This window comes from Haliotis rufescens, unplaced genomic scaffold (genome assembly GCF_023055435.1).
Source record: "Haliotis rufescens isolate VD_foot unplaced genomic scaffold, xgHalRufe1.0.p SCAF_4, whole genome shotgun sequence".
NCBI lineage: Eukaryota > Metazoa > Mollusca > Gastropoda > Lepetellida > Haliotidae > Haliotis > Haliotis rufescens.
In genome coordinates, this window is record NW_025964112.1 from 55,880,975 (window position 1) to 56,025,153 (window position 144,179).

At 42.4% G+C, this 144,179-nt stretch overlaps 2 protein-coding genes across 8 annotated transcripts; one reads left to right on the forward strand and one right to left on the reverse strand.

Annotated features, from left to right (window-relative positions):
• Positions 1 to 368: 368 nt before the first annotated feature.
• LOC124114728 (dystonin-like) lies at positions 369 to 117,962 on the reverse strand. 7 transcript variants are annotated; one of them, XM_046475440.2, is made up of 53 exons: positions 117,739 to 117,961; positions 103,590 to 103,657; positions 67,503 to 67,631; positions 66,924 to 66,974; positions 66,686 to 66,757; positions 63,151 to 63,261; positions 62,489 to 62,584; positions 62,238 to 62,360; positions 61,563 to 61,709; positions 61,379 to 61,441; positions 61,014 to 61,105; positions 60,263 to 60,368; positions 59,978 to 60,134; positions 59,422 to 59,492; positions 58,708 to 58,829; positions 55,903 to 58,315; positions 53,911 to 54,075; positions 53,326 to 53,499; positions 52,729 to 52,812; positions 49,196 to 50,314; positions 47,149 to 47,268; positions 46,211 to 46,537; positions 45,559 to 45,768; positions 45,016 to 45,135; positions 44,513 to 44,612; positions 44,076 to 44,308; positions 43,319 to 43,543; positions 42,554 to 42,562; positions 41,715 to 41,816; positions 40,915 to 41,082; positions 40,361 to 40,516; positions 39,977 to 40,171; positions 39,591 to 39,719; positions 38,614 to 38,784; positions 38,289 to 38,444; positions 37,405 to 37,611; positions 36,107 to 36,226; positions 28,330 to 28,502; positions 9,593 to 9,752; positions 8,743 to 8,904; positions 8,263 to 8,388; positions 8,016 to 8,159; positions 7,539 to 7,727; positions 7,057 to 7,151; positions 6,633 to 6,765; positions 6,359 to 6,521; positions 5,865 to 5,968; positions 5,446 to 5,586; positions 5,307 to 5,330; positions 4,430 to 4,547; positions 3,543 to 3,713; positions 2,902 to 3,006; positions 369 to 1,530 (listed from the first exon to the last, which is right to left on the reverse strand). In XM_046475440.2, the coding sequence occupies exons 2-53, from the start codon at positions 103,650 to 103,652 to the stop codon at positions 1,172 to 1,174; spliced, it is 10,473 nt and encodes a 3,490-aa protein (XP_046331396.2). In that variant the 5' UTR covers positions 103,653 to 103,657; positions 117,739 to 117,961; the 3' UTR covers positions 369 to 1,171. The 7 variants fall into 7 exon arrangements, with proteins under 7 accessions (XP_046331396.2, XP_046331433.2, XP_046331412.2 ...); XM_046475477.2 differs by lacking the exon at positions 3,543 to 3,713 and having other exon boundaries at positions 117,739 to 117,962; XM_046475456.2 differs by lacking the exon at positions 42,554 to 42,562.
• Positions 117,963 to 140,487: 22,525 nt separating this feature from the next.
• On the forward strand, positions 140,488 to 140,976 carry LOC125372281 (protein PBMUCL2-like). The gene has a single exon (XM_048381595.1). The coding sequence runs from the start codon at positions 140,488 to 140,490 to the stop codon at positions 140,974 to 140,976; it is 489 nt and encodes a 162-aa protein (XP_048237552.1).
• Positions 140,977 to 144,179: the final 3,203 nt, after the last annotated feature.

The following is a 144,179-nucleotide window of genomic DNA, read 5'->3' on the forward strand; positions in this document are numbered from 1 at the left end:
TAAATCCATTATGATATTCATATGCTATTCATATTCAACAATGTAAAGTTTTGATGAATATGTTATCCTTGTTGAATAAAAAATGAGAAAACAAGACTTGTTTTGTTATATACGGTAACCTGATAGAATCACAAAGCATGTTTTGACAGCATAGCCGCGAGAGCCACATTATACACTCACGCAACCATAACCATTGCCGCGAGAGCCACATCAATTTGGGCTATCTATTTTCGAAATGTGGCTTTGCCGGCCTGTAACCAGGCAGTGACGTTAAACCATCCGCGGGTCCTGGAGCAGAACGCCTTGCAACAACGGCGTTGAGCGATGGGCCCTTTGTTTTAAGGTGTACAAAGATATACAAACACAACAATGTTTACGTATTTTAATATGCTTTCATACTTACATGTGGTAATAAATCTATACATGATATTAAACACTCCCCTCCCATATTCAGTGTGTCTTTTACTCTCATTTGTTCAATGCTAAATGGCAGGAAATATACGATTGCAGATAAAAATAAGACACTTTAAGGTTTATGCAACATTTGATGACGTAGAACGCAGTTTATATGACGTATTTTACAAGCGTTTGACCAAAGTCCAGTTAATATTGTTACATATCCCCAGATTCCCCTAATAAAAACATGATTATTTAATATGTAAAAAGTCTAAAATGATAACGTAACTAACAACATAGTATTTATAATCTCATAAAAATTTTGATTTGAAGTGTAACGCGCTATGAATATATAATGGGATTCATAATGGAATGTATGAACATAAATGGTTACTCTTGCCATAACTTACACATTGCTGTATAAAATATGAGACAAATTCTCAGATCTCATTGCTCCTCGCACAACACACGTCTCAAAAACGTCACTCTCCGTGCATCAACACCCATTCTTAAAATATGCATTACTTATTGCAAGGCACAACTCCCACGAATTACAACACAGAGCACCAATTCCTTGTTACAAAGCACACTATTGGTCTCCACACGTAACGAGGATTCTGGACGTACTGAGCCGATGACAGCGATTTGTCAGATCAAACACTGTAACCTTGACCTCACGTTATACAGCGTGGTCAAAGATCGCACAAGAAGATCCCTGGGGTAAATACATTGTGGAAGCTACTGGTTTATGGTCCGTTTGCACTAATAGAATGTTTCATTTAAATCTTGTCGGGGTACTAGGTGTTGTTGGTGTCTTTGGTGTCGTCGGAAGTCGTCTCGTGCGACCCATGGACTTCGTAGGGGTAACACTTCCGGGTCGCTGAGGCGTAGACGATGAACGAGGGGAAAAGGTTGTGGGGGTTGTCGGCCTTGACCTTGGCCGCGTTGACCCGAAGGCAACTGAGGGTGTGGGTGTGGTTGATCTGGGCGTGCCGTACACGCCTGAATGTCTGCGGTTACTGGGTGTCTGGCCGGGGGTGGGGGTGCGCGTGCTGCGGCCTCCACCCTGATTGGATGCTATACTAGAAGATGAAGTACTGAGACGTTTCGAGCGACTGAGACTCCCCGTTGAACCTGAAACAGAAAACTACGTGCAGTGTCCATCGCCGATATCGGAGTTTCTCTCAGTCAAAGAGGGAATGTTTTACAAGTTAAATTAACAATGCTAACTTAGTGTCCAAATGACAAAGTCAGACCAATTATTTGCAAAAATTAACCGAGCTGTTTCAGCAGACCAAACACTGTTTAAATTTGTGATTTATGTTTGTTCGTTGCTTAACGCCGCACTCGGCAATATTCCAGCTATATGATTGCGGTCTGTAAATAACAGTCTGAACCGGACAATCCAGTGACTGATGTCATGAGCATCGATATAAGGAATTAGAATACGATGACGTGCATCAACCAAGTCAGCGAGCCTGAAAGGCCGATTCCGTTAGTCCTCTTACGACAAGCATCGTCGCCACTTACGGCAAGCATAGGTTGTGAAGACCTATTCTACCCCGGATCTTCACGTGTCTTCACTTATATGTAATTATCTGATATCAATAATACAATATATAACAATGTAAGGGTAGCATTTCAGTCGAAATAATGATGTTTGTGGATATATCTGTAGATACCACCATGCTGAATGGTTAATGTACAAATGACGCACTAGCGCTTTTTAGTAATTCTAACTTCTATTACGCAACTGCAAATTGAAATCTAATCACATAAACACGTGAACACACACACACTCGGGGGGGTGAAATTAAAACATTGTCAACAGCTTCCAGTGAAAATCACTAAATGTACTACTTTTTCTATAGGCAACGATTATTGTTCAATATACTTTCCTAGTCCTTAGCTAATCACATCTTCAGTAAAAGGTGTATTCAACAGCAAAACCTCGTTAATGATATTATTATACCTGTCTTTTGTTTCACGCCGCACTCGAATGACTCGCCTCTTACAACAGGTACAAGTTGCTGGGGACTTCTAACCCTGGGTCACCCAGGTGTAAGGCATAAGGCCCACTCAGCAATATTCCAGCAATATGATGCGCTCAATAAATAATCGAATAAGGACTGCATATTCCAGTGATTTACATAACGATGAATCAAGTCAGCGATTCCGTTCGCCTCTTACGACAAGCATGGGTTGCTGAAAACTCTTCCTAGGTCCCCATAGAGCACAACGGCATTGCGTTGGAGCGGTGGAGACAGAACCCGTAAGGACACCAAGGTCTAGTAACAGTACATCGCTTACCTCGAACAACACGATATATATTCCCAATACTTCAAGTAAACGAGGTACCAGTGTATTTGGTCCTAAGTTTATGACAGATGATAGGGTGATTTACAATTATGTAAGTACATGGTGAAATATGTAAGACACTGAATTATACACAGACAATAATCGCTGCCACGGACGACACAGTTCTACTACACTACTCAAACCTACCAAACTCTGGGTTTTTGTTAAGAAGAGAACCGTTAGCATTAGATAGGTTCACCATAGAGGAAGTAATTCTACTGCGCCGCAATGACGAATCTGCTGAACTTCCGGCTGAAAGAGCAATTGTGAACACACGTGACAATGTGACGTCATAAAAACACGTGTGAGCCATGTAAGAAGTCAACCTAACGCTACTAAACTCACGTGTATCAACGTGCCCTGAAACAAACAGTATATATACAGGCATGCGTATTTGTGGAGAAGCTTGGGTATTTGGATAATTATATACTGATAATAATATCGCTTTACATGGCAATAAATAATTGGATGGTATAAGCATGCTATATTTATAGTTATTACACCGTTGGTTGTATTGTATGTATAACAGAGTTAGTAAAAAACACTGGACATGCTTGTTAAGGATGCTAGAATATTATCTACATATTATTCAGATTAACATATATGATATAAGTCGGCTTGGACATGTGGTTATCTGTAGACCCGAAACTCATCACCTAGAATTCACCATATTATCTGAAATCCGCTACCGAGAATGATATGACTTAAAGACCAAATCACACGTAGGAAAAATTCACAGCAACCACTGAGTACGCATGCTCAGCACCAGCCAATCACACTGCGTGTACCTGACGAATTTGATGACGCGTATCCCGTGTCGTTTTGACGTCGCCTCACCCCTGTGGGGAAGGGTGAAATGCTCCGCCCGGGGGTGCTACCCCTCCGGCCGTACGTGTTAGGAGTTGACCCGTCGGGAAGTAAAAGGGTGTCCCTGAGATCATAATTTGAACGCCCCCTTGCTGTGGAAGCAACCAGATTAGTCACAGGATGAAACATAAACTTAGACATAAGAAGCAGACATTACTGACGGAAAAAGCAAAACACACGAAGCAGCACATTACCAAACAGTTATGTCCATCCAACCAATGAGTATTAGCATGATGGGTTTCAACGCTTAAAGCAAAAATTAAATATATACACTTGTGAGTTAAATGAGTAAAACAAGTTAGCTCCAAACAAAATTAAACAACTCCAAAACGACGACAATCTTATATTAGCTGTCGAAAAACATGCAACAAACATATCGGACGAACTACGATTCGTGGACCCACTACAGCGTGTCACATCGCATATATTTTATTAATGACCGTTTCAACTCAAGGTGCACGTATTACAAACTGCCCGATCGGTCACTACTCTATGTTAACTGTATCATGCAAATGGTCAACAATGGATGAATAAAAGCTGTATACAACGTTATATAGACATGCCCTGTAAAAAATAGCAATATAATCACATTGGTTCTTTTCAGTCATTACTTTACGGTACTGCATGATACAATGCAAATTAATTGATGTACTTTCTATGTCACATGCGATGTTGCAAATTATATCAAACGTAAATGAACAATAATTTTCATGGAATCCTTGTATTCGTGTTAATTTGAGGGAAGGGTGAGGATCTGACGGAAGGGAAGGAGAATTCAACAAGGGGCAGACAACTCCGTGACTCTTACCTCGACAGGGGTCATTCTGTTCCAGGAACTCCTCCAGCGTGACCCAGCCTCCGCCCACTCGGACCATCACGCAGCTGTTGAGGAAACGAACCAAACGGATCTTCTCCGTCTCGCCGAACTGTAACATTGAACGGTTCTCAGTTGACGGTTCATCATTAATATCGCCTGCCGGTAGTAAGGGTGTTCTGATCAGGGGGTGTATGCCACCTGATCCAGCTTACCCATCCACAGTTTTAATGTCTTTTCAATCGCACGACATACATCTTTACTATCGCATGAAGCACGCGTTCAACGGGCACATTCTGTTGTATTGGTACTTTTTAGGTCATCAAAGGACGCTTTATATCCATTATTATCGTATATCACCCTCTGATAAAATTCAAATATTTATTTAAGATACCAGGACACCCTACAGCTGGATCTAGACACCAGGTGTCCTGTGGCATATAGTTCCTCTATGAAGCACCATGCTAGGTTTGTAATAGACTACGAAGCCGATAGTCCACTATGAGACCAAACCATGCAAGCAAGAATTCGCGTCGTTAAAAATGATCAATTACAATACTAGAAATGAATGCAGATGACTTCGGATCGGTAGGACATCGATTGCAACAAAAGACAAAATATGCAGATGACTTCAAAAGAGGTGACAAATCCCAACGTATCTCAACTTTTGGATAAAAATAGTCCCGCGGGCGATAAAATTGTGTTCCACACCATGCATAAAGTCCAACAACTTCCGTGTCTTTGTTATATCAAAAAGCGCAGGAAAGTAACAAAAGAAAAATCACCACAGACAAAACGACCCTTTCTAAAAAGTCAACATGTGAATAGTGAACAAGTAAACAAATCACGTGAAGGAACCACTCAATCTTACCCGACGTTTTTGAGAGTCTCCAAACTGAAAAATGTAATTAAAATATAAGAAACGACAAAGACAAATTAGTGCCTGACATACGGAAACGAAATAAAGAACACCGACCAAGGGAGACAATTTGGAAACAAGAGTTATCTACCTTATATTTGCCTTCGTCCACGAACTCGGCCCTGAACTGATGGCGACATTGACATGACGACACTTCTCTCTCGATCTCGTCGTGAATCATCTCCACGTCAGACTTGGACCGGTTGGCTGCCTTGGCCCTGGCGGACTTATTCTGGAGGTGACAAGTCACAGTTTAGGAAGATGGAACGAATATCTGACAGAAGAATTGCCCAGTCATGAGCAAATCACTGAGAATATTGATTAAAGCTGAGGTCAGCAATATTCAAAGCGATATACACAAGGTGATATAAGAGCTAAGGTGGTCGCAACACCAATTGTTCATCATAGGATTACGTATAGGGAACTATACAAATTAGTGTGATGTTAATTAAAGCGACAATTATCTCTAAATCTTTCTACTTGGTTTATGAACGTTTGGGTATAACTCACCTTCTCTGGTTTAAGCGCATCTATGAATTCCTTGTATTCCATGTAATTTCTTCTGTCAAATATGTCAAATACAGCGTTTAATTCCGTTTTGTTCGTCGGGAATTCTGAAAAAAACAGTCCATTTACAAACAATGGTATAGTTTTTCAAAATATTGAACAAAATCTTATATGTTTCGAAATTGCGTTTCCAAGTGAGTATTCTGTTTTGATTTTTTGTTTGTTGTTTAAATCCGCACACAGCAGCAATATTCCAGCTATATGACGAGGTCTGTAAATAATCGAGCCTGGAGCAGAAATCCAGTGATTGATACCATGAGCATCAATGCAATTGAGATACCATGCATCAACCAAGTCAGCAAGTCTGACCACCCGATCCCATTAGTCGGCTCCTACCACAAGCATGGGTTGCTGAAGAGTTTTTCTAACCCGGATCTTCACAGGTCTATTCTGTTTTGAACAGTTGTTGAATCAGATCCACGCGAAGGAATACATACTTGACTTCAACATTCCTGTGACAAACTCCTCCCGCGTCACACACCCATCACAGTCCCTATCCTGCCGCCGGAAGAAGTCCGTGATTCGGAACTTCTTTGCTTGGATCCAGTTGAGGTATCGCTGTCTCCAGAGGTCAAAGTTGAAATTCTTAAAACTTTCCAACTGTAAATAAGAATGAAATTGTTACACACGCGATACAGTACTTGTTAAGTTTCAGTCCAAGTATCTCCCACAAGTAGCCATGATAAGATAAGATAAGTGTCGGCATATCACCTCTAGAAGTGTGTCGTGCGCATCTTGTAGCTTCTTCTTCCGGTCTACTGACATCCGCCACACAGTCCGCCATTTACTCTGTAGTGCTGCCACTCGCGGGTTATAACCATCCACTTCATTCAGTCGCATGTTGCTGTCAATAAAAGGTAAATCAGTACTATTCTCATTGACCAAGTCGTCTTAAGCGTAAACCTCACCTTTAAGCCTGACTTTTCAAATACTACAAACATCTTAATGCATTTTCCAGATTTCGTTCTCGTGTCTGGTGTTTTTAGGATAAAAGTCAATAGTGCTGTTTTTCTAAAGATGTTGAATAAAGCAACAACACTCTTATCATAATCATAAGAAATCTGCAAAAAGCAGAGCGCCAGAATGGAAACGTGGGCTGGCTTTTGTAATCCTTTCTGTTAACAACATTGGTTACCTGCCAAACTGTCTGTTCGCTTTTGATTCACTGTTGACCAGCTTGGTCAGTCTCTCTGCGTCAGCGTTTTTACTGGTCACCTCTTCGTGGAACTCCTACAACGACAACATCATTTAGTGAGCTTCATCCAAGGCAGTCACTGTATATTCGCTATAGCGAATCAACCACACGAAAACAAATATAATTGTACATAACCGACAATTGGGATACGTTGATATGCATCAACCAAGTCAGCGATGCCGACCACCGATCCCGTTAGCCGCGACTAACGACCCCAAGTGACTGACTATAAAACGCCCTTGCCTCGGGGAGATGATTGTACAGATATTTTTGGAATACTTTTTGATTCATTTGCTGTTCCACTGACGAAGTGCTAGTTTTCCATCAAACTGAGATTATGTTAGATGTTCCTGTATTGGCCTTATGAGACAATATAGACTAAACCGGTATTTTTGGAGGTGTGATTATATCGTTCAACTGACCAGGTGCTCCTTCAGCAGAGTCTCAACGACCTTGAGATCATCTGGGATGGGGTCTCTCTCCTTGGTGGCCAGAAGAGCCTGGGCGTCCGTCAACCATGCCAAGAGCTCCTCCAGGAGTGCCGCATTACCTTGGATGTTCCTCAGCGCGTCCTGCAGCCTCTGGGCTCGACCCTTGGCGCGCTGCAACAACTGTAACAGGAACACATTCATCACCATCTCTGCAACATCTCCAGTGCTAAGTATCTACCAACTGGTTATCACGTTTAACAGCTGTATTGGTCAACATGCAGTAATTGTATGATGTTCATAAAAACATTAATTTGTCGATAATAAAAAGCTTTTACACAATATGATGTTACAAATATATGCTTGTTTCGAATTTGCCCACCTTCGTGCGGGATCGTGTATAATACACGAGAAAGTAATCATGTCAAAAATGACCATCAGTGTCATCAGTGACCTCGAACTGCGACTTACCTGGTCCCATCTGGTCTGGGTTATAGTGAGGTAGTACTTGACAAATCGGACAGCGTTTGGATGACAAGCCTGAAGGATCTCCTCGGCGAGGGCCTTGATCTTGTCGACCGTATCCTGGTGGTCCCGCAGCTCCTCCTGGAACTTCTGCAACGACGAACACACGTGGGTAACGTTGGTATATTCAGCATCTATTGTGCTTATATTCGGTATCTACTGCGTCTTTGTTCCATATATTCTCGTTACTTACCTCATGTCTTTCAATAAGCTGTATGATGGCCACCTCGTCTTCGGGTAACGCCCTGAATTTAAGGGCTGACTCAGCCTGTGGCAGAAACTCCCGCATCGTGGTCACCACGTCCTGGAACTCTTCAGCCTAAGGATAACAATAATAATCTAATGACATACAGGTCAAGTAAGCCATAACGCCGCGGAGGAGGTCACACCTGCTCTTGAATTCCCGAGAAACGAAACAAAAGAATGTCCATGTCCAAGTTAGAGTTACTGCAATTATCATGTGTCAAACTTAGAGACATTTCTTTTGTGTAAGGTAATCATAGACTGTTACACGTCATACATTTTTAACTAGCAAAAAACGTTTTGTGTGGGGAAATCTAGGACAGTCCATTAGAACGAGCTAGGGACTCCTTTAAACAATGGGAAAGTGATCATATATTTAGTTTACAAAGTCTTGTGATTGGCTGTGCTGATTATAGAAGCAAAAGCCTACCAGTTTGAGAGCGTCCCTCAGTTTGTTGTCTCGGACGTCACTGAGGTAGTTCACCCTCTCCCACAACTCTGCCAGCTCCTCCGCCTGCGACCGAGGGATGTTGCCCGCCGTCTTCATCGTCGTCACGGTCGTCTCCCGGGCTGCCAGCTCCTGCTGTATCGCCTACAACACACGTTCTTGTCAGTGAAACACCAGCATCATACATAGACACTGACATATATTGTTTGATGCATGGGCAGCGCTGTTCAAGCAGTTTTAGAACATGAACGTCACGTTAACAGCGATTTGGCGATCGAACATTGCCTTATTACAGTCCTATCCCTAACACCGCTTTGTGTAAAGGTGCCAGTCTTTTTGTGTTTGATCTAACCCGGGGAACACAACAGGTGATAGTGACATGATCTCGAAGCGATTACAGCATTAAACGGGGTAAATAAATAGACATATAGTTCAAAACCAGGACTGTAACAAATCGATCTTAAATATATTGCCAAATAAGACTCCAAAACATGAATAAGTATCATTAAACACAAATAAAAGTACTGCTTAAAATCGTGCAGGAGGGACAAATGGGATTGCCCTCGGCAATATTCCAGTTTGAAGACAGCCTTCAGCATGGGATTGGGGCATTGGGGATGCCCAGTGGTTTTAGCGTGACGCCGGGGATCCGGGTTCGAATCCCCGCATGGGTATAATGTGTGAAGCCCACTTTCCGTGGTATTGCTGGAATTTTGCTAACAGTGGCGTAAAACTCAGCGTGGGGTTACAGAGACATGGTAAAGACTGAGTAGGTATGTGGGTTGATGGTCTGTGGGTTGATGGTCTGTGGGTTGATGGTGTGTGGACTTACCTTGTGTTGTTCATACAGCATGTGGACTGTGTCCAGGTCTCCTAGGACTTGCTGCTCGTCGGAGATGGTGGCCTCTGCTTTCTGCAGCCATTCCAGCAGGGACTGGATGGCGTCAGACACGCGGCCTGAAGTCAGCAGTGCCTCGTCCAGCTTGTTCTGACTGTAACAGAGGACAGACACGTTTGTTTGGGGAAAGTAAGAAGGCGGCAAATAAATTCATACAACTCTCTGCAAGCAAACCTGAGAAGAACTCTACCTCATAAGGCGCTCTCGTGACCTCGCAAGATGGTCTCTATAACATCAGTTGCTTTGAATGTTTATAACATCGTCTGCTTTTGTGATCGTTTATAACATCGTCTGCTGTTGTGATCGTTTATAACATCGTCTGAAGATATGATCATTTATAACATCGTCTGAAGATATGATCATCTATAACATCGTCTGGAGATATTAGCATTTATAACATCATCTGAAGATATGATCATTGATAACAGTCAATTGATGTGATCGTTTATAACATGCTCCGTAGATGTTATTGTCTGAATAATCGCCAATGACCGTCTACAATGACCGTCTACAATGACCGTCTACAATGACGTCTGCTGGTCTGCCCGTAAGCAGACCAGACGTTAACAAATGTTACATCAAGTGTAAATCACTTCTCCTCTGAAAGAACATTTTCGATCAGAACGTCCCACAGGCAGTACTACAGCCATATGCTATTTCAATTGACGTTTACAACCTTTACCCATCGACTAATGTGCAGCACGACGTACACATCAAAGCCTCGAGCAGCTGTAGCCGTGATATATCACGATCCACGCAAAACTACATAAATCAGGTATACAGACAACCTGTTTACTGAATGGTATCTAGCAAACGCATCTTACAAACCAGACACAATCTACGGATAACAATGTTATATAGTGTGTCTACATTTTCACCAGTCAACTTCTCTAAGAAATGCCTTTGAAACAATCCATTTAAAACAAGTGACGTAGCCTATCGAATCTACCGAACGTGTAACATCAACAATTATCCACCAATGATTTGTGTCCAGAAACGACGGAAAGGGGCAATATCTCTCACCCAACATGCTGTTCGGTCCTTATCCTAAACAGGTCTTTCCTCAGGAGCAGTTTACTTGTGGTCGTCATATTTCCTGCGTTCTACTCATCTGCTATTACTTGTTTGTGGGAACAGCCCAGAATCCCTTACATACTATTGACACTGACGAGAGGCGAGTATTCGTCTAACTTAAAACAACACAAGCATTCGGACACCCGGTCGAGTTAATTGTGTCACGCACGAGATTTACAAGCTCAGGTACACAATGGACACGTTCCTTTGTTGTAAAACGAGCGGCGTTTTTTTAAAGTGGACAGATCTTTTGTATGTACCTGCGTTGTTTTGACGGCAGTTTCATCTCAGACGGGTGGCAGCTGAACTAATAGCATTTGGTACTAATCCGTAAGTGCTTACGTTATAGATAAGTTGTTAACAGACATGTTTGTGAAACAATACAAGGTCTATTTTGTATTGTAAAGTTTTATCAACTCCAGATATATTATCAGGTGTTAGAATTGCATTGAACATTCGTGGATGGAAGCGGTTTGAACGCTTCAAAGTGGCTATGCATTATCTGAGCTTTCAGTCCGCTGTGATATGTCGTGTAATCCTCACTGTTGGTAATTGATGTTGGACAGAAGACCTGGCAGTATCACAAACTCTTTCACCATCTAGGAAATGTTTTAATGCTTCCAGTTTTGCGATAATCAATCATAAAAAGACCGTTTGTCTCGATGTGATGTTTTTGTTTTATCACCCCGCCAGGTATAGAGCTTACACCCTGATTGGAATGTTCCCCTGCATTGAGCGCACAACGACAAGGAGAAGATAACTCCTACTGGCATAGTCGCCACACAGGAAATGAAAGAAGCGTTTCCGCTGTCACAACAGTGTGTGTACGTTTTGAAAATCCTTACATTTGTGAGTGATTGTGTAGATCTAATTATTCCGCACAACAGTAAAATACAAATGTTCGCAAAATCTTATTTAACATGTTCAGTAATACAGAATCCAGATTTTTAAAACAAATATTCTAGCATTAATGATATTCTTATACAAATGATATATATTATGTTATACTTTCGTGTCATACTTCTGAATTATGAGGTAATTGCTCAAATTCAAGTTTCAGTGTAACCACACAGTTACAGGTAAAACATAAACAAAATGTCTTATATTTATCTTATTGTAACACCTTGGCTAGTTTGTCTGAATATACTTTGAAAAGAATGGAAAAAACACGATCTTAAAAGTAAGACCCGCCATTTGTTTACGACAGACAAATAACAGTGACTTTCCTTGACATCAGTGCCACCAGGACACTGCCATGATTTAACAACTTCTGACAGGGCATTCTTCTGCATCATTAAGAGATCCGAACAAGTGTCTACAGCCGTTCACAGTCAATTAATGTCCTAGAAAATAAACCTATCCAAAGGCTTGCCGAAGCACATGTCGCTCACTTGAAGCACGTATTTCTCGGAGACCTTGTAATCAGCATTAAGCTCCTGGTTGCCCCAGCCTGATGAAAGTCAACAGTAACCTCAGTCGACTTCGATACAAGCAAATAAGGAGAGCAGTCAAACTAACGGTACTGCGCTAAGATTGTAGCTGAATCCAGGTGACACACACTACGTACAACATACATAATATATCACTGGACGCCCAGGATGCCCCTAGCATCTCCGCACCTCAAACAAGAAGCTGAACGGTTTCGCCTGGACTTGAGAACATTTTAATAACAGTTTCGGTGATATAACATGACCAATGAATCGAAAAGTCCTGAAAAAAATAAGTTACGTTTGAGTTGTTTGAATTTCCTAAATTATTCCCCAAAAACATTTTCAGCGATATTACAAACCAGTAAAACGAGAACTAAAAACAAGGAACGAAAGCTTATGACAGTATTTCATTCTTCGGATGGAATTTTATCATTACGCACTGGCAGCAAAATAATGTATACGTTGAGATTCCTACAGACAGATTAATGTATGAGGGTGGTTGGAAGAGAAAGGTGCTGACTCGATATTTTAATGTAGTGCGACAACCTGGACCAAGTTGACGTACAAACAACGGCTGATGTACCCGGAGAAGTGGCCAGCCCTAGCAACATACACACGGGTATGTACACCACTGGTCATGCGGCACGTCCACCCGAATGTAGGACACCTAATCATATCATCAGCAAACACTGGGTAGATGCATATAACACTACACGTCGCGCTTTGTCCGTAAGTAAGACCCTGAACACGAGCTAAACGTGCATAACGCCTTTCCAAGATTACTGTTACGAGCATCGACAAAGAAAGTAATCTTAACAGAACGATGATAATATGATTTACCTATGCTTTTGTAGCCTATGATAATATATATGAATATGTCAAAATATATCAAAAGAAAACATTATTTTCAAGGCTTGGAATGAATAAACGATCGCAACGTGAACCTGTCCCGTTCTTTTGTAATTGGTTGGAGACCATCGTTGAAATGGAACCCTGCCCAGTGCGAGGAATGTCTATCCTGGCCTGGACTGTTGTACATATAAGCACCCCAAGTGTGTCCTGAAACCTTACTCCCGACCGGCTACCCCTGCTATGGTAGATGGCGCTCTTTGACAAGAGGGTTTGGGGTGTTGGGTTTGGAAGCTACACAGAGGGGGTAAAGTATATTCTGTCAATTAGTTGGTGGGTCGTTTGTAGATCGTTTCTCCAAACCTATGTTCGCTATTTCAGATTTGTTCAGATATCAGTAGCCCCGTGAACATCCGGGTAATAATAGGTCTTCAGCCATGTAAGAGGCGAATATGCTTGTGGTAAAAGGCGACTAACGGGATCGGGCGGTCAGGCTCGCTGACTTGGTTGCATGTCATCGTATCCCAGTTGCGTGGATCGATGCTCATGACATCAATCAATGGATTGACTGGTCCAGGCGCGATTATTAACAGACCGCCGTCATATAGCTGGAAAATTGCGGAGTTCGGCGTTAAACAACAAACCAACAAACAGATAGCAATATTCTACAGAGCTTCAACGAATGAGTTGGATTAATGCGTTCAGAACAGTATTCCAGTTATACAACGGTGTGTCCGCTTGACGCAGGAGGAAAGACCGATGTGATGCAGGTCTTAGACGTTTACCTAGTTGTTGAAACTCATGACTAGGGATATGGTGCTGACAAATATAGAACAATAGGGAGAAGGCGGTAATAAGTGTTGCACTAGTGCCCAATCCCTTTGTTTTTTTGGACAATAAAATATGTTTAATAATAATAGAACAATAATCGGGGCGAACCATGCTTAGCATCAAGGGTTTCTGAAACGCCCAAAACTGCACAGTGAACTGCGGCGCCACCTGTGCCACAACGAAACTACCCAAAGGTGAGCCATCAGACCAAACAGCATCGAGTAGCATAGGAGTTCTTGTAACATCTTTCCCACTGGATAGGTGAGGTGAGGTGAGGTGAGGTGAGGTGAAATTGGGTTTAACGTCGCGTCCAAGATTATTGCACTTATATAGCGACGTGCATGCACGTGTATGTGTGTGTGGCTGCTTGTACTAGTCGGGACTGATGCCGATTTCTAGAGCTAGCACACTGAGATACCATGCCGCAGTTTAACATGAATACCCCACTCAGACACAGTATACTGACTCCGAGCCGACCAGTCCTTGTTTTAGCCCCTTAATGCCGAGCGCCAGACAGGGTAACAACAAGTACCATCTTTTAACGTCTTTTGGTATGACGCGGCCGGGGATCGAACCCCGGACCATCCGCTCTCCGGGCGGACGCTCTACCATTAGACCACGGAGGCGGTCCCTCACAGTAGAAACACAACATGGTCAGGTGAGATTGAGCTGTCCGTGATCAAGTGTCTCTGACGGTCACACCAGACAGGTTAATGGTTACAGAGTTTCCACACGACTAAACTCGACATATCCACTGTCCAATAGTCTACCCTACTTCCGCATTTAATTGTCCGTTTCACTTCCAACCTTGCTTTGTGTAGACTCTCACATAACACGTGTCCACCACAAGGACATGAAGAATATATTACAGATTCTATTTACTGCCTTGCCTTCCACAATCAGTTGGCGTATCGTTCAGTTTACATCTTCATCACCCGTCAAGCGTATCGTTCAGTCGTGTAATACATTATTTAAGAAGACTTGTGGAAGCCCGATCTACCGCATTCCACTCGAGAGGAAGGAAGCCCACGCCAATTCTATGCTAATTTGTCTCTGTTCGTGAGGGTGGAAATTAATAGGTATTTAACAAGTGTTTAGTTCTCCACAAAGAATTCCTCATCGTAAGCGCGGCCACCTGAACGAGACAGGTCAATGTCATGAGTGTGTTCACGCCAGTTTACGCACGTCAAGACATGTGTAAAGCGGGCGGTGACCGAAGAAGGACCACTACACTACATGGCGAGACATGTAATTAGAGAGAAAACCCAATGTCCGCCTCATTACAGACAAAACGTAGTCAACCACTGAATCAACCAACACAAAGCTACCCAACCCACCTCTTCCAGGTCATGAGGTGATTGCCATATAACGGACCTTAAACTATGTATAATTATACATATCTTGCTTTCGAAAGATTGTTTGTTGTTGTTTAACGCCGCATTATTCAAGCTATATTCTGTAAATAATCGAGTCTAGACCAGACAATCCAGTGATTAACATCATGATCATCGATCTACGCAGTTGGGAAACAGTGACATGCAACAACCAAGTCAGCGAGCCTGACCACCCGGCCCCGTTAGTCGCCTCTTACGACAAGCATAGTTGCCTCTTGGGGCAAGCATGGGTTTTTGAAGACCTAATCTACCCCTGACCACAAGTATGTGTTCCTGAAGACCAAACCTTGCCCTGATCTTCACGGGTACTATAGGAAGTATGTTTATATCCTTAAAACATGCCATTTAAATCACCCAGGTTACACCAAACATGATTTGAACAAATATACAAAAGTAACTGACAGTTGGTTTCAGTTTTAAGCAGTTAGAGTCCAACGAAGAGGATTCTCTTTGCTCAGAACCCCCCCCCCAAAGAAATGCATTTCGTAAGGAGTATGTTATGTGCATATGGTTCTTGAGATATCGTGTTAAAATCCGTCACACACAACAATCAACGCAATCAAACTGGGCCTCAAAAACAAAACAATTACATATTTACCAAGTCAATGACCTTCTATGGTAAACACTAGAACCTATTTCCCTGACTCAGCAGTTTGACAGTTTGTAAAGGATATTTACAACCAAGCAATAAAAAGTGAGAACGTGAAATATGCAGTAGACATGACCCCGGGTCCAATATCTGCATAAATACTGTCTTCCAGTGACAGTGGGGTCTGGCGGCAGTGGATATAACACAGCCCTTCCTCTGTAGATGTGTCACGCTACTATAAGCAGTACCTCAAAGGTCTCAGTGTTGTCTATAAGTGCAGTATTATATACCTCCTCGTGCATAAGTAGGTTTATACACTAGCTTATATAGACTCGTCAATGGGCGTCTTAACAACATCGTCAGTCAATACAATGTACAAGTCAGCATACAACACAGAGCGGGTGTGTGCACTACATTGTATGTGGGATATAGCGCCTGTGTGCAATGAGAGGCTAAACCTTTTCACCTATTCATATCATGGTCTGTGTCATATGTACGTGCGCTCCATAAGTTAGCAAAACCTGTCTGTTTTATTCATATAAAATGTCAGCTCGCGTGTAGATGTGGCGCCTTGGTCGGGGCAGATAACCATGTTTAATACCTCTAATGTTTGGGTGGTTTGAGTAAGCTGCTGTAAGTGAAGGACTGGATGTTGGAATGGATGTGGTTGTGTGTATTAAGGATGCTTGTATGGGGGATATTATGAATGCTATTTTCATTATTTCTATTAATTGTGGTGTGCAAATATATAAAATATTATCTTTATGAGTCTTTTAGTATCTCGTAAGCCATTTTGGTCTGCCGCTGAGTTTTTACATTCTTGCCTCGTCATTTTATATGTACAGCGGGCGACACTGTAATAAAATATTCTTCCTCTTCTTCATCTTCTTCTTCTTCTACTGTCCTCATAGGAGGGTATATGATTGGTGTGTTGTTAGTTCACGCCGCCCTCGGCAGTATTCCAGCTATGTGCCGACGGCCTGTAAATTGTCGAATCTAGATCAGACAATCCAGTGATCGTATTTAGAGAAACGCTCCACGCCGTCGGGGTACGATGTCATGCAATCAACAAAGTCATCACGCGCAACCATCCGATCCACTTGGTTGCCTCTAACGACAAGCATAGGATGCTAGGGTCTATACTGACCAAGAATCCCCACGGGGTGGGGTATATGACACAAATATAGGGAGGGGTTGGGGGAGATTCAAAATATCGCCAACGTCTTTGCAGATCTCAAACAATTCCCGAAGTTCAAACCTTTGGCACTGATTTTCAAAATAATGTAACGAGGACATTTACGGTGTTCATAACAGATTGTCTCTCTCGTCATTATCGTGAATCGATTCATCGTAATGTATTCATCATCTCTACGCAGGAAGGTAGGGGATGATATGTTGGAAGTATACACGCCATTGGTACAGATGATGCATCAGAACACGCAGAACCTAGATCATGAATGATCAAATACCACTCCTTCAATTAACCGAATTGACAATATCCCTGTATGATAAACTTTGCAATGTTCCATTAAATTGCATGACGATATTTTCCTAGATCTATCACATTCCACCCAAGGAATAACTACATAATTTATCAACATTCTTTAAAACGTCTTAAATTCCTTCTCTCAGATGAAATGCCCGCTAAATAAATATTATTTGGACGGATTATGGTTTATCCAGCTAAGCTGCGTTTACAATTGTAGTACAAAGTACAGTTTGTAACGGCGAGAGATTAGCCAGGTTTATATACTCCCCGTGGAGTCAGTGTATGTTATATTAATGCAACTCACATACCAGAAATGCGTGTCAGGGGACAATAGGCTACATGGCTTATTCAACATAACGACATGTATACCGGGGGTCGAGTATTTATCTATTAGCATCTATATTAGGTGAGGAATATCCTATGATCAACAGATTACAAGGTGATAATAGCCGACTCGTAACTGCGATGATACCCTGTTGGTTGATTTAGGTGGTAGAGTGAGTGAGAATGGTTTTACGCCGATTTTAGCAATATTCCAGCAATATCACGGCGGGGTAACCAGAAATGGGCTTCACACATTGTACCCATGTCGGGAATCGAACCCGGGTCTTCGGCGTGACGAGCGAACGCTTTAACCACTAGGCTACCCGACCGCCCCTTAGGTGGTAGAAGCGACACACTATTCCAATGTTGTCGTTGCCAGTTGATCTTACAAACTATTCATTATCAGGCGGGATGGGTTGGGTGGTTTGGGGATGAGAGGTTGGGTGAGCGAGCGGATGGTTGTGAAACATACTCTGTTATACACGACACTAATAATTGCAACATAGTATTGAATGACGACCACACTCTCCGAACACCATGGTGATATAATTGGTATGGGTCGAGTAATAGAACATGTCTCAAAAGAAAACCCCATAGAAATTATTTGTTTGTTTGCTTGTTGTTTAACGCCGCACTCTGCAATATTCCAGCTGTATGACGGAGGTTTGTAAATAATCGAGTCTGGACCAGACAATCCAGTGACTGGCATCACTGGCATCGATCCACGCAATTGGGATACGATGACATGCATCAACCAAGTCAGAGAGCCTGACCACCCGATCCCGTTAGTCGCCTCTTACGACAAGCATAGTCGCCTTCTGTGGCAAGCATGGGTTGCTAAAGACCTCTTCTACCCCGGATCTTCAGCAATTAAATTACGTCTCTGCCTGCATTATACAGTTTGACCATTTGGACTCAAATACATAACACTATGCACTAACCACAATACTAACACACCTAGGACGTTACATGGACATGTGTGGTAAGTGATACCTTCGCACGGTGAATCGTGATCCTAGAATGCAGTACACTGTGAACGAAATCCGAATGTAAATAAAAGCGACAAAACCATTTCCATAGTCATAAGAAATCTCTTCGAGTGTACGATTCCATTATATCATGAATATATATTAATGAATCACTTTAAAATAGTAATGATAACAGGTGTCCGCGAAAAAGTTGGCGTATCCTGCCCCTCATTGACAAAACTACGCCAAACCCTTAAAATTGTACATCCTCACATGAAATGACACGGTAGAACGTTATGACAAAAACAACTGCTCATACAGAATCCGAACATGTATATGTCATATATTCCAAGCCTTTATGAACAATATCCTGGCAACGTTAGCAAAACACAACAATCAATAAACAAGCATCTAGTGTATATTGCTTGATATCACCTGTTCGAGTGACATCAGAGGTCGGCTTGTTTGTTCGAGGAACTGGCGATAATAAGCTGTCTGCCTACCGGGCCAGGGGGTGTTTACACACAGATTATTCTTAAATCGAAGATAATATTTATGAATATGCTCCTGAAATGTCAAGAGTGGGTAAATACGTACTTAAACAATAACGTCAACACAGCCATTAGTGTTTGTATGACCTTGGATGGACGTATTCCAGTGTCCATGGCCGTACTGACTTGGGTATAGATCTTGGCTATTCATATTGTTTCAATAAATTTGTCATCATTTGCTGCATCAGCACCATCTGCTACAAGATGGTAATTGATTGTGAATTCTAAATGAAAATTAATCCTTTTTGGGTTTGCAGTGACACGTGGATGAATATATTTGCTTGCTGCGCATGGCGCGTTGCTTTGATTGTGTTTGTGTGAACGACATGGTCGTTAGGGGTACCAATAAATGAACGTATTGTTAACGATATATAGTGCATCTGGTCTCCCTCAGAGGAATCGTTTATCAAACATGCAATTACTATGCAAGGATTTCAGAATACCGGAAATATTCTAGCGGGTGGTATTGAATTTACCATTGTATAATGCTAGTGACGTCGGTATCAGACGTGGTATTGACATTGCAATTCATCAAATGAAATAACTGGTAAATCGATAAACACATTATAATCATAGTGTGTGAGGATTGTTTTACGCCGGTTTTAGCACTATTCCAGCAACATCACGGCGGGGGACACCAGATTAAAAATAAAATAATGTCTTATCAGCAATGATATACACTGACGATGTACATTTCTATTATGGCTACGACAATCATCATCATCATCATCATCATCATCATCATCATCATCAACACAGTGAAAATGATGACGATGGTAATACTTCAATCCGTAGACAAATGTTGGTGTCTGTTTAAATACTAATATCAAGACTGGTTGTGTCTGAAGTTTGGAAATCGGTTCCGATCAAGCTTGAATAAATAGGTCATATCCATCAGTAGCTGGGCAAATGCTCTTTTTCTCCTGTAAACAGCGCTCTCCGATGTCGAATACACGCCAAATGTCCCTGTACAATGTCACTTCTAGGCTTTTCGTTCAGAGGTGCATGTTGGGTCTGAATTTGGAGCAAACCCGTCACGTATCAGAATGTAAATTTGTTCAGCAAATTTTGAACATCATCTGGACCTCTGAGCAGTGGGCAAACATTTGAATTAAAGAGCTACACGTCGCAGAGAGGGGGAGCGGCACACAACAGGCAACCACCACCTGCATGTGAGATCTCCAGCTGTAAATTACCTACATCACTGGGCCGACTTTAAACCACAGTCTAATTCGTGGATTAATTTTACTGGATGCGAAAGGAATTGACATATTTGTCAGTTTATATCAACACTTTTGTTTAACAAGTGAACAATATTCAAGTTTTAACATTCCACATCATTAAGACACCCTTAAGACACCATACAGACACCCAATCAGTATCACGTGGGTACACCACATCGCAATGACAATTTGTCAAAGTACAGGACTGGTAAAGCAAAACAGAAGCTAATTTGCTAAGTCAGCATTTTTAAATCTGTGATCAATATGGTATTGTTTCAGGGGTATATTGCTCCCACTCGTATCTGTTACATGAACAAACCCAATATCAACAAGGCCCCATACAATATACTATACCTGACACTATAAGAACTTAAATATTGTACAATATATATGTAGAATTACATGAAGGAAAACACACGAGAGAAACACAATGAGAGGAACACGTATAGCATTTTATATTCCAGAAATTCCAAGTTTAATGATGTCAGGAATTCCTCAAATGATGTCAACGACCCTATCTATCACCACAACACGAATGGCGATGTGACACTTGGGTCACAACGAATATAACAGGCTTGGCATTGTTGAGTTGCACAATAAACACGGTTAACGATTGATTTTAGCATAGATGTCTTCTGACATGATGTCGTGTCGACGGCCATGCTCCAGTGAGCGTGATTGAGCTCTGAACTCCCACCGACATGGCCGCAGGGCGTAGGGTTTAGTTCTTGTGATCAGTCAAAGTGTGTCATATATTTGTCTGCCCTCGTTCCCGTTTCTTATCAAACACGGGGCTTTTGTACTGAAATAGGTCAGCTAAGTTCGGATATTTGAATCAAACATCATGTTCAGTTCAAATAAAACATGTCAGCATACCACTTCCGGATTAATGACTGCAGTGGATTATTGATGTTTCCTGTAATGTGTTTCATGGAAGAGGAACCTACGTATATGTCAATAGTAGTTTTCCGACTATAATTGTGTTTATGGCTACGCTCGGATAAATAACTACTGTGGTAAAATTCGTTTATCATTATATTGCGATCGGTTGAAGCCGTTGTTATTGTAACGTCGTATATGTATACAAAACCAGTTCAATAACTCCAAAGCCCTATGAAATCAGTGAAAACGTTGCTGAGATTCTAACGTAAACGTTTTGGTAAAACTGTTTCAAGCTGTTTGTAGGTAGAGGACACAATGCCAGCAAAGGGCAAAATGACTTTTTATGGCAGAAATAAAACACTCGGACAACACTGTACACTTTAAGACCTGTCTGTCCAGTTGCAAGAATGCTTAATATCTCACTAGTCAAGTCACTCCGAGCAATGAATGTGTGTAGAACTATGTCCCTGATCTGACACGATTCTACCATCACTGTGGCAACAGGGTAGGGTTTAGTAGGAATGTATATAATCTTACTTTCTTTAGCCTTGACCAAGAGGTCTCTCCAATGTATTTGGACAGGCAGCGGTGGGTAAATATTCCACTCTCAGCATCGAGACGAAAGTTGGACAGTTCCCGAAATAGAACTGGTCCCAATATACACCCCTGTATCACACAAACTCTAATGTGTCAGATGGTGCGGTACACACACACGCGTTTTCTTACGACGCGAATCCCCGATTAGGATACAACTGACATATTTTCTTTTCGCACTATAGTGTCTAGGACAAATCAGAGTAGCTGTGTGCCCTAATTATCCATAAGCCGCAAACACCTGTCATAGAATACGGACCTATATAAGCAATGCTAAAAGCAACAGGACTTTAGATTTAACTGCGGGTAGTGCTTACTCTAATGAATAATCCTAGAAAGTGTGAAGGAATTTCTATACACGGATAAACAATGACAGCTTGTTTATAGCGAACCGTCCGCCTTAGGCGGCCATGTTTAAAGTAGGCCAAATGTAATCAACTTACCTGGGTGACAGGTATGCAGGTAGCGGGAAGAACCTTTCAGGTTCATCATAATCATGATCATAATCATCACTACCGGCACTCATTGTATTGGCATTATGTAAATCCAGGCACACATTGTCAACGTTTCGAACACCTTGAGACGCTACCTGTCCCTGTATCCAGTGAAGCGTTCACTCTCACGAGGTACAGCTCGAACTGTACCTGTTGCGCTGATTTGACTACACCTGACACAGGTAGAACTATGTGTCCTGTCACACCCTGTGTTTTAGCGTTCCTGAAAACCGAACCCACGGGATTTCCCATACACCCGAGTGTTCACCAACAGGTGCTATTCTTATCAGGAACACCCCCACCGACCTGGGATGGTTTCACATCACGCTTGCCATATTTGGATGGCCGCCATCTTGTGTGTGTGTCGTTTTCCCGCGAGCGTTGTGAGTTGTATCGATTACAGGGGACAGGTGAGAGAGAGGGCCCCGGGTTTAGCAAGGATGGCTGGCCTTTGAAGTCACTAATGCAAACTGATAGCCTAACTATTTGGACATGTTACGAGCTCTGTGACATCGCATGGAGTATGCTATCTATCTGTGATATGCATACTGTTTCTATCAATTACTTATATAAAACCAGGTGGCGTCTCGCTCGTGCTATACATTTGCCGGATCACAACCATAGCTTAATTAGAGATGCGCGGCGCTGGTAAACGCATAAATACCACCAGTGAATGTTAAGTAATTGCGACAAACGGAAACCTTAAATTACTCATTAAATGATTTCACATCAGATGAAGGGTGGTTTAGAAACACTCTATAAACATTGTGTTATCAATTGTCATTCTTCGATCGGAAGATAATACAATAACCTTGATATACATGGTTACATGTGACCTTTGTATCTTCCGTCTCACTTTACCTACCTGTATATTGTTTAAACGAATATTCTGAAACCCTTTTAACTCGGAACTCATATATTTCAAATATCCGTTAATTCTATGGTCCAGACAAAACCATTTTACTGGCTCTTAAGGTATAAGGCCGACACATCGTTTGTCTCGAACTACCGATAACTCGACGTATTTCTGATGGTCCAAAACCTGACTTAACTTTACGCATGTAATATATGCACCAAATACTGGAATGTACTGATCGAGATGATTCACCCAGCCGTAGGGTAGACAATGAAACACGATAATCGCTTGAAGATTTCATGTTTTGGTTGTGACAGTTTTGTGGCTATTCTGATCGAGCTAATCATGACAACTCAATCAATCCCGTACTTACATACATCTTTCTTGGCACATGTACCAGTATTTATCTATGTGTTCAGGTGAACAATTGACTCGGCTTTGCATGTGTTTGTAACGGATGCCACCGGTGGGTCAGGATACGCCACCTATTTTCGAACACCTGGTTTCATCACTAATGATAGTGATTCATAAACACATGTCTATAATATAACGGAAACGTACAACGGACTCTGCGTTTGATAAACATTTTTTAATGATTATGGAAATGTTTTAATTTCTGTTATTTGTTTACAACTATCATGAATAATTGTTGATATCATGAAATATGATTTAAACAAACATCTGGGGAATTGTTATCGATATACGGCGTCAATACCGGAAGGAATAATGAATTCATATAATTTCAGTTAATAATGAGTGAGTATGGTTTTACGCCGCTTTTAGCAATATTACAGCAATATCACGGCGGGGACAAACAGTTAATAACTTGTGTATAACATGGCCTATACGAAGACTCCTGTCTGGTTTACCAGATGCAATAACGCTACTATCGATTCTATCGGAGTGCCAAAACGCAATGTCTATTTTTTTTACCTTGAGTGAGTACTTTTAGTATTATCTTCTTAGAGGTAAATATATACCGAACAAATAACAAACACAGCAGGTGGAACAGCGAACAAACAACCGTAATAAACAGAGCCGAAACGGTGTTCAAATTTGTCCCCACCTTACACGACTTCCCAGACAACTACAAACTAGTGTTTGACGGACCTTTATAGGGCAGTGTCCTCTAATAAGGTCTGTTCATAGACAATTAGACGCAGGCAAAGCCGCGACGTTGGAGTTAATACCGGAGATTTATAGCAAGTAGGTTTTAGATACACGGGGTTGTGCATATAGCTTATGTCAACACGCAACGCCCCCGTAAACCAGGGAGGAAGAATCGTTGCATACCTAACATATTGTAGGATTTAGTACTGACTGAGTGTGGGTTTTCGTCGGTTATAGTAATATAGAAATCACTGAAAATCAGTGACGACACCAGGTGTTCGCGAAACGAGTAAGCCTGTCCCACATAAAGGCATATGAGTGAGTGTGTATGGTTTTACGCTGTTTTTAGCAATATTCCAGCAACATCACGGCGGGGGACACCAGAAATGGGCTTCACACATTTTACCCATGTCGGAAATCGAACCCGGGTCTTCGGCGTGACGAACCAACGCTTTAACCACTAGACTACCCGACCGCCCCATAAACGCATATGAATAAACGACCTCAATATACTGTGGACCAAGAGGCCTTTAATTTTGAATAAATGTACATCTCCATATTAGACAGGAAAACAAAGCTGGATACGCAGTACTTCGACAGTCAGATTGATGATAAGAGTAATAATATAACTCAAATAGCATTATCTATAATGCTGGTATATACGACTCAAAAGAAGTTAAAGACCATCCATTAATAAGACTTTAGTAAATCTGCCACGGCTGGTGGGTATTGCAACTCACATCTTACAATTGTGGGTGTTCATTAACTTGTTTTGAGTAGAATATATCGTATATTAATAATCATTTAGTGGATTTCGATAAGCAACGTCAAATGTATCGTGTATAGGAGTGGTTAGTAGGTGGCTATTATTGATAGCGAGGGACACAGGGGTTAAAGTTGCAACCTAATCTGGTCACATGTCTTGAACTTTAGCCAAGATGAATGTACATATGTATTGGTCCCTGCGTGCACTGCCACGTATAATGATTGTGTAGTACTATATACACATCACACCAAGCTGAATATATAGACGCTTCGTCGGGTGACTCACTACATTTATATAGATGAGTAGACTCAGGGAAATAGGGAAAACACGGTGATGAGAAATGAGGTTTAAGGTCGTGTTCAAGATTATTGCACTTGCATAGCGACGTGCATGTACGTTTGTGTGTGAGTGTGTGTGAGTGCGTGCGTGCGTGTGGAGGCTTGTACTAGTCCGAATTTATGCCGGCACAAGATACCATGCCGCATTTTTAACCTGAATACCCCACTCAGACACAGTACCTGAATACCCCACTCAGACACAGTACCTGAATACCCCACTCAGACATAGTACACTGACTCCGAACCGACCTTGTTTAAGCCCCTTAGTGCCGAGCTCAAGGCAGGGTAACAACAAGTGCCATCTCTTACGTCTTTTGGTATGACGCGACCAGGGATCGAACCCCCGACCTTCCGCTCTCCGACAGACACTCAATCCACGAGACCACGGAGGCGGTCGGGGGAGGCAATATCATAGCAACGATGTGCCTTGAGGATTAATTTCATCTTGACTTGAGGACTAATACCACCTATATCTACATCATGGATTAACTACATAACCTTTCTGGCACTAACATATCATACCTTCACCAACCAACATGGCTTCATCACGCGATCTTTGTCAAGGTAAATCCTATGTTATCAGAAGAAGGCGAACAAAGCTCGAGGCAGCTAATTAGTAATGTCACTCACTTATGACATAATCTTGACAACCTGTCAATCAAATGACGTCACGTGTATGCAATTAAACCACCTCGACCACCGGCGTGACTGGGACACTGTCTTCGGGAAAGCCGCAAATGAACATTAAATGTGTTTGTTTCACTATAATGTGTAAATTTCACTGTTGATTAACCGTATATAAGCGAGTAGGGTATAGGTCACGTTTATGTTATGTAACAAGTTCTAAGTGAACTGTTACGACAGTCTCCTTCCAAGGAGAAAACTCTGTCAATAGGTATGTATGCACAGCTGTAGCTATGTACATCCCCTGGCCGAACGTGGGGGACACAAGAAACCAACACAATACGCCTCGGATATTTGTATTCCATTTTGTTAAAATAGAATCCCGATAGAGCACTTTGAACAGCACTTAAACCGACGAAAAGAACGTTTTTCAACTAAAAGACTGGTAAAAACGAATAATTGTTTTTTCAAATGATCTTCTATCCAGTATTAGTCTGCGCCACATTGAATTAAACTACAAACATATGTGTCATTAATATTGTTATTTTAAATATAGCTTCGTCACGTTCGCGGCATCGTTAAGCGTAACTGTCCTAGTATCATTTCCGTGCCAAAAAGTACAAGTTCGAGCTAAATATATCTGACGAATTATGTGAAACTGTGAGATAAAAAGCTAACCCGGTCAACTATATTTAGACAGAGCTGGGTGAGTTGTTGTCGTTAAAAACAGACAAGAGTTTCTGTGTAATGACATTTCGGTAGTTAGAAATTCAAGGAACCTTCGTGTTGAAAGTGTCTAAAGAATTTTTAAAATGAGGTCGAATCAATAAGGTATTTCTTGAGATGGAAGATTTACTGTCCGTCCTTGACCGTGTTTAATTTTACCTGTATTCTGACCAGTGTCCGACAACACGCTGACTATGTGTAAACTGACAATAACGACATTCGGATTTATTTGCCATCATTGAAATAGAGTTTTGCTTTCCTTGAAAACTAGAGTCTAAACACAATTTATGTCCGTCAGATTATATTATCAAATGGTTACATTTTCGGATTTATTGGAGCCCCATAGAAAGAAATCAACACTTATACTTTATTGACAACACTGTTCCCGGCAAAGATACCTGGGGGACATCTAGACCAAGGGAGATAATCGGGCATATGGGATGTCGCTTGCTTTCAGTGTGTAGCAGATTGTGATTGTCGCATTGTAATTATTTCCAAACGTGACACTCTGCATGGTCTGCTTTTATTAATCTGTATTACAACTGATGACGTAACACATACTATCCTAACCAAGAGATAACTCATATTGTAAGATATTAATCAAAACAATATGATTGGAGGTATTAATTTGACCGGGCCTGTAGCTATCTCCTATCGCTCATCTAAATCTAATTATTACTTCAGGATATTTCGATAAATATGTCGATGACGTGTACATATAAAACGGCAACGCCAGAGAACAATCAGCATCTCTATCCTATCATCTGCCTAAAGTGACCCCATTGGGCCAAGGGGCAAAACAGTGATGACACCAGGTGTTCGCGAATAGGGTACCTGTCCTGCTCTACCGGTAGCACCCGCCGCTCACACCATTTGTGTTACACTATATTGGGGAATGAACCATCAGTGAATGGCTAGCAGCAGCAGGAGAAGCGGGAGTAGTAGTAGTAGTAGTAGTAGTAGTAGTAGTAGTAGTAGTAGTAGTATCACGTGAAGATCCGGGTTAGAATTGGTCATCAGTTCACCAAGCTTATCCACAGAGGCGACAAACGGGTTCAGGTGGTCAGGCTCGCTGACTTGGTTGGTGCATGTCATCGTGTCACAGTTGCGTAGATAGATGCTTATGCTGTCAATCATTGGATTGTCTGGTACAGTACTGATTAATACAGGCGGGCGTCATAAAGCTGGAATATTGCTGAGAGCGGCGTTAAACAAACACGAGAGGTATATAGCTACGGTCGAGGTGGAGTTATTTCCCTTGCATGAGCATCATACATTGTACCCCCGACTCTCAGGGTGAGGATGTGGCAGCTACAACGTGTGATTTTTCTGATTGCGTCACCGGTCTTGATGCTGTTAACCACTTGTTCGCCAGGTCAACACTCAATGAGTTTACAAACCCCCGTGATACAGCTGCACGATTTCCAACTGTGTCATAAAACAACATTCACCCACTCACTCAGACGTGCAGCTGGGAATACTGTAGGCTGTAATATTTACTGTTATATCGGACACAACTGCTGCAAGGTTACAATAGGCAAGTGTAATGTCGTTCCTACCTTTTTGATACCACCGATCGGACCGAGTTCCATCTATTCTTCAGCTCATCCAGCATCCCCTGGAGAACCTCCCTCTCCGTGTCCTGCTTCGTGCACCGGTCCTTCAGGTTCCGCCCAAGTCTGGTCGTGCTGTAGAACTGAGGATGCTTCGACGTCAACTGGTGCTGGAATTTCTGCAAAATAAAAGGATACATCAGAATCGATGTAATGGCTAATTTCAAGATGTTTGCAAACTCCCAAAGAGCGACAGAAACATTCCACTGACATTAGCCTCACACTGTTCTTTGTACATGTATATCCGAGTCTACCAGGACACTAACAGTACTCAAGTTTCCAAATAAAGGCATTTCCGGAGAAGCTGAAATTCTGCAAAACGCAGAAGCCTTCTGTATGATGTATTTAGATCAATGGTTATCTGGGTCAATATGGTTCAGAAGAGAGGAAACTGTTTATTTGAGATACAAGTACATTTTTCGCGTGTTTAACGCCACGCTCAGCAAAATTTCAGCGTTATGGCGGCCTGTAAATTATCGAGTCTGGACCACACGATACAGTGACTGATATAATGAGCAACGGTTCACCCGTCGCGGGGCAAGAAGACACCTAACTCGACAAAACTTCCGACCCTGACCACCAAAAGAGTAAGTCTCCACTTCCGCCCAGCACAGATAGCTGGGAATCTACTCTAACCTGGGATCCCCAGGGGGTACAAGTATATTAAAAATGAAACATGATGCCATCATACTATAGTACACCCCAAAAGTAGTATACAGATTGATATATATCAACTATTCACTGCTTCCATCATGATGCAGCCATACACTGGTGTATGACAATCGTTGACATGAACATACAACTCTGACATATAGCCCACGTGGACCAACGTATGAACTGGTCTGAGGTTAGAGAGAGTGAGTGGTTTATTTCAGTTATATCAACGTGTCATACTCGTATTGGGGGAAGCCCAAAGCGATGTGAGTGAGTGGGTATGGTTTTACGACGCTTTTAGCAATATTGCAGCAATATCACGGAGGGGGATACAAGAAGTTGGCTTCATACATTGTCCCCCATGTAGGAAATCGGATCCGGCTTTCGCCGCTTTAACCACCCGTCTAGCCACCGCCCTTCAAAACGATGTGAATCTCACCGGCGAGGGTATGACGTTGGCAGACCAATGACCTTAATCGGAAAAGTCTGGGATTCGAACCTATGTTCAGCGGATCCTGGCAGCTAGGGAACGGTAACTGCGGTACCGTTGACAACTCGACTATTGTGACCATCTTTAGTTTGTGTTCGGATGTCAAGGATCACTGCCTGATCCACATTAATAACCTAAAAATCGACACAACCCCATATTCCTAGCTATGAGAAACAGATAATTAATATAGTGGAACTGATTGATCACTGTATAATATTAAGGTCATGCAATCGGCATGTCGGAGCAGGCTAGAAACTGTTGCCGTCTAACAGTCATATTCCCGGAGTTTACCGATGTTGTTTGAGTGTGTAGCGTAGAGGGAGAGCATATTTGTCCATTGAGCGAACCAACACTACAGCAACAGTGACCTTGAATCTCGATGTGAGACATGAGGGGTATTGATGACGTGGGTGGGAGGGGATGGCGGGCCGGTGGGGATGTTTGGGCACAGCGTTATCAGTATATTGTCACGTATTTCAAACATGTGTCAGTGTATGTTCACTATGCACCGGAACAATACCGTACACTGTTGGGATTTAATAAACATTGATTTCCTTACTTGATAATTACGAAACAAGAACATGATATTGGCTCAGGCGTTGGCCCTACCGCCTGCTTCGGTGCTGATACTTCATTAAGTATTGACACAATGATATTCAGCCTGTTGTGCACGGTGCCAGATTACAAATCGTCACTGAGTCACAATCGACAATGAAATGTTTCAAAATCCGATACGAGCTGGATGTTCGCCTCACATAGCCTGTATACAAATAACGATCCAAAACATCCCAATACAAGCACACTGGAGTAGAACTTAACGCGGCATCAGCACATCATAGCTATGCGTGGAGATAGTGTCTTGGAAGGGTGTTCAATATTGATATTAATACAGTTGAACCCCGCTTATCCGGATCCCAGTTATTTCATGAATTATAAAATAGAGGTGTTTTTACCCGCGTAGGTTTTGAGTAGGGGATGTAACTGACAAGGGAATCAGACATCCGGAAATTCGTATATCCGGACAATATTTGAGAAGTCGCAATTGTCCGGATAAGCGAGGTTCGACTGTACATAATTCCATCTGTCATAATGAAGTAGTGAGTGAGTTAATATTGCCTGCCCTACATCACAACATTTACAGCTATACGTTGAGGTAGTATATTGAAAAGGAGTGTTCAGTATTGATATTAAGTGACCATTCTGTCCAATCGCAGAAGAATATGCAGTTACAGTTAGCAAGATAAACAGATTATTGTTTACAAGCTTAAATTCAAAATGTCAACGAAAAAGCATACCAGTCTCCATTACATGTAAAACAGATTCAATAGGGCCCAGTAGTGATGAAAATTATATGAATGGACAATGAGTGGCGAGGGCAGTAACATAACGAAAAGTTAACAAGTCCCATCAAGATAATGGCCTTCGTCACAACACCACCAGCACTCATTGATACAGTCCAGTCAATGAGGAAGAAGGGCCCAGCAAGATCTCCCACTCACAAGGCACACAGTCACACCAGGGGTCACCAGGACCTATTTAGCGTGACGACAACACCAGGATGTCACGTCTCCGACGTGTATGTTGCTTGAAGTGTGACATTCTAATACATGGCCCAAGGTCCCGGCTTATTAATCTGCGAGAGTGAAAAGTTCACACACCCGATGCTGAATGTCCGGAACAAACGACCATGGTTACTTAATGCTCAGAGATAGAGATCATAGGATTTGGCCCCGGGATTAGGGATGATGTATCTGCAGACGCGGCAATTTAGGTCAATGCGTTCAACAAGGTGATGTTCTTTTGCCTATATGTTTTGTTATGTTTTACGAAGAAACAGGAATTTTGCATCAAATGTCTGCTCACAACACATGTGCATGTAACATACTATATAACCCACATTATAGTCTAATAAAGCAGTGTTATATGTGAAGTTTATCTTTATTGAAACTTCAAAAGGTCTTCCCCTATAAACAGAGTACAATAACAAAACGTTTCTTATGTTCAAAAATAATGTCAAATACTTTAATTGGCCTCACTAAAAGTAGAAAATACATATTTAATCATACTAATTTCATAAATCCATTGTTAACAATCATCATATTCCTTGAATTATTGGACCGAAACCATGAAACCATAATTCAGACAGACTAAGCGGGTACCGGAGAGATAGATGTAAACCAATCCCTCGCCCACCCTTAGATTCACCAGCCTGTCAGGGCTGCATGTTGTACTCATTCATGTGGAACATGGACTGGTATTCCTCCACTCAGGACATAAAGGGGGCATTTTGAAGATTATTGAGTTTACATGAATGAATATTCTGCTCTGATAATTTTTTTGAGAATAAAAGAATATTAACATAGCGTTTTAAAGTTGTTTAATGCACTGTCTGTGTCACTGAAACGATATCAGTTCCCATCACAACAAGTGACACATATGTACATGACTGTTGGACTATTCCTAAGTTGCTGCATGAGATACAGTAAACTACGTTTATAACGAACTCAAAGGGACCACTAATCTTAGTTCGTAATAACCGTAGTTCGGTATAAGCATAAATACAGAATATATATAACAAATGGCCGGGACTAAAAAATACGTTCGTTATATCGGTAAGTTGTTATAAGCGTGTTCGTTATAAACGTAGTTTACTGTAACACATTTGTAATGATTCAATGTTTTTTATAAAATACATTTAGCATCGAGTAGAGTGGGGGGAAGAACAGTCTTCAATTAACGACAGAAAATGAAGTTTACGCTACTCTGTAAGGACTTAGAACACCAACGATGTTGGACCACCCTTACACAACACGCTGTACTATACGAGGAGATCTTAAACCTCTAACCCTCAATACAGGATCCTGGTGTCAGGAGATATCAGATCCGATTTAACACATTAATCCGTCCTCAGCATTCACACGTACAGGTCCCAATGAAAGCATCACCCTTTAAAGAAGTGTATCCACGCAGGGTCTGTCATTGACGGCCATATTTTCTCCAGCTATACCTTTATGCTTCACGCATCCTCGCTGATAAATCCTTATTTACACACGGGCATCTTTCCCAACACAATAGCCAGAGGGTCTGGTGGAATGTCGTTCACAAAAGAGCAAAGGCCTCTTCTCCCATATAATGTGACACCCCTTTCTGGGGGTAAACACTTGTAGGTATGAACAACACAGGCCGTATGTCAAAGATTTCAAAGATGGTGAGCAGACGACACGGGAAAAGGTTGCGAAATTGAAGCAGACGACAGAAAATAGCTGAATTGAAAGAAGTGCGGGGTCATACCTTTTGCAGACAGCGTTAATCCAAAGTTTGAGATCTCCAAGATGTCGTGTTTACCGTGTGTGGAGCCGGCCACAGTGACTTTGCTACATGTCGCCCTAGCCTGGAGCGACAGCAGTTTACCTGGCTCATCCTAAGTGGCTGGATGGATAAACGCGATAAAAATGTCACCCACCAGTGGGCATGCGTATCACGAAGAGAAAGGTGGAGAGGTCTTAAACATTATATAAGGTTACCGTTGACAGTCTGTGTCATTTAAGCTGTCATTTATGATAGTGTGTTTATGTAATCGAACGCTATTCACTCAGGTGGAAAGGGTTGATCAGAATCCGCTTTGTTTAATGGGGATGATACCATTCTATCTTACAATAGACGATTGGATTCACAGATATTCCTCCTCTGAAAAACATATGTTCTTTTTGGGGAATGTATTACACTACATTGCTCACCGACCAAAAGAGTCGCGAGCATCGTATGATTTTATCCATCTTGCCCGTCAATGGCCACGGCTGATGCGGACGTCGCGCTCACGAGCACCACGCTCAATCTCGCGATCTCTCGCTTACAGCACAACCGCTATTTTACATTTTAAGAGGAATATGTTACTCGGCAACACCTTTTATTCATTCAGGGAGTTCGACATGATTTTTTAAATGACGCGTTGCTGAACAAACACGTTGTTGGGACAAGACGAGACAGCTGATAAGATGTGCATTCCCCTCGTTGGAATATTTGTTCACAGTCTCCACATAGCACCGCAATGCACCCTTTATGCAAATCATGTAACTGACAATGGCTCTATTATTCTGTGTTCACCGACCGTTGACCTTGGCGATATGAGGCGAAGTGACTGGTTTAGATTTACACTCTTCGTAAACTTATCTCCGTTTCACATGACTGACCACGGTTTAAAATGCTGGGACTAGAGGCGTTTCTTGAGGGGTAGATTAGGGCATGCTTGAATAACCACCGAACTTCTCATATGGGCAATTTTCTGCTCCAACAATGTCTTTCAACAGACCGATCCAACTGACCCACGCAGTTTAACCGACCAGGGAGGATGATTTGGGAAAATTGCCTCAGAATTGATATGCGTGGGAGAAAATGTATTATTGTGGAAATGGTATATGGATGTATAGCTTGACAATACAAGTATACGTTAGAGCAACCCTGCTGTACGCAGATGATAAATCAGACGAGTGAGTGAGTGGGTTTTAACACCGCTGTGGACAATATTAATGTTATATCACGGCGTGTCGGCTTGTGTGAGGAAAGATTGAAGTGATGTAGGTCTTAGACGTTTACCACTTTGGTGAAACCCACGAGCACGGGTGTGGTGCTGACAAATCTAGAAACATAATCAGGGTAAATTTGTCACATTCCCTGTACGGCATCATTGTCTCTTCCACCTAAGCCTTATTGTTATGCTGTATCATTGAATGAGTGAGTGAGTATGGTTTTACGCGGCTTTTAGCAATATTCCAGCAATATCACGGCGGGGGACACCAGAAATTGGCTTCACACATTGTACCCATGTCGGAATCGAACCCGGGGCTTCGGCGTGACGAGCGAACGCTTTAACCATTAGGCTACCCGACCGCCCCATCATTAAATGAAGCAAGTCTAGATTTTCTTCAAAGGTTCCCATCTCAGTGTGTATCCGTTTCAATTTAAATGAGGTTGTTTGTTTCTATCATATATTTTCAGAGAGTTAGCGTTGGTCCAACCGCACCTCTAAGGATAACAAGGTGTCAAGGGAATGGTGTCGTGTGTGTGTTGGGGTGCATGTGAGAAGGGGTGGTGGGTTACAGTAGTTAAACCTTAGCATACGTTACACCTGCATGTAATGATATGTACACTGGTGAAATCCGACATTGTTTCCCTCGTCTTGCAACGTCATGAGTGACAGGTAGACACATCAAGCTGTCCGTCACTGACGTGTTATGTACATCACAGGATTAATGGACACATGAGGGCGATATCGGACATACGTCCGACGTAATGTAAGCGTTAATAAGTCATACACACCTGGAATGTTCCTCGAACAGCATATGAACAGCTGTTTGAAGCTACCGACACAACTTTTATTGTGATCATGACAAATCATTACTTACCAGTGGACAGAACACGCAGAGAGCAACTTGATACAGGAACATTATATTTTGTGGAACATTGCCAACAAACACTTTGATCCACAGAACGGATCGGAATCTCCATGGACGTAGGCAGTTATTCCTCTGCGTGCTTTGTGTAACATGTCATTGCCAAAGGCTTTATCAAAATTCCATTGACATACTATGTGGTCCATCCTTTTGTGGGATTATTGTTTGAGAATGTACTCATCTGTGACTTATTCGATCGTAAACATATTTTCTTGCAGCCTTGGGTTGTAACAACGAATTGGACCATGTATATCGTGACCTTGACCTTGACTCACAACTAGGGCATGTTATGTCAATCCATGACCCCTTATAATACACATGTACAGTGGTTAGCGAGAAAAATGCTTTGATTTTCAGTTTTTCGTGCAAATAAGTTTCATGGCTATTTCGCCTTTTATGCCCAATGGAATCGGTTTCGTCTGACTATCAAGACTGGTTATTCGCTGGTGTTGACCCTATATATTTTTATGGAACTGTGCTTATTTGTTTGGATTTTAAATCGTTTTTAATCATGCAGCTTGACGTTTTATGCATTATCCCATTCGTGACCAACTCTTGTTATTCCGGGACAAGCCGAATAGCGGCTCGTGCCCCTCTCATGGCCATTTTTGCGACTGGGTTCCGTCTTAGCGCAAACGGGCATATCTAAAACAATTGTCAACTCGTTGCGTAATGGTTCACATATAGTTCCCCATATATTATATATATTTCAGATGCAATTTAAAGCACATCGGGACGTGCGGAAATTATACAGTATAATTGAACATATTAAACTGTGTCTTGAGTATATTTTTAGATGCAAGACATATGTAAAATCAAAAAATATTTCTGAGGGATTATTTGACAAAGAACTCGAAATCATTCTGATTGGTTTGTCGTATTTCCGCACATAACATTCATCGACAGGGGGACGAGTCTTCTTGCAGGTCACGGAAAGGGGCGAGTTGTGGCGAATGATGGCTACCCCAGTGACATCTTCCCAAGCAAGGGAGTTAACTAGTTCGGCACAGGTGAGACGAGACTTTAAGAGTCAGATATCTCCCTGGCCTCCCTCGGAAGATGCCACAGCGATGGATTGACGCTTCACGAAGAACCTATCCCTTTCAGGGTGTAAAACAGCATGTCTTACCTTGAGGTCATCAATGTCTGCCTTGGTGGCTGATGGATTCTTGGATGTGGCCATGAACTTGCTTAACATCCGGGAACTGTCTTCAAGCCAGTCCAGCAAACTCCTCCAGGCATCGTGGAACTGAGAAGCAATCACCCCAAAATACTGTTACTGTGATATTCATTGAGAGAATGATTATTTTGTTCATATTCTTGCCTGATTTCGATAATTATTGGACACCAAGTGCCTATTTTGACCCGAAACGACCACAAAAGGCCAACGATCGTTAAACGTTTCCGATCATCTATCTTGCAGTTCATTTGGAATGCAATCCTGACACTGATTGAAAAAAAATGCGAAAAATATCCATAAAAATAAATACGATCGCAACTTTCTTTCAGTATATTTTACACACGTAACCCATCTCTAACACCCTAGACACAACCCTAAGGCTGTTTTGTATTGCGATATTGAATGAATATTGTTTAATGTTGCAGTGAGCAATATAGCAGTATACTAAAGCTACGTGGTATGTAATTACATCGGGACCAGATCAACCAGTGGTCGACAGTGTGAGCATCTATCCAGCAGTCGGAGCATGGAGACTCCCAATTAGGTGAGAACTATCTTCCCCTGACTATCAAATCACTAAATGGTTGGCTCTAAGCACAAGTTCTATTCACGTCCAGTTTCACTGTGATCACGGAACCTTTTGTTTATTTGACTCGGCAATTAATAAACACAAACAAGCAGAACCTCATGCACAAAGTCTGATAAATATTATATACTAACATATCCTCGACCTTGAAACCTGAATCTTGACACCATCAATTATCTATGAAGGTATAAATACACATTGCACAGCTGCACTCGGAACATATCGACGTACAACGTTCAGAACATACCATACACGGATTCATAAAATTAGAATCTTGGTGCTGAATGCTTCATAAACCATTTTTGTTCGACCATTTTTGATAATATGCCACACACATTTGTGATATTTATAACTTATTTGGGAAACAAGACTTAATTATTCATCGTACACGTGACAAAATCTCGAAATATTCATGCAAACACAATTGTTGATCTATTTGATTTTTCTCTACGAAAAACTATCATTTCCATGCAAGAACAACATGTAATGTTAACAAAATAGATTATTTAGAACGTTGAAAAACAATGCAAGCAGTCCATCAAGTGACATGGCAGCTATGAACTCGAAGCAACACATGCGTTCACAACGCCATTTCCTCAATTAACACTTCAGAAAGTATACGACCAATACATTCAACGTCATTTATGATCACGTGACCCACCCGCTTATCCTCTTTGTAAGCCTGCTGCAACAAGCGCCCTCTCTCGTCGGTTCGCCGCAGCAGTTTCTTCCATCTCAGTCGTATTCCGACCAACAGGTTCTTAATGTAAATGGTGTCTTGCTTTCTACCAAAGTACTTGAGATAGGTTCCAGTTCGATCTAACGTCAGCATCTTCTCAGCCTGGGCTTCTAGGTCCGCCTTCAGCGCCTGGTGGGAGAGGTCGGTGGGTATTTTGTAAATATGTCTCCATGGAGCGACTTATTGGAGTAAAATATCGGTATCAAGTCTCAGCTGTTCAAATATCATAGGGGGTATCCCGTTAAATCAGTGGATACGTGTCCTCTGTTGTTTGTTTGTTTCTTGTTTGCCGCTGCAGTCAGCAATATTCCAGCTATATGGCGACGGTCTGTGAATAATCGAGTTTCGACCAGACAATCCAGTGATTGCCATCATGAGCATCGATCTATGCCATTGGGACACGATGACATGCATCAAGTCAGCAGGCCTCATCACCTTCACCCGTTAGTCGCCTCGTACGACCAGCATGGGTTGCTGAAGATCAACTCTAACCCAGATCTTCACGGGTCTGTCTGTTGTTTTACGCCGCACTCAACTATAATCCAGCCATATGACGGTGGTATAATAATATATATTTAACAAATGATTCATCAGTCTACATTTTGTCAAATCCATGCAAAACCAACACGTGAATAACAACAATTGAAACAACGTCTTGCAAAAATAACACTTCACAACATCTGAGTGAAACGACAGCAGAAATAAAACGAACGTGACACAACTACAGTCTTTAATAAGATCTATACTTAACACGCATTAACATACAAGCAGTACATATAAACGTGTAAAGTTTAGATAAATCTTACGTTATGTTCCTGGATTTGAAGCGTGACCTTTTCCACGAGCTTGCTGGGATACTTGAAGCCTCGCATTGAGATCTCAGCATTGTTCAGCCAATCAGTGAACGCCTTGAGCGTGTTGTTAAACTCTCCCACGTTACGAATATGTTCCTCCATCTTTTCCTGCAACAAAGATAGTCTGTATAAAAGATTCGGCTTTGGGATTAATGCTACCCCAATATTCATTATATTTGAATAATAACATCTTGATCTGCTTCATGTTATTGTTATTTTACTATGATTATTGAGTGTAGTGTTTAACTATTTTGACTTATTATGTTGGGACATCTACCTTCCTCTTGCTGGCTCTGCCCTTCGTGTCCTGCCATCTGTCCCTAAGTTTCTTCAGTCTTTCTGAGATGGTGGTGACATCTTCTGGACGGCACTTCTCCACGATGTCTTGACCACTGGTCACTAGGTTCTGAACCGCCTTCTCGCGACCATCCATCTCACCACAACGCTCCTGAAAGATGAAAGAAGACGTGAAAACAACATAGTATTGGTACGTTTCTAACAGGTAATACTTGCTATATTATATATGTAACCTTTCCTGGATGACAATTATCATATATGATTAATCCGAAACAGTTTGCGGGAACCGAAATTGCAATGGATCTATTTTAACCGCGTTCTTCACTTGTTTATATTGACGGAAACACATCATTTCGTGATTATAAAAACAAGAGTTTAGTTTTGACATAAAAACAGGTTTATATACAGGCATTAAGACGGTCACATGAACTCGCTGCTGAAGACGCATGTGCACATTTTCAACACAATCCTTTAACATGAATTTATGACATTCTTTAAAGATAATTGTAAACAATGTTTTGGAACACTAAATGACATGTTAAACGGTGCAATGTCTGGCAGTTCCGACAGGCAACTTTCTAAAGCATAATATTTGTCCCCCAATTGAATATTTACTTTGCAAACTTTCCAAAGGACAGTAATCAATACAAACAAAACATTGCACGGAAACATCAAATTTAAAACAGCCCTTTTAAAACATTACTCCGGTTTTAGCAATGTTTGAAAAAATCAAAACAAACATTTGACCTGAAGAACATTATTCGACTTTTCTGTTTTTAAAAGTAATACACCTCGATCTGTACCTGGTTAGACCCATCTTTCAAATACGATGAAATGAAATTAGTTATAGTGAACGACAAAAACACTTCCGTGTTGATGGGTATTCGAGGGTAGAACTCTTCCGCCCCCCCCTCTCAAGGACTAACATGGGAACCTCATATCACGTAAAAGCCGTACCAGGAACTTCTGGTACTGTTTCTCGGCTGTTTCCGGAAGAGCCCCGAAGGGGGCGTTTGTCTTCAACTCCGCTCGGAAATCATTCACCCATTGTAGCATGTCGTCAAGGTTTCCCAGGTATTTCTTGACCTGTAACAGTAAGGGGAATGTTGCATATTCAGAGTTATGTTGAATGCTTCACATCACCTTTTCTTTTTTCAATGCCTTAGTTGTTCAAAGGATCTTTGGCTGCATTTGCAATGGCTATTCGGTCCTAGTTTTAGAATCCAAGAACAAAAGGTTTCTTTGACATTGTAATGCAATTATAGTTAATTATTCTGAATATTTACCATCTTGATTATGTATGTACATCGCACACTTATTCCTATGTGCTAATGACTTCGTACCTGTCTCAGAGTTTCTTGCAGTTTATTTTCTTTATCTTTAGCATTGGCTTGTGTGGCGCGAAGCAACTCGTTCATGGCGTCACATTTGTGGGTCAAGGCCGTGTCACCACCGTCTGTGCGTGCGACGATATCTTGAACTGCCTTGCTTAACTTCCGGCAAGTCTTTTCCTGATTTCGTAGATCGGCTTGTAAAAGCTAAAATAATAAAAGTAGTTCGTCAAATGTACAAAACATTATGTTAACGGCCACGGTTGTCACGTAAATAATTGAGTCTGGTTAAGGCAAACCAGTTGTTTGAAGGTCAGGCAAATTGATACGCATATCATATTTTTAACTCATATGAAATTATACATGTATTCACCAATCACGTTATCTGACACACACCTGTAGTTTGCGCATGTGCGTTTCCAGGTACTTGGGGTCGCCCTTAATGTGTTCCAGTGGTTCCAGATCCTGCTGAACCGTGTCTAGTGACCCCATGACCCCATCCATGGCCTTGTCCACCTCACCGACCTTGACCTGCATGTCGTTTAACTTGGCCTACATAGGGAAATGATAATATAAAACCGTTATTGATGCAACTAAAAGTGTCCATAAATCACAAAAATGAACGAAACCAATTCTAAGGAGTACTACAAGCAATGGTCCCGTTTGGGCAACATTAGATTCATGAACAATTGTTAATCGGAACACACAAACACAACAATATCAGTTTCAATTCAGACTTCATAAAAGGCATTCAAAGTCGAGGGACTACTGGACGATTGTAACGACTTCTCAGGAACAAGTCACCCAACTTATATAAGTCTCATCTGTCTTGAAACTACAGAACATTTCGAACCACTTTTAATATTCAATTCATACCTACAATCACAACAATATCAGGTTCGCTTGAGACATCATAAAAGGATGATGGATTACAGATTGTAACGACTAACCTCCCTGTCACCAATGCCTCTGATGATGTCGTTCCACTTCTCGTTGGCCTCTTGCACCGGCCGCAGCAACGACTCCGCCGCCACCGGTGAGACGTCCTTGAGGGCCGCCAGCTGCTGGTTGAGCTGCTGCATGTCCACGATGTGGGGGTGGGTCTGCGACTTGAACAACTACACAAAAAAGCGGAATATATTACTCTTAGTGAGTGCATGGGTCAGGGCATTAAGTCGCCTTTGTTAATTGTGAGTGACCAAATGGGGAAATAATATCGCTTTTAGCGATATCACGACAGGGATAACCAGAATAACTTCACACATTGCAAATATGTGGGAAATCGAACCATGAGCTTAGGCATGACGAGCGAACTCTTTAACCACTTGGCTACCCAACACACACTTTAAGCAATATCTCAGTTGGGAATATCAATTGTGGGTTACACACTCTACCCATGTTAAAAAATCAAACCCGGCGTGAGGAACCAACATCTTAACCATTATGCTAAACCTAATGGCCTGATTCGGAATATATACCAAACATATATATTATTTCAGTAACACTGTGAGGCAACATGCCCACGTTACATAATGTAAAGAATAGATTAATAATGTTTGCGATGGCTAGAAGGGCTACACATTATTGATACAGCTCAGTTACCCATTCTAAACATCAATGTCCTTTCAGTGTAAGTTAAGGCACTAAAGCTAAGTGAGGTGACGGGTGACAGATGACCTCAAACCCACAATGCTTTATAACATCATCACTTCATCAACCGCTAAGAAGCTCATGGTAATGGATGCCTCACCTTCAGCTCCTCGATCTGCTCCACGAGTGTTTCCGGGTCACTCGATGGTGACCTCATGCCAGCAAGCTTGTGTTCTGACAGCGGCAGCCAAGACATCACCGACTGCAACACACAAGCGACATTGTAGCGATAAGAGGCATGGCACGTGGTACGTACTCCGTGTCAATATAAAACAGTGTCAATGAACATGATAAGGATGCAAACTGAATTAAAATGATGCTGGTCCAAGAGTGAAAGGTTACGATGGAAAATCAAACGAAGAACGTCAAGGCATATTGTTATGGAAATATTATTCCCCTCTCGTTTGTTATTGATAGCGTCCCTGGATGAACGTATTGATAAAAAAAAATCAAATGTCAATCTTCACTGATACCAAATGTTAAGGACAGTAAAGGTATTCAAATCGTCAAAACACCAAAAGGACAATGTAAGTAAAGCCTTTACCCTTGTAAGAAAGGTGATTGTTATTGGGGTTTTACTTTTTCGCTGTAACATGCCAAGGAACAAAAAAACGAGAACAAAGACAAAAATAAGAAAATGAAATAAACAATTAACAATAAAATAAAGGGTGCAATTAAGAACAGTACAGGACAGTGATATACCATAGGCACAAAAATACAACATAAAATGGTATCAACAAAATAAAACGGAAAAAGCTAAAACAAAGCTATTGTCTTGGGTTAACTTGGCAAGGATATGCTAGCTATGGGAAATAAGGAAATAGAAATCTAATGACAAAATGTTAATTATTCAATTTGAAATATTCAAACCCTCTATCACGTAGAAGGTCATACTGGAGAAGGATGGACAGACAGTCACGTGACGACACTTATACTTACTCTATTATACTGGTGACAAAGCAAAAAAAATAAAGGGTTATTTACGATCTAGCTGTTTTATATGCGTAAAATAAAAACACACACATGAAAGATGAAGGACGAAGATACATGTGCATTGATGTATTCGTGTGTTGAGATGTGCATTGATGTATCCGTCTATAGAGATGTGCATTGATGTATTCGTCTATTGAGATGTGCATTGATGTATCCGTCTATTGAGATGTGCATTTATGTATTCGTCTATTGAGATGTGCATTGATGTATCCGTCTATTGAGATGTGCATTGATGTATTCGTCTATTGAGATGTGCATTGATGTATTCGTCTATTGAGTTGTGCATTGATGTATTCGTCTATTGAGAACACTGTAAGGGAGCAATGGACATGAAAAGCGGTGTACTCTTGGGGTAAGATGAGTGAGTGAGTATGGTTTTACGCCGCTTTAAGCAACATTCCAGCAATATCACGGCGGGGGGACACCAGAAATGGGCTTCACACATTGTACCCATGTCGGGAATCGAACCTGGTTCTTCGCCCCTGGAGTAAGATGAACATGATAACATACAGCATTGAGACATACACTTGTCATTGAACGAAATGTTATTCTATCATGAGATCATAGTTCGAAATTATTAATGAGAAAAATATATTCATGTTCATTAAGACCACAACTAATCTGTACAGACAGGTTTGCATAACGATCACTGAAATGCAACTGAAGTACACAAATAGTAGAAGGGGAGTTGGAATATTAGGCTGAACTTACATCCAGAAGATGTGTGAATTTGTCTGCATGTTGGAAGGCGTGGCGGAGTTCTTCGCCTCTGTCCTTCACCATGTCGTTGACGTCATCAGCCAGGTTGACCAGATCCTCAATTTGTTTCTGAACCTCAATCCTGCCGGGATCTCCACACAGGGAACACAACTCGTCCCCGATCTGGGAACACTCACACATCAGTTCCCGGGCCTTCTCCATCTCCTTCTTGATGCCCTGGAGAAGGAAGCAGCATTGTCAAAAATGACAGTACTTGAAGATTCAAAAAACATATTCTTAACATCAACGGTAAAGTCTTTAAATGGCACAAAGAAGTATTACACATGAGGAAGAGTGAGTGAGTGAGTTGGGTTTAACACTGCTTTTAACAGTATTCCAGCTAATCGCGGTGTGTCGGCATAATGTGGGAGGAAAGCCCGAAGTGTTGCAGGTCTCAGACGTTTACCACTTCGGGGAAACCCACGAGCAGGGGTATGGTGCTGACAAACCTAGAAACATAATCGGGGCGAACCGGGATTCGAACCCACAATCATAGGTTTTTACGTGCTCAAGGGACGCAACTCTGAACAGCGAATCGCGGCGCCTTAGACGACTGGGCTAACCGTGCCCCCCATAAGAAAAGAGAATTTATGGATGTCAACTTCTTTATTATGGGGAACACGTTGTTTCCGAGTATATGCTCACTCCTTCATCAGTTGTGTTCTGCCTCCTTTACCCCACTCACACACTCATCGCCTCCTTGACTTACACTGAGTTCATTCTGTTGTTCTTTGATTGTAGCTGCGTCCACTCCCGGTGGCTCCTGGGAATACAAGCTGTCCTTGAGGTCGCGCAAACCGGACATGACGTCACTACAGAGGTCATGGAACTTCTCGGAGGCATGGAGTGCCTTGGTGAGATTCTTGTCACGAGCATGAGCTTCTTGGCCGACCTCCACGAACATGCTGTTGATCTCTGCAACTTTGGCTTTCACATCTTCGACTGGACACAAAAGGGATAGATATAACGCATTGCAGAGCACAATAGCGCGTTTAGTGGGACAGGCTCTATTTCAATTTTACAAAATCATAACATCCAGTGCTATTTCGTGTTTTATTCGGTTTTAATTACATATCACGTTTGGGTATCGTGTATTTACATATGTCAACGACAACCAACCATTATCGTTACATAACAGAAACTTACTTTCTGAGGGGTCCTCGATTCCATGGGCGCCAACATTCTTGGCAATCTCTTCAGCTTTTGCCTTATAAGGCTTCTGTCTCTCCAAATCTTCCAGCACAGCCTGAAACAAGGAAATACATTATTATGATTATGATAAAAGGAACATTCATATCTAAAGATTACGTTCGTTCTGCAGTATTAACAGTTTATAAAGCCGTTTCGGGAAATATAAGCCAGGCACAACGAAACAGATTTGACAATCATGTAAGTTTTTGTAATGATAAGAGGAAGATTTTATCTATTGCGTTCGTTCTACGGTATTAACGGTTTTATCAAGCCGTTTGGGGGAAATGTAGGCCAGGCCCAAGAAAACAGATATTATCACCGTCGTATAGTTTTCCTGATGAAAAAGGGGATATTGTTGTATCATGTATCTATAAAAGAGTGGTTTTGTTCTCGATATTAACAGTTTTATCAAGTCGTTTTGGGTAATATATAGGCTAGGCACAGACGAGTTTACATACCCTGTTCTCGTCGATATCATTCTTGAGTTTGTCGGGCGTGGCAGGGATGGGGTCAGCGTTAGCCACAGCGCTCTTCAGGGCAGCCAGCTCTTCCACCAGGTTCTCCAGTGTGTCCGCAACCTGCAACAATGCCAATCAGTATCACAGACATATATATTTTATACATTGCCGGCAAAATGACCGGCAAGAAATGCTTTCTGACTTTCCGTTCACGACCCCTCTGTTCATCTGATTTCTTAAAACTGTCATTGCAAAAATTCGTTTGTTTACAGGCTTAAACCTTCATTTACAATATTTACAACCTACAGACTCTTGAGTGGGGTATTCATGTTGAACTTCCGCAGGGTGTCTCAGTGAGCTTGCACTGAAAAACTTGTCTGGACTGGTACAAGCAGCCACACACACACACACACACACACACACACACCCACCCACACACACACCCACACGCGTATATTTCGTTAGATTATCTTGTATGCGGTGCCACACCCCTTTCACCTCACCTCACCTCACCTCACCCCAAACAACCGTATATCAACTAACCTCCTGAGTCAGCTTCTTCTTGGAATCGTTCAGCTCTCTGGCCTTCTGTCTGGCCTGGCTCTTCACAGCTTCATACCTCTCGTTGATGCTGAGGAGTTTATTGTGGATGTCCGTGGCATCCCCGTCCCCGCACAAGTCCATCAACTCCAGGCCAGTGGAGTTGAGGTCGTCAATGTAAGGCTTGTGGTCATCAATGATCTGTTGTGTACCCTTGAAACATAATTCCATAATTTGTATAACTTTTGTTTATTTGTTTGTTTGCTGTTTAACCACACACAGCAATATTCCAGCTGTATTAATGCTGGTCTCTAAATAATCGAGTCGAGACCAGACAATCCAGTGATTGACATCATGAGCATCGATCTACGCAATTTGTATACGCCGACATGAATCAATCAAGTCAGCGGTCTGACCACCCGATCCCGTTAGTCGCCTCTTACAACAAGAGGCGCCTCTTAAGGCCAGCATGGGGTGCTGAATACCAATTCTAGCCGGATCTTCATGTGGCATTTAAATAACTAACACAAGGTCTTGGGTTTAAGTAGTTTCAAAACTCTACCATCAATCATTCTTATTTAATGACTTACGAGTAAGAATATTTAACATAGATTTAAAACAACTAGTAAAAGTCTGAATATTTCTGAAAAGCTACCTTTAAGTTTTCATATTGCTTCCTGACTTGATCCAGACTTTCTCCCGGCCTGCCTTGCGCCTTTAGTTCCGCTTCCATTTCGTCCAGCCATGCCTGCACCTCGTTCTGGTTTTCACTGTAATGCGAGGCTAGAGGATGCGCGGCCTCTAACTGTTGCAGCCTATCAGCGCTCAGCTGACAAACAATGTCAGCCTGAGTTTTGATACTGTCCAGCCGACTCTTGATTTCATCTGTCTGTTCGTTAGTTGTCTCCCGCAACATCCGGTTACATTTGTTGATAATGTCCTTGACAGCGTTACGCTTCTGCATCAAGTCATCGTTGAAAGCCTGCACGTGTGACAATAACAGGAGTGTTACTTTTATGTCCATGTGTCTACGTGGTTTCGGTTGTACAGAAGATCCAAGGTGACTATTAACTTGATGTGAAGATATAAACAAAGGCGGAACTATTCTCCTTTAAGAACAATGACGTCTGTGATCAAGAAAAAAACCAAACACTCTCATATACCAGGATGCCAATATACCCCTATCCCAAATCATAGACAAATACGTCATACAGATTGTGATGATGTGTTCGCTTGTTTATAGTTTAACGCCGCACTCTAATTTTCCAGATATATGACGGCGGTCTGTAAATAATCGAGTCTTGGACAAACAAAGTGATCGATATCATGAGCATCCGATTAGGATACGATGACATGCGTCAACCAGGTTAGCGAGTTTTGACCACCGAACAAGCAAGGGTTGCTGAAGACCAATTCTAACCCGGATATGCACGGGATTGTGATTGTACTTGAAATATTGTCCAGAATGACGTTTTCTGATCATAAGTGACTGTATAGTGAGTGAATAGACTTTAACGCCGCTCTTAGCACTATTTCAGGATAATATAAAAATAATTATAAGCATTTGTAACATAGAGATAATTCATAACCTACATTGTGGTCTCGCAACTGAACACTAAGCGTCTCAGGGTCAACGCTGATTGGTTCTGCTGTGTTAATCTCGTTCTCTGCTTTGTCCAGGTACTTCAACATCCCGTCTATCTCAGAGAGCGCCTGAAAGGGAGACAACTCATGTTACACATACCTGACGAAAATATAAAAGGAGTAACTACCTTGCCAGTGATGAAATACACAATAATACTGATAATGTAATTTAGGCACGTGTAAGATATTCACTAGTAACTCGTAGCAAGTATGTGTGCTTGCAAAATACCATCATGTTGACATTCAAAGCAGCGACTGAAAACAAGTTGGTTTGTTCACTTACCAGTTTCCTTTCATCTCCATAAACAAACAAATCATTTAGCACACGTTTGGAGAAGGCGCTCCTTATAATACCATTTATATTAGAACGTAGCATTTTTAGAAGTAGCACTGAACTTTCCGCGAACCCGCATCATTACTGTGACAAATCTACATTCATCATGAACAGCAACCACAAAGATGGAGTTTGATTATCGACCAACAGTCGTGCATTCGGGGCTTTAAATACAAATCAATTGCTATTCTTCAGCTTCATAATGGACTCTTCCATTCAGGATATTCCATGAATACTATTAATAGACACGTTATGACTTGTCATCGATTTAAAGAACAGAGTGATTATTGATTAGAAATTATTTGAATATACATGACGCCTTGTCTAAGCATGCGTTGAACCTTAGCAAGCCGACACCCCTGAAACGTAATGGTTCGATCTGGGCAACACCTGTTGCCCGTAAGAGAGAGATTGTTACTGGGGAATAATAATCTTAGTCATCCGTCAATATGGGAATATAGGGATCGTGGTCCGTGTGATCACTTTGTCTATCTTAGTCCAATAACTTTGTGAAAGAGAAACCACTCCAGCTTCAATTGCGATGTGATTTGTGTAGAGGATCAGAGTGAGTGAGTGAGTTGGGTTTAACGCCGCTTTTAACAGTATTCCAGTTATATCACGGTGTGTCAGCTTAATGTGGGAGGAAAGCCCGAAGTGATGCAGGTCTCAGACGTTTACCACTTCGGTGAAACCCACGAGCACGGGTATGGTGCTGACAAACCTAGAAACATAATTGGGGCGAACCGGGATTCGAACCCACAATCATAGGTTTCTGGCGTGCCCAAGGGACGCAACTCTGCACAGCGAATCGCGGCGCCTTAGACGACTGGGCCACCCGTGCCCCCGTAGAGGATCAGAAGCTTCATGTGTAGGACCTTTGCTCTACATATAATCCCGTCACTTGTGCGCATGTGCATGTTCTTGTATCTGTGTCAAAAGAGACCAGTGGACTTAAGGATGTCTTACATGTTTTGATTGTTCGTTTGTCGTTTAATGCCGCACTCAGCAATATTCCAGCTATATGACGGCGGTCTGTAAATAATCAGGTCTGGACCACACAATCCTGTGATTGACATCATGAGCATCGATCCACGCAAGTGAGATACGATCACATGCATCAACCAAGTCAGCGAGCCTGACCACCCGATCCCGTTAGTCGCCTCTTACGACAAGCATAGTCGCATTTGACGGCAAGCATGGGTTGCTAGGACCTATTCTACCGCGGATCGTCACGGGTCTGTCAAACATGAAAATTAATCGGTATTGTTTCTTTTGTTACTTTTTACATTTACCATGATTTCCCAATTTGGAGAATGCACCTTTCTTTCTAAAACAAAGAGATGAATCAATTTTTTTTACAAAGATTGAGCGAGTTAGTGAGTTGGGTGTAACGCTGCCTTGAGCAATATTCCACAGTAAAAAATATCACGACATGTCATTTTAGAATGGGAGGAAAGCTTGAAGTGATGCAGTTCTCAGACGTTTACCATTTTGATGAAACCTAGAAACATAACCGAGGTGAACGGGGATTCGAACCCACAATCATAGGTTTCTGGCGTACCCAAGGGATGCAACTCTGCACACCGAATTGTGGATAGATCGTGCCCCTTTTGTACAAAGACAAGCATAACTATGAACAGAACAAGGCCATTCATCTCCTACCTCCAGAGAGACTTGTTGCACCAGCAGCTCCGTGAGGTCATGCCACTTCGTCTCCACCGCGCCCAGCGTCTCCTTCATGGCGTACTCATCAGTGACCCTGTCGTCATCCATCAGGCGTCTACAGGCGTCCCTCAGCCCCTCCATCTCTTCCTCTCGATCCTGCTTCTCCTTGTATAGGGCGTCTACTTTCGCTTTCATTGCCTTCTGGGTAGCACCTTTCGGCTTATTTTTCAGAGACATAATAGACTCATCCAGCCAATAGTCAATGTCAGACGTCTTGTTCTCAAAGTCATTGATGCCACTTGACACATCTTCAAGCTCTTGAGTCCTCATGTCAGCCTTTCGTTCAAGGTCTTCTATCCTGTCCGTCAGGTCTGACAGTTTCTCATCGGCTCCAGAAACATCATGAGCTTCTTTTGACAGACGGTCAATCAGAGCCTTGTTGCTGCCAAGATCGGCGTTCAGCAGTCTCTGATCTTGCAGCTGCTGAGCCAACTTGTCCTTGTTCAGACTAATCGGTTGCCGAGAGTTAAGGAGCCTCTCGGCATCTTCAATCAAATCCACAACACCGTCAAGCCGACTCATCACATTCTGTTGCTGTGCCACAGCAGAGTCCAGTTGATGTTCCTTATCCTGGATACATTCTAGGAGGGCAGCATGGTGTTCCTTGTGGTCGTCCACCGTATCCTGCACATCCTTAGCCTCAGTTTTGAGACCAGCATCAGCCAGCCCTGCAGCCAGTCTCTCTCCAGCAGCTGACAGATCCTTCAGTTTCCTTTCTTGCCCAATAAGATCTGCCTTCATGGCCTTCAGACTTCCAAGATCCTTGGCATCTTTGGCAGGGTTCTTACCAAAATCTTCATCCGCGATCTCTCTCAGCTTCTCCTGCAGGGCAGGGTAGACAGCAGTGAGTCTATCGTTGAGGTCATCAAAGGATTTCTTGTTCTTCATGAGAGAAGCAAGCCGGTCCATATGCTTTGCACAGTCCCGAGATATGTCCTTGTACTTAGCCTCAATTGACTCAATCTCGTCATCAAGGATTCCATTCTCGGCTTCCTCGTTAATGGTAGGAAGGACCTGCAGCCTCTTCCTATAGGCATCAACCTCGCGGTCGAAATCCTGGAAAAAACAATAGATAAATACAGATTGTCAATGAAAGAGAATAACCATTCTAGATTTTCTGCCGAAACAGATTCCATTTGGCGTAAATGCCAAAACAGCTGTGGCAATATACGAATGGATCACACAAATTCAGTCATAAACTGTTAAATATTAAACCAATTTGTCATTTTCATAAATGGTGTCCACACAATAGAAAACACGGGTCATTTACAGTTTAAGGAAGTCCATTGTACGACGCGTTGGCTTGTATAGTATTATCACCTCAGAAATACCATATTCAACTACCCTACATTACAATGACGCAGCCAGTGGTTACTTCACGCTGTCGACTCAAGCTTTAGTTCATTACAGGTGTGTTTATAGAGGCGGATTGCCACCCCGGTACCAGAGCCCATGAACAATGAGAGGTGTAGTGTACAATACCCTGCCACAGGAACCCCCCTACACACCGTGGTCTTATATCAATGTGTGGAGAAATGAGTTCTACTTTAATATGGCTATTTACTTTCGGGTAAATAAGGTATTTGGGTCACGTCCACTGTTGTATGTATCTGACTGACACAGATTCGTTTTGAAGGAGAATGACAGTACATTTTTAGATGTGGAAAAGAAACCAAAAATGAATTCAAAGTGTGGTGGATTTTTAATTTCTGGATGTATAAACATATTGGACAGATTCAGGATTTCCGAATATAATATCTGTAATCATATCAATATCACACAGGAGACACCAGACATAGTGAGTGAGTGAGTGTGGTTTTACGCCGCTTTCAGCAATATTCCAGCAATATCACGGCGGGGTACACCAGAAACGGGCTTCACACATTGTACCCGGGAATCGAACCCGGGTCTTCGGCGTGACGAGCGAACGCTTTAACCACTAGGCTACCCGACCGCCCCACACCAGACTTAGCACCACACATTGCAACCATCATATGACCACGACACTATAACGGCTTTGCAACATAACACCACGCTTATAGAACATGAAATTATAATACCTACACAATATGACACAAGAGTACTTGTGCAACAAACCAAACAGATAGGTTGTCACATCGATCCAAATAGTAAGTGAAACTAGAACAATTAGGAACGTGGTATTTTAAAACCAACTTCAAGTATAATAGCAAAGTGACCTGTTGTTTCACGCCAACCTATAGACTGGGAGAACTATGTGTCTGATATACAAAGTAGACTGTTGAATACACTCCCCCCTCCCCGTGAACATGTTAGAGTAGAGTAAATATTACATTCTTATCAGTATGTAGTTTAACTTTGATCCATAAGTGTTTCGTTGAATTGTATTGCCTGCTTTTGAAAAGCATATGATAATAATACTGACTACACCTGCTTCAGATATATCGTCACACGTGGTACTGTCAGTGACGGAAATAGTGATTTCCCAAACATTAAACCCGAAGTTCGAGACACGTGAAGTAAATTAGCCTGTAAACTATCGTATAAGCTTACTGAAATAGGTCCAAAATAAATGAAGTCGTTATAAAGGTTAGAAAATATAAATACCTCGTCCTCCTCGTCAAAATCCGACATGTTGATGTTAAGGTAGGCACCCTGTTATTCCCCGGAGTGGGGTTAAGCCGAGTGTATCAACAACCCCTAGACAATACACACATAACACAGTCCAGGAACCTCCTTTGTGCTTACTGATGCATTCAAATGTATTTAGCCACTATAATGAGGCAATATGTCTCCCGTAGCGATAGTGACTTGGTAAGAAGTCATGCCTTATAGCGAGGGAGCTAAGTATCCTGAAACGGTGTCCGTAAATTATCTAACGGTTTGTTGCTGTCAATGGACGTTTTGCGAGTAAATCGTTTTTATGGCGCGGACCTGATAGAAGACAATGGATGCACGAACGCCGATTGGTCAAAACCGATTTATCAAATTGAGTTAATGGCGAACTGACTTCAGATAGTTACAAATCTCTTTTTGATAATGGCTTGTTTGTTCTATACTGAGAGGTCGTGAACACTGAAGATTTTACAACATCAAACCCGAAAAGTGGCTACAAAACCTTTTCAACGTTCTATTGCTAGTTTGTTGTTTATCTTTTGTCTGTCATTTTTTTAAATTATTTCTTAATTTCGTTTTCGTAATTAAACACGTTTGGGGGTAAACTGATAAGGAAAACCCTGCAGATACGGTAGGGCAGAAAACGTTCGATTTTTCGCACCTAGTATCATCACTGTTTGATAGTGATTCATAAACATATGCTTATCATATAGTCAGAATCATACAACGGACTCTGCTGTTATTTGTTATGAAAAGGGAAAGGGTTTTGTCTTTTTTTAAACAAAAAAAGGAATATCTGTTATTGACCTTTTTATCTCTCAACCTTCTACCGTTACAACGCGAGTTTGTTATTTTACTATGAAGCTGAGCGTTACCTGGGCGTCATCCCTGAAGTTGTCCGACAGCTTGGCGATATCGGCTAGGTCCTCTTCCTTCTCTTTTACCTCCTCCACAAAGGCCTGCAAGAGTCATGACGTTGTGATGACGTAGCTAGTGATGATGAAAGCCACAACGACGGTGATTTGTTTGTTTGTTTTTGTTTAACGCCGCACTCAGCAATATTCCAGCTATATGACGACAGTCTGTAAGTAATCGAGTATGGACAAGACAATCCAGTGATTGACAACATGAGCAGCGATCCACGCAATTGGATACGATGACATGCATCAACTAAGTCAGCGAGCCTGACCACCCGATCCCATTAGTCGCCTCTTACGACAAGCATAGTCACCTTTTACGGCAAGCATGAGTTGCTGAAGACCTATTCTACCCCGGATCTTCACGGGTCAACAACGGTGATGATGTTGTCGAAACATTTTAAGTTAATTTTATAAGTGCTCCTTTATACCACTACTTAGTAATTGCCAAATAATATTAATACTATCAATTGTATACTACTACTACTACTACTACTACTACTACTACTACTAAATAACAGCTAAACTTTATCCATTTTACAAAGGCAAGTTTACCTTGAAAGCCTTGAATTGTGCCTCCACGTCGCCTTTGGAACTCTGAAGGTCTTGGGTGCGTTCGATCGCACCATCCATCCATTGATCCAGGTTCTCTAGCTTACCGTAGAACTGTTCCAACTCCTCGAACATACCATCCATGCGTTTTGTGCGGGTGGTGGCTTCATTCGACGCCTGAGGGAAGATGTTGAAAATGTGAAGGATTTTCCCACCAATCAAAATTCAAAACATATTTTCCTACATAAAAAATCAGAAACCTGATTATCATTCACCGATCTCACAATTTCGGTTTGAAATGATCGATACTTAAAACAGATGTTATTGTTAATCAGACAAAATATTTGGGTACAGTTTTGTGTAATTGTGACTTCAACAGCGTTCTGATATCATTTGCAAACAGACTAACATCTATATATGACAACACGGACAGATAACCCTTCCGACACTAATTTGAACTATGCATATGTGTGTATAACATTCAAATTCGGTTCGTTTTGTCAAAAAACATACTTACTTGAAGAACGTATCTTGTTCACATAAAAGGCAAAGAGCGAGGAAATGTAAGGAGAGTCATAAAGTACTTACAGCATCGAATCTGACTTTGAGGTCAGCGGTGTTGTAGCGGAGTTTCTTGATCTGCTGCTCTCCTTCATCTTTCTTGACACCTTTGTTGTTCTCAATGAGGTCCTCGGCCTGCTTGATGGCGGACCTCACTGCCGGTTCCCGCTCCTCAATGTCGCCCTTGACAACCTGGGGACGAGTGAGGGGGTGATTGAGTAAGGGATTTGTGAGTGAGTGAGTGAGTTGTGTTAAACGCCGCTTTTAACAGTATTCCAGTTATATCACGGCGTGTCAGCTTAATGTGGGAGGAAAGCACGACGTGATGCATGTCTCAGACGTTTACCACTTCGGTGAAACCCACGAGCACGGGTATGGTGCTGACAAACCTAGAAACATAATCGGGGCGAACCGGGATTCGAACCAATCATAGGTTTCTTGCGTGCCCAAGGGACGCAACTCTGCACAGCGATTTGCGGCAGCTTAGACGACTGGGCCACCCGTGCCCCCGAGTAAGGGATTAATTGGGTGAATAGGGTTTTATGCCGCAATACTCCAGCCACATCGCACGGGGACACCAAAAATGACCTTCATATATTGTACCTAATAAGGATTTGAACCCATTCGGACGGCACAACACTTCAACCACTAGACTACCACGCTGCTAAGTTGGGTTAGTGAGTGAGTGAGTATGGTTTTACGCCGCTTTTACCAATATTTCCAACAATATCACGGCGGGGGACACCAGTAATGGGCTTCACACATTTTTCCCATGTGGGGAATCGACCCAGATCTTCAGCATGACGAGCGAACGCTTTAACCACTAGGCTATCCGACCGCACCCTAAGTTGAGTTAGAGATGGGATGGCTGCGTACGTACTGACATCCTTATTACAGACGAGATGGTGTCCATTTCATTTGTATAGATTACAGATGGTCAAGTTATCAAAGCTTGAATAATTTCCATCCCTTATCCCTGTACAATTATACTAATTTGCAACATTTTTGATTGTCTGAGTCCATGATATCAATGATAGTAACGTGCATTAAATCGGGTTTAGTATCCCTATTTACTGGACCATGTGGGTTTAGTTGGTGGTATACAATTAGATAATGTTTGTGTGTTTGTTATTTAACACCGCACTCAGCATTATTCCACTCAGACGGCGGTCTGTAAATAATAGAGTCTGGACCAGACAATCCAGTGATTGACATCATGAAAATCAATCCACGCAATTGGGATACGATGACAAACATCAACTAAGTCAGCGGCCTGAGACCCGATCCCCTCTTACGACAAGCATGGGTTGCTGAAGACCAATTCACGGGTCCGTAGGATAAGTACATGTATATATGAACCAATATACACCTTTCCACTTTCTGAATAGTAATACGTAAATTACACAGATATATTGGACAATTATGAGAGTGAGTGAGTGAGTATGGTTTTACACCGCTTTGAGCAATATTCCAGCAATATCACGGCGGGGGACACAAGAAATGGGCTTCACACATTGAACCGATATCGGGAATCGAACCCGGGTCTTCGACGTGACGAGCGAACGCTTTCACCACTAGGCTACCCGAGTGCCCCAGGCAGATATGAATTCATTTCATCAGCACAAATGTGTATCTTTCTTGACGCCTATATTCTGGAGAAACACCTGACCCAGCCCAACATACAGGACATTGCTGTGTAGGGAGGCTAGGAACACTCAGTGAGTATCTTATAGGACATTAATCCGGGCGTAAGTCATCATAGCCCAGGACAGGAAACATTCAGATATAAAGTCAGGAGATATCCCATTTTAAGTGGAGAAGATAGGTCTATATTACTCGCATTGCAGCGTTAACTAGACACAGAAGGCCCGCCCGTGCAGTGACCTACTAAAGCTGAGCCAGGTGCCCTAAGGTTACGTGTTGGTAATTTATCATATTGACGTTTTATGCTTAATCACATTATGAAAAAGATTTCAGCTGCTAATTAGTCTCTTCAAACAGAATGCTGAGAATGCCTACCTTGGTGTCTGTAGACTGTTTCTTTAAAGTTTCAAGCCTCTCGCTTGGTTTGCCTTGACTTCCAATCGTCTTTTCCACGTCACTCAGCCAATCTGTATTTTCCTTCACATCAACCAAAGCTCGCACAATTTCTTCATCCGACACCAAAAATAGTTCCCCAGTGGAAGGATCGAGTTTGACCTTTGATCCCATAGTTAGAAATCCATGGGCAAGGCCATCTCTCAAGGACATTCTAAGGTCATTGGGTGCCACAAAAGTTGTTGATCTGGGATTAACCTTACCGTTGTCGATGAGGTCTTTAAGAGTCGTAGACGTATCAATATACTTCTCTGGCTCAATGCTAGCGGTTATGAGGCCACTGGCTATGGCCTGTTCAATGGTCATCGCTTGACCGGAAGCACTGCTGATAACCTTACCGGACTGAGGATCGAACTTCCCTCTATCCATAAAAGACCCGAGGCTGGTAACCATGCCAGTTTCATTGTCTACAAAGTACACATAATTAGGGTTCCATACTCCCGCAGTTTGGGCAACATCTACAGGAATAGCTTCACGAGTATCCGCTTTCACAAACTTGCCTGATTTTGGATTCAGTGTTCCCGAATTTATGCTTTCCTGAAGTGAGAGTTTATCAAACGCAGCAAACAATGCAACGGCTGCCTCTGGTTCCATTTTGTCCCTCTTGACCGCCACCTGTAGTGGAATGTCCTCGCTGACTTTGATGTCTGCATAGGCCACCACTGGAATATTCAGAACACCGCAGGTTACAGCTTCTTCTATAGATAGCACCTCGTTGGTAGTTGGGACCCGGACTCCCTTAATCTTAGTGTCCATCACATCTCGAAGTTTGGAGATCGTTTCAGCATGTTCGGCCAGCTGACCGGGGTCAATGTGGGCAAAGATCTGAGTAGCTTCGATAGCTTCACTCACCGATATCTCCTCCCCCGTTTCTCCCTTCACTATACAGCCCGTCTTGAGATTACACCTCCCAGCGACTATAGCTGACTGAAGACTCATCACCCGATGTGATGGAACGTCGTAGAAGAACGTCGTCTCCGGGTCTATGATTTTCTGAGACACAGCAGCCTGGAGAGAAAGGGTCAACCCTGTTATGGGGTCTGTCACTAGTCCTGTGTCGGGGTCGAACTTACCCCCGTCTATCAGCTCTCCTACACTGGCCTCCTGGTATGTCTTTAAGATTTCCTTTAGCACCGAGGGTTCTATGAGGCCTCTGGCAGTGGCTTCCTCTAATGGCATGATTTCACCGTCAAGAGTGTCGTATTCTGCTTTAGCAAAATTGAGAATGCCCATTTCGAATGCTTCGTCTATTGACAAAGCTTTGTGGGTTTTGGGGTCTCTGATACCTTTAGCACTGGTATCAATCTTGTCTCTGATCTTGCTGTAGAGAAGTTCGTTAGGATCTATTTTAGCATTGGCAAGGTCCATTCCATCTGCACTGTCAAGATCTGCAGCTTGAAACTTCTGTTTCTTTACCTGAAGCTGCTGGTATTTCAGAACATCACCATCGTCTTTGTCTCGAGAAGGATCAAACGGTCGTCCCTTAATGAAGCCTCGTTTGATAGCATCAGCTATGGACATAACCTCCCCAGTTAAAGGATTCCGGTATACCCCGTTTGCAAGGTCTATGACACCATCCTGTATTGCACGCTTTAGTGAGATTTCCTCTCCGGTGGTTGGGTCAATGATTCCAGAAATCTTATAGGAAACATCTGCAAGTTCCACAGACATGAACGCACCATTCTCCTGTGCTCCTTCGGCGAAGAGGGCTGGGTCTGCCATCAGATACCCCGCCTTGATGGCATCAAGAATGGTCATCTCCTCCCCTGTAACGGGATTCTTGAACTTGCCAGTTCTTGGGTCAAGAATTCCAGCAGCAATGGCCTCCTTAACACTGATCCATTCCCCGGTACGAGGATCTATTACACCGGATATGTCAAATGTTTTTGTGTCAATAGAATTCTGCAGACCAGAAAATCCATTCTCGGCAATGTCTCCGTTAACGAAATGATCCCTGTATTCTACAATGATGTAGCCAAGCTGGATGGCTTCTGGTATGGATATTGAATAGTCCGTGTCTGGGTTGTCGTAGGTCCCGTGTTGTTGGTTGAGGACGCCTTTAGACAGAGCCTGGTACACGCTCAGGGTCTGCTTGTTGCGAGGATCTATCACTCCCGTGATCACAAATGTCTTCCTCTCCTCGGAGTACTCCGTAGTTTCGGAGAACTCCTCGTCTTGTGGTTTGCTTGATCGCTGTTCCTTCAGCCCGCGCCTCTTCCTAGGTGGCGCCACTGGCTTCTTGGACCGGTGTCGCTCGTGGATGTAGATCTCAGATCGGACAGTGGTCAGTCTGCTTTGCTTTGTCACATTGTCAATATCAATCACGGGCAGTGCTCTGCAACAGGAACAACAAACAGATCTGGTTACAAACATAGAATCAGGGTGTCATCTTATTTATTTAAAGTATAATGTATAAAGTATAATACGAGATCAACAAGAACGCTTCTTAATTGCCAAGGAATCCCATAACAGTGTTACACTGATGTTCAGTGACCCATTCATATAATTCTCATCACTATCACCTTTTACGCCCAATGCAATCTGGTTTGGAAGATAACCGAGACTGGCATTGGCGTTGTAAGTTTAGAACTGCCAAATGCATGACGTGAATTTTCTCTTACAAAAACAATGTTCCTTGACATTTTAAGAATCAGAATTGAAAATAAACAAATATATGCATCATATTTCAGTACAATTTAACATAATGTATAATAGGTATTCATTTACCGTTCAAAGTAGGCCTTGGAGGTGAAGGTCGGTGGGTTCTCCAGGTCTCTGACCACAAGGTTCTCCTCTTCCCGACGTGACCACACATCTCTCTTGAACGTCTTCGTGTAGGTGACCAGCTCCTGCAAGGGGACACAACTCGTGTTGGCTTGTGCTTACATGGGACTAAATATGGGGTAACTTTGTGTTTATCATTTCCGTGTTCAACACAAGGTGCTTACATATTTATCACTTCTTTTATTTGCAATAATTTACATACACTTCTCTGAATGAATGTTCGATTATTGTCAGTTTGTTTTATTAATCAACTAAATTATTATTAAGTAACGTCAATTTACATACACGTCCCTCAATGAACACACATCTTAACTTGACTGCAATAAATGTTTGGTAGATAGTCTAATGCAGACATTGTTTGCCACTTATGTATGTCACTTATGCATGTCTGAATACAGTACAGTAACTACGGTTATATCGAACTCAAAGGGACCACTACTTTTAGTTCGTTGTAACCGTAGTTCGTTATAAGCATAAATTCAGCATATATACAGAAAATGGACGGGACAAAAAACAACAACAGTTCGTTATATCCGTCAATTTGTTATAAGTGTATTCGTTATAAACGTAGTTTACTGCATCGGACTGTTAAGTCACGTCATCAATATTTCGCCCATATTGTCAAAAGAGGAAGAATAGAATTAAAGAAATACTTACAGTAAAAATTTGAAACGTCTTGTTTGTCGAGTTCCATTTATTAATTGTTCCATTCCTCAGGTCTTTCATGCCTGAAACAAATGATCAACTGACGTAATTGTTTACCAGATGATAAATGTCCAAGTGAGTGTATACACTTCTCTGCATTAACGGAAGGTATGAAACTGAAAAGAACCAGGCAAGACAATTGCTATACGACTCAGGTTAGTTAAACTCTCTCTGTGTGCGTGTGTGCGCGTAGCTGCTTGTACTAGTCCGGACTGATGCCGACTTATAGTGCTAGCCCACTGAGATACCATGCGGCAGTGTAACATGAATACCCCACTCAGACATAGTATACTGACTCCGAGCAGACCAGTCCTTGTTTTAGCCCTTTAATGCCGAGCGACAGGCAGGGAAGCAACAACTACCATCATTGAACGTCTTTTGGAATGATCGAATCCCGGACCTTCCGCTCTCCGGGCGGACGCTCTTCCACTAGACCACGGAGGCTGTCAGTTTCCAAATTAGGAACAGATTATGATTAAGCATTGAAATAATACTGACAACGGCGTACCTGGTTTAACACCGCTAATAACCTTCCTGATATTGGTCATCTGACTTCGAAAAGCCTTGTAATCTTCATCTTCATTGGATGATGGTCTCAGCAATTGTGTTGCTTCATTGAGCAACTTCATGTAAGCCGACTTCTGATTGGACGAGAGGCTCTGGAACTGTTATCACACAAATATTAAAGACTAAAGTTTCAAATGATAAAGGTCAGTGGAAACGTGTTCGAGGTCAGAATGCAATTATGTTTGAAGACTTGTGGGTAGGATTTTCGAAGAAGACTGATATTTACCTCTCGCGTCTGTGTCTCCTTGGCAACAACTGTCATAAACTGCACGAGCTGCCGTCTAAGTGTTTGCACAGCTGTATCCCAGTGCACGTGCAGCTGACTTCGAAGTCTGTAAAATAACAATACAAATATTTGTCGCTATTTTAATTTAAATGTGTGTATGCATGGGCGGATACAGAGGGGGGTGCGGGGGTGCGCACTCCCCCCTTTTTATTTCGAGAAAAATATTTATTTCTGTATAAATTACCACCTAGGACAATAAATAGGTCTTAATTGTGCACCCCCCATTTAAAAAAAGCTGTATCCGCCCATGGTATGTGTATATATGTATGTGTTTGTGTGTGTGTGTGTGTGTGTGTGTGTGTGTGTGTGTGTGTGTGTGTGTGTGTGTGCTTCATTACATTTTAATGCGATGTTTGTAAAACGACTAACAAACGAAAGATAAGGGGGGTAACTCTAACATGCTTCATGTTGACAGAAGTGAGGGGAAAGTTACGCTGCACAATACAGTATTTCAGTTATATACCAGCAGGCGAAACCTGATTGCAAATTATGACTCATACTTGGGGTGAATATGGGATTCAAACCCACGACTAACAGATCTGGTCGCGATTGAATCGACGTTGCGGTGTCTCAGGCCTCCCGTGCGCCTTCGCGTGAAAGAGCAAGGGAGGTAACTGAGCATGCTCCAAGCTGATTAAAGACAGGCAGGGCAAACATAATAGTAGGTGCTGAGACTGGCAATACCACCGACCTCTGGGCTTCAATGAAGGACTTGGGGTCGGGAGGCGGGATGACAAGGATGATAGCGGGCACCTCTACCTCGTGGCCGGCAGACGTCTTCACCTACAACAGAAAGTCTGGTCTGTAGCACTCCTATTATTACACAAGGTAAAAAGTATACAAAGCGTCCACGTGCTTTTTATAGGGAAAATAAACATCCGAAAAGTTATCTATCAATTCTAATTAGTATCATGATTATTCGTATTATTATCTTCAGCAGCAGCACCATCATTAGCATTACTGTTATTATAAAAATTATTATTGTTATTATTATTATTATTATTATTATTATTATTATTATTATTATTATTATTATTTTCATTATTACCGACCTACCTGCCATCTTTCTGGGTCGGAGTTGTCAATGACTGTGATAGCCTCATCCTTCTCCAGGGAAATCTGGAATAACAGGTCGTTACCATATCAAATAACGGTTTATCTTAAAAGGGACAGAAAACGTCTGAAAGTCTTCATCCGTAGATGAAGAGGGTCTCTGGTGAGCCTCCACGAAGGCACGTACCTGTTGATGTGTGTAGGTGACTAGGGACGTGGCTTTCAGCGGGTAAGGAGGCAGCTCTTTACGGAAGTAGATGGGGAACACGGACTTGCTTCTCTCACACAGGCGCTCCACCCGGCCTTGGTAGTCTAGAAGCTGGTTTGTAATCACCTGGAGGAAATACGGCCATCTTGTAATGTGGTTTGAAATCATCCGTAATGTTTTCTTGACAAGTCAAGGAAAGTTTACGTTCATTGGATACATCGTACGTATCCTGAAATCACGGATGAATAAGGTCAAGGTGCGCAACATTTCAATTTGCAAATTGGTCTGTTCTCTGCCAACTTTTCGCTGTCATTGTCTTTCATTCAGCTAACTTTGCCATACGGAATATGTTCCATTGAGTGTTACACAACCAGAAGTTACAGATAAAGCAACAAAACCTTCTCCAGAATCATAAATCTGTTCTAAAAGTCGATTTTACGAGACCGACCACATCTTGAGCAAGTTGCTATGAATCACTATCGAACAGTGATGACACCAAGTGTTCGCGAAAATGCGAAAGTATTCTGCCCCACCGGTGGCACCATCACAAACACATGCAAAGGCAAGATATGAAATGGATGTTTGTGTCAGAATTTGTCTTTGTCAGCTCTAATCAATGTGTGTAATTATCATTGTCATGATTGGATATCTTACCCGGAAGTGAGTCGCCATTAGTTCGGGGTCACGTGTCTGCACCTGCTTCCGGAACACCTCAGTATTCAGCCACTGTAGGAAAGTGTGCATGTCTTCATCCAAGTGCTTCACGTCGTGATGGAACTGAGGACATACAGACATTTGGTTACATTTGACCACAAATAAATTAATGTCACTAATATAAACATGAATTTTTTTTGGGAGTATCAGCATTCCTCATGGACGACTTCGTCAAGAGTTATCGCCCCTACCTGATGGAATTCTCCTGCGTTCTTGAGGTGCACTTCCATGCATTGTGTCAGGTTGGAGAGCCACGCCCAGCTGTGACGAAGAGCGTACACGCAATCCTGCAATATACATGCACGTGCAATTGATGTTCGCATCACATTAAACAATAAAACAGGTATTTATTGGGTTGGTCGCGTCTGTACTGAGATATGAGATGATCCCTTGGAACATAAAGACATTTTCTGCGTGAATGAGCAAGTATAGTTTTCTGATGCCTTTAGCAATATTCCAGCATCATCACGGCGGGGGACACCAGTAATTGACTTCACCCATTGTACCCATTTGGGCACGTAACCAGTAGGTTACCCCTGCGCACTTTTAAAGTGATAGAGTGTATGAATAAGACTTTCGCTTTGAACACGACTCTAGCAACATCACGACCACGGCACCAGAGTGAGTGAATATGGTTTAACGCTGCTTTCAGAAATAGTCCAGCAATATTATTATAATAATAATAATAGTAATAATAATAATCATCATCATCATCATCATAATAACACCAGAAATGGGATAGGAAAATAGGAAAGCTTTACTTTGTCCCCAGATGGGAAATCGATCAGGGTATTACATCCATTGCACTATGTTCCATTTTGCACCTGATGTGTTTGCAGTGAACTGTCCTTACTCTGTGCATTCGTGAGGCCTCTGCGATGTCCTCCCCTCTATACACGCTCTCGAACACCTTCCGTCGGTTGCTGAGATACAGAGCTCGGTCCTCGAAGTCAGCCTGGACATTCTGTTAAAACAATTAAGACAAAAAATAAGAAAAAATTATATTGTTGTGTTTATTGTTTGCATTCTGGACATTCCTTCGCCTTACTTAGATTTCTGGGGTTGTGAGTACCGTGACGGTGACACATCGCGTATGATCGTATTAATAAATGTTCACGTTGTTGTAAAGAACGATTACAGATTATGGATGGATCAGCAAATCTGAATACACGCCATCTACACAGCACCCGTCATAGTAAAACACGAATTATCGGCGTCTGTCAGAGCTTCACGCACTGTCAGTCAGCCGTGGCGGTTTCGCTGAACGCTGTGCCGTCCCCCGGTGAAGGGGAGTGATGTTGTACAATACACTATAGAAAACCTACAACTGATGGATGGATCAGTGTCTGGACTGATGGATGGATCAGTTGCCGGTCTGATAGACGGGTCAGTGGCTGGTCTGTCACTCTATTGAACAGGTCGCCTGTGGCACCTAGCGTATCAAATCACACCATTCTTTACTTCTACTATGTGTCGTTTCTGACACGATCTTGAGCACGGGTGGCCCAGTCGTCTAAGGCGCCGCGATTCGATGTGCTGAGTTGCGTCCCTTGGATACGCCAGAAATCTATGATTGTTGGTTCGAATCCCGGTTCGCCCCGATTATGTTTCTAGGTTTGTCAGCACCATACCCGTGATCGTGGGTTTCACCGAAGTGGTAAACGTCTGAGACACGCATCACTTCGGGTTTTCCTCCCACATTAAGCTGACACGCCGTGATATAACTGTCATACTGTTAAAAGCGGCGTTAAACCCAACTCACTCACTCACTCTGACACGATCTGCACTGAACATATTATTATTGCTATACTTTCTTACACACGGGTACTAGTCTAAGTATAAGCTGAATAACGTGTTGTTGTTTATAGAAAAACAGTAAACAGTAATCACATCTCCTGCTTGGGCGTATTGATGATGATGGTGAATGAAGCGTCAACGTCTTCAAGGAAATTCTGTCTCCGAGTCGCTGGACCCGCTACTTAAACTGTTAATAACACCTACTTGGACGTATTGATGATGATGGTGAATGAAGCGTCAACGTCTTCAAGGAAATTCTGTCTCCGAGTCGCTGGACCCGCTACTTAAACTGTTAATAACACCTACTTGGACGTATTGATGATGATGGTGAATGAAGCGTCAACGTTAAATAACAGCTTTATTGATGATGTGTGCCAAGGCTCATTATTGCCATAGCTACATAGGGAGATCGTTTTAAGGAACAGCAGCTTGAGTTAGTGAGTAAATAATGAATAGAATGCGCGAATATTTGAATCTTGCATGGATAGTGAGCAAATAATGCGCGAATATTTGAATCTTGCATGGATATTGAGCAACTTATACGCGAATGTTTGAATCTTGCATGGATATTGAGCAACTTATACGCGAATGTTTGAATCTTGCATGGATAGTGTGCAACTAATGCGCGAATGTTTGAATCTTGTATGGATAGTGAGCAAATAATGCATATAATGCGCGAATGTTTGAATCTTGCATGGATAGTGAGCAACTAATGCGCGAATGTTTGAATCTTGCATGGATAGTGAGCAAATAATGCGTAGAATGCGCGAATGTTTAAATCTTGCATGGATTGTGAGTGAATAATGTATGGATAGAGCGAGTGAAGGCATCTTGCATAGTGCGAGCGTATGAACATTGCGAAGACAGTGGAAGTATGATTCTTGCATAGATACTAAATGAGAATTGTCACAGTATAGATAGAGTGACTGAAGAAATATTAAATTGTGTGAGGGAATGAACATTGCACAGATAGTGAGAGAATGAATCGTGCATAGGTAGAGAGTGAATATTGCATGAATAGAGCGAAATGAGAAATTTTGTATGGTAGGAATGCATGGACATTGCATAGATCGTGAGTGAAAATGGCACAGTGGATGAGTTATATTGCATGGATAGTGAATAAGTGAATACTGTATAGTACGAGTGCATGAATTGTACATAGATATTGAGTGAATGAATATTGAATGAGTGAATATTGCATAGATAAAGCGAATGAATCAATTTTTTTAGAACGTGTGAATGAACTAACACTGCCTAGACAAGAACTCAGCATGTTAACTTAACGATTGGTCATTATATTTACTTCTCTCAATTGACAGAAATTCTGCAAGCAGGACAGTGCACTACTTTTGTAAATCTTCTCAAAGATTATACACATGGTAAGCCGTTTTCATAATTGATATAAAAACACCTTGGCAATATGATCATATAATGAACGAGAGCTTTTTTGTAGTCAATGACTATAAATCTAATGCCAATATCCGTCATTGTCAGTCTCAACGGCTGTATGAAAGCGTCAGATTTTGAACGGAGGATATAGCTGTCATTCATCGATGTACCTGTCAATACACACAGCTGCGTGTGTCGCGTGTTGATGAACTGGAGACGCTAATAAAAGGACACTATTTAATGTTAATTCTTTAATCTCTGTGCGATGAAGGAGGTGACGAGAGCTAGCGGACTTAGGTCTGCATGACGAAATGCCAGCACACCTTCACGGTAAATACATCACACAGAGCAAATCATTGTTATATTTATTCTATTCTGATGAATGGATCGTGCTTATCCAGCTGTTTCTGTTTTTCCTTGAACACGTAAAAAAGCTTCTTTGCAAAATTGTTGTGACCTTTTACCACATGTGTACACAAATAATCACTCTTGTGGTTCCGAATTAAACATTATTTAATTCTTGTTTGCAAAAAAGGAATACATTGTATAGAATTAAATACAGAAAGTCGAATTCATAAATATATTTACACTTTCTTTATAGACAGAGTTTTGTCTTTTGAAAAAGTTGTTTTGGTTCTTTCAAACATGTTATTACTTCACTTCAACAATACCGCACCTCAAAACTCTAAACAAAGAAAACTGTTTCTGTGAAACCGACTGGGTACTTATTTATCATTATACACAGCCTGTCGCGTATTTCCTATCCCGGAAAACATAAACTGATATCAAGGTACACATTACAGTTAATGAGATTATCTCCATTAAATAGACACTGTCGAAATGATCAATTTATTGTAGGCATGCCTTTAATATTTGTGTTGGTGGAGCAAACAAACACTTGCTTTACAAACATATAAGACGTGTTTGTGTGTTTGTGATGGTGATGAACTAACAGAATAAATCCTCCTTATGAACATAAAGGAGAAGAAATATTGACACATTATATGGTCTATCGTCGCTCTGGATAGCTACAATTGTCAATGACGAGCAAAGGATTAGTTGATTTCGGAATCGAACCAGACCTTGTGATAGAATAGTAAACACTTTAACTACTAGCCGATGTGATCTTCCCTTGTGAGGTAAGATTGAGGATTTCATTATGGTAGATTAAACGATTTACTGCAAAACAAATAAATATTTACCTGAAATAGATTCTCGACCTCGCTGACGTATAGAAGTGTTTCTAGGCAACGTTTCCTTTGGTGTGAAGCATCCTGCAAAATTAAATGATGCAGAAATAAAGTAATTGCTTTTGATGACATATATACGAGAATGATATAGGACAGATGATGTTTTTATGGCACCTTGCCACAGACCTTGCTTGTTAGCAGAGAAACGTGTTAATACAGTGTGTTCATCTGTCAGGGATGTCTGACTTACCTCTAAACGTAAATGCTCATTGTCGGCAGTCTCATAGTCTCGTGTATGACCCTGTGGATTAAGAAAAAAGTGAGTGAGTGAATGGTGTTTTATGCCACAACATTCAACCAACGACGGCAGGTAAATATTCGATTAGCGAAGACAAATGTTGACAGCATGAACAACGATCAATGACGTATCCTATTTGGTAGAGGTTACACCAGAGATCGAAAGTATGAACACCGACCCCGCCGTCGTATATAATTACAAACATCAGGGCGGTCGGGTAGCCTAGAGGTTAAAGCGTTCGCTCGTCACGCCGAAGACCCGGGTTCGATTCCCGACATGGGTACAATGTGGGAAGCATATTTCTGGTGTCCCCCCGCCGTGATATTGCTGGAATATTGCCAAAAGCGGCGTAAAACCATACTCAATCACTACAAACATCAAGTTACATTTAAGATATACCAGACGCTTTAAGATGTCTATACTGAACAACCATTGTGGTCACGTGATCTTTATTTGGGCCTGACACGTCAGGATTCTACTTCTTGCTGCATTCATTCTGCCAGGTAACGACAAAGTATAAAACCGTCTTACCCGAGATTTCTTAACTTCATTTAGCTTTTCTCGAATGTCCTTGACCTCATCTGTTTCACCTCTTAGGTCATCGAGTTCTTGTTGGATGGCGATGTAATTCTTAACAAAATGAGATTCACGGAGCCGTGCCTGCAAAAAAGAGGACGATATAAGAATTTTTCATGACAATAATGCAATAAAATAATATTTGATATGCAATAGACACGTACAATGAATGGAGAAGTAATGCCCTTATCTCAGCCATGTGTCCCGATAAGGGAGGAACAGTTTCACATGTACATTTGTTTATTTTAAATTTGTGTTCAGTATTTTGTATCAACGCAAAATTGGATTTTTGTTTGGTCCATGTTTACAGATATTTTATGATTTTATGAAAACGGTATATAATTCTGCCTTGGCATTGAAGCTTCTTCTCAACTTGAAAATAATGGTTGACATTTACATTATTTGTTTGTTTGTTTGTTTTACGCCGCACTCAGCAATATTCCAGCCATACGACGGCAGCCTGTAAATAATCGAGTCTGGACCAGACAATCCAGTGATTTATATCATGAGCATCGACCCACGCAATTGGGATACGATTACTTGCATCAACCAAGTCAGCGAGCCTGACAACCCGATCCCGTTAGTCGCATCTTATCAGTATAGTCGCCTTTAACGGCAAGCATGGGTTGCTGAAGATCTATTCTACCCTGATCGTCACCGTCAAACATTTACATGAAGGAATATTCTTCCAGAACTGATAGGCTAGAGGGACTTAGTATATTTCGTTCACATTGAGATTGCACGATGAATACGCATGGATATATCATGAAGGAGCATGGCGTTTTCGCAATTAATACAATAGTCAGTGTGTGAGAATGGTTTTACGCCGCTCTTAGCACTATTTCAGCAACATTAATAAAATAAACCACACATAATTCAAATATGAGACTCATTTAGAGTGTAACAGTGTGAAATATCTCAGCATCCGTGTTCAAAGTTGGGAAGTGTATCTCACAGCAATGTAGAAACTCGCAACACATTTCATGATAAACTACACCCGCGATTTACTTCACAGCACATAAGCAAAGGTATCTGTACAGGTTAGCGCTATATTCCACATTATGTATGTATTAACGTAGATAAGCCTGTGCATTGAATCAGTGACAACAGCAACCAGGGCTGACTCTGTTCGGCCTGTCAGACCTGTCAAAATGACTGCACGCTTCCTCTCTGCCTCGGTTACACAGCTATTGTTTCGATATGCGTCTGGATACTCGGGTTGAGGAATGAGCGTCATGGCACCGGAGCGGGGTACGCGGGGCTCGTATTGTACCACGTCACACGATACTAACAACCCCACAAAGGGGATGGGTGTAGGGGGATCCGATATCAACCAGCTCCCAGAACACACATGTATACCGCCCAGTGTCGTACATATACAACCTCACGTGACAACGACATAATTTACTGGTCCACGCGTAGTGTTGTATTTCACATTTCTAACATCTTTTACAACCATGCGTTTTTATATTATTCATATTAAAAGTGTGTAGTAAGCAATGTATTATTCATATTAAAAGTGTGTAGTAAGCAATATATTATTCATATTAAAAGTGTGTAGTAAGCAATATATTATTCATATTAAAAGTGTGTAGTAAGCAATATTTAAATCAATATTAGGTTAGACAAGTTAGTCATCAAAATGTTTCGGGCAATAGCCTTATTCTTTGTTATGTGGAATGTAGAGGTGACGCGGTGAGTCCGACACCGCTTGTCCATTGTGTAATATTCATTGGTTGTAGTTCCAGTACATCAGAATGCGTTCAAACTTTACCTCCTCAAGCATAACGAATGTGACCACAGTCGCTGTAGAAAAATGAACTTTGAACTGTGGGATTAACTATCCACATACATCGTGTGGTGTGTGAGTTCGGTTTTTTTACAGCCCATATTTACAACTTCCAGTGCGCGTGCCGGCTTCACGTTGATATAAGTCACGCAGAACGTTGACGTTATCAGCTTGGTGAGTGAGTGAGTGAGTTGGGATTTACTCCGCTTTGAACAGTATTCCAGTTATATCGCGATGTGGGAGGAAAACCCGATGTGATGCAGGTCTTGGACGTTTAACACCTTTGATGAAACCCACGAGCAAGGATGTGGTGTTGACAAACTTCGAAACAAAATCGAGGCGAACAGATATTCGAAGCCACCAACTTTAGAGAGACCAACAAACCGGGTATGGTTCTCACAAAACAAGGGTATTAATTGAGCCAATTGGGATTCGAACCGACGATCACCAAATCGTCGCGCGCCCAAGGAACACAAAGTATGGCAACTCAGACCACTTGGCCACCTATTTTCTTCACAATTAACATGATGTAGGTATTTATATCTATATACAACGATTACGAGAAACACACACGCGATCTAAACATGACAAGTACGACGACTTAATGATCACTATTCCGTGTGGGGAACAGACACTTGAAGTAAGAAAGAGAGTTGGGATTAATGCAACTTTGAACAGTATCTCAGTAAACTGGTGTGTCTGCTTAATGTGGGAAGAAATTACAACGCAAGGCTGGTCTTTGGAGTTTTACCACTGTAACATAGGATTCTGACCCACCTAAGGGACGCAACTCTACGTAGTGAATTCCGACGCTGAGGTCGACTTGGCCACCTGTTCCCCCATTAGACGAGAAAACACACATGGCATACAGGGGGAAATGAGGTTACCCCTGGCACATAGGCGGTCAATGAAAGGGGAGGGTGTGGCCATGTAGAGCGTGGGGGATGGGGAAGGGGCTCGGTCGAATCGGTTCCTGTGTCTCCTAACAATCAGGTGTTTAAAGAGCCAATATAAGCAGATACTTAGGACCGTAAGATAAGATCTGGCGTTGACACAGAGTATAATACACCGACCTCTTTAAGTGGGGTACTGACAAAATGACTACCGTCAGATGTAGATAGACCAGGGGTCAGTTACACACGGACTGGTGGACCAATCTACACCCGAATTGATCCAACCACACACACATCACCAGGCTACAAAGCAATGGCGTTTTACGTCAAATACAACCTTGATGGCCGCCAAAACTACAAGAAACTTCCAAGATCAACATGGCGACTTGCAGATGGGTCCGACCTCTTGGCGTGTAAATCATGTTGAATAGACTCATATTTCCTGTAGGGTGTGTCAATGACGGCCAAATGACCGGACATTGTCAATACAGTATGTGAACAGGCTCTATGTCGAGTATGAGATTCATGCTCAGATACGGCGAGTGGGACGAGGAAAATCGGGCGAAGCTCACCTAAGTAGGTCAAACTGAGCTCTGATGATTTACTGTTATAGATAATGTTAATGGGGTTTTCAACAGTTCATATTGGATATATGGTTTGTTGGTGGACCCCGTGCTTACCATATACATACGTAATACAGGACGTATCATATTATTTCACATTAGACAAATACGACAAATAAAAGACACAAAACCCTTATCCATATTCATGAAATCTCTGATAAAAGCAGAGTCGATAGTACGACTAACTTCACACATAAAATGTTTTCTTTTGGGATATTATTTATAGATATGTACATAGATAAAGAAGACACATACACGGACGTGTTAACGTAAAAGCTGCCATATGACTGTTTTTGTTATGATAATATTGAAATATATTCGTTGTTTAACTTGGAAATTATTGTGAAATAACACCCTTGATAACAGAACATAGAATTAAGAAGTGTGTGTATGCTCCAGTGACTTTAACAGCTACTTCGTAATCAAAATACAGCCAGCTGTGATTTTATAGCAGCTGAAATTCCTGAATGATAGATCGCCACCGGTGTATATTTCACAGCATGAACACAGTATATGCCTCAAGAAATAGGATGGCAATTAATTTATGTCCCAGAGCTTTTGATGATATGGGCTATATTTCTTTAGAAAGAAGGATTTTGAAAAAATTAAATTTCGTTGCATGTAGACACGATCCATTCGTGTCAGTGTTGTTCACGTTAAGAATGAATACATTATTGAAGTTAAAAGTAACTGCAAAACACAGGGATCCGAAGTTTGAGCGCGACATGTTTATGACAATAAAACCTATCCATCACATCCATTACACAAATACAACACTCCTTTGTCACTTATTTGCAAAGTAATATGTTTATAGTCACTAGAGCTTATAAAACCATTGGCTCTTTTCAGACTTAAAGACGGGCATAAACCATTTAAGGACATACTTGACTTCACAAATTAGGATAGTCAGGAGTTATGCTTCTTGGGTAAATATTTGAGCAAGTCATTAACATGAATATGAAAGTCGAGCTAAATACTGAATGAATGAAAGTCCCTAAAAGAAATAGTGCATTAGCGATAGGTGTATTGAAATATCGAGAATAGCTCACTTAACAACCCACTATGTGTCTTCCTCTATGCCATCACGTAGACCAAACACTACACGACGACGGACTGGATTACGTTGAGACCGCCATGGTGTCGAGAGCAAGAGGTCAACAACTTCAAATATACATACTTATGAACGATATACACTGCACTCCACGAAGGTGTGAGTGAGCTTTGTTTAACAGAGTTTCAGCAATATCACAGCGTGCCAGCTTGACGTGGGAGAAAAGTACGAAGTGGCGCAAGTCTTAGGTGTTCACCACTTTGGTGTAACCTACGAGAACGGGTATAGTGCTGACAAACCTCAAGACATTATAAGGGCGAGTCTTGGATTTGAACCCACGTTCATAGGCTCTGGCACGTTTAAAGGACGCAAATCTTCACATCGAAGTCAGGCGCTAAACGAACTACATAGAGGTCTGCGTCAAGGCGGTACGCTATGTCCTTGCCTGTCCTTTCATTATACAGGAAAATCCCATATCAACTTGATTTGTGTGTTGTTTTTATGATGACGTCGTTAGTATTAACATACAGTAGGCATTGTCTTGCTGTGCCATTCTCTTGAATACATATGGGGCATTAAACATCAAGACAAACACAAGTAGTGTCTGGCACCATAAGGTGTTCTGACGTTTGCTTTGTGCTGTGGATATATGGCAAAGAAAACAGAAGCAACCTTTAAAAGAACATACACGAAAGACGAGACACATAATTTTATATATATTTCCTGTCAAGGTTTTTAATGCTATATGAATGATGGCACAGACATGTTGAGGGATATTGCGTTTCGACAGTGACGGACTAACAGACGGACAAACAATTGGGGGAAGTGGTTTAGCATTTTATCTGTCAGGCGTTATCTCATCCATGCAAGGAACTAAGGTACAGCCACTGTCTTGGGCAGGTGATATCAAGGCTGAGAAGAAGGCAGGGCTGTCTTTCTCAAGCGAACAACCTCCTTGTGTTAGTAACGGGAGTAGTTTGCGAATGAGTCAGTGTTTCGTCGTCAGACCGTTAGACTGTATGTTGTATTGTGTCTCGATGTGTTGAAGAGCTAGTGGTGACATGACAACAGATGTATACACACTGTTCTTCGTCACTGCCGTTAACATAGTCCACATTTCACATCGTCAGTGGTGTCATGTTTTATCTGTATATTAGGGTATGGCGAACCTCCGTTTGTGTTGATGACGTTAATCAGGAAACCTCACCTTCCGAACTCTTGCGGACGGCTTAAAATATCCTCGCAAAAAACTCCATTCACCTTATTCGTTAATTAGGAAATGCGTTTATTCAGGATTCCAGAAATGTGGTTTCGTCCGGATCAATGAGGTTTCATAGTATGCATTGACAGATATACTACTCAAAAGAAGTTAAACAACACACGAGTCTTTCATATGGCAGATTAACTGGAGTCGTGTAATACAACCGTGTGAATGAGTGAGTGAGTGAACAAGACCTATTCTACTATATATCTACACTTATTTGATATACATCATCTAAGCTACACTCCGGAACTAAGATAGACTCAGCGGTCTGTTTGTTGTTTAATGTTGCACTCAACAATATTCCATCCCTTTGACGGCGGGGTGTACCAGACAATCAAATGACTGATATCATGAGCAACCGTCTGGGTATGATGACACGTTTTCAACCAAATCACCGAGCCAAATCCCCGGCAGATTACGTCACCTCTTAAGACCAGCAAAATTTGCTGGGGACCAAATCTAACTCAGAATCTCCGGGGTTGCTCAAATGAAACGGATGACTGTACTCCATTTGAACTCAGAACCTATCGATAATCTGTTGACAACAGTGACCCATTCTGATAACAAACAACAGTTATGGAAAAACGATTTTATAATTGAGTGTTTATCCATAAAATGTTACGATTAGTTGTCAAACTCGTCCAATATGTTACTCAAAGATATTATCCCAACAAATACCAACCTCATCGTTAATCCAAGATGTTGCCACTATACTTACAAAGTTTCTTTCACTCTTGAAGTGCTAAAGTAGCCAGACGCGCAGTGACAGTTCACACGCACAGCACCTATTGTCAGTCTTACTGAGTTATTGAACGCCTTTCACTGCCACCTGTTGCGTAACTCGTTTATGGACAAATATAACCCTTTGTTCGGCCGTCGTGCCTCACATAACAAGATAAGGAGGCAGGAGCTGTCTGGGCTGGCAAGGATCGGAATGTTAAAACTAAATATTTATCTAAATGAAAATATTAACGCTAGATTATATCTTTGTGTACTTAGGTTTAAAAACCGCTGGTGGCATGCATTGTAAATAGCCCAGGCGAATGACTACCTAATGCTTCGCTAATATACCTTTATACCCCACTTTGCAAGATTAATATATATAGCGCGTGTATCTATGCATTTTTCATTTTGGCTCATAAAGCCATGAGATTATTTAACGCCTGAGTGAGTGAGTGAGTTGGGTTTAACGCCGCTTTTAACAGTATTTCAGGTATATCACGGCGTGTCAGCTTAATGTGGGAGAAAAGCCCGAAGTGATACAGGTCTCAGACATTTACCACTTCGGTGAGACCCACGAGCACGGGTATGGTGCTGACAAACCTAGAAACATAATCGGGGCGAACCGGGATTCGAACCCACAATCATAGGTTTCTGGCATGCCCAAGGGACGCAACTCTGCACAGCGAATCGCGGCGCCTTAGACGACTGGGCTACCCGTGCCCCCATTTAACGCCTGAATAACCATGTGATATTCGGTGATTAAGCATTGGACACTGCACCCGCACTGAAGCAGTATCACGGCTACGTTCTCACGTGAGCATAACTCCTGTATGCTATATACACTGACCAGCTCGTGCACGTTAACTTGTCTCATTAAACGAAGGCGACAAAACCTAACGATAATCTTGATACATCTCTGTTCTATTGTAGTACTCCGACTATATCAAGAGCATGTGTTTATGCATCACTAACAGTGATGATACCGAGTGTTCGAGAAAACCGTATCCTGCAATAACGTTGCGCCCTTTCACAAATACATGCAAAGGCAAATCAATTGTACCCCTTAACAAACACGGGAAGCATGGTATAAGTCAAGGGGCGACTGAGGGGATCGGGTGGTCAGGCTCGCTGACTTGGTTGATGCATATCATCGTATCCCATCTGCGTAGATGGATGCTCATGATGTCAATCACTGGTCCAGACTCGATGATTTCCAGACCGCCGTCATATAGTAGAGTGCGGCGTTAACAAACAAACAAACAAACAAACAGACGGTACAGTTTCAGGTGAAATCGTACTTCTATAGAATTTCACTGACAAAAAAAATCATGGTACATAGCACTGTTGTTTTATATATACAAAGAGGATCCTAAACGCAATCGTCCGTCAGAGTAGACGGGGTCTGAATTAACAGGGTTTCACTGTATGACGACACACTCGAGCTGACCTGATAGTAACGCAAAGCTAATTCAGCAATGTATCAATACACGACCTCTAACGCAAGTGGGCTTTAATATTAAGCGGAGATCGAAGTGAGATTTGTCAGTAATCCATGTCGCGAACTTCCTGTCACGTTCACATTGTGACATATATCACGGCTTAATGCGTCACGTCCCTCGCTTATCCTCCTGCAAACACTCATAAACAAACGTAACCCTTCAAATTAAACAGTGTTCCTGTGAGTGACGGTTTAATATATGAGGGGGGCTGATATCGTAAGGGGAATAGTATCAGTTTCCGTGTAAGATAGCAGCAAATTGCAAACTCGAGATTAACAATTATCACCTTAACTTTGTAAGGCACAACGTCGAGGCCAAACTGTGCTCCGTGGGCTTCCAACGCCCCTATCGTGTTTGTAGACTCTGGTCTATTGCAAATGCAAGTGATAAATTTAATTTGCAGGAGCATTAAATTGGAAAATTCTACAATGTCTGGTGCACAGTCTAGGCGCGTGGGGCGGTGGGGTCGACTAGTGGTTAAAGCGTTCGCTCGTCACGTCAAAGGCCCGGATTCGATTCCCTACATGGGTACAATGTGTGAAGCCCATTTCTGGTGTCCTTCGCCGTGTATATTGCTAAAAGCGGCGTAAAACCCCACTATTTCACTCACTCACTCACTAGGAGCGTGGAACAAACATTTCCGCCCTCGATATACATCATCAACTATGATTGAGCAGCCAAACACATTTGGGTTTGAAATGCCTTCAAGTCCAACGTACCGGTGCAGCCAACCAACCCTCATCCCACACAAAATTACTGAATGAATACAGTTTTACGCCGCCTAGTAAAATCTCGGTGGGGGACTCAAGAAATGGGCTTCACACATTGCACCCGGGTGGATATCGAACCCGGGCCTTCAGAATGACAAGCGAACACTTTAACCACTTCGCCTCCCAAACACCCACCGAAATATAAATACCCACTGTCATTATTCATTACGATATATAGATGAGGTAACATGTCGCAATAAGTGTCCTGTTCTGTCGGTGGCACTTGTCTTACAGGACGTCGGGATCACGAAAGAATTGTTCTCACAACTACATCGACTGTCCAAGTTCTGGTTCTCCGACTAATCATCTATACGTACACTCTCATACAAGTAAACGCCTCGCCTGTGCATAACGATGTTTCAATGGCACTGTACCATCTATCTGAAGACACGTTGTTTGTTTTGTTTGTTTGTTGTTTAAAGCCACATTCAGAAATATTCCAGCTATATGATGATGGTCTGTAGTTAATCGAGTCTGGACAATCATGAGCATCGATCTACGCAATTGGGATACGATGACATGCATCAACCACTCGATCCCGTGAGTCGCATCTTAAACAAGCATAGTCGCCTTTTACGGCAAGCATAGCTAGTGATGATGAAGCCATAACGACGGTGATTTGTTTGTTTGTTTGTTTGTTGTTTAATGCCGCACTCAGCAATATTCCACTTATATGACGACAGTCTGTAAGTAATCGAGTCTGGACCAGACAATCCAGTGATTGACATCATGAGCATCGATCCACGCAATTGGGATACGATGACATGCATTAACCTAGTCAGCGAACCTGACTACTCGATCCCATTAGTCGCCTCTTACGACAAGCATAGTCGCCTTTCATAGTAAGCATGGGTTGCTGAAGACCTTTTCTAACCCGGATGAAGACACGTCCTGCTGTACTGACAGCTGGGTGCCTGGAAATATGCTCTGCGCTCTTGTACTTACGTAACTCCTTGGAGTCCTGTACATCCCTGTACTCCAAGGACGGCGTTCCATTACTTAGTAGTACAATACAAACACACCCATTGATTTCAGCTCAATTACTCAGGCAGGAGGACTCAATGCAAACGGTGGCTGCATCCCTCCTGCATCCAAGCTTTGCACAGGCTAGATGCACATTACGATATTATACTCACTACAATCAATACGGTATTGACAACATATCACATATAAGAACAGCGTTCTCTCAGCATACATGAGGCATGCCGCCTTGCCTTGCAATGTTACACAATGGTCACCATGTGTACAGGTCATTCCTTGCGACATACGGAACTATTCTTAGAATCAATACGGTAGTGGAAGCGAGTGGCATTGTTGAGGAAGGTACAGACTGACCTAGACATTGTTCAATAAGAAACGGTCAGCTTGCTCTTGCCTGGATTGAGAAATTACGCCATCTTTTCTTAAGATCGTAAAATCGATCAATTAAGATCTGGTGGGCGGTGTACCTTGCAAACACTTCTTTCTCAAGGAGTATTGTATTATAATAAACATTTTCAGTTGATTGATCCTTTTCAAAAATAATTCCTTTGTTTGTTTGTTTGTTGTTTAATGCCACATTCAGCAATATTCCAGCTATATGACGGCGGTCTGTAAATAATCGAGCCTGGACCAGACAATACAGTGTTTGACATCATGAACATCGATCCACGCAATTGGGACAAAAATAATTCACGTTCAATAGAGTTAAAGTACACTGATATGGTGTTCACTAAGTATAGGGGGCGGCGGGGTGGCCTAGTGGTTAAAGCGTTCGCTCGTCACGCCGAAGGCCTGGGTTTGATTCCCACATGGGTACAGTGAGTGAAACCTATCTCTGGAGTCTCCAACCATATTTCTGGAATATTAGGCGTCTAAATAAGGGCAGTTTCAACACCACAAAGAAAATATTCCATACTGGTTTAGGGGGCGGTCGGGTAGCCTAGTGGTTAAGCGTTCGCTCGTCACGCCGAAGACCAGGGTTCGATTCCCGACATGGGTACAATGTGTGAAGCCCATTTCTGGTGTCCCCCGCCGTGATATTGATGGAATATTGCTAAAAGCGGGGTAAAACCATACTCACTGGTTTAGGACATAGAACCTTTTGAAAGTGATCTCCATATTGTCCGTGTTGTATTAGTACAACAGAGCTGTTGTATTCAGTCTGTCAGTCTGTTCGGGCGCTACCTGCTGCACTATTGTTCAGGTTCACTCCATGGCTAATATTTCACTCAATATTTGTTCTGGTAATTGAACCAACAAAAGTAATATATATCACTTGGATTCTAATTACAATATGTTTTCATAAGACACGTGTCACCCGAATGCTTTCAGGTCAAAGTTAATACACCTGTACACCTGGTTCACAAGAGAAGGAATTTGGCATGTCCGCCGACAACACCAATTATCTTCAACAATGACCGCGCCTTCCCACGGTATCTCAACGCGTGTCCAGTACCGCGGCCAACAGTATCAGGTTTGGACATCAACTGACCCCACGTGACCTCTTACACCTCCCATTGTAAACCAACCTGCTCGGTCAAGTATGACCACAATAGATAAGCTTGCATGTCCAATACAAAAAGAGATGAAAGTGAAGCTATATTTGGCAAAATGAACCTACTCCAACCGGAAGATTATTTTAACATTCTTAAAGTCAAAATTGTTGTTTGTTGTTTAACGCAGCACCTAACAATATATAAGCTGTTTGATGGTGGCCTGTAAATAACAGAGTGCGGACCAGATTAACACGTGATTGATATCATGAGCTACGACCTACGTTGTCGGGGTAGAACGACATCAACCACGAGGTCGACCACTAGGTTGTCCGTTCCACAAAGCTATCGTAGCGCTAGGGTCATCGTAACTCCCATACTTTAACATAGACTTACGCCTGTCGTTTTACGTTTGTAAATTAGGTCCATGAGGTCGTCTAAAACGACAAATATAGGCTGCTGGTGCCTATACTGACCAGGATTCACGGGGCTAAAGACAAGATGCCATTGACGTTAATCTAAATATATACTTTATATTAAAATACGCACCTTCATTATATTCTAACAAAGGAAACGTATAACACTGGTGCCAAATAGCCGCTGGTTGGTTAACACCATACTCAACAATATTACAGCTATATGACGGCGGTGTGTAAATAAGTGATTGACATTATGAGCATCGATCTACGCAATTGGAATACGATGGCATGCATCAACCAAGTCAGCGAGCCTGACCATCCGATCCCGTTAGTCACCTCCTACGACAAGCATAGTCGCCTCTTAAGGCAAGCATGGGTTTCTGAAGGCCTATTCTAATCCGGATCTTCAGGGGGTAACCGCTACGTATACACACTTGTGAGAGCTAGGGTTAACAGTAATGCTAACTTGGTAAGCTGGATTATAACCACCCGACTCCCAGGAGACAACAAAACACTATAATGGGTACAAATCCTACCACGTGTGTCGGGTACTCACCCCAGTAAATTGTAACCTGGGGCTTTCAGGGTGGAGATGATATGTGGTTTTATGTTGAGGGATAATACTACAGTTAAGTTCTTTGCAAGACGTTCAGGTATTGTTGTGGACAACAAGAGACCAATACAAAGTACCAACATATTGGTTTGACAGACAGAATACGCCCACACTTATACAATAACACACGGGATGCGTGAGTAGGGGCATACGGTGCTTATTCAAGAGAGAGACCTAGGGAGTGAGGAAACAGAGAAGAGAGAGAGAGAGAGAGAGAGAGAGAGAGAGAGAGATCGTACATTGTTAACGCTAGGTTCCCTTACAAACTGAACGAATCTCCTGTACTGCGTTAATCGACGTCCTAAGCCTTTATCATAGTTAAATAGAAACCTACACTCACTAATCAATGTTAATTTACACAGGTAACCAGATCTGTGGTAACCTGCCTGAATACCATTGCATGACGAATGTCTAAATGCTCTTTGCCAAAGTAACAGGTGAGAGTAACGACCAGGAAAAGGTTATATTCATTAGGTGTGAGTTACGGTAATGCTCAGATCGAATCTTGTTTGAGTTAGTGAAAGAGATTCAGTATTTACCACGAACACCGGATCCTGACACGATCCGGGGAGGCAACTCTGTACATCACAGACACAGTATGATTAAGTGAATTGGGTTTGAACATTAGTACAGTTATATCACGGCGTGTCAGCTTAATGTGGGAGGAAAGTCCGAAGAGAATCCAACGAGCACGGGTATGGTGCTGACAAGCCTAGAAACATAATCGGCATAAACCGGGATTCGAACTCACGATTATAAACTTTTGGCTTGCCCGAGGGACGTAACTCTGTACAGTGAACTGATGCGCCTTAGATGACTGGGCCACCCGTGCCCCCGAAACAGGTGAGGTGAAATGGGGTTTAACGTTGTGTCCAAGATTATTGCACTTATATTGCGACGTGCATGCACGTGTGTATGTGGTTGCTTGTACTAGTCCGGACTAATACCGATTTAATACTGCCAGCCCACTGAGATACCATGCCGCAGTGTAACATGAATACCCCACTCAGACACAGTATACTAACTCCGAGCCGACCACTCCTTGTTTTAGCCCCTTAATGCCGAGCGTCAGACAGGGTAACAACAAGTACCATTTAACGTATTTTGGTATGACGCGGCCGGGGATCGAACCCCGACCTTTCGCTATCCAGTTAGACGCTCTGCCTCTAGACCACGGAGGTGGTCCCCGAAACTGTATGCGCTAAGCATCATGAGATTGCAGATCTGATTAAGATACAGATCACGAAATAAACCTGGAGTATGTCAAACACAGCATGCAGTATTCATTGTGTGAAGTCATCACCTCGGGTTATCCGAACTATTCAATGCATCTTATCAAAATCAAAAGTATCTTGTTTCCCTGCCCAGCAAATTGTTTACCAGTCCCCCTCGCCTCCCGTCTCGCCAAACTGACACGGCACCGCGGGCACAAACAATCCCCCTTTGTGTGCCGTCACAGCACCCTATGCCTAGTCAATGTAAGGGTAGCCGTCTCCCTGAATCTGTGTAAGCTGGAGGGGCAAGATGCAGACTAGCTCCCTGGGGAGTCAGTCAACATCTAGCAGCAACCTTGAACCATGTCAGATCACCACAGAGTCAGTCAACATCTAGCAGCAACCTTGAACCATGTCATATCACCACAGAGTCAGTCAACATCTAGCAGCAACCTTGAACCATGTCATATCACCACAGAGTCAGTCAACATCTAGCAGCAACCTTGAACCATGTCAGATCACCACAGAGTCAGTCAACATCTAGCAGCAACCTTGAACCATGTCAGATCACCACAGAGTCTGTCAAGCAGCTGGATGTGTGCATGTCTAGTGACCATAACAGTATGCATCCATCTAGATAAGACCCATGAAGCTTTATGCATAGTATCGCGCAGGAACACGCCACCAGCGCCGGGTTGTTTGTCTCAAATGGTTATGAATTGAAGAGTGTCTATAGGGTTCGTCTTCTGAATGCAGGTCCAGGACCGTTTAAAATTGTTATGTACATGAGTTAAAGTGTGCCACTATGTTGCCATGGCAACCGTTGCATCATACTGAGATGTAGATATACGATACATAGGCGTTATGTTCACACACGTCACAGATAATTATATTTGAAATCCATAGACATGCTATGCAAGGCGACTTGTCATGCCTTCAGTTTTAAAGGATTAACACCTGAAACGGGTGGGTTACTGCATTGATATGATTTTGGAATATATCACATACTCGTGATTCTAGCAGTGATTCTACGCTGTTGTTGATATTAACTTATGTTGATGGTAAGTGTCACGTATTGGGGGACACTAGGAGCCACAACTGTCACGTACTGGGGACACAAGGAACGACAACTGTATTGGGACACCAGGAACCAAAACTGTCACGTACTGGGTCACCAGAAACCACAACTGTATTGGGACATCAGGAACCACAGCTGGCAGGTATTGGGACATCAGGAACCACAACTGTCACGTACTGGGGACACCAGGATCCACAACTGTCACGTACTGGGGACACCAGGATCCACAACTGTCACGTACTGGGGACACCAGGAGCCACAACTGTCACGTACTGGGGACACCAGGATCCACAACTGTCACGTACTGGGGACACCAGGATCCACAACTGTCAGGTACCGGGGGACACCAGGAGCCACAAATGTCAGGTACTGGGGACACCAGGAGCCACAACTGTCACGTACTGGGGACACCAGGAGCCACAACTGTCAGGTACCGGGGGACACCAGGAGCCACAACTGTTAGGTACCGGGGACACCAGGAACCACAACTGTTAGGTACTGGGGGACACCAGGAACCACAACTGTCAGGTACCGGGGAACATCAGGAGCCACAAATGTCAGGTACCGGGGACACCAGGGGCCACAACTGTCAGGTACTGGGGAACATCAGGAGCCACAACTGTCAGGTACCGGGGACACCAGGGGCCACAACTGTCACGTACCGGGGAACATCAGGAGCCACAACTGTCAGGTACCGGGGACACCAGGAACCACAACTGTCAGGTACCGGGGAACATCAGGAGCCACAAATGTCAGGTACTGGGGACACCAGGGGCCACAACTGTCAGGTACTGGGGAACACCAGGAACCACAACTGTCAGGTACCGGGGACACCAGGAGCCACAACTGTTAGGTACTGGGGAACACCAGGAACCACAACTGTCAGGTACTGGGGACACCAGGAGCCACAACTGTTAGGTACTGGGGGACACCAGGAACCACAACTGTCAGGTACCGGGGACACCAGGAACCACAACTGTCAGGTACCGGGGAACATCAGGAGCCACAAATGTCAGGTACTGGGGACACCAGGAGCCACAAATGTCAGGTACCGGGGAACACCAGGAGCCACAAATGTCAGGTACCGGGGACACCAGGAGCCACAACTGTCAGGTACTGGGGACACCAGGAGCCACAACTGTCAGGTACCGGGGACACCAGGAGCCACAAATGTCAGGTACTGGGGAACACCAGGAGCCACAAATGTCAGGTACTGGGGACACCAGGAGCCACAACTGTCAGGTACCGGGGACACCAGGAGCCACAACTGTCAGGTACTGGGGACACCAGGAGCCACAACTGTCAGGTACTGGGGACACCAGGAGCCACAGCTGTCACGTACTGAGGGACACCAGGAACCACAGCTGTCACGTACTGGGGACACCAGGAACCACAACTGTCACGTACTGGGGACACCAGGAACCACAACTGTCACGTACTGTGGACACCAGGAGCCACAACTGTCAGGTACTGGGGACACCAGGAACCACAACTGTCACGTACTGGGGACACCAGGAACCACAGCTGTCACGTACTGGGGACACCAGGAACCACAGCTGTCACGTACTGGGGACACCACGAGCCACAACTGTCACGTACTGGGGACACCAGGAACCACAACTGTCACGTACTTGGGACACCAGGAACCACAACTGTCACGTACTGGGGACACCAGGAGCCACAGCTGTCACGTACTGGGGACACCAGGAACCACAGCTGTCACGTACTTGGGACACCAGGAGCCACAACTGTCACGTACTGGGGACACCAGGAACCACAGCTGTCACGTACTGGGGACACCAGGAACCACAACTGTCACGTACTGGGGACACCAGGAACCACAGCTGTCACGTACTGGGGACACCAGGAACCACAGCTGTCACGTACTGGGGACACCAGGAACCACAGCTGTCACGTACTGGGGACACCAGGAACCACAACTGTCACGTACTGGGGACACCAGGAACCACAACTGTCACGTACTGGGGACACCAGGAACAACAGCTGTCACGTACTGGGGACACCAGGAACCACAGCTGTCACGTACTGGGGACACCACGAGCCACAACTGTCACGTACTGGGGGACACCACGAGCAATACATGTCACGTACTTGGGGACACTAGGAACCACACCGTAAGGTACCGGTGGACACCCAGGAGCCACAAATGTCACATACTGGAGTAACCAGGAGCAACAACGGTCGTGTACCCCATCATTATTCTGCCCCTTGCTGGGCCCACTCGTTGAACTTCAGTCCCAAAATTAGTATTAACCAAACCTAATTTGTTCACTCTATAGAATATCATATTCTGACAAAGAATATACGCGTGACGGTACACTGTTAAGGATTCGCTCTGGAAGCTTTAACAATAAAGTATTTTCAACACAATAAGACAACAACCCTTCAGACCTATCCGGGTCTTTCGCAACAGTAGGGGGCACGTTACGGAGCATAACATTCAGAACATTCAACATTTATTTTCTCTTTCGTCCTGAGAGGCAATACAAAACTAGAGTATGGTTTAGTTAAAAGATCAATGTTTACAGAAGCAGAGGGTTGCATTCTTTGTCCGAGTACGCTTTAACTGAATTGGCACTTAACTTCAGCTATGTCGTCATGTTTGATCGAGGATCTTACTACGACACTGGGAGTCGGATTACGACAGTTTACGACATCCCTGTATCAGTTGCGGTAACGAGGTATTTATGTTAAGCTCTTTTGAATAAACTTGTATGAAATTAGCACGGCAAAATAAGTACATCAAACAAGCATCTCATAGTTGTTTAATTGACACAGAATTTGGCTGTTTGAAGAAGCGGGAACCTGTCAACAGGGGACATAAAGTCGCATAGTTGTGAATTAACGTAAAAGGCAGCCTTGTTGTATTTGTGAAAAACTCCAGATTAACAGGAAACGATAAAAATATATTCAACAAGCTAGCGAAACAAGTCACGTATCTGTTGCCGTATCACCTTGACCCAGCATCATCAAAATCATCAACATGTCAACATTTTCAACTGCTCTTGTACTTGAATTATATTATGTTCCTCCATGTTTAATATCACAATCCCTTTATTTCACATGAAGTGGAACGTTTGCCAATTTCGTTTCTAGTTCAATAAACATTTTATTCATCCGAATGATTAAAGCACCTGCAGTTGAAATGTACACACGTCTGTTTGGGCAGGTAAAGTCGATTGATTGATATTTCATCGAGATGTATGATTGATGAGGTGTCGGGCACTGTCTGACCTTGATGATTCCAGGTATGTCAATTTCAGTTGCATTAAATGATTCACTCATTCAAATAGCACAAGGGCATTTTATACACGATGTATACTTGGTGTATTCATAAGGAAGACGATATAGGTCAGGTGATATAGACAGCAATACACACCACCTGTCACCATGTCATTTACACAGCAGGTGCCATATGAAAACGGCATTCGGTCATAACTGATGGTATTGATTACCACGCTTCACATATTTCGTCATATTGACGTAAAATATTTTTTAAAGGAAAAATTTGAAACTTGGCATTGCAATTATAACGACGGGTTGTACACTATAAACTAGAACGACTTTATTGTTTGATCCTCATACAGTTAGTTTCGATTGGATAAAAGACACCTATTGGCCGTGTTACTGTTACGAATTAACAAATCCACTCACATCACGGCGGGAGTGATGATGGAGGGAGAGTGAGGACAAAGGGGGCGTGAGGGTGAAGGAGGATAAGGTGATGCTGATGGGGGTGAGGGGGAAGGTGAATAAGGGTGATGGTTTAGGGACATTAGGGTGAAGTTGAGGGTAAACGGGGATGAGGGTGAGGGTGAGTGTGATGAGGGGTGGATGGAGGGGGGTGAGTGGGGTGAGGGTGATGGGGATGGAGGAGGGTGAGTGGGGTGAGGGGGTGAGGGTGACGGGGATGGAGGAGGGTGAGTATGACGAGGAGTGGATGGAGGGGGGTGAGTGTGGTGAGGGTGACGGGGATGGAGGAGGGTGAGTGGGGTGAGGGTGACGGGGATGGAGGAGGGTGAGTATGACGAGGAGTGAATGGAGGGGGGTGAGTGGGGTGAGGGTGATGGGGATGGAGGAGGGTGAGTGGGGTGAGGGTGACGGGGATGGAGGAGGGTGAGTATGACGAGGAGTGGATGGAGGGGTGTGTGTTTCGGGTGAGGGTGACGGGGATGGAGGAGGGTGAGTGGGGTGACGGTGAAGGGGATGGGGGAGGGGGATGGGAATGGAGGAGGGTGAGTATGACGAGGAGTGTGATGAGGGGTTGATGGAGGGGGGTGAGAGGGGTGACGGTGAAGGGGATGGGGGAGGGGGATGGGAATGGAGGAGGATGAGCATGAGATGTCATTCCATTATGCATCGTGTGAGGGGCAGTAATTTTCGCCTACAGGATTAAACACGCCGAAGGCCCGGGTTCGATTCTCCCATGGGTACACTATGTCAAGCCCATCCCTGGAGTCCCAGCCTTGATATTGCTGGAATATGGCTAAAGCGGCGTAAAACAAAACTCACTCATCGCGGTGGACATAGCAAGGGTGCTTGTCAATACTTACAAAACGTCGATGTCAGAATAACCAGTCTAGAACTGACGAAACAGATGCCAATGGGCGTAAAAGGAAAGATGGCTGAGAAAATCAGTGATGACACCGGGAACCATTCAAGCAGCTACAGTACTGTCACCTTAAGGCACCTTTGACCATGACGTGACGCAAGATTGTCGCGAATTGTTTGTGAATGTTTCCAAAGTTGTTCTTTTACACATGTCACGTACAAGTTGATATATCTCCAGACATGTCTTGCATTTTGTATGTATTGCAAGTGTCACTTTCACAGCACTACGTTGAGACAACGTGTCTGATGCCCTTGTTGATATGCCGTGATGTTGTCTAGAGCCGAAGTCGCCGACCTCATCCTGCTACCCCCCTGAATGATATCACGGGGTGACCTCCCGTGACACGAAGAGACCTCCTGTGACACGGGATTTAACCCGTGCCCTTAAATGGAATGTTTTCAGTCTGAATCTAGGTCAAGTTGCAAGCTCATAAGAGAGAAAACCTCCGGTGACATGAAAATTGCAGGTTGTCGTAAAAACGTCTGTGTTAGACCTGCTGCTTTTCCCCCGGGCTGGGAAGATTGGGCGGGGTGACGGCAGGGTCAAGGTTATTGGTGTCTACTGTCACGGGTTAGTTATATGGTACAGAAGCCCCGTAACAGAGTCTCACATAACTCAGATCGAGAGGTGTTGGCGATTGGATATTACGTCTGTGAAATACAAGTTTTTTATGTAACTGATTGTGCTTAACATTTAAAGGGCCACGTATCTGGGCCCACTTGCACAAAGCGATCTTAGCGCTAAGATGATCGTAACTCCCATATTTTAACATAGGCTTAAGGTGGTTTTAGCGCTAAGATTGCTTTGTGCAAGTGGGACCTGGTTTGAGGGATCGTGGTGACTATATCAATTAAATGACAATTTAAATCATGACAGTTTTGCATGATTAAATTGTTTTTGTTTGTTTTTTAACGCCGCACTCAGCAATATTCAGCAACATTCCAGCTATATGGCGGAATTATCCAATCCGGACCAGGCAATCCAGTGATTGACATCATGAGCATCGATCAACCAAATCAGCGAGCCTGACCACCCGATCCCGTTAGTCGCCTCTTACAGCAAGCATAGTCGTCTTTTATGGCAAGCATGACAATATGAACATCCGTTCGATCTATTGTGATTCTAATATGTTCGTTTTAATATCATCCCATTAACATAAGACACTTATGAACCATCATCACGATAGAAGTGTGTTTGGTTTAATACCGCTTTGAACAACATTTCAATTCAGTTAAGGTGCGTGTCAGCTTGACCTGGGAGGACGGTCCGACGTGATGCAATAGGTAGACGTATGACACAATGGTGGAACCCACAAACACGATTATGATGTTGATAGACCAAGGTTCAAAATAAGCCCGATAGCGGATTCGAACCCAGTGAGTGTTACCAACCAAGGGACACAACTCTTCACAGCGAAATGGAGCGCCCTTGACGTTGACAACGCGTTTCTCGCTAAGCAGTGTCCCCAGCTGTGGTTGGATAGGGATCGTGTCAGGTGTTCCGGAACAGGGAAGTCGATGGACACCATACATGGTCCGGACTGTCCGCTGCAGTTGTCACACTGTCATGACATACCGGACCTGAATGACACAGTATGACAGTGGACGTACTGGGCAACCCACATTGCATAACTGCGCCGTGTTAGCTGATCGATCTCAGCCCACACAAACTGGCTGGTGTAATGAAAGATGACGTCCTGGTGATTTATTACAATAAATTGCCCATAATAAAATATTGTCGTTTTTCAGAGGTATAGAAAACATAATATATTTAAAGTTCTATTCTCTCTGGTAATACATACGAGTGACTAAACACAAATCACCCCGCTTTAAATATATTTGTTTGTTTGATGTTTAACGCCGCACTCAGCAATATTCCAGCAATATGACGGCGGTCTGTAAATAATCGAGTCTGGACCAGACAATCAAGTGATTGACATCATGAGCATCGATCTATGCAATTTAAACACACTACTCAAAAGGAAGGCTGTGACAGTTTGACTATAGTCATATGAAAAAAAATCGAGGTGATCCTTAACTTCTTTTGAGTAGTATAAAACAACAGTCTAGCAACAAACCAGGAGGGATTACATGAAGCTTACATTGTACATGGTGAGAATCGAACCCGGACTGGAGCGTGATGGTCGAATGATCGATCAGACATATCGGCCACCTATAACCATTGCAAATAATACACATTCCTTAATCAGTTCATGTTTCAGGGACGTCAATTGATCTCCATGGGACGATCACGCTGAATATCCACAAAGTGATGAGTCAGCTGTTGCCAGCCTGCTGTACCGTATGACGTCATCCCGACACACCTGCCAGGTGAGGTCCCAACTGACGTCAGGCTTTCTGCACGTGGATGATAAATAACTGATAACAGCTCCGCAAAATTTAATATTGGATAGCACGACTAATTACAGGCGTATAACCTAGCAAACAGATGGACACCTTTTAGGCAGCAAATATATTGGCGTATGGTTGTCATGGGCGACAATGGGCTACAGTTTCAGTGGGGATTCTGTCCTGGAAAACTACACGACGAAGTAAGCTATAACCGTTATCCCAATTCTCCGGTCATAACGGTTGATGGTGATCTGATAAGATAATGTGGGCGGTTGTCATTCGCAAAATCAATCGTCAGTGTAATAGGTCATTGGTGCTGAAGATGATATAGATGGATATAGATTAGGACATATATAGAAACTCGCTGGTATATATAGCTTTATATTGACGTCTCAATGTCCCCACCCTGACAGCATCCCCCTTTTGACAGCTCCCCCGGGGGTAAGATAACCTTATACCCCTCACACCCCTTGCCTCTGATAACCCACATACTGATAACGGTAGAGTACGAAACAGGTGTCCGTGAGGTTGATGACTACGCGAGCTCATTGAACCAGCTGTCACTGGCGTCAGCAATGAAACAGTGCAGTGAAAGTAGTCCATTTTGAACATGATAAACACACAATATGTTTATTGTATCGACATTTAATGATTATAGTGTGACACCGATCTAAGCAATATCCCAAAAACATCGACCGCCTCCGTGGCCTAATGGTAGAGCGTCCGCCCGGAGAACGGAAGGTCCGGGGCTCGATCCCCAGCCGCGTCATACCAAAAGACGTTAAAAGATGGTACTTGTTGTTACCCTGTCTGGCGCTCGGCATTAAAGTACTGGTCGGCTCGGAATCAGTATACTGTGTCTGAGTGGGGTATTCATGTTAAACTGCGGCATGGTATCTCAGTGTGCTAGCTCTATAAATCGGCATCAGTCCGGACTAGTACAAGCAGCCACACACACATACACGCGCATGCACGTCGCTATATAAGTGCAATAATCTCGGAAGCGACGTTAAACCCCATTTCACCTCACCTCACCCAAAAACATCATGGCGGGGAACAAAACTTCACGCACTGAACCATGTGGGGAATAGAACCTGGTTTCCGGTTTATAAGCTAACGCATTAACCACAAGACTACTTCACCATGTTCGCCCGTATTAACCTGTTAAACATTTTGTGAGGTGGGTTTGTAGACCAACAGATTGTGTAAAATAGGGAACTTGACCCAGTTTGAGAATAGACTTTCCTAATCTTGTTTGTGTGGGCATGTAATATACATCAAAACATGCACTCACACCATAAATAACAAAAACAATCAATAATAAATATAATACTAACAAAAACACTAACATCATCGAGATGAAAAAGTCTCCCGATCTGTGCTTGAACATGATTGCTTCTTGTAGCTCTGTCACGATATCCCTATAAATCATAAAACATCACCCGAATTATTAAAGACTATCCACTTAACGTCTCTAAACGTTGACATATAACATTATTCCTTCATATTGACAAGCATTTTCTTTATGGACAAGGCATTCAGGAAACACAGATTCCGATTCTAAAAGGGAATTCCAGTTCACAATAACTACCCACTGTGCGCTTGTTACCTGCCCCGTACACGCAATGCTAATAATCAATACATGGGTAGAAATGAAAGTCCCAGGCGACTGAAGTGGGGAAATTACCTGTGCTTGGGCCTACAGTCAATATCGACCGTGCGTCTTAATCAAGGATGAACAAAGCCACCCGGGTACCTCTGTGTAACGGAGCCGGGCCTTTCAGGTGTCGTTTTTCAAACAAAAGACGAAATATTAGAACTATAAAATGATATGATTTCTCAAACGATGACAGTGATCTAAATAGATTTGCTGTTTGGCCAGGAACTGGGTAAATTAAGGTGAATATTTGTCCAGGATATGACAAATATTTATAAAGAGCGCCATCTGACTTGGCCTGACTGCTGGCAACAGCCGACCTTCTCTGTACAAGCAAACACTACAGCACCATTGTGCTTTACAGTGCTCAACATTATTATTTGGTTTTCATTTCTCCATTGGTCCGACCCTTTGTAGTTGCAGCTAGAGACTGAATTGTCCAACGAGTTGTGTGAATTTAAGATAATTCGATTAATATGAACGCAATTATTCTTGTTAACTTGTATTATTTATTCGCAGACAATATCCCTCAAACAGAGCCATCATCAAAAGGTATTTACGAACCAAATCGATGAAAATAAAATTTTACGAGTTTTTCGACCGTGGTCGACATCGACCACTGAAGTTAGCGAATACCAGAAATGAATAACTTCCATTCACAACGACGTCGCACACACTGACTGTCAATCTCGGCTGCAGTTCAAATTAGTCGTCAAAACATCCTGTTAGCATCTCGCCTTACCGCAAGTTGGCCATACTCCTACGTTTCCGGCTTGTCGTAAACTGATAATGTTGCAAATTGGTGATGGATTGAATCTGGTGGTTTCAATGATTCAAAGGGCGTGGTGACTTGAACTTGTCTGACATCATGTCATAAATAATACAGTATGATTCACACTGCCCACAATGCACATATGACTAGCAAATCAATATCCTTTCAAAACCGCTGATACAACATGACCAGGTCTGTAAGTGGTGCGTGGTATTACTGGTCACAGTGTTGTTGTTGATATTCACCTACAGATTGTGGGTCCTGTACCTCCGGTCCGTCAAAACAATTTGGTGCCATTACGCCTGAAAAAGGGGATGCACTATTGAATCAAACAAATGCACAGGCGACCTTTGTTGTGTGCATTGTACGCTCCAATATCCTGGTCTGACACAAAGAAATTATTTATGAACTGTTCCTCCGAGATCTCGCGTGACTGTGTTGAATAACGAACAGCAAGAACTCACAGGCGTGGTCCAAAATCCGCTATCTTGAAATGGAGATGTTTTTTGTTGTGCTTTCATTTCCTCTTCCTTGTGAGTGATCGGGTCGAACTTGTTCCTTCTAAATATATTGTCCCGTCTCCAAGAAAGATATCCCGATTACCCATATCACGATTACCCATATCACGACTACCTATATCCCGATTACCCATATCACGATTACCCATATCACGATTACCTATACCACGATTACCCATATCACGATAACCCATATCACGACTACCTATATCCCGATTACCCATATCACGATTACCCATATCACGATTACCCATATCACGATTACCCATATCACGATAACCCATATCACGATAACCCATATAAAGATAACCCATATCACGATAACCCATATCACGACTACCTATATCCCGATTACCCATATCACGATTACCCATATCACGATTACCCATATAACGATTACCCATATCACGATAACCCATATCATGACTACCTATATCCCGATTACCCATATCACGATTACCCATATCACGATAACCCATATCACGACTACCTATATCACGATTACCTATATCACGACTACCTATACCACGATAACCCATATCACGATTACCCATATAAAGATAACCCATATCACGATTACCCATATAACGATAACCCATATCACGATTACCCATATCACGATAACCCATATCACGATTACCCATATCACGATAACCCATATCACGATAACCTATATAACAATTACCCATATCACGATTACCCATATCACGATAACCCATACAACGATTACCCATATCACGATAACCCATACAACGATTACCCATATCACGATTACCCATATAACGATTACTCATATAACGATAACCCATATCACGATTACCCATATAACGATAACCCATATCACGATTACCCATATAACGATTACCCATATCACGATTACCCATATCACGATAACCCATATCACGATTACCCATATAACGATTACCCATATCACGATTACCCATATAACGATAACCCATATCACGATTACCCATATAACGATTACCCATATAACGATTACCCATATCACGATAACCCATATCACGATAACCCATATCACGATTACCCATATCACGACTACCTATATCACGATTACCCATATAACGATTACCCATATCACGATTACCCATATAAAGATAACCCATATCACGATTACCCATATAACGATAACCCATATCACGATTACCCATATCACGATTACCCATATAACGATAACCCATATCACGATAACCCATATCACGATTACCCATATCACGATTACCCATATAACGATTACCCATATAACGATTACTCATATAACGATAACCCATATCACGATAACCCATATCACGATAACCCATATCACGATTACCCATATCACGACTACCTATATCACGATTACCCATATAACGATAACCCATATCACGATAACCCATACAACGATAACCCATATCACGATTACCCATACAACGATAACCCATATCACGATTACCCATATCACGAAGTCTATTCCAAGTGATCCATTCATATAATTGTCCCCGATATTTTGCCTACAGAATCTGTTTGGGCCGATAATCGAGACTGATTACTCTCTGGCGTTGACATTATATATTTACTGCAATACTTAAGATCAGCAATATCTCATTTGTCCCTGACTACTGTCCTACGGTAGTACCCCTGCTCGGTGATGTACGACGTACATAGGTGGCCATAAACAGAAGAGTAGTTCCTCCTGAAGAGGGTATCAGACCCCTCATCTTGAAACGTCAGCAGCGTCAAACCTCACAAGTCAACGGTAAACACAGACAGGCTTTCATATTTGGCCTCGTAGATAAAGACACATTTGCTTTTTACTTACACAACATAAATCTTCTCTGCCAAACAGACGCTGGTAAATATTGACCAGCAGGTTTGAACTAATGCCAGAACCAACATAGTCGGAATACTTGGCAGGTCAGTGTTAATATTTACTGCCGGAAAATAGTATTTTTTCATTTCTTTCTTGACGTTAAAGGTTTAGAAGTACATCTTGGATGAATACCTTGTTAATAATTAAACTACTTTCATGATAACAACAAAGGGGTAATAGCCAGGTAAGTACGTGTTTCTTTCAAAATGCGTGCATGTCGTTTAGACGCCGACCAGATCATGTCTTAAACGGTTACTACTGTAATTCATGTACTGCTTTCTCGACAGAGATGAAAAGAGATAATGTCGAGGGCATTTAAGAAAGTAGTCTGCTTAAGCCTTTGGTGTTATCTTTGACCATGGACGACGTGACTTGACTGGGTCTTCTCCTTCACAGCTAATGTCCTGCTTGATTACAACTAACTTCTGTCAGGTGTACGGGCGTGATGCTTGATGGCAGGGCTACGTGGCATGAGTAAAGTCTGATCTCCTTAACGCCGTTACGTGTAATCTGGAGAAAATCCAACAGCATCTCTCTTAACATTGCAGGTCTGAATGAACATAAACAACCCTGAACTAGGATACCATTGATGAACATTGCACTGTAGGATTTTACTGCTGAACAACGTTGTACTGTAGGATTCTACTGTACGATTCTACTGACGAACAACGTTGTACTGTAGGATTATACTGTACGATTCTACTGACGAACAACGTTGTACTGAAGGGTTCTACTGTACGATTCTACTGACGAACAACGTTGTACTGAAGGGTTCTACTGTACGATTCTACTGACGAACAACGTTGTACTGAAGGGTTCTACTGTACGATTCTACTGACGAACAACGTTGTACTGAAGGGTTCTACTGTACGATTCTACTGACGAACAACGTTGTACTGTAGGGTTCTACTGATGAACAACCTTGTTCTGTATGATTCCATTGACGAACACCATTGTACTGTAGGATTCTTCTGACGAACAACGTTGTACTGAAGGATTCTACTGATAAACAACGTTGTACTATACTATTTTATTGATGAAGTTATTGATATGACTTATATATCACATTGTGCAGTATCATTCGACACAACAACAACACCGTGCATTAATGTACTGCACGACTGTAGCACCATGTGATCTAGTAATAAAGGACTGGAACATAATCTAGCCATCGGGTTGACATGCTGCTCATAAATCACGTGGTCTGGCCCTGCCCTTCCGGCACGTGACAGCGAGGCGAACCACTGCAGCATGTTGGTGTCTCACAAATCCCCGGCATTACACCCAGGGAAACATGTCAACCTGGCACGAACTCTTATGTGGTTTCATAGTTTCCCATAACATTCACACGTTTTGCACAGAAATTCAATTACATGCCCTAGTCATTCATCATGCCAGACGCATAAGTGTCCAATAAAATAAGTATTATGTGATCCTTCTCCATCAATGTCAATTTCGGCGCATCTCACTTGTCTTCAATTGTTCCAGTGAAACATGTTGTATTTGTTATTCGTGATAAAATGACATTTGTGACACGGAAAACGTTGTCATCAAACACATAAAATCTCAACCCTGGGTATATTGAGTGTAATCTTACAACGTTTAGGACTAGTCACTGACAATGCTTTCTCTTGTTGCCATTACGTAGTTTCCATTGGAGAATATAAATGTGGAAATTAATTAACCCTACCAAACAGGTATGCCTCCCTTTCTCTGTCTAACTCGGAGACCGCCTCCGTGGTCTAGTGGTAGAGCGTCCGCCCGGAGAGCGGAAGGTCCGGGGTTCGTTCCCGGGCCGCGTCATGCCAAAAGACGTTAAAAGATGGTACTTGTTGTTACCCTGTCTAGCGCTCGGCATTTAGGGGCTAAAACAAGGACTGGTCGGCTCGGAGTCAGTATACTGTGTCTGAGTGGGGTATTCATGTTAAACTGCGGCATGGTATCTCAGTGGGCTAGCAATATAAATCGGCATCAGTCCGGACTAGTACAAGCAGCCACACAAACACACACACGTACATGCACGTCGCTATATAAGTGCAATAATCTTGGACGCGACGTTAAACCCCATTTCACCTCACCTCACCTCTAACTCGGGACACGTGTCTACATTCATAGTTGGTATGACGATGGTCCTAATTCAGACAAGTCACATACAAAAATAGTCATAAAGATTGTATCCGAAAACACCCCTTACGTGACATATATAAATAGGTCAAGGTCATTCCAAGGTGAATTACTCCTAAGGTCAAGGTCATTCCCATGTGAATTACTACTAAGGTCAAGGGTGCCGCTAATAGGCCTAATTGAATGTTTAGCGACATAGCCCATTGGGTGCCTTGTTTTGACTGACACTTGTACCAAACTGACAGCTATTAAGCCGCGGTTTTATGGACAGGAGGTTTTTTATGGACGTAAGGTGTGACCGGAGTCTTCAGCGCCTTTGCGCTATACAATTAATCCTCAGCTAAACAAAACCACGGTGTGTCTTTTCCACGAGCGTACCTTGCTTGAAGAGGCACATTAGCAAGGCTTGACCTGACACTCTTGTTCTGTTTCAACTTTAGCATTCCCCTCAAGCTTGCTTTCAGCTCTCCTTAAGGGTCAGTGTGTTGTCCACGACATTGTCCAGTCACGAATACATGACACTCTGAAGGCGATGGTTAAGTGTTGCCAAACACAAACGTGACATTTACAGTGGTCAGAGGGTGTGTCCGAAATGACCTGGACATAGGCTGAATGGACATCTGTAACATTCTACACCAACCCTTCTTGTCAGAAAGGATTGTATGGTTGAGAAATGCAAATACAAGCGATATATCGAGATCTCTCCAAATAATAATGGTTATCTCCAAGCTAACCCCCATCTCAAATACCACCAACGTTATCTTGCAAAACGGTTATTTCAATTTGACATGAATTGTTCTATCCTTGGTAACCATGTGCAACTCGATCGCATGCGCTCTTAGTTCAGCTCATGTGAAACAATATTCCTTACAAACTGTACGAATCTCCTGTGCTGTTATAATCGACGTCGTAAGCCTTAAACATGCTCATAAATATAGAACCTAAGTCGCTATTCAATGTTAATTTATACCAGGTAACCGTGCTCTGTGGCTACCTGTCTGAATATGTTATGAAAATATAAAATAGTGAGAGAGTATGGTTTTACTAACTCACGCACGTGCAAAACAGCACATGCAAAACAGCATCCCTAACAAACGTGTTAATCGACGTCCTTCATCAGAGAGAGAGAGACAGAGAGAGAGAGAGAGAGTGGGAGAGAGACAGAGAAAGAGTTAGAGACAGAGAGAGACCGAGAAAGAGAGAGACGCAGAGAGTAAGGGAAAGAAAGAGACGGGGACAGTTGAGAGACAGAGACAGACAGACAGACAGACGTAGATCTAGACTTACATGTTTCCAATATAAAAATAGATCATTAAATGTCTGAATATGCCCACAGACAATAAGCCCAAAGGCGTATATCACTGAAAGAATAAACGGATTCGAAGGTCCCATTTCCACACCTGACATAGCTTTTAAGGTAAGGTAAACAGGCTTCACGATCATCAATGTATAATTAATTAAGGCCGCCCGGCTACGGACAGATTCATTAAGCCAATATCGGGGCATGCAATATTAATGAAACCATGGCGTTAGACGAGAGCTGTTCCACTGAGTGGGTACCACGTGTTTATAAGCGGAATGTCGTGTTTGGGGTTCAAGAAATGTTGTGTGCAGCCGATATTCTGTGGGGATGATTTACACTGTTATCGTTTATCTGTTTCATATTTACTGACGGGATATCATTCAAGAACGATATCCCCGTGTAGTAAACCCGTCATAAGAAAATGCTCCAAATCAAAAGAAATGTTTAGACTTTAGATGCAGACTGTTTGGGCTGATGCGCAACATAAATACCACACGTTTGTGTCTATTTCTTCAGCCCCGTAAAACCAACATTTTATGCCCTGAAAACCTGCTGTGTCAATCCCTGTAATATCCGGGCATTACAATCGTCAAAGAAACACCGTTTTAGAGAATCCAGGACACAAAAAAATATCAAAATACCTGCTGGTGAAAATATCAACACACCAGGTTTAGCGAGAACTCAACACGATTTAGCAAAGTTTCACAATTGCAGGAAAAAATCGGATAAACATTTCAGCGCGTTCCTGTGTTAAGTCTGGAGAGAAATTCCAATATTTCTACCACGGCACCACGTCGCATTGTTTGCTGCTATTACGGTCTACCAATAGTCTGGACAAGCGGGTCTCTCCACGAGAACCATTGTAAACATACTACACACACAGGAACAATAAATATGTGCAATTGTTCCGGCCATTGGGCAACCAGCTGATGACGTAATGTCAATACCAACACACTCGATACCAAATTATGGCCACAGCGAAAATAGATGGTAGGGGTTTCTTGACAACTGATTTACATATATATGTGTATACTGTTATTCTTTCGATTGGCTTCATTTGCTTTAAACATTAATTTAAACTCAACACATTCATAAGATCATCTGACGTAGCTATATAGCTTAAGGGAAAGTAACTGTTTGATTGGCATTCTAGAAGTTGGTAGTTGGAGTGACGAGGCACTCCAGCTTGATAACGGTTTAAGAATCTTCATCGAAACGTTGTTATCAATAAAGTTTTACGTTTTCTTAAGGGAAAGTATGATAAGTTGAATGTTGTTTTTAGGATTAAAAATAATATCATAAATGTTGTAAATATAACAAGTAATTATTTCTTTTTTTGCCTTAAAGTAAAATTAAGACTTGAGTTAGAGCAACCAAGTCACGTGGATCCATGTCCCTCTATCGCCTCACCACATACTGGTGACTGAGCGAGTATGGTTTTACACCGCTTTTAGTAACATTCCAGTAATATCACGGAATATAGGACACAAAAATGGGCTTCACCCATTGTACCCATGTGGGGAATCGAACCCGGGTCTTCGGCGTGACGAGCGAACGCTTTAATCACTAGGCTACCCTACCCCTCACCACATACAAACGTAGCCACACAGGTCCCCCTAACACTGTATATATTCTGTTGTACCAGTTCACCGGGTGTTTACATGTGTATTACCGCTGTGTATAGCGTACTGTCAAACCCCTGCCACTGTACAAAAAGGATAGATAACAGATCTTTCCACGACACAAAATAATTGTATGAAACTATTTCCACCCAAAACACTAGTCGTACCATGGCGTGATTTGTGTAGGGGGAACATTATTTCCTTTCAAGGCTAGGTTGAACTCAAGTAAAACATGTTCCAGTTATCAGCAAACGAGGCGATGTTAGCGCCAGGACCCGCGTGTAAAACATGGCTGTTATGAAACTGGAGCTGAAAACAGACCCATGATTGCGTGTGTGTGTTGTGGATCTCCAGTTGCAGTGATGACACCCTTTCAGCAGTCTCACAATGGTATAGGGCCTAGGGTGGTACCTTGGTATACACCGAGTTCGTTTACCCCCTTAAGTTGACGAACGACTCGCCTCTACAGCTACATGCATTCACCGATAGTTCAGTGTATGGTTTAACAGGTTACCTACTGGTGTAAGTTTGTATATAAAAGGTTGAACAACCTGAATATGTGTCAATAGGTTGTTTTATATATGCCGAGTGAGTGAATTATGTGGCATAGCACCATCAGTGTCTATACCTACACGTCAAACATGTGTAATAGATTAAACATCGGTTTCAGTTATAGCCAAACTATATATATATCGTTTGGCTATATCTGAAACCGATTTTTAATCTATTAAACACACACACACACACACACACATATATATATATATATATATATATATATATATATATATATATACAGTAAACTACGGTTATAACGAACTCAAAGTGACCACTAATTTTAGTTCGTTATAACCGTAGTTCGTTATAAGCATATATACAGCATATGTACAACAATTGGCCGGGACTAAAAATAAGTTCGTTATATCGGTCAGTTCGTTATACGCGTGTTCGTTATAACCGTAGTTTACTGTATATATATACGCCAGAGAACAACCAGTCTCGATTATCAGCTGAAACAGATTCCATAGGGCGTAGAAGGCAAAACAGTGCTCAAACATTATATGAATTGGATCACTGAAAATCAGTGATGACACCAGGTGTTCGCGAAAATGTCCCTCTCTTCCGGTACAACCGCCACTCACACACTCTGAATAAAAAAAGTAGGCGATTGTTTGTTTCCCGACGCTGCACTTGTTGTCTGGTATGTTTGTGGTAATATAGAACAGTTGCTATGGTGACAATGTATATTTACGACTGGATCTACGTTCTCCAATCGATATTCAAAAGCGTTTTTAGTGTTAGATAAATGTCTGATATATCCGCGTTGACTGTTCCTCGGAAGTGCTCGTGATTGCCAGAGTAAGGCTGTACGTAATGCCAAGCCAAATAACGGCGAGGGAAGCCAAAACGTTTTTAAACATTGTACTCTTGTTGGAAACGAACCCCGTAATTGGGCCTGCCGGGTGAACACCTTTCCACAGGGCGTCCCAAACCCATCTCTACAGTGTGATGAAGTCATTGCAATAATGTTTGTTTCTTGTTTAACGCCGCACTCAGGAATATTCCAGCTATATGTGGTCTTGAAATGATGGAGTATGGACCAGAAAATCCAGTGATTGACAAAATGAGCATCGATATACGCATTTGGGATACGTTGACACATGACAATATTCCAGCTATATGACGGTAGTCTGTAAACAATCGAGTATGGACCAGACAATCCAGTGATTCTCCTAATGAGCATCGATATACGCAGTTGGGATACGTTGACATGCATCAATAATAAGTAACTGTAGCGAAATATATTTTGTTGGCGGACCTTAGACATAACGAAGATATGTGAATGTCAGTGTTCGCGCACTGATAGCATCTCACTGTGAGGACGCAAGGTAACCGTTATAAGAACGGTGTTAATGACCTCCAATCGTGGCCCAGGAGGACACTACAGGTAAACTATTGACATACCCTTTTGTCATCATCAGTACATCAAAGAGCCGCTGCCTCAAACAAGGCAGGCATCAAAGAGGCCAGGTAAATATACTATGACATTTGAGGAAGGTGGAATCTGCACACTGACAATGAAGTTAAGCAAGACGGACAGGTAACTTCGTCATCCCTGTTGACAATTCCTGTCAATGTGTTAGACGATGTATATTGGTAAAATGCCTTCTTCATTTACACTTACTACCAGTACGCACTCGGGGATCTGATAAAATAGGGTTGTTAGTATATAATGATCATCATTATTATCATACAGGGTTTAGGAGAGAGTATAAGTTGTTATACCTGTACCCTTGATCACATTCACAAACCCTTGAGCCATGCAATAAAACCAGCTTTATAGAAATAACTTTAAGAAACTTATATTTGCCATGACATACGAAGCATTGCTAATGTCAATGGTCCATACAAATGAAACTGTGCTGTACCTCGAGATCATGAGTTTCAATGTAAGGATCGTGCCATCTGGCTTTTAATGGTCTGGGGTTTGACTACATAGGTCAAAGGTTGCCATGCATGGTGTGCATGAATGAAAGACACTGACGTGTTCATCTTGGTCTCAAGCATGCGGATGAAATGTCGGACTTTTACAACCTCGGAATGTTTACCGACAACTATATATGTGCCTGAACTTTGTAGATGGTCTTTGTGAATGATGTTCAAAGTGGTTCTAAGCACCCAGCCAAATCACCATTCACCTGGTGGGATGAAGACATCATTGTTGAATGTCATCGTCTTTGTGAGGGTCCTAACTGAGTGTGTTGACTTTGTGCTGACATTAAGACACACATTCCATTACCGTGACCAGCCTGTCAATAGGTTCAAAGGGTACAAGCACACTCGGGCGTATCAAATCGTCATAATTGGCCTAGACAGTAAAGACGGCTTTAAGCCCGATACACCATATCAGTGCACCGCATTAGGAGACAGCCGTAGAACATATATAGTCAAGCGTGATGGTGCTGAAGTTCATAAATTAAACAATGTTTTTGAGAATATGATTTTAACCTTAACCCTAACCCTATTTGATAATTCAATGTGTCACTCGTATTACCATTCACACCCGTAAAGGTCCAGGTTAGAATTGGTCTTCAGCAACCCATGGTTGCCCGAAAAGGCGACTATGATTGTAAGAGGCGACTAACGGGATCGGGTGGTCAGACTCGCTGACTTGGTTGATGCATGTCGTCGTATCTTCGCGTTCGGTTCCAAATTCGATTTAGACGGTTGGATCGACAGGTAACCAAGCTCTACATTGAAAACACGGTCTGTTTATCACCTAATTCACATGCATGAGTTCCATGAAATGATGTAATTGTATATATACACGTAAGTGTATTTGATCAGACTGTGCAATAAATCAATAACCATATGGTCTACTGCAGCTAACAGTAAACGTAACACACACGTATCTGACAACGATGTACATCAGACAAGCCAGCATGCTGTGTATGATCCGTGTTGAGTTGTGTTAAAAATATGCAATGTGTTATGACTCAGAGACCGAACATGTACTGCATATATTGATTGACTGCAGGAGAATACCTCGTGACACAAACACGGTAGCTGGTTTTATGGTTGAACAACATCGGGTCATCACAATATCATGTGTTATGTCGCCGTGTAACTGTAAACTAATGACAGCGACATTAAACAAAACTCACTCAAAAGTGAGAGAACTCTTTTCTTGTCACACGCACATCAATACATTACTAAAACTAGGCTTCATATTCCGGTTTACAAATATTTTGATAATAATGATGATATCAGTAATCAAAATGGCTAACAAAGTTATCATCAATATTATAACAGTTATTTGACCTGACCTGCACACTGATACTGTCAGTAGAGACTATATGTACATATACTACTTCATATGTGTAAAAACGCCCATATAGTTTCAGCTGCAGTATCAAATATCAAAATATTTAGTACTGGTGTATTCAGTACACTTGTTACACGACTTTTAAAAAGGGTTAATATAAAACCTCATCTGAATACAACGCGGAAATGGGAGTGCCAAATGTAAACATTGATCTGAGCGCGTGATCACCTCCAGAACAGCCCTATTGAAATCAATTTTTAACTGAAACTGTATTCATTATACCGTAAATATATAAAATTAAACAAAAACGGCTTATTTGAGTCAGTATATTTTTATGTAGATTTCTTTCTTTCAACTATGGTCAGGAACACGTATTTACAGTAAAACAACGCGATCAAATATTACGCGGTCTATTAAAGAGATAATGTAGAGATTGCGTGAATATGTGACATCGTTAGACCGAATAATCAATATAATTAAAAGTGAGGATAGTCTGTCAGTGGGGGGTAATAACAATCCTATCTGTAAACCTGTAAATATCTGACACAGTAAAACACGCTAACGAGACACAAGTGACCGTCCAAGCATTTGAAACACGGCAGTCAGACCATCAAAAGCGCCGCTATGGGCAGGTGAGAGAGAAAGTTTGCATTAAGCCTGGCGAGCGTCAAATACACCGGCCAACAACTCGACGAGGCTAGGTATGTCACAGGTATGGTCTCATACCAATCCCTTTCAGCAAATCTGTCACTTGACAAATCGTTATTAAATATCCCGGTTAAAGCTGTTATCATTCGGAACACTTTCTCACAACGAATTCGCGTTATTTAGAGTAATATTCCTCTTATAACGAGAGCTTTAAAAATGGTGTCAGACAAAGTGTTCACATCTGGGACGCCCTATCTGTGTCTCACCTGCCCGGGACAACATCAAAGGAGAGGATGATATAGGTCACTTACCTGTTTTTCTCGTATATCCGACAGACACTTATCCAATAACCCCGCGTCTCTCCGTGATCCCATTTTACCTGTTAAAACACGGAATGCAATATTTTAGTCATTGTCAACGAACGGTACTCTCTCTCTGCACATGCGCATACAGGTAACCGTCTTCCTCATCCCGCAGCTCCGCACACACGACACACTTTGAGGCTGTTGGGAGTTTAATGCTAAGCCCACCGTGTGAGACACAGGACGTTATTTCAGATGGAGGTGTACAACATAGGCAGTTAGTACACCTTAAGATTGTTAATAAGTGAACATGAATTCGATTGTTTTTCATAAAAATACATCATTTATGTAATTTACATGATTAATATAATTATGGACAAAAGGTATCGTTTCAAACACAAAGATATTTCGTGACAATTTTCACTGTTTTCAAACACTACAGTGGAACGCATTTTGAGTGTACAAACCTACATACACGTGCATTATTTTATGCAGCCGAATTACTTTTAACAAATAATATGATGTACTTAATTTGTTAATGGATAAAAACACAATTCAATACAAGATCATAATTATATATGTTGCTGTTATACTGACACGGAAAACGCAATATTTTTTAGTTTTAATATAATAATAATAATAATAATAATAATAATAATAATGATAATGTCAGTTTTCATTTTGTGTTTGTGGATGGTGACAATAGCGCCTAAAAATATGGTCCGTCTTGTGTCCTAAAAGTTTCCCAGTAAAGTAAACAATACCTGAATCTTTAAATAAAACATAATCAAACCAATAACAGCGGCCTACCTTTCGGTATAATGCCTGAACGCATTTTCAGAATTTTATGCCTTCCATAACGCCGTCTTCGATAGAGGAAGGTCCATAGATACCCATGTAGGTATCGGGCATATCGTTTGATCAAATATGCAGCTACCACCACAAAACTGTACATGTTGGTCAGTGGATTGCATGTTAACCCCCGACTGTCTACAGCTGGAGGTGAATGAGAGGCTATCGACAGGAGCGTGGTACTATGTCCTGTTTACATAACATTGGCCATGTTTAGATCATATTAAGCGAGGCTTGATTAACGCTATTATAAGTCAGGAGTGGTTTGTGTTATGTGAAAAGCTCGACTGCGCTGATCACGTCATGCCTCAGAGATTTCGTGTTGCACGGTCCAAGGGGAGGATATTTTACATTCTGCGAAGCGTCTTCCAGTAGCCTATAAGTTGTGTCTAGCTAAACCTAGAAACAGAATCAGCTCAAATCTGGGATTCGAACCCATAGGCTCCAGGCACATCAAAGAGACGCAACTCTGCATCACGAATTACGCGCCCTTGTGAATGACGTCGTTACAATCACATGTAACCTGACACTATAATGATTATCGTCATTGATATTATCATTATGTTTACATAACGTTATAATGAGATGGAAATCTTTATAATCATTTACCGGGAGCGGTGGGGTAGCCTAGTGGTTAAAGTGTTCGCTCGTCACGCCGAAGACCGGGTTCGATTCCCAACATGGTACAATGTGTGAAGCCTATTTCTGGTGTCCCCCGCCGTGATATTGCTTGCATATTGCTAAAAGCGCCGTATAACAACACTCGTTCACTTTAAACATTTACCAATGATGTTTAAGTTTTCTGACGTATCAATTGCTTTAATGCTGTTTAAAATACAATAATATAAATGTGACATTGGTAGATTTCGATTCCACTCTCCTTGCTTCCTGGGCATAAACACACGCCGTCAACACGCACAAACAAAACTGTACAAAAAGAAATCTCATAATCGTCGATAAGCGATAATAAACCGCTTGGTTTGTGTTTTGATACGAAGCCAAGTCTATTTCATTTGTACAAAGCCTACCAATAGGCGCTCATGGAATCGGATTGATCTGCGATCGTGGTATGAGGTCAGAGATCCAACAATATACATGCACATGTATTAGATATAGTGGCTTATCCTATAATCCCGATTAAGATTATCGGGAAATTCGGTGATCACTGACACACCACACGTGGAGCGTTGACTTTTAGGATCTACGGACTTGGCAGTGTGGCCATTATCACAGCTTCCATGCCTCGTATCAAGAATAGTATTGACTCAGATTTATTTTTTGATCTACAGCACACACCATTAGGTAAATGTGTCCGACCCACTGATATTATTTCATAACCGAAAACACACCTACTGTTTATATCCACATACATCAAACTCCTTTATCACGAAGTACTTGATCTCGAACTTCTTGATCTCGAATATCGTCTTAGTCTCTGACTCTCTGTGGTCACCATATAATCCTAACTGGCACTATGTTGAACTTGATAAGCGGTCAGAGCTGAGGATAAATCGATATATTAGATGTGAAATTGACTTCGAGTTATCGAGGTTTCAATGCACATATATATTCCATTTCTGTGTCGATAATCATTGTGACTAGCCTAATGGTTTGGGTTCATTCGGAGCGAGAGCATTTTCCGGGTTTGATTCCTCTGATGTACGCGTATGTGCTCTCTCTCTCTCTCTCTCTCTCTCTCTCTCTCTCTCCCTCTCTCTCTCTCTCTCTCTCTCTCTCCCTGTCTCTCTCTCCCCTCTCTCTGTGTCTCTCTCCCCCTCCCTCACTCTGCCTCTCTCTGTGTATCTCTCTGTCTCTCTCTCCCCTCTCTCCCCCTCTCTCTGCCTCTCTGTGTGTCTGTCTCTCTCCCCCTCTCTCTCTCCCTCTGTCCTCAAGCCTCTCTCTCCCTCAAGTGTCTTTCTCTCTCCCTCTCTCAAGCCTCTCCCCTCACTTTCTTCCTCTCTCTCCTAAAGTCTCTCTCTCTCTCTGATTCTCTCCCTCTCTCTCTGTCCTCAAGCCTCTCTCTCCCTCCAGTGTCTTTCTCTCTCCCTCTCTCAAGCCTCTCTCCTCACTTTCTTCCTCTCTCTCCCCAAGTCTCTCTCTCTCTTTCCCTCCCTCTCTCTCTTTTTTCTCTCTCTCTATCTCTTCCCCTCCCTCTCTCTCTTTTTTCTCTCTCTATCTCTTCCCCAGTCGTCTCTCTCTCTCCATCTCCTCCCCAAGTCTCTCTCTCTCATTCCCTCCCTCTCTCTCTCTGTCCTCAAGCCTCTCTCTCCCTCCAGTGTCTTACTCTCTCCCTCTCTCAAGCCTCTCCCCTCACTTTCTTCCTCTCTCCTCAAGTCTCTCTCTCTTTCCCTCCCTCTCTTTCTCTCTCTCTTCCCCAGTCGTCTCTCTCTCTCTTTCTCTCTCTCTCTCTCCCTCTCTCTCTCTCTGTCCTCTTCCCTCCGCTATCTGGTTCGTTACAGGCGGAGAGATCATTACCTGGTTACTGGTTACCTGGTCAACAATAAACCCTGGCATTTTGACACAAATGGCAACAGTTATTGCATGTTCAGCAGATACTCCGCGGGAGTGTAATGTGTGGCAGGTTTAGAATCTCTCTTTAGTTGTAAAAGGAACGCGTAAACATCACAGATATAGAACGCTTTTGTAGGCGGGCTTGATATAAGAGTCAATGACCTACTCTCCTACCCGATGGCTATATACAATAACTAGATGACACATTCAAATATATACATTTAAGGCCTGAAGCTCTTTATGCAACCTCGTAAGCGACATATTGTAGTTAGGCTTCCACTCGTCACGCAACAGACAGGGTTCGATTTTCTCCTTGGGAGCGCAATGTTAATAAACGCGCCCATACCCTTTCCATATTCATAAGAAATCTCTGCCAAAAGCAGAGTCGATTGTACGATTCGACTATAGCCTGAGTATGTGTTTTTGAATCACTATCAAATAGTGATGATACCAGGTGTTCGCGAAAAGGTGAACGTATCCTGCCCGACAGGTGGAACCAGGTGAGTTAATTCGGAGTAACGAGAAAGTAGAACGTTCACTCACTCACTCACTTTATCATGACCAGTGGAACAGAACTGAGATATATGTTATTTATCATAACTACATTTGTATTTGACATAAAACTAACCCTTATTGTTTTTATCCTTACTAAACAACTTCTGCCTTGCAAGAACCCATTGAGGACACCACAGCGTATGTATACAAGAGAGAGGCAGCAAATGGGTTCTCGTCTACAAGGAAACAGACACAACCAGTTCTATTTTAAATCTGGCAGTGAACCTTTACAATACATGCATTAAGTTGTCCTCTGTAAAACGATACATTGTTCCCATTGTGAGGCGGACATTGGCAACTTACGAGCGACAATTCACCTGATTAGGAAGCATCACTTGACAATGGGGACAGTGGACAGCTCATTATGGAGAGCTACAGCTGATGTGTGCGATGGTCAAGAACGGCTGACCGGTCCCTAGGGTCACAGTGACCCCCGTTTACAACAGCCCCCTGAGGATACCCCACGCCTACCCGTCTAGCGAGACGGTATGAGGAAGTTGATGTTTATTAAGATGTCGCGTATTGTACTACATAAAAGTGAGTGGGTGAGTGAGTGTGGTTTTACGCCGCTTTTAGCAATATTCCAGCAATATCACGGCGGGGGACACCAGAAATGGGCTTCACACATTGTACCCATGTCGGGAATCGAACCCGGGTCTTCGGCGTGACGAGCGAACGCTTTAACCACTAGGCGTACTACATTAAAGCGTTATAAGTGGGTTGGTGTGCTTACAATGCCCGACCAACATTAGAGATTAAAATCTTTAAAAAAAATAAAGTATATGTTAAATTAAAAGTACGAGACGCATACTGCCCGATCTCGCCCCATCGACAACACCCCGGTCATGCGCACAACATACTGTATAATATACACTTATTCCCATTAAATAATAAGCATGTGTCGCTATTGTCCGGGTTTCAGACCCAGTACAAGTATTCCTACTCACACGTATTGCGTAAGATGGTCAAGTTTGGCTGATCGGTCACTTGGATCGCGGTGACCCCAGGCAATATCTGCCCCCTGAGGATACCCCACGCCTACCTGACTAGCGAGACGTTAGGTAATGGGCGACAGATAACCCGAACCTTCAACAAAGATGGATTAGTCTAGTGTCCACTCGATGGCTAGTCGATGTCCACTGCGTGATTAATGCACTGAAATGTAGGTATGCCTCTGGGATCGTGTTATTCTATCTCTTATGATGATGATGATGATGATGATAATGATGGTGGTGGTGGTGATGATGGTGATGATGATGGTGATGATGATGATGATGATGATGGTGATGGTGATGATGATGTCTTAGACCACTGGGCCTTCAGTGCCCCCAAAGCACACGCCGTGGTGGTATGCATTAACACCTGGTGTCATCACTGATTTCCAGGGATCCATTCATATACGTTTCACCGCTATTTTGCCTTACGCCCAATGTTTGTTTGTTTGTTGTTTAACGCCGCGCTCAGCAATATTCCAGCTATATGACGGTGGTCTGAAAATAATCAAGTCTGGACCGGAGAATCCAGTGATTGACATCATGAGCATCGATCCACGCAATTGGGATACGATAATATGCATTGATCAAGTCAGCGAGCCTGACCACCCGATCCCGTTAGTCCTCTGATGCCGCTGTTAAACCATCATGTTGTCAACTACTGTCTTTAAAGCGCCGGTCTAATCGTTCTTAAGTAGAAAAATAATTTCACCACGAAGCTGATTATAAAAGTATTAATATTGTATTGCAGTTCAATAGAACCCGATATTGTAGGACAAGGTTTGGTAGTTGAACTAACACGCGTAACTCGTTTGACAAATACCTTAAGAGATGACCTACATTGGAAATACAAGGGAATAACCATTTGCACATTTCCCAATAAAAACATGTCTGTCAGAGATAAAGACATGTAGATGTTGTTCTCAGATTACTGTCGTCGTGTCTGCTTCTTATCATAAAGACTATTCGAAGAATGTCGGGCTCTTGTGAGTGTACAACGTACTCCAGATCAACTTGGCAACATAAATAAATAAATAAATATAATATATATATATATAACCAAGCAGAACTACATGTATTCAATATCCAGCTACATGACGGCGGTCTGTAGATAATCGAATCTAGACCAGACAATCCAGTGATTGACATCATGAGCATCGATCCACGCATTTAGGAGTCGATGACATGCATCAAACAAGTCAGCGAGCCTGACCTGCCGATCCCGTTAGTCGCATCTTACGAAAAGCATAGTCGCCTTTCACGACAAGCATGGTTTGCTGAAGACCTATTCTACCGGATGCACATAATTATATTATATAATACAATGTACACTTCTGTTAAAGCGTATACATGTGCGCTGCAGTTGCATGGTTGATTGGAATGAAACAGGGTTGTATTCTGAGTCCAGTACTGTTTCCCGTACAACTTGTGGTGACGCCGTTATCGGTTGAAACAGGTGAAAAAATGATTCGGGGAATAGTTATTCCGATACATACCAGATATCAACGACTAGAGCTACCGCTTCAGTTAACAACACTATCAGTAACCATCTCAACTATCAGGGAAATGAGTATCTGTTCGCAGTTATCCTAGTTCAGTCTCACGCTTCATTAACATTTGAACAAAAGCAAATTTGTACGTGTGTAACCCATAGCTTTATCTCGTGCGTAACATCATGTATATCATACCATCTATACAATACCAGGCCATATATATCCCCAGGCACTACCGGTATATAACGCCAGGCAGTATAGACGCTCCAGGCAGTATATATCACCCCGGGCGGTGAATGGCTCGTTGGAAGAGGAACACTTTAGAGGGAGAGGATATTGCCCCTACTTCCTTTTGATGAGTTCCTTAACTGCCAGGATTGTAATATATTGCATAACCTGACATTGCCCAGCTATGGTGAACTGTAACGGAGGCATATACTAGATGCACCGAATAAGGTAGAAGATGAAATTCCTCTCAACGGATTTTTTAATTGCATTATCACAATCTCGCCTGTTGAGTGCAGTATATCTCCATGATGATACCTGCGAACTAGTTTTAACCGGTGTACGTATATGAATTCAGAAATAAGTTAAATAAACGATGATTATTTCAAAAGTGACTTTCTGATGTTGTAGACTTTTACTCCGCAGGCTACAAACATCCAAATGATACTGACATAATAGACATTTTCAGTGACTCAATGGTCTACGATAGCTGGGGTGATAGGGTAGCCAAGTGGTTAAAGCGTTGGCCTGTCACGTCGAACGCCCGGGTTTGATTCCCAACATAGGTTCATTTCTCGCGTCCTCCGTGATATTCCTGGAGTATTGCTCAAGGCAGCATAAAACCATACTCACTCACTCTACGAAGGCCAGTTGTTAAATCAGAAGACGCCAGAAGTCGTTTTGTTTTTGATTTATACTTAAACGCCACATGTTTAGATTTATTTGAATACATGACTAAACTGAACAACAACCTTTAGTAAAATCGGAATATGTCGTGACGAAGGCAATAAAGCAGCGTTAATCGTTTACTCTGTTTAGTAAGTACCGCGAGGTTGAGACTCGAACACAAGACACACGACATTCTTCACACTTCATGACCCCTGCTCTGTACTTGAATCGCAATACTCTAAAAACAATCAATTAATGAGATTTATGTGCATGTAACCCCCACGCTTCAGGCACAGACCTAATCGAATTAAGCTGAACTTTGTGGCTTTGTAAGCCTTTTGCCAAGGGCGAAAGAGACGTACGACGCTCCAACATCTCATAACATGGTGTTTGTCTCCCGGAAGATGCAGTGTCTGACTTGAGTTATTGATAAATCTACGTGCACCGCATGTCGCTGGTTACACGTGCCGAACCTGTCGTAATGAGAAATATGTGGTCCACTTTTATATTTAAGTTGACGTATTCTGTATGTAAAGCACAAGGTTAGGGCTGTTTTCTGAAAGCAGACACACGAACAGGGTCGCCCCAGCAGACGTTGATTACTGCAAATCATCAGCTCTTTTAGAGCGATACCATGGACCTATATTAATAGTGTGAACTTGACTGTCCCAGTTTTAGATCTGATTACATAACTTGCAGAATACATACAACATATTTTTTTAATGATTTAATTTTTTTTTGGAGTACACAGACAAAAAGTTTACAAAAATATAGTTCACATGCAATCTTAAATACATACACGTTTCAAAGTATATCTATGGATAATAAACAAAAACTATTCCAGTGTCAGGATGCTAAGATATCTTTGTTGGATTGTGCAAGTTCGTGGTTATACGCGAATAGGTGGTGACGGAGTGACCACAATTTCATGAACTGTGTGTATTTACATAGTGAATATGATATATTTCTGTCGATGTAATATAATCGGTTGTTTCTTGTTTGATGTGTGGGAAATTCGGTGTGTCGGAAATGTTTGATTTGTATATGTTCTGCTTGGTTACATACAAGATATTTATAAAGAGATGATAAGATTGGAATTGATGATATTATATCCTCAGAATTATTTTATGTAAGAGCATAAGAAAGGAACTTGACTGTCAGCCACGTTCAGTTATTTAAATGACCATACAAGCACATGTTTTCACTTTGTGTTTTGATAATATGTGACGAGTCTAGACACTCGACTGTTGACTTTAAATGGAAACGAATCCGAGAACCATCCTCTGTTTATTTGGTGATTTAAATACTGACTGTTGATATGCTTGACGATCAGAGGCGATTGGAGAGGAAATGAGAGTCTATATAGTTCTGTAAGATGTCGAGAATCTGTAGTTCTGTCACATGTTGAGAATCTATATAGTTCTGTCTCATGTCGAGAATCTATAGTTCTGTCATGTCGAGAATCTATAGTTCCGTCATGTCAAGAATCTATAGTTCTGTAAGATGTCGAGAATCTATAGTTCTGTCATGTCGAGAATCTATAGTTCCGTCATGTCAAGAATCTATAGTTATGTAAGATGTCGAGAATCTATAGTACTGTCATGTCGAGAATATATAGTTCTGTAAGATGTCTAGTATCTATAGTTCTCCCGCATGTTGAGAATCTATAGTTCTGTCACATGTTGAGAATCTATAGTTCTGTCACATGTTGAGAATCTATATAGTTCTGTCACATGTTGAGAATCTATATAGTTCTGTCACATGTCGAGAATCCATATAGTTCTGTCACATGTTGAGAATCTATATAGTTCTGTAACATGTTGAGAATCTATATAGTCCTGACACATGTATAGACTGTGTCTAGTCCTGACACGTGTCGAGAATACAACTGTATCCCCTGAAGTAAGAGATGTGTGGCTCCCAGCTGCCACCAGACAGCAGGTGACGGAACTCACGGTGATACAGGACAGCCTATCTCGTCATCTAGACGTCATGCATACATTTGTCAGACCTCTTGGTTTCTGTCTCGAGTAATCTCTAGTCTAATTACCGTATTATAGCTCTATATATCAGCGCCATCATACACAGTCACGACAAACAAGACATAGGGGGGGGGGGGGGGGGGGGGCTCATTTGGAGTCTTATAGGACGGGGAGGTAGGGGGAGGTAACGCTACCTGTAGAACCAGTTACATACCATGTCTCCTTGTAGGCCTTGCCCCAGGTCAGAATATCAATGAAGTAAAACCAACAGGAACGTATATCGTATTTTATCTGGAGAATCACATGTAGGTTAGGGTCTGGCCGTAATTGTGTGAGTTATAGCGACAAATCCCTGTCCGTACCAATATGAAACTCTACGATAGCGACATGACATAAGGTGTTGATGAACAACTATCTAATAGTGACGATACCAGGTGAAGTGCAGAGTAATTGTTATTCTCAATAGGCACATATATCTGCTGATTCTGAATGCCACTATCTTCCATTCTTAATAATTACACGATTGTTTGTTTGTTTGTTGTTTAACGCCGCACTCAGCAATTTTCCAACTATATGATGGCGGTCTGTAAATAATCGAGTCTGGACCTGACAATCTAGTGATTGATATCATGAGCATCGATCCACGCTATTGGGATACGATGACATGCATCAACCAAGTCACCGAGCCTGACCTCCCGATCCATTATGTCGCCTCTCACGACAAGCACAGTTGCCTGTTACGACAAGCATGGGTTGCTGGGGATCTGTGTTGTTACCGGAACCCCATGGGGCGATAATTACACGAAGGCAGCGATGTTATTGAATAGAATTCAGAGTAGCCACCAGGTGAAATAATTGAAACTGGGTTACAGGATTCCTTCGAGCCAAAAGAAAGTTGTTTTAAATACTGTAATTATATCAATGACGCTGGGGGCTGGTTTGTGGCTAGATGGTAAAAGTACATTTGGAACGCTATTTAATATTCATGGTCACTGACTTGTTTGTCTTAATTGTAAAAGTGATACTGTTTATTAAAATTCCAAGGCAGTATGTGTCCATATTTCATAAATGACTGAGTGTGTGTTCATCCAACATAAATTTACATCCCCTATTTATAACCTGCATGTTTTTTACAGTCTAGACTGACACATGTAGGCAGTTACTTGTTTGCCTTTTTTGGTGGTGAGGATTTACTGCAAATAAACCGAAATACGGAGCCACTCCTCTGGCCCTAACAAGACCTTCCACATTCCTAGTTTTCGAGATAGCCATGTCATTTTTGCGGTATTCGTCCCACGTACGACGTAGGCACTCCGTCGCCGAACAAATATAGCACCTGCTGGCTTTATAGGATCCTCGCACTCCACGCAAACACCTCAACACCTCCGTAACAAGACCATAATGACTACCTTTTTCGCGAACACCTGGTGTCATCACTGATGTTCAGTGATCTATTCCTGTGATTTTTCATCACTATTTCGGCAGATACTCGAGATTGTTTATACCCTGGTGTTGGCGTTTTATATTTAAATTTATATTTACAAATCGTTTTCACAATTTTAAACTTAGTAAAACTCTCGACTGTTGATAATGCCATCAACTCAGAACGAGAATGTAGTAGTTCTAAACTACAGGGGGGTCGGGTAGCCTAGTGGTTAAAGCGTTCGCTCGTCACGCCGAAGACCCGGGTTCGATTCCCAACATGGGCACAAGGTGTGAAGCCCATATCTGGTGTCCCCCGCCGTGATATTGCTGGAATATTGCTAAAAGCGGCGTAAAACCATACTCACTCACACTAAACTACAGATTCTGCACGTTCAAGTCCCAGACAATGATATGTTGGTGTATATGTTTCTTAGAAAGGTTCAAGGAAGTATACACACATTTCAATGTGAATGCACACTGTATGAATGTTGTATTGTTTTGAACATGACGGACATATTTATCTGTCTTAATGTTTCGTATATCTCATCCCACTGGAGTGAGTTGGAATATTTTTACGCCGCTTTTAGCAATATCCCGCAATATCACCGCGGGGACATACAAATTGTCAAGACAGATTGAACCCATGTGGAGAATCGAACCCGGGCCTACGGTGTGGCGAAATAGCGATTTAACCACAAGGCTACCCCACCGCCTCTCATTCCAATGGGTTACATGGCACTATAGCAAGATATGAAGAGTGGGTGTCTGTGTTTGCAGTTCTAACTTGTTCCCTTATCTCCGAAATCCGCCTTTAACCTTCTATGTATAACGTATCAAAAAGTAGATCAGACTCTCCCTTTAATGTTTAGAAAACCCCAGTTTTAATTACATAGATATTTACTCATACAAATATATATCCAATATCCAGGTTTACACAATGAGTGAGATCATCATTCAGTGGGGAGAGGAAATGCATGTAGCTTTTGTGAATTAAATATTTGAATGAACTTGCGTGTTTTTCTATTTGAAATTCCGCGCATTGCTCAGTCAACCAAGCGTTACTGAAATGTCAATACGACAACAACAGTGTCTAACGTAACGTGGAACGATATGCTTTTTATCACGTGACCTACATATTAATTTTGTATATTCGACTCTAGACAGCTGTACAATGAGTGACAAATAATGGTGAATAATGTGGTCCGACTCATAAAAATATCGATGCATATTTTGGGGATGAGTGTCCTTATAAGATGATATATTTGATGGCAGCTTTCATTGCTCACTTGGTGAAATGACAAGCAACAATAAAATATAGCACAATGATATATCAAAATATTCAGGTCAAACATTCACTGAACAGAATATAATTCCAGTTTGTGACAGATGTGAAACTCAAAATGAAATAAATAAATAAAAAATCGACCTTCAGTTTCCCAATCAATTCGCTACAGTTCAGGGCAAACCACTGTTCCGCATACGGTCAATGAGTGCTTTAGTTATTTCTTGAGTTGAATATGGACAATTTACGTTTACATGGGTTAATTGATTAATAATAAAAAAGCGAGCGTATTTCTCCATGTTTTAGCTGAAGGCAAATATGTGAAAGGATCAGTGATGACACCAGGTGTTCGCCAAAAGGGTAACATGTCCAGTTCTCCCGTCACCCACACACCTTTCATAAACATGCAAATGTTTGTTGTCTAAGGCTGCACTCAGCAATACTCCTGTCACACGGTGGTGGCCTGTAAACGATGGAGCCTGGACCAGACAATCCAGTGATCGGTAACAGGAGCAATGATCCACGCTGTCGGGGCCAAGTCTGACCACCAAGTCTGACCACCAAGTCTGACCACCAAGTCTGACCACCAAGTCTGACCACCAAGTCTGACCACCAAGTCTGACCACCAAGTCTGACCACTAAGTCTGACCACTAAGTCTGACCACTAAGTCTGACCACTAAGTCTGACCACTAAGTCTGACCACCAAGTCTGACCACTAAGTCTGACCACTAAGTCTGACCACTAAGTCTGACCACTAAGTCTGACCACCAAGTCTGACCACCAAGTCTGACCACCAAGTCTGACCACTAAGTCTGACCACCAAGTCTGACCACCAAGTCTGACCACCAAGTCTGACCACCAAGTCTGACCACCAAGTCTGACCACCAAGTCTGACCACTAAGTCTGACCACTAACAAGTCTGACCACCAAGTCTGACCACCAAGTCTGACCACCAAGTCTGACCACTAAGTCTGACCACCAAGTCTGACCACCAAGTCTGACCACCAAGTCTGACCACCCGATCCATTAAAGTAAATGCAAGCGAGTAAGGCTGTGAAAATCATCAATAAAAGTGTTAGGTTGTTCAACTAAAAAAAAGCAGACGCCACGAACTGGAACTGACAGTATATTTCTAAACATGAAAGGGAAATTCACGATTGAAAAACCGAAATCATCCCTCTTGTCATTCATCATGGTACAGAGGCGGCCATCATCGGGAACTTCAGATGGGACACTGGACATGGACCTCTCGGCTGTTTCTCTGATTTCCACCGTGGTGGATAGATGATGTGAAATTGAATCAAAGCAAATCCCTTAATTCTCACAAAATTAATTCAGTCTAAATATTGGAATAATAACCACACCATGAAATAAGTCAACTAGACTGATGATACGCCCCTGGTGGGCCAGTGACTAGTATACAGAGCTGCAGAAACACCAATCGTTGTCCCTACGTCCAGCTACATATCGCTTACTTATTATCATACACAGACCCGGAATATGTGTGATTAACTTTATCATAACAGTGGACGAGTATGTACACAAGTATAGCGTTAACCGCCTGTATTCCACATCGACTGTTCCCCGTGGCCACGGCGAGAAGCGAGAAGCTATGAAGGTGTACGTACCTCGCGTCACTGCCCAGCAGTCAAGCTTGTAAGCCCGTTGTAGCTAGCGATCAAATTACCCATTTTCAGTGTGGTTTGATGACAACAAATTCCTCTTATTATATATGTGTATTTGTCACGGCATTCCTTGACATTTAAATGCTGAATACACGAGCTTCAATTCCCATGGTTAGTTTAATACAGAGCCAGTGTAATCATATGTTTATAAGCAACGCTCACAATAAAGCGCTCGTTTAAACAAACCTAATCTCTATTGTACGATTGTAGTGTTCTGATAGTTCAGTAACCTCGGAGAATTATTGCAATTGTCATAACGAGGAATCCATCCGCATAATTTTAATCTGTACTTCACATGATAAAGATGCCGTTCACAACAATATCATGTATTGACCCAAAGACCTAAGGTGGGTCTTTGATTTAGATAATGCAAATATATGAAAAGGTAATGTAAACATAAGCATGACCTAAATCACAACACGTGTGACCTCACAGCCTGACCCCTTCTCTTTCAATCACCGATTGATAAACACATTGCATTCTTACCTTGAGCGTCCAATATCCAATTTACGCACAGGTAACACCACAGGTAAGTCTCAGTTCATTCTGCTAACTATCCACTGAAGAGGCAGAATACCTGTCCTTTCCCGAGACTAAATCCAGGTAGAAATGTAACTAAATCTCAGGTGCGCCAGGTAAAATCCAATCAACGATGCGTCCGCGTTCAGCATAAACCTGAGGTATTAGAGTGAGAGACGAAAACAGGCTACCATATACAGACAGGTAGATGTGTAGTCACGTGACGTGTGACGGCCATATAAGACAGGTCTTGTTTGACAAGCTACACCTGTTGGACAGCCTCAACTAGTGTACAGTATTACGCGCAACATTGTGGACAGCTCTTTCTGAAGTTTCTTGACAGATATGACAAATTATTGTTCCAGCTCAAAACTAAAAATAGGCTTCATATGATCTTAACACGTTATTAATCTTAATTAACAACGTCCGGAATCACATTATTTCACAAGGAAACAGTAGTTCAGTATGTTACAGTGAGTATTCTGTTGGTTATCAATATCTAAAGCAGATAAAAAGACAGATGCAGTAAACTACGTTTATAACGAACACGCTTATAACGAACTGACGGATATAGCGAACTTACTTTTTTGTCCCGACTATTTTTTGATGTAGTTATGCTGTATATATGCTTATAACGAACTACGGTTATAACGAACTAAAATTAGTGGTCCCTTTGAGTTCGTTATATCCGTAGTTTACTGTATATATATATATATTTCGTATTCATAAACACATGCTTATGACATAGTCGGAATCGTACCATTGACTCTTTAGGAGACATTTCATATGTTTAGGACAAATTTTAATGGTTGTTGTCGCATCTATTTATCATGATAACAATGAATAATATTTTAGCAATATTCCATCAATAACACTACTGGTGACACCAGAAATGGGCTTCATACATCGTACCCTTGCAGGGAATCGAACCTGGGTCTGCGGCGGGACGAGCGAACGCTTTAACCACTAGCCTACACCCAATATTATGATAGCTAAAACCTCACCACTAGTGATATTACTGGAATATTGCTAAAAGCGGCGTAAAACCATATTCACTCACTCACTCACTAGTCTAGTAATGTGGTGGTTGACATTTATGTGTTTATTTGACATTTCCTGCTCACATAAAAATATTAATGTTATTCTGACGGTTATTAATATTTTATGCATGATAGTCATATACTTAATTTATTTGACATTGACATTGTTTCTCACATTAAACAGCAAAATACGTATTCCGATCAACACTGAAAATAAATGAAGCATCGCTTAAACATTTACTGTACATTTCCCCAGTGAGCCTGCCAAAATAGACCAGCTATAAGAACAATGGCATGAGTCTCCGTATTTGGCCATTAACTAGGCACACCTTGTTTTACAGGTATTCAAATCAAAATTAACATGTCCTGTGACCATTGACCTTATTGTAACCCCTAACCCCTTTAATGACCCTATGATTCGTGCAGTGCCTGCTGGGAGAGTAACGCTCGACTTTACAAGGGAGATTACACACATACAGTAAGACAGACATGGATGGGGAGGTGTGATCAGTGGAGCTGGTCAAGCGTGGGTCCTTTGGGGACGGATCGAATCTAATACAGAGATTTATGTATGTTATTGTAATAGAGGCCAATTGAGGTGAGTAACAGGCTTGGAGGGACAGGTGATTGAGTTTAAGGGCACCACCCACGTGGCCTTCGAGGGGTTTTCAGTGGGATGCTGAGAATATTTGTAAACATGTCCCCAAACATCATGTAAGAAAGTAAAATTATATTTACCCATAAAATACCTGATCGCAATCGTTAAACCATCATGAGCAGGTGAGGGACCGGTAATTTATATTGATAATTTATTGGTTGCAGGGGGAGAGGTGGGGGCGTGGGATTGGTCATCATATTTTGGGACACCTACCACCATTTTATGCATCATTTTGTTTGTGACACCCCCTCCCCCACCCCCTTAATCTCACCGCCCCACAACCCCATATTATGAATGTCAGTGGGCTTAAACCTGCCTTGATATTCTAACCGTTTCTCCGACTCTAGAAACATGCACCGTTCATTCACCATGTGCAAAGTATGCAGTTAACGGTTAAAGTTGTTTCTGCAGGTCAAGACTCGGCGACATCATGTGTGGAACGTGTTGGACGTTGACAGTCATGGCACAGCACAACGGTCAAAGTTTCCACCGTTGATATACTTCAGTGACAGACAAACTAACAGTTCTTTGTAACTGGAAATGATGCGCAGTTGCATAGACGCTGAGGTCCTGCTCAACACGTTTCAACTCTGGTCATCGGTTATCTCGAAGTTCGACTGAAGGAGACTCAAAGATAAGACGAGCATCGACACACATTGTTTGGTATGATGGTATGAGTATAAGATGAAGGGTTCATGGGATCATATGATAATAGAACGTAGTTTGACCGTTGGTGACTTGGACACAGAGAGAGTTTGGTCTGATCCTATGAATGTGAGCGGTAGTTGTATTGCTGTCGATACAGAAGGATGGATCTGACTACAAACATATGAAAGTAGTCTAAGGCGCCGCAATTCCTGTGCAGAATTGCGTGCATTGGGCCAGCCAGAAATCTATGATAGTGGGTTCGAATCCCGGTTCGACCCGATTATGTTTCTAGTTTTGTCAGCACCATACCCGTGCTCATGGGTTTCACCGAAGTGGTAAACGTCTGAGACCTGCATAACTTCAGGCTTACCGCCCACATTGGGCCGTGATATAACTAGAATACTGTTCAAAGCTGCATTAAACCTAACTCACCCACCCGCTAACATACATACATGTATGACATGTAGTTAGGGCCACACGGTAGTAATTTATATGACACTGGTTCAGCCAGTCTTGGAATTGTCTGTCGCTGCATCTGATAGTTCCACAAGTTATATAAGATCCCCATGTCTGCTCTGATAAACATGTATTGGAATTGACTTGCCTTTCCATGTGTTTGTGCCACGTTGGGAAAGGATACGCTCACCTCTTCGCGAACACCTGGCATCATCCCTAAGCGATAGACATCCATAAACACATGCTCATGATATAGTCAGAATCATACAGAGGAATCTGCATTTAGCAGACATTTCTTATAATGGACATGATTTTTAGTTACAGGTGTGGGAGGCCGATGAAACACATGCTACTGGCGGGGATCTATACTCTCATTATAGAAGCTGCGGTATTGCATTCGAAAATGAAAAGAAATGTCATGGATAGTTGTCCTTTGTCTTCAGGACAGTGTGTTATCTTCAAACTCTTCAAGTGGACCTCTTCCTTCAATGTCATCATTAGGCGGTGATAATACAGTCTGACCCCGCTAGATTAGTTCCCGGTGTTGCGTCATAAACATCCCCCTCGCAATCATTCACTTCCTGACGTAACTCCTGCTCCAGGCTAGGATTTGTCCAATCATTGAATAAGCCGGCGGTGTAACAACAGTGTGTCAGACAACATCACGTGGCTTTGTCAGCACAGACCAGAACCATCCTGATACGTTTGCAGTTTCAGTAAGCAAAGGGCGGGGCCAACAGGGATGGGGCCAAAATAGCAAAATCCTCTCTCAGTAAATTTTACTGACTCATAATACATTTGGTTTTCAAGGGGGGAACCCCCAGGACCCCCACCTCTGGATTCACCTATGCAATAAGGAAAGAGAACACTCACGACCGCCAACACCAGTCACGTTTTAGTCAATAAATATATGTAAGTGAAGGAATATATTTTTTCTAAATAAGCCGTCTTTTTATCAAACCATATTGTAGCTGTGTTAAGTGGTACATATTACAAAAAAAGAACAGTACAGTCACTCGTAAAACATCACTGAAAACCGGTTAATGAACGACACAAAATAATATTGGACTATAGATCGCCATTTACCAAAGTTTGGCCACCATACTAAAGACCGAGGGGACTTACGGTACTGCTGCTCCATGCGTGGTACCCAGCAGGATTGTTGCCATTTCTGTCACCTGCTGGCGATTGCTTTCTTTTTAGCGATTAAAATAAACAAATATTCTGTGATTAAGAACTTGCCAGCATAAAAGCCACTGAATGAAGTGGACATGAATACTCAATCAATATTTGTGAATAGTAACCGCTTTGGCAAGGGCTACGTATAAGTGATATATCTCTTAAGAACCACATGCCAAACTATGTGAGTAGAATAAACCGACAAAAGCCTTTCCATATTCAGAAGAAATGTTCTGCTAAAAACTGAGTCGATTGTACGATTCTTGATGACATCATGAGCATGTGTTTATGAATCACTATCTAATAGTGATGATACCAGGTGTTCGGGAAACGGTCAGTGTATCCTGCCCAAACGGTGGCACCAGTCACAAACACATGCAAAAGCAAGTCAATCAAAATAGGTAATTGCATCGGACATAATGTTTGTCACCGATGCATCAAATTTTCAAATGTCCTCCACATGTGTTCCATAAAACCTTTAGAAAGCTTTACTGAGGCCTTGAATGTTGTCACCTTGATCAAACAATATCTGAACAAGAGTCGTATGAAGCTCTTTGAAATCTTCGTAGACAGAGTAACCTCGATTGTACCTCAAAAGCTGTGAACTACAGACACAAGAGGCTGGAGTTGCTGCAATATTGCTCGACATACAGGGAAAGTTGAAAAAATCCTCTGATATATATTTTTTATTAATTTTAATCATACACCTTAACTTAATGTTTTCGCAAGATCAAAAATTGAAAGTTATGAAAGAACAACAATATATCCTGTACTTAAGATTTGGCAGTTTTAATGAGCTAGTGAAGTTCATTATCCATGGAACGATTTCATAATTCGATGGCGTATTGCATTACCCGGAACGAGTCTATCCTGGCGCAGGGCTTTCCATATTGGTCTTGTATATCTACATATCTGTTTGTGAACGCGAGGTTTCTAAGGGCGACTAAACAAGTCAGACACTTCAACGGAGGCATCATGCGATCATTCTTAAATATCATAAAAATATTCGGAGGTAATCATATTTCCAGAATATCTACCTCAACTCGGCGCTGTGATTCGCTGTGCAGAATTGCGTCCCTTGGGCACGCCAGAAACCTATGATTGTGGGTTCGAATCCCGGTTCGCCCCGATTATGTTTCTAGGTTTGTCAGCACCATACCCGTGCTCGTTGGTTTCACCGAAGTGGTAAACGTCTGAGACCTGCATAACTTCGTGCTTTCCTTCCACATTTAGCTGACACGCCGTGATATAACTGGAATACTGTTAAAAGCGACGTTAAAAACCCTAATCACTCACTCAACATGAAATATCAATTCTCGTTAATCCTGCACATGCGCCATGCACACCTTCCTGCAGTTTTACGCCTGTGGTCATAATCAAGGTAAATCACTTAACAAATCTGTATAAGCCAGTGGTCCTGAGGTAAGACAAACCTGTCTAAAGGATGATGTATGTTTTAATATGATGGATTCACATCACTGATGACAACCTAATATCAGCGACTAACACGCTGGCCGTTCAATCACCGCTGTTACTGTCAGACAACAGCAACAATCATGCATCACCACCACACACAGGGAAACTGATCAGGGAATAACGGAAATCAAACACGATGTACTGTCTTAGTGATACCAAGAAGAGAGGGATGTTGCTGAACAGATGATATTTTGAAAGCTTGGGATAGTTCCATGCCCGTAATGAAATGTTACCAAACATATTAAATTTGGTTTGTTGTGTTTGTTGTTTAACGTCGCATGCAGAAACATTCCAGCTATATGACACTGGTGTGTAAATAATCGTGTCTGGACAGGCAATCCAGTGATTGATATCATGAGCATCGATCAACTCAATTGGGATACGATGACATGCATCAACCAAATCAGCGTGCATGACCACCCGATCCCGTTAGTTGCCTCTTACGACAAGCATAGTCGCCTCTTACGACAAGCATGGGTTGCTGAAGGCCAATATTCTAACCCGGATCTTCACGGGTCGTGAATGGTGTTTGTCAAAGAACATAATGAAGATTAGTGATCATGAGAAAGCAAGAGAAAGCATACACTTAACAATAGGATTTGATCAAAACGATTACAAACGTTATCAAAACGTTACTAGATTGAAAAAAGTCGCCGAAACACTGCAAACTTAAGGTCCAAAACATAACTTTGGTAACCATTTTATGTTTGTTCCATTGTCAGCCACCATCAATCATGGATGTATACTTTCTTTTGCCCTGCAGTTTATTTTCTCATAGCAAAGATAAAGTTGATCACAATCCATGCTCTAAACCAACAATTGCAACATTCAATTCAAATTCAACCAATTTCAATAATGAATAATATGATAGAGACCGTCTTGGCCCACTGAAACTGTCATATGTAAGAAATGAATAAAATGTTCATTGCAGTGCACAGAAGTGTTCATATGACTCAACACAAACATTCTCTTTTCAGCATTAGTAGTGTTGAACGTACGGTAACACAATAATGTATATCGGAGGTCGAATGTTTTTGTTGTGATATATGGACATGAGTAGATCTGGCAAAACATGACATGCTATCACTACTACAGTGCACACCGTGGTGAAATAGTCGTCTTAAGTAACAAACTAGCTCACAGTTAGAGCTTTTCTAGAAGTTTGCATATTCTGCATTTCACTTTTCACTCAATGTAAGTTTTGCAAGTGGCAAAAAAGGACTTTATGTCTGCGATATGTGCTTTGACTTTCATAACAATTAGGGGTGAGGGTGGCCCAGTTGTCTTTGGCTCCGCGATGTGTTCTGAAGAGTTGCGTCCCTTGGAAACCTAAGCTCGTGGGTTCGAAGCCCTGATGGTGTTTCTAGTTTTGACAGCAATGTCTTAAACATCTAAGACCTGCATAACTTCGGGCTTTCTTGAATAAATCTGGAATACTGTCGAACCAAACTAGATATTAAAAACACATTTTTCGTAACCGTTATATTTTCCATTTCCGGTTGGCTAAAAAAAGTCATATTTTCTCTGAAACCAGTTTATTTAGACACTATGTTCTATATATAATAGTGTTCCTTGTGATTGGACTGTTCTTTGTTTCCTTTCGAGTTACACTTGGGATGAAATCTTTGCTATCTTGCAAATCAAGTGATACAACAATCCAACACCCAATGCTATTGCATCGACAAACATGCGACATAATTGATATTAAACCACATTATCAGCGTACAGATTTGAGGGTTTCATATGACACTGACAGGATCAGTTAGGTATGACGGATGGTTGAGGTCACCGACGATCTGTTACCAAGATCTCAGCATGACTGTCGATCTGTTACAGAGATCTCCATAGTCCGACATGTTGGACATGGCTCGCGTATGTCCGACCAGGGTCGCCATCTTGAACTACTTGTTTGACATATGTCATCACGGTTAGCGACGTCAAAGATGACGTGTGCCGACAAGGGAGGTCATCCACATGATTGATGTATACAAACGCGGACCTCGCCTAAAATGTATTCTCGCCTTACGTTGTGATGTTTATCACTTTACGTTCTGAATGATAGGGAAATATATATGAAACATCCAACTTGAGTGCTTTATTGCTAGATGTTTTTTTTTATCGAAGGATGACGATAGGGTACATAGAACGTCGTTTTCGTGAACACTGATTGTCAGGGATACATTCATACAATTTTAAAAACTAATTTTGCCTTTTATACCCAATGGAATCTGTTTCGGCAATTAAACGAGACTGATATTTCTCTTGGGTTGACGTTTTATTTTTAGATTAGCATGGGTTGAAGTGTTAAGCTTTCAAAAACTTTCAAGAGTGATGATGTTTAGCGCCTCGTTTTTTATACTACTACTACTACTACTACTACTACTACTACTACTACTACTACTACTGCTAATACTACTACTACTACTACTTCTAAAACTACTACTACTACTACTACTTCTAAAACTCACACTACTACTTCAACAACAACAACTACTACTGCTACTAAAACTACTACAACTACTACTACTACTACTACTTCTAAAAAACTACTACTACTACTTCTAAAACTAATACTACTATTACAACTACTACTGCTACTACTACTTCTAAAACTCAAACTACTACTACTACAACAACAGCAACAACAACTACTACTAGTAGTAGTAGTAGTAGTAGTAATAATAATCACGACGGTTATAATTGGGCCCTAACCATCGTTCCAAGCTTTAGGGACAACAATTCAGGCTCCTATAAGATTAACCATTCTTTATCTATCTATTTACAAATGCAGTTTGATGTAATAATATGAGGAGCACTGATCTGCAGACAAAATTGATCCCTCATAATATATACTTTGAGTTTTATAAAGTGTATACTTTATCAAGAAGGACACATGTTAAGGTACGGTCACAGTGACACCTATGTGTGATGTTCATGTATGACCCGAAGAGCACACACGTCTCAATCAATTTGTACCCAATCTTCCAGCAGGTTCTTTTCTGTGTTTGGCAACGTCTGAATTTAAGCAAAAGAAAAAAAATGAAGTATTTCAAATTCCATGTTGCACGATCCTATGTTTGACGAACGTGATGTGAAAAGGATGTGCATTGTTAGCATTCTGTAACGGATGCAGACACTCAGCATCAGCAGCCGGGAAGGATAGGCACTAGGGGGCACAAACTCACTCTCCTATATAAATAAACGCCACAACACCTTCCATAATCATAAGACATCTCTACTGAAAGGAGAGTTGTACGACTGTACGATGTCTTGTATATCATAAGTATGTGTTTATGAAGCACTATCAGCAGTGATGATACCGGGTGTTCCCAAAAAGGTATATAGGTTTGAAAAGGAAAATGATAAAATAGCTTGAAATCCTGTACGTCACTTTAAATCCAGTACGTCAGTCATTTTAAAAGCCAATGAAATATATATTTCAAATTCCCCGCGTCATGTATACATGTGAAGCTTAGACTGTTCTCCATGAAGGGGCGGTCGGGTAGCTTAGTGGTTAAAGCTCGCGCGTCATGCCGAAGACCCGGGTTCGATTCCCTATATGGGTACAATGTGTGAAGCCCATTTCTGGTGTCCCCCGCCGTGATATTGCTGGAATATTGCTAAAAGAGGGGAAAAACCATACTCACTCACTCACTCATACCATGAAATCCTTGACAACCGTCATTGTATGTATGGGCCGAGTTTAATGTGTGCCTTGTTGAGTTTGTTGGTATTCTCATTGTGACAAAAATATGAAGAGTTCCTCCGGTTTCACTTTGGTTTTTAAAAAGAAACTTTGAGGAAAATGACCCCGAAAAACATATATTTTCTTTATACATCCTAATCCATAATAATTCATAATACAGCCAGATAGTCTATATGATGATAACAGTAGAAGGTGCATTTATCAAACTAACGGTAAAATGTACGAGTGAGTGAGGGAATGGAAACTAGCGTTCAATCGTTTCCACTGACTAGGAACGTTCGAGTTGATGAGTGGGTGAGTGAGTGAGTGCGTGAGTGAGTGAGTGAGAGGAAACTGGCGTTCAATCGTTCTCACTGAATAGGAACGTTCAAGTTGATGAGTGAGTGAGTGAGTGCGTGAGTGAGTGAGTGAGTGGAAACTAGCGTTCAATCGTTCTCACTAAATAGGAACGTTCGAGTGAATGCGTGAGTGAGTGAGTGAGTGGAAACTAGCGTTCAATCGTTCTCACTGAATAGGAACGTTCGAGTGAATGAGTGAGTGCGTGAGTGAGTGGAAACTAGCGTTCAATCGTTCTCACTGAATAGGAACGTTCGAGTGAGTGAGTGAGTGAGTGAGTGAGTGAGGCACAGTATATCAGTTATATAGCGACGTGTCAGATTGATCTTGGAGGAAGACCCGAAGTGATGTAGACGTTTTCCACCTGTTGTAAAACCATCTTGCACGAGTACTGCCCTGACAAGAAACATAATCAGGGCGACATCAAAGTTTCATCTACCTAACGGCGGCAAGGGAATAAACGCCCATATTGTGTAGCAATAGAAATGTCACTAAGTGCCGCAACCGATATAACTGTTTGCTGACTTAAACTGCACATGTTTTATCACCTGTGCTGTCGCATTGCTAATTAAACGTTCATAGATGTCAAGTAGCTATTTAATTGCTGCAAATCATTAAAGGTTACAAATATGTTATAACACCGGTATAATCACTATTTGACAGTGATTTGATACCTGAATAAACGTTCACAGCTTTCAAGTGTTTCCGGAGACCGCCATTATACTACCTTTATAATTATTCATAACAATATGTTATAACGCCTGACAATGTCATTATGTTATAACGCCTGACATTGTCATTATGTTATAACGCCTGACAATGTCATTATGTTATAACGCCTGACATTGTCATTATGTTATAACGCCTGACATTGTCATTATGTTATAACGCCTGACATTGTCATTATGTTATAACGCCTGACAATGTCATTATGTTATAACGCCTGACATTGTCATTATGTTATAACACCTGACATTGTCATTATGTTATAACACCTGACATTGTCATGATGTTATAACGCCTGACATTGCCATGATGTTATAACGCCTGACATTGTCATGATGTTATAACGCCTGACATTGTCATTATGTTATAACGCCTGACATTGTCATGATGTTATAACGCCTGACATTGTCATGATGTTATAACGCCTGACATTGTCATGATGTTATAACGCCTGACATTGTCATGATGTTATAACGCCTGACATTGTCATGATGATATAACACCTGACATTGTCATGATGTTATAACGCCTGACATTGTCATGATGTTATAACGCCTGACATTGTCATGATGTTATAACGCCTGACATTGTCATTATGTTATAACGCCTGACATTGTCATTATGTTATAACGCCTGACATTGTCATTATGTTATAACACCTGGTATCATCCGTGTTCGACACATGTTTATGAAGAATTCGGAATCATACAATGGACACTGCTTTTAGCAGAGATTTCTTATGATTATGGAACGGTTATTTAATAACAGTTTCAGAAGTCTGTTAATGTTTATAAATGGAACATTTGGCAAAATTATTACTGATAATATGCCAGTTTGTGGTGGCCCAGATAAGAAAAAAAAATAGTTTATAGAAGAAATGAAACATTTAGCTTATTTCTTACTAATAATATACCAGTTTGTGGTGGCCCAGATTGGCAACCTTTTAGTTTATGAACGAAATGAGTGAGTGAGTGAGATTGGTTTTAAGCCGCTTTTAGCAATATTCCAGCAATATCACGGCGGGGGACGCCAGAAATGGGCTTCACGCATTGTACCCATGTCGGGATTCGAACCCGGGTCTTCGGCGTGACGAGCGAACGCCTTAACCACTGGGCTACCCGACCGCCCCTATGAACGAAATGAAATATTTAGCTTAATTATTATTAATAATATGCCCGGGGTAGAATAGGTTTTCAGCAAGCCATGCTTGCCCTAAAAAAACGACTATGCTTGTTGTAAGAGGCGACTAACGGGATCGGGTTTTCGGGCTCGCTGACTTGCTTGATGCATGTCATCGTATCCCAATTGCGTGGATCGATGCTCATGATATCAATCACTGGATTGTCTGGTCCAGACTCGATTATTTACAGACCCCCGTCATAAAGCTGGAATATTGCTGAGTGCAGCGCTAAACAACAAACTAATAACATGCCAGTTTGTGGTGGCCCAGATAGGCCCCCATACATCCCCATCCCCATCACACGTTGCGTGGTATAAGAAAAGCAGTCAGTGAAACGATGACTCACAGGTACGTCGCCACCCACTTTCTGTTTACCCTTTTTTGTTACTAAGTAAAAGTAGACCCCAGATTGGCCCAGGTTTTACAGCAAGCACCTTTGCTGGAAGGGTTGACATTAACACAGGTCACTTGAGCGCTGAGGTGATGAGACGGATAAATATTTAGGGTAATTACGAAAAGTGGAACTTCGGTGCGAAACAACGATAGCGATGATCACTGTTGATCTCCCCGACAGTGTTGTTAAGTTGTAAATATCATCCAGTTTAGAGAAAAACGTACAGGGAATACTTTCGACTGAGAATTGTAAATCACGATCATAATTAAGGGCAGGGTTACAGTGTAAACACTTTGTATCAATATTAGCTAACCTTGATATTTGAGAATATAAGACCTTTAGAAATTCAAATTGTGCATATTTGTTAAAGAAACAGTTAAGTAAGTAAATATGTATCGTTACGTTGCACAATATGAAAATGTCTGTAAAGGTGAGTAACGCTGTATATGGACACCCATTATGCAAATACACCATGCATCCGTTGTTGTTGAGTCACTTGAACACAAAGTGAACACATTGTGTTTATGTAAATCAGTTTGTAAATCGTGTTCGGTTCAAATTCATTACAAATTCAAGTAGGAGACGTAACTGTACATAAGCCGAGGTATACATTTTTGCCGTTTTATAATATTCATATAAACTGTCAGGCAAAAGAAAGTACACGCCCATGTTTGAAGGGGGCACGGGTGGCCTAATTATCTAAGGCGCCGCGATTCGCTGTGCAGAGTTGTGTCCCTTGGGCACGCCAGAAACCTATGATTGTGGGTTCGCCCCGATTATGTTTGTAGGTTTGTCAGCACCATACCCGTGCTCGTGGGTTTCACCGAAGTGGTAAACGTCTGAGACCTGCATCACTTCGGGCTTTCCTCCCACATTAAGCTGACACGCCGTGATATAACTGGAATAATGTTGAAAGCGGCGTTAAACCAAACTCACTCACACTAAAATGAAATATACAAGTAATGGTTGTTCTGTTGTGATGTATTTGAGACGGGTATCATGGTTGTATTTTTTACCTTAAGTTTGCAGTGTTTCGGCGACTGTTTTCAGCCTCGTAACGTTTTGATGACGTTTGTAACGTTATGGTCACAGCCAATTTTTAAGTGTATACTTTCTTTTGTCCGTCAGTTTATACCGGGGTCATTGACCAACGTTACTGCATATAACGCACAATGCACACTTCCTTCTATATGGTGTGCAAATCAGCGTCGATATCATTTAATCCTTCTATATGGTGTCCTCAAGGATGGCATTGGGCTCAGGTGATATTGGTTTTAACGTCGCGTCAAATATTATTTTATTTATATAGCGACGTGCATGCGCATGTGTGTGTGGCGGCTTGTATTAGTTCGGACTGATGCCGATTTTTTAGTGCTAGCCCACTGAGATACCATGTCGCAGTTTAACATGATTACCCCACTCAGACACAGTATATTGACTCCAAACCGACCAGTCCTTGTTTTAGCCCTTAATGCCGAGCGCCATGCTAACAACAAGTACTATCTTTTGGTATGACGCAGCCTGGGATCGAACCCGGACCTTCCGCTCTCCGGGCGGACGCTGTACCACTAGACCACGGAGGCCGTCTCAAGGATGGCAGTGATAGAGGTATGTCAGGTACAGGTTCATGCTGGGGTCCAGACAGGTAGGTGGAGGCAGGTAAGAAACAGGTGAGTCATACGGGAACCCCGCGGTGATAAAGAGCAACTGCTGGAGTAGAAGGGTCAGATGTTGACGTTACACAACACCGTCGTCGCCGCGAGCCCGGGGAGGGTGGGGTCGTCTGTGCTGCAACCATCCACGTGCTGATGTGACTCACCTGTGCGGCACCACTGACACAGGTAGATAGCCAGGTGAATGCAGCCGAGGTTTAATTGTCAATTTCTTTACTTAACCAAGTGATGTGATGTGAAATGGGGTTTCAGGTCGCGTTCACGATTATTGCACTTACATAGCCAGGTGCAAGAGATACCATGCCGCAGTTTGATATACATACCCCTCTCAGACATAGTATAGTGACCCCGAGCATACCAAACCTTGTTTTATTCCTTTAATGCCGAGCACCGTCAGGGTAACAACAAGTACCATCTTTTAACAATGAGTGAGTGAGTGAGTATAGGTTTACGCCGCTTTTAGCAATATCCTAGCAATATCAAGGCGGAGGACACCAGAAATGGGCTTCACACATTGTACCCATGTCGGGAATCGAACCCGGGTATTCGGCGTGACGAGCGAACGCTTTAACCACTAGGCTACCCGACCGCCCCCTTTTAACAATGATATGACGCGGTCGGGGATAGAACCGTCGACTTTGGTCAGTAGCTTTATCCACTACACCACGGAGGCGGTCACTTAACAAGAAATAGCAAATATTTCAAGAACAATACGGGCGGTTGGGTAGCATAGTGGTAATGGCGTTGGCTCGTCACGTCGAAGACCCGGGTTCAATTCCCCACATGGGTACATTGTGTGAAGCCCATTGTGTGAAGCCCGTGATATTGCTGGAATATTGCTTAAAGCGGCATAAAACCACACTCACTCATTCACTCACTCACTCACTCACTCTAAGAACTAAATTTTATTTGATTGCTTTTTAAAAAAAATGGGTTTCAAGTAGTTAACGAAAGTAAAACAATGCACGGCCAATACTTTAATAGGTGATTTGCAAGTTGTCTTCCAATATAGCAAGCAGATTGGGAACAGACGCCTTAATTTCAGAAAGATTTTTCTTACATTTTTTATATTTTTAAGATGTAGAACGCAATCAAGGCAAAACCAACCTGTCCGATGTGAAACACTACAAAACAGTGATCTTTTGAAAGAAGGAAAGGATGACTCAACCGTATGTACTGTCACCATTCACTCGATTACATTTCTTGGGACCAAAACGCGATCGGAATATGAATACCCAAAAGCCATTGATGTTATAGTTGATGGTAACCTTGGCAGCACTTTAGAATCAACCACGACGTCGTTCAGCGAGGTCACGAGTGTTGTTCCTGTCATCGATATATACCTACCACTGGCAAAAGAACTTGATTTGCCATGGTATATTTTTTACTTATTTCTTTTGAACCATGCTGACAATATGTAGAAGCACCAAGATCTTGTTTGAATCGTGTTTCTCAGCAATAAAAATGGGACGCGGGGAAGCAAGAAAAAGAAGCTTGATTAGGTACATGTTTTTTTGCGTAGAACTTTATTCTAATTTGCAAGAGATAATTTGTTAACTATCGTCACGTGACAGTATAACAGATGGGAATTGTGTCGACTTTTCACCAAAAAATCGTATAAACGTATTACATAGACGCGAATCGGGAAAAATAGGTCATGTTTATTGTTTATTTGTATTTTTGTCTCACGACTCGTCGCCCCTGTTCCCACGATAGAGAGACGTGCTTGTATAGTTGTGGTCACAATTCGTGCGTTTGTTACCTCGATGTTCAGATTGTATTTTTATGATGTTAACCACATTTTAAGTTCATTATAAACATCTTATAACCGTGTTTTAGGTGTACGTGACTGACCCGAACACTGAGGTATTAAACGTTACTGTTAGGACGTTTCCTTGAAAGGATTACCTGAGTTAACGTGTTAAGCCTCTCCAACTTTGAGCCGTCTTTATGTTTTAGAAAAAAATCTTTATTTAATAAGAAAGGTCGAAACAGAGGAATTTTGGTTAATGTCCCATTCACCTTTGCGGTATTATTACGCAACTTATGAAATATGAAACCTTAAGATGCAATCCTTTGTTGACACTGTCTCTTTAAAACAATACGTTTTGAATCTGTAAAAAGTATCTGTAAATATTAAACGGCAGTGTAAGAGAATAACCAGTCTTGAGTATCCGCCGAAGCAGATTGCATTTGGTGTAAGGGGCAAAACTAGTGATGACACCACTCTAAATTGGTGGTTCATGTATAATACTCAAGAGAAGTTAAGAACACCTGGTTAGTTCATATTATTTATGATAAATTTGTCATGCCATGACGAGTTAACTGTAGTTTTAGGAAAAAATCGGGTGTTCTTTAACTTCTTTTGAAGATTGTTATTGTGTCAATGTGATCATTCACTGGGACAGGGTGAGTGAGTTAAAATTTTACGCTGCATTGTCAGAGTTCCAGCTATATGACGACCAAGGGTATAACAGGAAGTGCAAATTCCAAATAGAAATGGTCAATCTAGAACTGGTAAACACAGAACTCGACCAGCTTCGATCATCTACCGAAACAGACCCAGAAGGCAAAATAGCGGTCAAACGTCAATGCCTCAGATAATGTATCATAATTTTAAAGTTTTATTTACCTCTTCCCAATTGAGCGGACGTTGATATAACTGAAATACTTTTTACAGAGGCGTTATTAACATGTATCTGCAGTTTGACACCAGCTCGTTGAGGAAAATTTATATTACTCCTTCTGACAAGTGACAATGTAATATGTCAGAGAAGACATGCTCCTCTCCTGGGGTGCGTTGCAAAGCGCCAATCGCTTGCAAGCGATGTACAGCGATTCGCCCTACATCAGTGCGCTAACTTTACGTCGCTTGCAAGCGAAACAATCGGTGGCTGAGGTCGCTTCGTTGTCAAACCAAAATGGCGGCTGACTTTGACAGCGGAAGAAGAAATTCTTGACTGGATCAACGAGGAAATGAGCAAAGGCAGCTGACACCCCATCATCCTCGGTCGGATCCACATCTTCAAAGTAGTCATAAATCTGATCAGCTCGTCATCGAGCCTCTTCTATTACGTTCTTCATTACGTCAAGGCAACCAAGCGGTGGTTGCGCCGCCATTTTGGAAGAGTGCGCAAGCGCTTCGAACTGTTGCAGACCCCTGGGTGAGCGAGTAAGTTGCTTTCTCTATGCGATTGGTGGCTTGCAACGCGCCCCTGAACTGTGTGCAGATCCCTATGGCTAGCATTGGTTGTAAGACAGTGCATTCCCTCTGTAGTGTGAGGGTGAAGGGAACAGGTCTTTACTAACATGCAAGCACTACCACAGTAGGGGGTCACCAGGGATGCTCGCCATATATTGGACCCATGTGGGGACAAAACCCGGGTCTTCAGCGTGATGAGTGAACGCTTCAGCTAAAATTTTGCGAGTGAATATGGTTTTACGCTGCTTTTAGCAATATTCCAGCAATATCATGTCGGGGAACATCAGCAATGGGCTTCACACATTGTACTCATGTGGGGATCCGAACCCGGGTCTTTGGCGTGACGAGCGAACGCTTTAACCACTATGCTACCCCACCATCCTTACAATGCCGCCCCACAGATGACACTTGATGTTGCTGAAATATGTGAATAGCGTGTTATTCTCATTAATGACACCACGTCCTTACAGAATATGTGAATAGCATGTTATTCTCATTAATGGCACCACATCCTTACAGAAAATGTGAATAACATGTTATTCTATTTGATGACACCACGTACTTACAGAATATGTGAATAGCATGTAATTCCCATTAATGGCACCACATCCTTCCAGAATATGTGAATAGCATGTTATTCTCATTAATGGCACCACATCCCTCCAGAATATGTGAAAAGCATGTTATTCTCATTAATGACACCACATCCTTCCAGAATATGTGAATAGCATGTTATTCTCATTAATGGCACCACATCCTTCCAGAATATGTGAATAGCGTGTTATTCTCATTAATGGCACCACATCCTTCCAGAATATGTGAATAGCATGTTATTCTCATTAATGGCACCACATCCTTCCAGAATATGTGAATAGCATGTTATTCTCATTAATGACACCACATCCTTCCAGAATATGTGAATAGCATGTTATTCTCATTAATGGCACCACATCCTTCCAGAATATGTGAATAGCGTGTTATTCTCATTAATGGCACCACATCCTTACAGAATATGTGAATAACATGTTATTCTATTTGATGACACAACGTCCTTCCAGAATATGTGAATAGCATGTTATTCTCATTAATGGCACCACATCCTTCCAGAATATGTGAATAGCATGTTATTCTCATTAATGGCACCACATCCTTCCAGAATATGTGAATAGCGTGTTATTCTCATTAATGGCACCACATCCTTACAGAAAATGTGAATAACATGCTATTCTATTTGATGACACAACATCCTTACAGAATATGTGAATAGCATGTTATTCTCATTAATGACACCACAACCTTCCAGAATATGTGAATAGCATGTTATTCTCATTAATGACACCACAACCTTCCAGAATATGTGAATAGCGTGTTATTCTCATTAATGGCACCACATCCTTCCAGAATATGTGAATAGCGTGTTATTCTCATTAATGGCACCACATCCTTCCAGAATATGTGAATAGCATGTTATACTCATTAATGGCTCCAAGTTCTTACAGAATATGTGAATAGCATGTTATTCTCATTAATGGCTCCACGTCCTTACAGAATATGTGAATAGCATGTTATTCTCATAAATGGCTCCACGTCCTTACAGAATATGTGAATAGCATGTTATTCTCATAAATGGCTCCACGTCCTTACAGAATATGTGAATGGCATGTTATTCTCATAAATGGCTCCACGTCCTTACAGAATATGTGAATAGCATGTTATTCTCATTAATGGCTCCACGTCCTTACAGAATATGTGAATAGCATGTTATTCTCATAAATGGCTCCACGTCCTTACAGAATATGTGAATAGCATGTTATTCTCATAAATGGCTCCACGTCCTTACAGAATATGTGAATGGCGTGTTATTCCCATTGATGACAACACACATATACATGGCCCGTCTACCGGCGACACCTCATGCTCAAGGAATATGTGAATAGCATGGGTTACGCTACAGGTCACATCATTCATTAGCGGTCAAGTTCATGGAAAAGGTATGTACAGAGACATCCATCCCAGCTTAAACTCGAGTGGGATTGTGAGAAACATCAATAAGGTAAACAAATACCGTCATGGTTTCAAGGTGTGACACGAGCCAAAGGTCATTTTGCCAGCTGTGATGCTGACACTTAGCGCCGTCATTGAGAATGGAAATAGAAGCTCATTCTCTTGATGTGGTGAGACTTAACACCTACTGCAGGCGGTGAATGTGACTGCAGTACTTGATGGTGAGTTCGCTGTGACATTTGGCGTATATGTGTTATAATCCGGATTCTCCAGCTAATCCAGTAACCGGGAGCACACACACGGCTGAAGATCAGGAGCCCGGATGTGGGTCATGTCCACGTTTGTAGGTCACAGATGTGAGGGGCATCTGAATGGAAGACACTCTGGGTAGTTGTGGTGTTGTTTGGTGCTGGAATTAGTGTGTAGAGGACCTCTCCCCACAATCTGACAGGGATCTGACCATGTGGCTTTTGATGGCGAGTTTTGTTTCCACTGTGCAGGCTCCACGCTTACCCGCAAGTCTATATGTTCCATGTAGTTCCACGCCTAGCCTTGGAAACCCAAGTCTGTATGTTCAAATTGGCTCAGTGTTTACTCTTGGAAACCCAAGTCTGTATGTTCCATGTAGCACCATGTCTACCCTGGGAAACCCAAGTCTGTGTGTTCCACGCAGCGACACGCCTACCCGGGGAAACTAAAATGTATATGTTCCATGTTCCACGTCTAAACCCAAGTAAATATGTTCAAACTGGCTCCATATCTACAATGGGAAACCCAAGTCTGTATGTTCCATGTAGCAACACGTCTACCCTGGGAAACCCATGTCTGTATGTTCAATGTAGCACCACGTCTACCCTGGGAAACCCAAGTCTGTATGTTCCATGTAGCAACACGTCTACCCTGGGAAACCCATGTCTGTATGTTCAATGCAGCACCACGTCTACCCTGGGAAACCCAAGTCTATATGTTCCATGTAATACCACGTCTACCCTGGGAAACCCAAGTTTGTATGTTCCATGTAGCGCCAGGTCTATGCTGGGAAACCCAAGTCTGTATGTTCCATGTAGCACCACATCTATCCTGGGAAACTTAAGTCTATATGTTCCATGTAGCACCACATCTATCCTGGGAAACCCAAGTCTATATGTTCCATGTAGCACCACGTCTATCCTGGGAAACCCAAGTCTGTATGTTCCATGTAGCACCACGTCTACCCTGTGAAACCCAAGTCTGTATGTTCCATGTAGCACCACGTCTATGCTGGGAAGCCCAAGTCTATATGTTCCATGTAGCACCACGTCTACCCTGGGAAACCCAAGTCTGTATGTTCCATGCAGCACCACGTCTACCCTGGGAAACCCAAGTCTGTATGTTCCATGTAGCACCACGTCTATGCTGGGAAGCCCAAGTCTATATGTTCCATGTAGCACCCCGTCTACTCTGGGAAGCCCAAGTCTGTATGTTCCATGTAGCACCACGTCTACCCTGGGAAACCCAAGTCTGTATGTTCCATGTAGCACCACGTCTATCCTGGGAAACCCAAGTCTGTATGTTCCATGTAGCACCACGTCTATCCTGGGAAGCCCAAGTCTATATGTTCCATGTAGCACCACGTCTACTCTGGGAAGCCCAAGTCTGTATGTTCCATGTAGCACCACGTCTATCCTGGGAAGCCCAAGTCTGTATGTTCCATGTAGCACCCCGTCTACTCTGGGAAGCCCAAGTCTATATGTTCCATGTAGCACCACGTCTACCCTGGGAAACCCAAGTCTGTATGTTCCATGTAGCACCACGTCTACCATGGGAAACCCAAGTCTATATGTTCTATGTAGCACCACGTCTATCCTGGGAAACCCAAGTCTGTATGTTCCATGTAGCACCACGTCTATCCTGGGAAACCCAAGTCTGTATGTTCCATGTAGCACCACGTCTATCCTGGGAAACCCAAGTCTGTATGTTTCATGTAGCACCACGTCTATCCTGGGAAACACAAGTCTGTATGTTTCATGTAGCACCACGTCTATCCTGGGAAACACAAGTCTGCGTGTTCCACGTAGCGCCACGCCTACCCGGGGAAACTAAAATGTATATGTTCCATGTTCCACGTCTAAACCCAAGTTAATATGTTCAAACTGGCTCCATGTCTACAATGGGAAACACAAGTCTGTATGTCCCATGTAGCACCACGTCTACCCTTGGAAACCCAAGTCTGTATGTTCCATGCAGCACCACGTCTACCCTGGGAAACCCAAGTCTGTATGTTCCATGCAGCACAACGTCTATCCTGGGAAACCCAAGTCTGTGTGTTCCATGTAACAACACGTTTACCCTGGGAAACCTAAGTCTGTATGTTCCATGTAGCACAACGTCTACTCTGGGAAACCCAAGTCTGTATGTTCCATGCAGCACCACGTCTACTCTGGGAAACCCAAGTCTGTGTGTTCCATGTAGCACCACGTCTACTCTGGGAAAAACAAGTCTGTATGTTCCATGTAGTACCACGTGTACCCTGGAAAACCCAAGTCTGTATGTTCCATGCAGCACCACGTCTATCCTGGGAAACCCAAGTCTGTGTGTTCCATGTAACAACGCGTTTACCCTGGGAAACCTAAGTCTGTATGTTCCATGTAGCACAACGTCTACTCTGGGAAACCCAAGTCTGTATGTTCCATGCAGCACCACGTCTACTCTGGGAAACCCAAGTCTGTATGTTCCATGTAGCACCACGTCTACTCTGGGAAACACAAGTCTGTATGTTCCATGTAGTACCACGTGTACCCTGGGAAACCCAAGTCTGTATGTTCCATGTAGCACCACGTCTACCCTGGGAAACCCAAGTTTGTATGTTCCATGTAGCGCCAGGTCTACCCTGGTTCCACACGTAGTATCCATGTAGGGGATCGAACCTGGGTAGTCGGTCTAAAGGGCGAACACTTTACCCACTAGGTTACGCCAACAACCAACTTGAAGATGTAGCGACAGTACACACACAGCACTGATGCTAGCAAAGATGTTGCTGTAGATTCAGAAACCAACCTCATCGACTGAAAGTCTGGAAAATCTGGACCAGACAATCCAGTGATTAATATCATGAGCATCGAGCCACGCAATTGTGATCGATGACATGTATCAACCAAGTCAGCGAGCCTGACCACCCGATCCCGTTAGTCGCCTCTTACGACAAGCATAGTCGTCTTTTACGGCAAGCATGGGTTGCTGAAGACCTATTCTACCCCGGATCTTCACTCGGTTGGTTGAAGCAAGTCGCTCGTTCAATATTATTCTTGCGAACAATAGGGCACTCCCCTTTAATGATATACCGATACAGGAAGCCAGTCTTTGAAATAGGCATCGGCCCGTAGCCCCGACAGATTTGTTCTCTGGCTGATAAATTCAGAAATTTAAATTTCCAAGTAAGGGTTGCTGAAGACCTATTCTACCCCGGAATCTTCACGTGTCCAACTGAAAGTCATCTGTTTCAGTGCTTATCAAATAAACACCTGAGATATTTTACATCACCGCAGATATGGCTCGACATGCTTTTTCAACACCGAGAGCCATAACCCCCATTCGTGTAGAACACACAGTGACATTCATTACCACGGAATGTGGAAATCCGTGAATGACAATGGCCGCCATGTTTACGCAAGACATGCTGTTGACAATAGAGCTACGGAAGCCACGCTCCATCTCGCGGCCGCTCCGTATCGCACAATCGGGGCATTCTTGATGGCCACACAGGTATACTATCACATGTCATATTTTATACCATATACAAAGCATGCATCAAGGGGGGTCCAGATCATGTTTGGAACGTCCTCTGACAAACATAGAGATGGTTGATGGCTGTGTTTTTACTGTCCTACAACTTTATATATGGCCTGTCTCAGTACGGAGTATGGAGTTTCAATACGTACCGACATAAACTTGCAGATAGGACGTATGTGCTGTTGGCAAATTCAGGCCTCAACAAGGAAACGCTTTGTGTTATTTAGTGTTGACATTGTTCGTGAAGATAGTTCATATATGTATTTCTGGATGTGCTTAGGACACACAACAGCGGCTCCAGGCACGGCCAGAGGACACAACACAGCGGCTCCAGGCACGACCAGAGGACACAACACAGCGGCTCCAGGGACGACCAGAGGACACAGCGGCTCCAGGCAAGACCAGAGGACACATCAGAGCGGCTCCAGGCACGACCAGAGGACACAACACAGCGGCTCCAGGGACGACCAGAGGACACAGCGGCTCCAGGCAAGACCAGAGGACACATCAGAGCGGCTCCAGGCACGGCCTGAGGACACACCACAGCGGCTCCGGGCACGACAAGAGGACACACCACAGTGGCTCCAGGCACGGCCAGAGGACACACCACAGAGGCTCCAGGGACGACCAGAGGACACACCACAGCGGCTCCAGGGACGACCAGAGGACACACCACAGAGGCTCCAGGGACGACCAGAGGACACACCACAGCGGCTCCAGGGACGACCAGAGGACACACCACAGAGGCTCCAGGCATGACCAGAGGACACATCGGAGCGGATCTCAGAACGGCCAGAGGAAACACCACAGAGGCTCCAGGCACGGCCGAAGGACACACCACAGCGGCTCCGGGCACGACAAGAGGACACACCACAGAGGCTCCAGGCACGGCCAGAGGACACATCAGAGCGGATCTAAGAACGGCAAGAGGACACACCACGGCGGCTCCTGGCACGACCAGAGGACACACCAAATCGGATCCAGGCACGACCAGAGGACACACCACAGCAGATCGTGCCACATTAGATCGCCCATGCCCGTACAAGGGCGAGTGTGTTTGGTGGGGAACAGTATTACATCACGCTCCGTCAGCGTGGGATGAATGCCCGAAGAGATGCATGTCTCAAACTTGAATAGACACGGTGAAGCGAACCGCAGGTGTATGGTGCTGACAAACCACATACATAATCAAGGCGAATCTGGGATTCGAACTCAAGGATCATAGGTTGCTGACACGTCTAAGGGACGCAACTCTACACAGCGAAACCACTGGGGCACACGTGTCACTAAAAGAAAACAAACCGTGCAGTATATGAACGGATAGAAAGGATGCGGAACAAGATAAATGTCACATCTATCTAATGCCATATAACACATCTATACGCAGGGACCGCCTCCGTGGTCTTGTGGTAGAGCGACCGCCCGGAAAGCGGAAGGTCCGGGGTTCGATCCCCGGCCGCGTCATACCAATAGACGTTAAAAGATGGTACTTGTTGTTACCCTGTCTGGTGCTCGGCAAGGGGCTAAAACAAGGACTGGTCGGCTCGGAGTCAGTATACTGTGTCTGAGTGGGGTGTTTATGTTTAACTGCGGCATGGTATCTCAGTGAGCTAGCACTATAAATGGGCATCACACACACACACACACACACACACACACCTGCTATATAAGTGCAATAATCTTGGGCGCGTCTTTCAACCTCTATACGCAGGAGACTTCGCACTACATAATGTTAGGCAAACTATACTGAGATGTTTGCAGATTATAAAGATGTATATGACCTACATTCGTCAAAGACAACTTATGTGGACAGTTTCAACGCTTTTAAAGATGGATTTCCCCAACCCCTAACACCACTGCCATCAGTTAAAGAGCTGTGGTCGAGCAACAGGAATCTGGTGTATCAACGTTCCTCAGTAAGGTAGAACATCACCGAGTATTTATGTGCTCTATATTAAATGCATTTCACAGCCGACCTACGAAGCGATACTCATAACAACCAGGATGATCCACCACGCAACGCCAGTTCTATAGTTTCGGGGTCGAACCCGCCAGATTCATATCAGTGGTGCTCCACAGCATGTTAAAGTATTTGTAATGGAGATTAGTGGGGAAAAGAAATTCTCTTTCAGATAAGGGTAACTTTTTTTCAGCTGTTGCTCGCAACATGCGTCAAAGTTTTCCGCCCGTACGTTTAAGTTTAGAATATTTCCCTTTGAAGTTCACTTCAACTCCTATACATATTTCGTCTCTTTGAAAACACATGACACGAGAGTGACACATTGCGTTTTTTCAAGAATAGTTTGGGCGAAACGTACACCTGAATAATTTTGTGATTTATAAAATGATTCGTCCAAGTATTTATTCCAAACACACGTCCAATTGAAGCCTTGTATATTCAGGGCAGTCAGCGGTGATGCTTGTTGTAACGGTATATCACTGAATTAATATACATTGCTTTACGTCGCATGAGCGATTGTACAGCTATTGTTTAGCACGGGCAACATAGTGACCGCGAGAACGTGGGTGTTATTTCAAACTCAGATAGACATCCTAGAGATATGCACATCCGATGTTTATTAACGATGCGAGTCCATCAGCAGCCCCGACTTTTACCGGGTAGGGCTTACTGTCACGTGATTTGAATAGCCAATGGGAAGGACATACCCATATATGGACCAGTGTCGAATTCTGTTTTGTTTTGACAGCGGACTGAATCATAAGTAAAATATACAATGAACACAACGTAATGCACTTAAAACGAAATATGAATTATATTTTTGACGAGCAGCAGTTTTTTACGAGTTTGATGTTTACTTATATTATTATTTTATGATATATTAAGTCTGTTATTTCAGTTTATCTGAATCGCAGCAGGTACCCTGTCAATATCAAGTACACAGTCTTCATTCGTGTTTTGAGTGCTTTTGACAGGTAACGTTTCGGCCGGACACAAATAACTCTACATATACGATAAATGGATCATATTTAGTTACACATGAATTTGCTAGATTTATAAAAACCTTCGAACACAAATTAGCAATGAACGTTCTTACCTGTATGTGTACAAGAGGATTGCACAGGTGATGTGGCGACTTGAGGAGCAAGTCAGATAAAGATTGTTACACCTGTAATTAAGCTTGCGAGGTAAGACACAGCCAGGGAGCAGTGTTGAGAGCTTGTGTCAATACATCGTGGTGAAGTGATAACGTTCAGAACATACTGGTAGGCAGCTACACCCGGAAGGTAAACATGGTGATGTGAGGAGTTTGAAGGTCAGGGTAAAGATGTGTGTAGAATAAAATGAAGAGGTTGGAGAGCGACAGCTACAATAAGAGTGACAGTTTTCTTCACTGCAATTAGGGTGAAATAATGAGTCAGACTGTTTTCTCAAAATGTGTACAGATTCGAACCCGGGTGTCAGTTTAATGTTGGAGGAAAGCCCAAAGTGATGCAGGTCTTAGACGTTTACCACTTTGGTGAAATCCTGACCGCGGATATGGTGCTGACGGACCTAGCAAAACACTAGCATACGTTCCTGGCACGCCTAAGGGACGCAACTCCACACGTCGACGCGGCGCCTTAACGACGGCAATCTGTACTCCCCACTGCTACCACAACATTTTTGTTTGTTTGTTTAACATCGCACTAAGCAATATTTCAGCTATATGGCGGCGGTCTGTAAATAATTGAGTCTGAACCAGTCATGAGCATCGATCTACACAATTAGGATACGATGACATGCATCAACCAAGCCAGCGAGCCTGAGCCCCTAGTCGCCAACAAACAAACAAAACAAACAAACCCACCCACTCACTCACTTATACAGACGGAGGCCTAGTTTCAACAGCTGACATTATAAACAAGATGTATGTTTCCCAATTTGGAATCGCAGCGTCAAGAATCCTGTTTAAACAGTGGTAAGTAAATTCCAGACGAGGGGTGACGATAGTAGAATGTTA

Coding starts and splice junctions, on each gene's coding strand:
- LOC125372281 (XM_048381595.1), top strand. CDS start 140,488: ATGTGCTTAGGACACACAACAGCGGCTCCAGGCACGGCCAGAGGACAC.
- LOC124114728 (XM_046475440.2), bottom strand. CDS start 103,652: ATGGGATCACGGAGAGACGCGGGGTTATTGGATAAGTGTCTGTCGGAT. Junction 50,315..52,728: donor ACTTCAGGGATGACGCCCAG/GTAACGCTCAGC, acceptor TGTTTTTTCCAG/GATTTCGACCGCGAGGTTGA. Junction 45,769..46,210: donor AGCAATATGAAAACTTAAAG/GTAGCTTTTCAG, acceptor TTATGTTTCAAG/GGTACACAACAGATCATTGA.